This window comes from Podarcis erhardii, assembly GCF_964252035.2.
Source record: "Podarcis erhardii genome assembly, chromosome: 11".
NCBI lineage: Eukaryota > Metazoa > Chordata > Lepidosauria > Squamata > Lacertidae > Podarcis > Podarcis erhardii.
This window is the reverse complement of record NC_138501.1, coordinates 38,815,273-38,959,451: the sequence shown is the minus strand read 5'-3', so window position 1 is coordinate 38,959,451 and position 144,179 is coordinate 38,815,273. Positions and strand designations below refer to the sequence as shown.

The 144,179-nt window shown below is 42.3% G+C and overlaps 1 protein-coding gene across 1 annotated transcript; it reads right to left on the bottom strand.

Annotated features, from left to right (window-relative positions):
- Positions 1–30,968: 30,968 nt before the first annotated feature.
- Positions 30,969–122,652, bottom strand: FGF10 (fibroblast growth factor 10). Its single transcript, XM_081881704.1, has 3 exons — positions 120,652–122,652; positions 41,937–42,040; positions 30,969–36,562 (listed from the first exon to the last, which is right to left on the bottom strand). Exons 1-3 carry the CDS (start codon positions 121,046–121,048, stop codon positions 36,344–36,346), a joined length of 720 nt encoding a protein of 239 aa, XP_081737830.1. The 5' UTR covers positions 121,049–122,652; the 3' UTR covers positions 30,969–36,343.
- Positions 122,653–144,179: the final 21,527 nt, after the last annotated feature.

Sequence of the window (144,179 nt, the reverse complement as noted above, 5' to 3'; positions counted from 1 at the left end):
ATAGAAATCAGGAGAAATTATTCCCGAGTAAGGATTTTGTTGCATGGTCTCAAGATGCTAATGTGCAGTTATACTGTACATAATGTATAGTTATACTGAAGCCTGTTGAGTTACTTTGGAATAAATCATTTGAGTATCAGAACCACGCTCTCTGGTATCATGACTGAAACCAAAATGGAAGCCAATCCCATAATGACTGCAGTCTAAGCTTTCTGTGGGGAAAAAAAATAATCCACAAAAAGTGACTTGTTTGTGGAGAGGTTACCCTGCATATACACCAACAATAAAATCACGCTTTAACGTATTTTGGAACATGTTGTAAAAAGGTGGCTTTTCTATGATGGAGTAAAGAGAGACCCTTTTGGGTGGGATGGTATGAAAGCATTTCTTCCTGGTTCACCAGATCTAGATATATTTAGTGTGGACCTTTAAAGTTAGATCCTCCTTGACATGCTTTCCCTTAAGCTGAATCCTCCCTCAAATGCCTTCCTTTGACAACTCTGACCCAAGGCCCAAATTTGGGTTACCTATGCATCAAGAATAAAATGTGTTCCTTATTTTTGGATCTGGACTAGCCAGTATGGAATTGCTGTTGCTGCAACAACTGTCAACTCGTGGGGAGTGAATTGGGTGACGCACTTGTAAAGATGCAGTCAAGAGGCTGACGTTATGAACAGAAGCATTTAGCCTGACAGTGTATTTATTTTCATAAAAGTTTGAGAAGAGGAACCCATTCCGTCGAATGTGTGTGTGTCTATTTTTAAATTATAGGAGTGTAAGAAAGCAAACAAAATTGATAGGGGGATGGGGGTAGAGGAAGTTACTACTTGCAGATGTCCCTCCACACTTCCATAACTCAAACAATGCTTTGTTTGCTCACACTGAAATCTTGCAGACACCCTTTTTCATAACATGGAGCTTGTAGACTGGTACTTTTGAGAAATAAACATCTACCATAGCTGAGCATATTTGTGGGGAACTGCCATGAAGTGACCTGTTTTTGCACTTGATTTCTTGCTGATGATCAGTGGAACTTTCTTCCCTGGGCATCTGGAAGATGGTTATTTAGATGGCCCATTAAACTTGGAGGTTACTCCCAACAAGGGCACACTTCCCAGCCCGGGTAGGGTGGAGAATGATAAATGTTCTGAAGGTTTGTATGTATATGTGCGCAAAGAATTAAAAATAAAAAGATTGGTTTTGGAGATGCAATTTGACCAAAAAACACAGAGATCAGAGATTTGCAGCTGGCTAGAAGACACAGCCTTGGGTAAAGCAACAGGGGTGAGACCAGGTGGATGCTGTTTGCAATTGAGGGAAGGGATATTTTTGTTTTTTTAACAGACTAGTGTATCCTGCCTGCTCCCCCTTGCTCAACTGGTGTATTGTACGTACACACACAGATAAAAAGGAGACACGAAAAGGAGACAGATTTTTGGGACCACAATAGCAATACATTTTTTTACACTTAAAAGATCTGCCAACAGGTAACAACTGCTATGTGAACTGAATCAGAACAGTGCTGGATCTTATAAATCTGAAGCATGCAAACATTTTACCCATGCTTCAAGTTTTTGGGTGAACACCCTTGGCTCAGGGTCTCCAGGTAATTTCTGCTCCCCACTTTCCCCTGAAAGAGGCCTAACTGACTGAATGAAACATTGGGCCAGAGCACTTCATGCTGCAAATTTTTGTTGCTACTCCCATTTTTGTCTATTGGATTAAACCATTGTTTTAAACCAGCAGAGTTGAATTGCTTTCAGAAAGTGGTAAATTGATGTGGTTAGGAAAAAAAAGCCATGACAGTCAAACTGGTATCAAAATGATACATGTCTGTAGTACAGGAATGTTCTAAGGACTGTGTTATTCTTCCCAATGTAAGGGCATCACTTAAGAAAGGAATGTAATTTGTATTATCAATACATTTTAATATAATAAAATACATAGCTGCTATGTCCATGACTCAGAAGGTACAATTCCACGCTCTGTTCTAATGAAAGGCCCACATAGGAAGAGCTATTATTTCTTGGATATATAAAGCTCTTGTTAATTGCTTTCAATTTCCCCTCTTTGTTGAAAAGTTTGATTCTGCTGAGAAAGTATTAGTCTCTCTAGAAAAAAGCTGGAAAATATGAATGCCTTTAAAATTCTTTTAAAAACCCACAGAGCCAAGTAATGGAAGATTTGCCTCAACCACAAATTATAGTTAGATTCCTTACTCAGCATATTCTGATTGTTTGATGGGGTCAGTGAATATTTGGAGACTGCGATTCATTGTTAGAACACGTGCATACACAAACAGATCTTAGGCCACTTGGCCTGAGGGAATAATTGTACAACCGCTTTAGGATGTATTGCTCTAGTCTAGACACTGAGTACAGTGGTACCTCGGTTTACGAACTTAATCCGTTCCAGAAGTCCGTTCTTAAACCAAATCCTTAAACCGAGGCTCGCTTTCCCTAATGAGGCCTCCCGCCGCCAGTTCCCTTCCACCCTTCGGCTTCCATTCATAGACTGAGGTAAAGTTCACAAACCAGAGCACTACTTCCGGTTTTGCGGAGTTCGTAAACCGAGTAGTTTGTAAACAGGACTGTTCATAAACCGAGGTACCACTGTATAGGCGGTCATGTAATTGTGCTGAAATCCAATATCACATGCTATTGATCAGAGAAGCAATACAGTGTTGTGTAGTGGTTAGAATGTTGGACTAGGACCTTGGAGACCAGGGTTCAAATCCTGAAAGGTAAGGTAGAAAAATAATGTAGGTTATGTAAATGCATATGAAGTGTTGAAAATACAAGGGGGGCAAGGTTTCCCAATACCATAGACACAGCTGAGCAGATAATTTCAGTTTAGTCCCAACAATGGGACCTGGAACAAAAAAGTTGCAGTGCATCCTCCCTCCAGCAGGAGTGCTGTTCTAGTTTGCTATTCCATCCATCCCCACCCACCCCAACTGATGCTCAACATTCTATGGCTACTTAGCATGCTCTGTGCTCATTGGGCTGTTTGCCTCCAGTTCCATCAGAATTCGCCACCTGAGTTTGCTCTTAGAAGGAGTGACTAATGGTCAAACAACCTGGTACATTAAAATTATACCGTCATGCTTCATCCATGGTCTAGTTATCTCCCGCTTGGACTACTGCAATGCGCTCTACGTGGGGCTACCTGTGAAGGTGACCCGGAAACTACAACTAATCCAGAATGCGGCAGCTAGACTGGTGACTGGGGGCGGCCGCCGAGACCACATAACACTGGTCTTGAAAGACCTACATGGGCTCCCAGTATGTTTCCAAGCACAGTTCAAAGTGTTGGTGCTGACCTTTAAAGCCCTAACCGGCCTCGGCCCAGTATACCTGAAGGAGCGTCTCCACCCCCATTGCTCTGCCCGGACGCTGAGGTCCAGCTCCGAGGGCCTTCTGGCGGTTCCCTCATTGCGAGAAGCAAAGCTACAGGGAACCAGGCAGAGGGCCTTCTCGGTAGTGGCACCTGCCCTGTGGAACGCCCTCCCATCAGATGTCAAAGAGATAAACAACTACCTGACATTCAGAAGACATCTTAAGGCAGCCCTGTTCAGGCAAGTTTTTAATGTATGACATATCAGTGTATTTTTGGTCTTTGTGGAAGCCGCCCAGAGTGGCTGGGGAAACCCAGCCAGATGGGCGGGGTACAAATAATTTTTTATTATTATTATTATTATTATTATTATTATTATTATTATTATTATTATCCACCATCACACACATGCTACTCTGCAGACCCACTGCCACCAGTCACATGAATGAAGCTCACAAAGAACTGATTTCTAGCATTCCTAGCCTTGCTCTTCAGCTGAAAAGGCTACCGCTAACAGGTTAAATGGTGGCACTTCTTTGCAAGTTTGCTTGCATTGCAGCTGGCTAAATATATTTTTGTTGAAGCTCAAAGTACGTTAAAATTTAAACCAGGGCTGTCAGAGGTAAGTCCCACTCAGTTCAATGATGCTTACTTCCAGGAAACTATGAAAAGAGTTTTTCACTCATGCTGACCCCAGTAAAATAGATGTTGTGGTATGTACTTGCTGCTCTTTGATGTGAGATGGGTCAACACAGTAGTTTGCATGCTGGGTTTCTACTTATGGGTGTGGCCACGGGGACTCTTGTGAGCTCCTGCGGCACTAGGGAGTGGAGGAACCAAGAACAGGTAATCTCTCAACATAGCAGATGGATTTCCCTTCTTCCCATCTCTCCTTCTTCTGCAGTCAGATGGAATGGCTCCTTCCCTGCCCTCTAAATCATACTTACCAGGCCCTACTCCACCTCCTGTGATCATAACCGCTCACAGTATTGCTCCATAAATCACCTGAAAGCCAACTATCTGAACTCAGCTGGCTTGTGGATTGAAGTGGTAGTTTATATTGGCTATGAATCTGGGCTATTTTCCCCAGTTCCATTTATATAGCTGCTCAAAATAAAGCAGAGTTATTGTAAGAGATTGCATTGTATTGAGAAAATAAACTAGCTAAAAATGTCAGGAATTGTGGTCTTTCAACACTGCAAATTTTGAACTATTTTTAACCTTAGGGGGCAAACCCAGATCACTGTCAAGTGAATAATGTTCACTGAAACTTTGTTGTAAGGTTCTGAAAAGTGTATGGTAATTATTATTATTATTATGCCTAATGCTTTATCTTATTTCTCCTCCCAAGCCTAAATGCTGAATGGAATAATATTATTATCCACAAATGTTGTTAAGTGTGTCAGTTTGTTATATATGGTTCCAGAATAATATGAATATTTCAGCACGATATTTTACAGATAAATAAATTAATGTCTCTGCGTCACTGTCCGTTCCCAATAGTCCCTTTGTCACCTTGACTAAGGCTGTAGTCCTACATGCAGTTACCTGCATGCAAGCCCCAGTGAACTCAATAGGGTTTACTTCTGAGTAGAAATACACAACCATGGAAGTAAGCCTCATTGAATTCAATGGGACTTATTTTTGTGTAAATGTTTATAGGATTTGCCTGCACAGTAGAACCCCGGCGGGTCTCTGAAGGTAGGTGTGACCTTGATTGTTAGTTGCCTCTTATGGAGTTCTATGTGACAAAATAAGCTGACTGCAATTGGCAACACAGTTGGGGGAGGGCCTATATGTCCCCCCCCCTCAAATTGGAGGCAATAGGGGCAGGAAGTTGGTAACATCAGGCGGGATGGATGAATCGTGTCAATTTCAGTTTCTTTCTCTTTTCTTTTATTCTTAATAAGTTCAGTTCTCTACATATCGACATCAGTTTGAAATACTGATCTGGCCCATGGAAAGGCTGATCTGCTCCCCTCAAGCAAATGTTTCTGCTCATCCTTCAAGACTCCAACGATTTAGACAGGGATGGCAAAAAGAAAATAAAGAAGACACAGTGCTGGGGTGAGCAGTGGATTAAACGCCTCTATTCGACCCAGCACCCTGACTGGGGGAAGAAGAAGAAGAAGAGGAGGAGTTTGGATTTGATATCCCGCTTTATCACTACCTGAAGGAGTCTCAAAGTGGCTAACATTCTCCTTTCCCTTCCTCCCCCACGACAAACACTCTGTGAGGTGAGTGGGGCTGAGAGACTTCAAAGAAGTGTGACTGGCCCAAGGTCACCCAGCAGCTGCATGTGGAGGAGTGGAGACGCAAACCCGGTTCACCAGATTACGAGTCCACCGCTCTTAACCACTACACCACACTGGGAAGCAAATTGCCGCATCTCTGATAATCAGATCAATGATTCAATGAGCTGAGAGGAGACAATAATATTAGTATGGATCAGCTGAGGTTGGGGGGAGCTGTGAGGTGCACTTAAGAGTGATCATTCATGCCCACTACTGGCATCTGCCCCCCCCCCCCGCCGCCCAGGAGGGTTATCCAAGCAATTATCCCAAAGGCTATTAAAAAAAACCACTCTTGGTTCTGGATAGTGTATGAAAAAAACACAATAATTCTGCAGGATGCTGAGGGATGTTTCACTCAAGCCATTCTGCCACTAGATGAAACGCCGTCGTCTTGTCAACATCCCTGCCGTTTCACTTCCACACTTCCATGGCTCCTTCCCAGCCCTGTTTTGTTTTCAGATCTAGATGTTCTGCTGTCCAGCAGGAAATTCTCCAACTATGGTGTTGTTTAAAACTCACAAGCCCAAAATCAACATGGTAAATAAACTGGAATTACATCTGCCTGGAATTATAGTTCTTTCCCCCCCTTTCTCTTTTGTAATGTGTCTCACATGAAACTACTTTTCAATCCAATTAATAATTGAAAAGGATTTAACATAAACGGAGAAGATAAACAAAGACGGATAATTCTATTAGTGATCGCAAAATACAAACCTGATAGGAGAACTTGGGATCTTGGGGAGGAGGGAGGTAGCTTGTTCCCTGATTCCAGAACTAGCATGACCCTGGTCCCAGCCCTAGTAAGACGTTGCCCAGAACACATCAGCCGTTACTGCTGGGATGGAGAACTTGTAACACTCCAGATGTTTTGGGGCTCCAACTTTGATCAGTCCCAGCCAACCTGGCCAAGCATCAGGGATAATGGTAGTTGTAGTCCAACAACATCTGGGGAGGAGTGCAAGTTTCCCTCCCCATCTCTACTGTAAATGGCAAGGAGAGTATACTGTAAGCGGCATGTTTTGCATGCAGAAGATCTCAGATTCAGTCCTCAGCATTTCCAGGAAGGAATCGGAAATACTCCTGTCTGAAAGCTTGGGTACTTGCTACCAGTCAGAGTACACCAGGCATGTCCAAAGTCCATGCAGAATGTAGGCACCTTATATATAGAATCGAGCAAACCAGTGATATTTTAGGGAGCAGGCTAGCAGGCGGGACCCATTGCTTACATCATAGGAGCTTACACAACACCACTTCCGGTCGGCGCCAGCGTTTGATGGCGGTCCTAGCCTCGAGCTCCGAGGCAGGACTGCTCCGTAAGTTCGGGTCTTACCCGCTACGGCAAGCGGGGGACCCCTAAAATCACAGGCGCTGAAGCCTGTGAGCAAGGAGATTCGGTGGGCACCTTTGCGCCCCCCCGGCATCGTGAAAGAGCCTTTTTAAAGGCTCCGGAGCGGCATCGGGGTGAGCGCGGTGCTGAGGATCGCTACCCAGCTTACGGAGTGAAGCCGCGTCGCCATTAACGGAGAGCGCCGATTCCTTTCTGAAATCAACGATTGGCAACAACAATACCCGTGAGTAAGATCGCAAAAGTAAAACGGGACTTAAAAAATTTAGAAGATTTGGCTGAAAACGGGAAGGCAAAAATTAAGGAAGTCAGCCTCCCGGAACTGCATGATTAACGGAGCAATGAAAAGACTAAGCTGTGTTTAAATGGACCTTCCTTTTAACTCTTATTAAACCAGACATCGAAAGGATCTCCCCCCTGTGGTGCAGGAGAAGGGGGGGAGGAAACAGAATTAATTTAACCTGCAAAAGAAAGGGATAAGGAATAAAAAACCTCTGCTGCCGATACTTCTGGCCAGGCTGCCGGAGCAGCGATCGCCTGAAAAAAGGAACTGTCAAGTGAGCTGTCAAAGGACAGCGGCTACAAAATAAGACTTATTTTGAAACATACTCGGGACTTTGGTGGATTACAATTCTAACAGTAAAGTGCTACAAACTAAAGACTTTTAATGGGACTTTTGCCTTTGGACTTTCTGTTTCTTTGTTCTGGGTGCCTTTGGATGGTTACAATTTCCTCCTCTAGAGGGCTTTAATTACATTACGGTGTATCCAGTGGGATTTTCCACTTGCAACTTTCCTGTGTGAATGACCTTGAGTTATGAGCAACCCGCCAGAAGAGATTTCAACAAGAAGTAAAACAAAGCAGGCTCAAAAACAAGCTCAAAAAAGAGGCTCCTTATCAGGAGCAGCAGCTGCACAAGAAAAAATAACAGCAGCATCAATGGAGTCAATGACACAGGCCCTGCTTAAAATAAATCAGTCACTAGAAGTACTTACTAAGCAATCTGCAGAACTTACTAAACAGTCTACAGAGAACTCTAAGAAACTGACGGAGTTGACAACAAGACTAGACCTGAATACAACAACAATTTCATCTAATACAGATTCTATAAACCGTTTGGTTCAAGAATCTACGGAAACAAGGAGAATAGCTGAGAGTGCTAGGTCCACTGCTGAAGAAACCAAAGGAAAGTTTGCGCCTATTGTAAAAAAAGTACATGAACATGATTCAGCATTAGCCCTACTAGAACTGGAAAGGAAAAGTAAGAATCTGAAATTAAGACTGGTTCCAGAAGAGGAAGAGGACAAGCTTGGGGAATTCCTCACAGATAAATTTCAAGACTTCTGGAATGATGAGCTAGATGGAGAGGAAGATGAATTTATGATAACCTCAGCCTTTCGGATTGGCAGGAAGCAAGGGAAGAAGCCAAGAGATTGTTTAATTACCTTAGGATCAAAGGAACAAAGAGACAAAATATTGAACCTACACTTCCAGAAGGCCTTGGTCATTAAAAATTCTCAGATTCAAATCTTCAAGGATATTCCCAAATATTTTTTGGAGGTTAGATCTCAATTTAAAGAACTAGTTGATCTACTTAAGAAGAATAATATCCCATTCAGGTGGGAATTTCCACAAGGGCTGTCCTTTAGCTTCAAAGGGAAGAAAATTAAAATAAAAACAAACCAGGATAAAGAGTTCTTTTTGGAAAGAAATCAAGAGGATCTTCAGAAAGGAACTGTCAGTGAGGAGGAAGTACCGGACATCTCAAATCTATCATTTGGACTGAACCGAGCACCGACCGAGGAGGAACAACAACTTGGTGCAGTCGGTGGAAGATCTACCCAGTAACCAAAATGTCTCTGCAACTCTTCAGTTGGAACTGCAATGGTTTGAACCACCCTCGAAAAAGGGGCCAAGTATTTCATTTATTAAAGAAGGAACATCTAGATGTAATCTGTCTACAAGAAACCCACATTGCCAGGATACATAGAAAACTTTTAACAAACAAGAGATTAGGACAAGAATTTATATCATTAGATAGAGTCAAGAAAAGAGGAGTTGTGATTTATGTCAAGGAAAAATTTGAACCAAAATTGATCTTTAAGGATGACCAAGGAAGATACCTGGCAGTGGAAATCCAAATTCATGGAGAAAAAATATTGATTGTTGGAGTTTATGCACCAAATGAGGGGAAGGCTGAATTCTTCAAGAAGTTGCATGAGACTTTAATGGACTTTTTGGACTTTAAAATTATAATGATGGGTGACATGAATGGAGTCGTCTCTACAAATATGGATAAGGCCCAAAGACAAACAATATCTAATGATGGAAGATTACCAAAGACTTTTTTTGACCTGACTGACACTATGGATCTGATTGATATTTGGAGAACTAGGAACCCTCTGGAAAGGGAGGGGACCTTCTTCTCTGAAGCAAAAATGACATGGACTAGAATTGATCAAATATGGATTTCTAGTAATCTGGCATCAAAGGTTAAAAAAACAGAAATCTGCCCAAAGACCTGCTCTGACCACAATGCTGTCAAGATGGAAATGAAACTGACAACAGCTGGAACCTTTAGATGGAGAATGAATGACACCCTCTTTGGAGATGAGGAAATTTGCAAAAAGGCCCAAAAAACACTTAAAGACTACTTCGAGATCAATTTGAGATCAGACACAGAAAAAAGAATCATTTGGGACGCAAGTAAAGCCGTGATGCGTGGCTTCCTAATACAACAGAATTCAATAAAGAGGAAAAAACAGAATGAGAAGAAAGAGAAAATTTGGAATCTAATAAAAGAAGGGGAGAAGAAACTGAGATCTAAGCCTAAATCCCAGGAGATATTAAGAGAAATAAAATTTTATCAAACACAATATATGGAATTGATGAACCAGGAAATAGAATGGAAAATTAAACAAATGAGACAAAAGACTTTTGAGTCTGCAGATAAATGTGGGAAGCTACTGTCTTGGCAACTGAAAAAGAGACAAAAACTGAATACAGTGACATCACTCGAAGTAGATGGGAAGTCTATTAATAAACCAAATGAGATAAGTAATTGTTTTCAAAGTTTCTTTAAGAAATTATACAAACAAGGGCCAAAAAATGAACAGGAGATAGAAGAATTTATTGGAAAATACGGACTATCAAAAATCTCTGAAAACAACAGAAGGAGTTTAAATGAGAAAATTACAGATCAAGAAATAGAGAGTGCCATCCAGGATATGAAGCTGGGAAAATCACCAGGACCAGATGGACTAACTGCGAGATATTATAAAGTATTGAAGGATTGGTTAATACAACCACTGAAAGAAGTCTGCAATCAAATTTTGGAGGGGAAAAAGGCTCCCGAATCGTGGAAGGAAGCATTCATCTCACTTATACCAAAGACAGAAACTGAGAAACATCAAGTTAAGAATTACCGCCCTATATCACTTTTGAATGTGGATTATAAAATTTTTGCAGACATTCTAGCAAAAAGATTCAAAAAAGTTCTGTTAGAGGAGATTCACAGGGACCAAACAGGCTTTCTACCAGGCAGGCAATTGTCAGACAATGTGAGGAATATTATAGATATTCTAGAACTTTTGGAAACTGACATAAATAGAAAAGCTGTTTTGATTTTTGTGGATGCAGAGAAAGCCTTTGACAATATTTGTTGGAGCTTTATGAAGAGGAATCTCCAAGGAATGGGGGTAGGCAAGAACTTTGAAAATGGTATAAGTGCAATTTATTCTGAGCAAAAGGCCAAACTTATTGTAAATGGTATGGTTATGGATGAAATTCCAATAGAGAAAGGGACACGACAGGGATGCCCAATTTCCCCTCTATTGTTTATATCGGTACTGGAGGTTTTCCTTAATATGATTAGAAGAGACCAGCTGGTTAAAGGTATACAGGTCGGAACTAAACATTATAAGCTAAGAGCATTTGCAGATGACTTAGTTTTGACATTACAACAGCCAGAAACTAGTACAAAAAGAGTTCTGGAACTTATTGAAATATTTGGTCAGGTAGCTGGTTTTAAATTGAATAAACACAAGACAAAGGTGTTGGAAAAAAATCTTACGGTGGGGGAAAAAGACAGTTTTCAAAGAGAAACTGGTTTGGAAATTACTAAAAAGGTAAAATATCTGGGGGTGAATTTAACATCTAAGAATGTGAACCTATTTAAAGATAACTATGAGAAATGCTGGGCTGAAGTGAAGAAAGATTTCGATATATGGTCAAGATTGAGACTTTCCTTGTTAGGCCGAATTGCTGTAATTAAGATGAATGTATTGCCGAGATTGTTGTTTTTGTTCCAGACATTGCAAATTTTAGATAAGATGGACTGTTTCAAGAAGTGGCAGAAAGATATATCCAAATTTGTCTGGCAGGGCAAAAAACCCAGAATTAAATTTAAGATTTTGACTGATGCAAAGGATAGAGGGGGCTTTGCCCTGCCGGACTTAAAACTTTATTATGAAGCAGCAGCTTTTTGCTGGCTGAAACCATGGCTACTTCTTGAGAATACAGACATTCTGGACCTGGAAGGTTATGATAATAGTTTTGGTTGGCATGCATATTTATGGTATGACAAGGTAAAGGTACATAGAAATTTTAAAAATCATATTATTAGGAAAGCATTGTATAATGTATGGAATCGATATAAAGATTTGTTTGAAAGTAAAACCCCCAGGTGGCTGTCACCAATGGAAGCTAAGGCGGTAAAAAGATTGAACATGGATACAGACTGGCCAAAATATTGTGAAATTATAGAATATGATGGTGAAAAGTTGAAACTACAGAGTTTTGAGAAATTGAAACCTAAAGTCCGAGATTGGTTACATTACTACCAGATTAATGAAACTTTTAAGCAGGACAGAAAACTAGGATTTCAGAAGGAGAGGTCAAAGTTAGAAACAGAATTGCTAGAACCCAATACTAAGAATTTGTCTAGAATGTATAATCTGCTGCTAAAATGGAACACACAAGATGAAACGGTTAAATCAGCCATGATTAAGTGGGCACAAGATATTGGTCATGATATTATGTTTGCTGACTGGGAGCAGTTATGGACCACAGGTATTAAATTTACGGCATGTAGTGCCCTGAAAGAGAACATAATGAAAATGATCTATAGGTGGTACATGACCCCAGTCAAGCTTGCAAAGATATATCATTTGCCCAATAACAATTGCTGGAAGTGTAATGAATGTGAAGGAACCTTTTATCACCTTTGGTGGACCTGCCCAAAGATTAAGGCCTACTGGGAAATGATCTATAATGAAATTAAGAAAATCCTTAAGTGGACATTTGTAAAGAAACCGGAGGCTTTTCTCCTGGGCATGGTCGGCCAATTGGTACCAAAGAAAGATAGGACCTTTTTTATGTACGCAACAACAGCAGCAAGAATCCTTTTGGCGAAGTATTGGAAGACTAAAGAATTACCTACTCTGGAAGAATGGCAGACCAAGGTGACCGAATTTATGGGACTGGCAGAGATGACCGGCAGAATCCGTGACCAGAGGAAAGAGACAGTGGAGGAGGACTGGAAAAAATTTAAAATCTATCTTAAAAACTGTTGTAAAATTTCGGAATGTTAAGATGTCAGGGGATTGGACACTAAGAATTACAGCTATAAATCGAAATTTATAAAGCAGAAACTTTCTTTAAAGAGAATTAAATATAAAAATGGGATGAAGAATTGCTAAAAATTTTGAAATTTGGATGCAGTGAAGGGGAGGTTTGGGGAAGTCGCATTATGTTTGTTTGTTTTTTGTTTATGTTGTAAAATCAATAAAAATTATTATTAAAAAAAAAAAAAAAAAAAAACACAACACAAGACACCGTTGCTATATGTAGGTTTTATTTTATTTGTTTTTTTATCTTATATTTTGGAAATGTACATCCAGTTGGTTTTTTCCTTTAATTTTTTGGGGGGCCCCCAAGAGAGTGGGGCCCTAGGCTATAGCTTGTTTAGCTTTTACGTAAATCCAGCACTGGATATCTCCTTTGCTCCAAATGTAATTAAGATCTACCCTTTCCAGCAGAAATTGGATAAGTTAAAAAAAACCCAAAAACACTGTTACCCATTTGTGATAGTGTCCTGTTTGCAAATTAAGCTCCTTCCATCTTGAAGCAACCAGGACTGATTAGCTTTGAACAAAGCTGACCTGAGAAGCAATGCCTTAAAAGAACCTCAAGAAATAAGCCATGGCTCAATTTGTCTTCTTGAAAATGTGGTTGAAAACCAAGGGTGCCATAATTAAGTGCCACTTGCCAATATTTTCCAGTTTGGGGTAGTTAAATGCACATATAAAACATATTGTCCCCTGTTGCTGGCTTTTTACTTTTTATGATCCTCCGTCTATAGTAAACCCTAGACTTCAGGATGTAATTTTGTTCAGGAAACCACAATAAGGTCTTGGAATAATTGAAACGAAACACAAAGATTGAAAGTAAGATTTTGGGGTGGGTGAAGGATGAAAATTCTACGTAAAAATAACTTGTTAAGGGCAGTCATCGTAATGACCCATTTCTTTATGAAGACAAATTCTAGCAAGCAAATGGGCATTTATGGTTGCCACACACACACACACACACACACACACACACACACACACAAACACGACTGCATACAATTTGACTTAGGTATGAATTCTCCCCACAGCAGGCTTAATTCTCAACCAGAAAAAGAAAACATTTTGCTATGATAGTTTACAATCTCTTACAGCTGCAAACAGTCCCCCTAAACAAAACAGCCAGCCCAAAGACAATATTGGACACTGCTGAAAATATAGTCTATATTAAATACTTAGAATTAGAGTTGATTTTGTTCTGATACATAAAGGCAAGGGAAGGCTGGAGGAGAACAGAGGCAGTTTGCTCAGTGGCTTTTATGGCTAGGATTTGGAATGTTATGCAGAATCTTGTACTCTGGTGCTTTCCATGATATTTCATTATAAAGACCTCCATTAATTTGAGTCTTTATTTTTGCTGGACTGTTCCAGATGACCTGTTTACTGAACATGCATCCTGATTTGCTTGCGCAAAGCTTACACAGAGGTTAGACAATGTCTGGTTTGGAGCATTTGTTCCAATTTGTTTTCAGGGAGGTTACACAGCAATGAACATTTGTGCTAATTTGCTCGTGGGCTGTTTACACATCTTCTCATTAGTCATCCATCCCACATTTTTCAGTGCCGATTTAAAACCCTGTCACTTTCAAAACCTCGAAATATCTGGGCTTTTTAAAAAGTGGATTTGTTGGACGAGGGTGACACAAGCACTTGAAACATGCTAGATCTCCATAACATCTAAGTCAGGAGAGCCTGTGCATAATGTGGACTGTGCAATGGTGGAGTGGATAAAGGCCAAGAACCTGAGCTGTAACCCTGGAGTAACTGTGGGTTGGTGAACCCCATATCTGGAAGGTTGGTTAGTTGCCTGTTCTGGATGGGGTTGCCCTGCCTCTGAAGGAACAGGTTCAGAGTTTGGGGGGTACTCGTGAATCCATCTTGTTGCTGGAGGCTCAGGTGGCCTCAGTGGCTATGCATCTTGGGTAAACTGGTCAAGGTTTTCTACATTCAATATTGAGATTTATGAACTCAAACCATGGCACCTATTAGCTCATTTATTTTGATGTAGTGCAATACACACCAATTTGTCACTCTTTAAGTTGGGCAAGGGCCATATCACATCTGCTTTGCATGCAGAAAGTCCCAGGTCCAACATCTGGCATCTCAAGGTAGGGCTGAAAGAGAACTTGTGCTGGAGAACTGTTGCCAGTCAGTGTAGATAGCACTGTGCTAGATGGACCAATGACCTGACTGCGTATAAACCAGCTTCCTTAGTTCTGTGTTACATTTCCTACCCCTTCTGGCCACGCTGAGTTTGTTTTCGCAGACCAGGTTAGGGTTCACTTAAGGATGGAAAACTCTTGGGAGCCATTTCCCCCTCAACAAAGATAGCTGAGTTCAAAGCAGCAGAGGCTTAGCAGTACAAACATTAGGGCAGATTATGCAAAATATGTCAATTATTGGAAAAATAATTGACTTAATGATAATAATCCCGGCTTGGGAGTGGAGCAAACCGAATACCCTGAGGTTGTCCTTTCCAGTTAGAAGAGGTTTCTATGACTGAGTTAGATCCAATGGATGCTAAAATATTCTCCGTGCTTGAATGTTCATGATAGTTACATGGTGAGGTGTAAGAGCTGCCTAGGGCTGAAAACTAGGAGCCTTGCAGTATCTGGTTCAAATCTTACCTGACTAAGACACCATTTTCCTTGCCACCTGCAGTATGGTTTTAATAAAGCTGACTTCCCCCTACAGGGATCTTACTAAGGCCTGATTTGAACATAGGTTTTCTCATACCACTGGGGGGGGGGGAGCCTTTTTCTGTATGAACCCCATAACACCCTGTGGGCAAATGTCTGGGGGCTGTTATGCCATGTGGTGGACAGGCCAAACCAAATATTTCTGTAATAATAATAATGATAAGAAAATAATAACAATGATAAGTTTTATTATTTGTATCCTGCCCATCTGACTGGGTTGCACTAGCCACTCTGGATAGCTTCCAACAAATATAAAAACAAAACAACACATCAAACATTTAAAACTTTCCTATATAGAGCTGCCTTCAGATGTCTTCTAAATGTTGTATAGTTACTTATCTCCTTGACATCTAATGGAAGGGCGTTCCACAAGGAGGGAGCCACTGCTGAGAAGGCCCTCCCTCTGCTTGGTTCCCTGTAACCTCGCTTCTCGCAGTGAGGGAATCGCCAGAAGGCCCTCGGAGCTGGACCTCAGTGTCCAGGCAGAACAATGGGGGTGGAGATGCTCCTTCAGGTATACAGGGCCAAGGCCATTTAGAGCTTTAAAGGTCAGACCAAAATCTGACTTGTGCTCAGAAACATACTGGGAGCCCATTTACCGTAAGTCTTTCAGGACCAGTATTATATGGTCCCGACCGCTCTTCCCAGTCACCAGTGTAGCTGCTGCATTCTGGATTAGTTGTAGTTTCTGAGTCACCTTCGAAAGTAGCTCCATGTAGAGCACATTGCACTAGTCCAAGCTTTCTACATGCTATAGTTTTGCAAGGAAGGCAATTCAGTCCTATGAATCCCCACCCACACTCTAATATGGTACAGAAGAGACATATGTTTAGCACCTCATTGAGGGCTAGGCCTGATGGCACCATGTAGAGAGGCAACTGCTCCTGGAAAATAGAGGTAAGTGTGGCTTACAAAGTGCTAGAAAGCCATGTCCCAAGAGCCTCTAACATTATGCAACGTGTGTGCGCTGGTTCTGAGTCTATGGGAACAATGAGATACAGAAGCATCCAAGAAATGATGTCATTGATGGTGACCTTTCAACAGACACAAGGCATTTCATAAGTGTTGATACATGCCATATGCACCAGTATACAGAGAGTGAGTGAGGCCCCCCCCTCCTATTATTGTTTTCCTAATTGGAATTAAGCCTGAAATCCCGAGCACAGTTACAAGAGAGAAAGTCCCACTGAACTATGTGGGGCTTACATCTGAGTAAACACGCTTTGGACCATTCTCTAAATTAAATACACAGTCGTTCTAGAGTTTCCCAGGCAGCTTCAATTCCTACAAATAAAACAAGGCCTCCTTTTGAAATCTTTTGTTTAATTAAGAAAACAACTAAGGCATCACGGAGCAGTGGAAATGCAATGACTTCACCGAGTTAACAAAGAGGAAGAAGCAACCGTTGCTAATATATTATAACTTCTTGGGGCTGCCCCTGCCCTGTTTGGTTCCCATAAAACATGTACCAATATGTGTAACTACAAAGGGATTTGCTCAAAGTACAGATGTGATCCATCCGGCACAGCACAGGTGCAGGGAACTACTGGGAAGCAAAACAGAGAACTTGATCCCCCACTCATGGAGGAGGCTGGGGAGGGGGATGAGACGACCCAACAACAAACTGCTGTTCAGCCACCGACTTTCTCATAATTACTCAGACAAAGGCAGAACAAAGGAAGAGAGCGGATTTGTAGTGGGGAAGCCTCATCTGTGGCTGTTCAGAAATTGATGGCCGAGCTGCCAGAGTTAGTGTCTACACAGAGGGGGTTTCAGTTTCTTCTGTGTTTGGGAGCATACCAACCCATTTTGCCCCTCCCCAGGACCCATGCAAATCAAAATCTAGATATGAAGATCACCCTGCATAATCTAAAAACTGATACACTCTACAGCCCAACAATTAGGGGTGGGGGAGAAATTTGATTCAGTTCAGATCTAAAGATGAACCTACTTAATTCAGAATTTTTTAAAAAAACAATATGCTATTCCAAACACAACTATCCTTCAAATTTGCACTTTTCTGAATTTTTCAGTGCATTTATCCAGCCAAGTAATGGGTAGCACATTTTTAAGGCAAATCATCATTGTTCAGTGATGTTTAAGTGGAATTTCGCACTCATACGGCAGCTAATGAGGCCTGCTTGAAACGGTTCAACCAACAAATTATGAGGCAATTTGTATCTAGGCTGTGGCCACACCATTTTCTTTTCTTGGTTGGCTAATTATATTGTGTACATGGGCTATGTCTCTCCAAACCCCATCATAGCTACTTATCCAGATAGTGTGAGAAGAAATAAATAAAACAGGCATTTGGGCTACCACTATTCTGGAAGTACTATCACAGCCACGGTAAGATTAAACATTGTATTAAACATTAAAGAAATGGAGAGTGTTGTAGTTTCTTTACTAGCACACCTGCTTCAAAAGCCAACACGGGACAGGTTATTGCAGGGTAAATGAATGCAGGCGGTAGAGGGGAGCATTTAGCACTGTGGATGGGAGAGAGATTAGGCAGTGGTTCTTGGTGGGAAGCTTGAGGTATTACAAATACACCATATTGTCACTTTGTTCATGTGTAAAACATTGGAAAATGGTAGATTTGATTATTGCCTCCGATATGAGAAGAAGGCAGAGTGCTAGAACATAGGGAGGTACCGTTGATCAGTGGGAGAGCCCATACTTTGAACTGATGAGGTCTCCAGCTCAGACCTCTTTATCTCCAGTTAAAGGGTCTCAGGTGTGATATGAATGACATGTATGGGATTGCTCACTTCCTCTCTGCTGACCATAGCTGAATGGAATTTCAAAATAATTTTGCAATTTGATGACCATAAGTTGATGCCTGCTATGATTGAATTTAAAGAAAATCAGATTTCGAGGATCAGAGCCCTACCTGAACTGGAGAAGGAAAGTTTGATAGATTTCCTTACACAGGAATTTGATGACTTTTGGGACCGGGACTTGGGTCAAGAAGAGATTAAAACTGTGAGGGCTCTCGGACTTGGAAGAGGAGGGAAAAAAGAGAAGAACAAAATAAGAGACTGTTGGAACTACCAGAGGAACTTAGAAGAACAACAGTCAAGAGTGGAAATTTTGAAAGATGTCCTGAAATACCTTTCGGATTTTAGATTCAACTACGGAGATTTGGTTGTCCTGTCGAGAAGGAATAAAATCATCTTTAGGTGGGAGTTTCCCCGAGATCTACTCTTTAGCCTCAAAGGAAGGAAAATGAAAATAAGATCAGTGGAAGGCAAAGTAAAGTTCATGAAGAAGACTCGCAGAAGGGACTTGGAAAAGAGTTAAGAGCATCGGACAGAAGATCACCAGGTTGATGGACTATAGAGAATTGGCGGATATGACTGGCAGAATCCGGGACCAGGGAGAAGAGTCAGTGGAATATTGGAAAAAGTTTAAAGACTATTTATTAAAATATTGTAAAATTAATGAGTGTTAGAAAAATGTTGGAAAGGAGCTATATGGCTTTAGTAGAAATGTTACAAGGAATTAAGTACAAAAAGATTATTAGAGTATTAAAGGGAAAATAAAGTTAAAATATGTTAAGACAATTATATATTAAAGGGAAAAATAAGGTTAGAATATGTTAAGATAAATTACAGGACAGAAAACAGAGGAAGATGGAAAGGAATTGCTGAAACAGTTAATTAAAGTGGAATACAAAAAGGGAGGTGTGAGGAGGTCGTAGAAACAAGTAAATGAAAGTTAAGATACTGAACTTATTAGATGTGTTTTAAATTGTGTTTGTTTGGTTTTGTTAATTTAATGTTTGGGGTTTGGTGTTGTGTGGTGTTTTTGTTTTTGTATTGTATTGTATTGTATTGTTTAAATTCTTTGTCTTTCTTTTGCAGTTTTTAAAATGTTAATAAATATTATTAAAAAACAACAACAAAAAAAATAATTTTGAAAGACACTTTATGTATCCTGCACGTCACATCCAGTTTGGATTCCACATAGTAGGGTTGAAAATATGCTAATGATCGTTAGTGGTGCCAGCAGGGCAGGACTTGGTGTGTGTGTGTGCAGAAGTCCAGGGCCTCACCTAGCAGAATGAACAAGAGGACACCCCCCCCCAAAAAAAATACATCAGGGTCGGCTCACCATATTTTAAAGTAAGTGCAGTAATGCACATGAACCATTTAAATAGCCCCTCCCCATTTATGACCATTAAGTCCTCCCTGCACCTCTGATGACTCTGCTGTTTTGTGACATCCTGCAGAGGTTGGTTAGTAGAGCTGGGCATTTACATTTTGCTACACAAAACCACAAGTGACAATAGTTTTCGAAATTGCAGGAGGATGGAATTATTTGCTAGAAATTCCAGGAGGATGGAATTATTTGCGCCCCTTGATCTGAATTTATCACCCGCCATCTTTATTAGATGAAAGTGATTTCCTGGGAGCTCCTGCATATCAAGCAACACTTCTGTATAAAATGTGAGAACAGCTGCATTTAAGTTATCCTTTTCCTAAGGCACTGGGGGGGGGGAAGAGAACAATAATTTACAAGCTCTCCTGGTTCTGAATTGTGTTAACCAGCTGCTCATAACTTTTATGGACGTTACAGCCTCCCCCTACTTCAGCTCATGTAATATTTGTGGGTAATTATCAGAAAAAGGTCATTACTGAAGACATCTAAGGCAGTTATTTCCAGCCCCTAACAATATAACTTTTGGTTCATGGGATCATACTTAATTGCTAGAGCAATAGGGAGCTGCTTGTTTGGATTGTTGCAATGCTTTGTGTGTGAGATTGCCTTAGAAAATGGCCTGGGATCTTTGGTTGGTCCTGAATAGATTTAAGTGCAGAACTGTTAGATTGGAGTAGGCAATTCAACTATATTATGCCAGGACTTCGCTGGATATCTTTAAAAGAGCATTAGACACATCAATGGCCATCAATAGCTACTAACCACAATGGCTTTATACCACCTCCAGTACTGGCTTCAAGTCTGTTTCCTGTGTGTGTCATTTGGCTTCCCCTGTGCTCCCCACCTAAGCTATCCTGCCACCCTTTGGTGCAGGATGCTGTCCCATTGCCAGTGTTGAAATAAGACTCAACTGCCAACCTGGTTGGCTTCTACCATCTTGTCATTTGCCTCTTAGAAGCCTTTGAAGAGCGATTATGCAAATTCATGGAGGACAGAGCCATGAATGGATTTGAGCCATGGAGCTCGCATCTCAAGAGGCTATATATACCCTTGAATACCAAACGCTGGCGGCAAATGAGAAAGGAGGAATATTGGTGGACCTTCTAGAAGCATCTCCTGGCCTCTGTAGAAAACAGAATGCTGGATTGGATGGACACCCCCCCCCCTTGATCCAGTATGGCTCTTCTTCATAGTCTTAAACGCATTGTAGTTTGCAAATGAAAAAAGAAAATAAAAGAAAAGCAGATTACGTCTTGCCTCTGAGATGTGTCATCAGGGAAAGAGATGACATCAGGGAAAGCTACTGTTATTCCAAAAATCACATGCTGAAGATGTCTCTACAGTTAGTTTCATGGGGAAGCTTCTGAGAAACATGTCAGACTGACCTATCATCCTGGGACAAAAGACACCAATTGTTTAGTCAGAATTTAAATCATTTGTGGAGTTTGCAACCACGGGTATATCAAAATCTGGTGCCCTTGTTGATCCAGCAGAGCAGGAGAAGAAGAAGAAGAAGAAGAAGAAGAAGAAGAAGAAGAAGAAGAAGAAGAAGAAGAAGAAGAGTGAAATACATATTGAAAGCTCACCCTGAAGGGACACCTATGTTACACATCTTAAAACTTTTGAGACATAGCATATGATTGACAGTATTCCCTTGCTTATCCCATCACTGTTGCTGCACCATGAATGAGCTGTTCAGCAAAAGATCCATGATGTCACAGCCATGGAAAGCAGCATAAGAAGCTGCCTTATACTGACAGAACATTGGTCCTTCTGGTTCAGCTTTGTCTACACTGCCTAGGCTTCAGACAGGTAATCTCTCCTATTCCTACCTGGAGATGCCAGTGGTTCAGTTTGAGTAGTTTAGTCATCAGTTACTCTTCACAGGGAACTCTGAGAACTGTAGCTCTGTGAGGGTAATAGCGGCCTCCTAATATCTCCGAGCACCTTTAACATACTGCAGTTCCCATAATTCTTTGGGCAAAGCCATGGCTGTTTAAAATGGTGACCATAGCACTTTAAATGTATGGTGTGAATGTGGCCCTCTACTTAAAAGCCGGCCTCCTCAACCACTCTAGAACAGCTTCTCTCTTCCTGTGCCAGCCTAGATTGCTGGAATGTTAATAAAATATTGATTTGTTGAGGAATCTGACAACACTTACTAGCAAAAAAGAAACATTTCACCACCATATTGGCTTCACTATTAAGGCCCCATATTAATTCCATCAGAAAATACCCTTAACCACTCCTAAAACAATTAACTTCCTTTTGTTGTCTTAAAAAGGACCTCTTGTTGACGCTTTGATCTCAGGACATACAGTGGTACCTTGTGTTAAGTACTTAATTCGTTCCGGAGGTCCGTTCTTAACCTGAAACTGTTCTTAACCTGAAGCACCACTTTAGCTAATGGGGCCTCCCGCTGCTGCCACGCCGCCGGAGCACGATTACTGTTCTCATCCTGAAGCAAAGTTCTTAACCTGAAACACTATTTCTGGGTTAGCGGAGTCTGTAACCTGAAGCGTATGTAACCTGAAGTGTATGTAACCCAAGGTACCACTGTACCTGCAAATACCTCCAACAGCGGGCATATAAATTAGCAAAATTCCCAATACCCGAACAGCTGCTTCTCTCTTTTGGGGCCAGCCTGGATTTCGGGAATCTTCTCAATGTAGTCAGTCGCTTCTCCAAATGCTACCTACTGAGCATGTTCAAACAGCTAGATCTTGGAAGAGACGGGGTGGGGGAGAGGACAATTCTGTTGTACTGCATGCATGGATTCCTTGTGAATGGGCCCCAATGGGCCTTGTCTCCAAAGAGTGGAGGAGATGCTCTGTATTACAACCTTTGCCCCACCTAATACCTTGATTTTTCTATTTCTTTGGTCACTGCTCTCAAAGAACTTGGGCTTTTCAAGTGTTTGCTCCAAAAGCCTTGAAAGCACAATTTTTGAAATTTATTTTTGCTCAGCATGTTTCCAAAAGACTCTACAAACGTGAAAGGGAAGAGGGAAGTTGTATCTCGTTCAATTCTACCTAGGTGGCAAGAAATCTGTTATGTATTTCATGCTCAATAAAAAAAGAGCAAACCTCACAAGATTTCTGTGTATTATATGAGGACCGCCATCTGTCCTCTATTTAATTAGGGCTGCACTAGTTATACGGTGAAGTATTAAAGGCGATCTGGCTCGACTTAAGAAAATTCTTTGTATTTACATGAGGCACAGCAATGTTACTGGAGAAATGTTAACAACACAGAGAAACTGGGAAGGCCTCAAACAAAGAAAGACAACATCAATAATTAAAACCAAAAAGTGGCTGCGTGTTGCAGACAGGAGAAGCCATTGGGATAAAATGCAGTTTGGGTCCATTCTGAAACTTTGCTGAACCTGAAAAAGGTATGGCATGGGATATTTAAGCAACAAGGAAGTTAACTCTTAAACACCTCCTACCCCCACTTAGTACTGAGTCTCAGCCAGGAGTTTGAGGAGGGGGAGGAAGGAAACAACTTACTACTTGTGATGGTCTGTAAGCTCCAATTGTCACTATTTAAAGGTAAAGGGACCCCTGACCATGAGGTCCAGTCGTGACTCTGGAGTTGCGGCGCTCACCTTGCTTTATTGGCCAAGGGAGCCGGCGTACAGCTTCTGGGTCATGTGGCCAGCATGACTAAGCCGCTTCTGGCGAACCAGAGCAGCGCATAGAAACGCCGTTTACCTTCCTGGTGGAGCAGTACCTATTTATCTACTTGCACTTTGACGTGCTTTCGAACTGCTAGGTTGGCAGGAGAAGGAACCGAGCAACGGGAGCTCACCCCATCACAGGGATTCGAACCACCGACCTTCTGATCGGCAAGTCCTAGGCTCTGTGGTTTAACCCACAGCGCCACAGCGCCACACAGCTTTTTACTATTTACTAGTCACTATTTACGCCAGGACTTTTTTTTTTTTTTTTTTTTTGGTTAAAGTTCCTGGTAAATTGCTGTCCCTAATTTGTCCCCACTTTTGCCTTTTGAGAATGCCTTGTTAAAGTTTTATTAGTTGCGAGTTGTAACTTGATCAGACTTTGGATTCCTCCAAAGATTCTCTAGAATAAAATCTCAGAATGAGGTTTTGTCTCCTGTGTAAACAGCATGCTTCCCCCCCCCACCTTTGGGGCAAATGGAATCCTTCCCAAACACAGAATATAAGGGTTCATCTTGATAGCCCATCAGGATGGAGAAGAGGTGATACGATAGCCGATTTAAAAAAGGACCCCAGTTAATGCTGCCATATGCACTTAGGAGCAGATGGATCTTCTGTTGCCCCAGAACAGGCTCTCTCAGCCTAGTGCCATCCAGATGTTTTCAGACTATAACACCCATCAGCTTAGCATGGCCAATGGTCAGCAGTGTTTCAAAATATCTGGAAGGCACCAGGCTTGGGGAAGGCAGCTCCAGAGGGCAGAAGCCATAACACCAGGTTCAAATGACAGGAAAGTGGATTTTGAAGGAAAAGTAGAAAGAACCTGAACATTGTATGACAGTGGAACAGACTGCCTTGGAAGGTAATAAACTCTCCTTCATTGGAGGTTTATTTATTTATTTATTTAGCAGAGGCTGGATAGTCACCTTGTAGGCAGGCAGGCTTCATGGACAGAGGGTTGGACATGATAATCTTTGAGGGACGTTCCAACTCCATGATTCTATGGAGGGAGGTCCCAAACATTGCAAAGCACTCCCATTCTTCCTTGAATTGTCCCACCCTTTCATATGCATAGCCTATCTTAGGTTCTGTTTCTTGGACACACTTCCAATGTTCATGTTTCATGTCCAATAACATCTGGGTGGCACTACATGGACCACCCCAATTCAGGAAAAATGGAGTCCTCTCTGTGACCTCTCTCACTTCTAGGCTTCCTGTTCCTTGATCAACCATCCCATGGACAAGTCATCTCATGATTGTCAGCAATAATCAAGAGAGATCTGGACAAAAAGCACTGGTGGACTAGACATAGCTGCCTTGCATACTTTACCTACCATAACATGGTTGGTCTTGTTGCTCTCAAATTGCACCAGACATACATTTCACCACTTAGTCAGCAAAACAAAGAAACAAACACAAAACTGCCCCCAAACAGAGTTGGGTTGGCTTCCATATCTTTTAAGTTGCTAAGGCTTTAGCTGCTTATGTTTCCTAGTCTGTTCAACACTCTAAGCACACTTGTACACTTAATTCTGGGAGAATTAAGGATGGCTCAGGGGATTTGTAATAGGATATGGTGCACTTCCTTTCTAAGTTGTTGCCTTGCATTTGACCTCAGGTTGTTAATGATGGAAAACTATTACCAGTAATGGCTGTGTAGTGTTTTTACATAGGAGCACATGCCTGGTGGTCTCAGTCTTGTTCCCTGTGGACAGGTAAATGCACATTACATCACATAACAGCCACAACCACTGAAAATAACTAGCAGTTTTAACAGGCACTGAAGGCTAAATGAGAATTTGAAACACCTGCTGATATCCAGCTGATGGCCAGCTATGTCCCCAATACTTGTATAGATCAAGAAGCAAAACAGAAATGCAGATAACTTCACAAATGGTACCTCTGTGATAATGCCACAAATACCTCTGGAATACTGGTTTGCCCTCAATTTGCATGTATAATAAGCTCCTGGAAGCAGTGGTGTATCACAACAGAGTTGCAATGTAATGTAATGGTAATTAGATTCCAACTGTCCAGAGGGCTGCCAGGATATACGGACAGAGGACTGCCAGGTACACTTTATGGAAAATATGTACACTGTATGGGGGAAAAAGTAGTATAAACACCAACAATTGGGAAACACTTGCCTGCGAGTGCTCCAATTAGAGAACAGCCTATACCAAAGGTGTCATGGGCTTTGAAGACACTCGAACTCAGGACTCAAAGAAACATGCTAAGAGGAAGGCACACTTGGCAAATCCACACCGTGATCAACTCCCACCCAGAAACCAATGTCCCCACTGTGGAAGGACAAGTGGATCCAAAATTGGCCTCCACAGTCACCTATGGACTCAAAACCGTGTTTATGGAAGACAATCTTACTTGGCTAACAGTAATCCCATATTTTCCTGAATTCAGGGAAGCCCTTGGAACACCTCATTAAGTTTTTTGAAAGTGTGCAGATTTGTTTTCAAGGCATAGGGACGGAATGAAGTTGCTGATCTAATGTATAAAGGACATACACCAGATCAAGACTGTTTTGTTCACTGGTATGTGCAACACTCCTGAAAATGGGTGCAAATCATCCTGTCAGTTTCTTTCTTTCTTTTTATTTCAATGCAAAATTACAACAAAAATTACAAACATTGAATCCAAAATAAAGCTATAAAAACAAGAAAGAAAAACAAAACACAAAAAAGGAAAAAGGAAAAAGAAAAGAAACCAAACCAAACCACACACACACGCAGGGTTAAAGAAAAAGAAAAATGATGTAAAAAGTATAAAGATAGAGGTAATCTACATTAGACACAACAATTTAAAAAGAGTAAAATTTTTGAGGTCTTAGAACAAAGGAAGGAAGTCAATATTTGTATATGTATGTAATGACTAGATTAGAATGTAGATACAGTTTTATTTGTAGTCATCCTGTCAGTTTCATAGTAATAGTCACACAGGAAGAACTACATGTGCTCACACCATACCCTAAGAACCAATAGCAAAAACATCAACCAATACCGCTCCAATGTCACTGGACAACCCTTTGCCTCCATAGAATTAACACATCACTTATCATCCCTCTACTGGAGAGAATGCCTGAAATTGGCACTATCATGTGGTGGACCTGTACAAAGATGACCAGCCTCTGGAGGGATAGATTTGCCACCCAGTTCTCCATCTCTGGACACAGCACACTGCTCAGCCCAGTCACAGCCCTCCTGTCAATCACTGAAATAGACAATATACCCACCCATATTAAAACGCTCCTCTCTGTGCTATTGGTGCCAGCCAGATCGGAACGAACATCACATTGAAAGGATGCAGCAGGCCTCCCATATGGCAAGTAGCTAAATAGAGTCTGGCAGGCAGGCCTGATAGAAAAACTAACTCACTATGCTTGGCTTGGAAGGGGCACCACCAAAACAAGGACTGGTCCCATGCTATATGCAGGGCCGTAGCTAGGGGGTGGTGAGGTAGGCCCCCACCAGGGGCGCAAGCGATGGAGGGGAGCAAAATTGGCTAAAAATATGTCCATAAATATAAATATTGATTATTGCATCATAAGAAAGGGTTTTAAAAAGAGGGTGGATTGAATGGGTGGAAGGGCATGGGGCAGGATTTGAGGAGAGGCAGAAAGAAGAGCTAATTTGTCTGTGGCTGGGGGGGCGCAATCTGGGTGGTTCTGCCAGGGGTGCAAGATCACCTAGCTACAGCTCTGGCTATATGGCAGCCATTTGTTGATTTTATCAACCATCAGCAGGACTTAGGTTCCACCCCATACAATCTTTTGGAGAGGTCTCGTCCTTAAGAAAGCCAACTCTGTATGAAGTGACACACTCACTGCAAATGTTATGTAACCATTTTTATGTTAAGAGTTTAATAAAAATATTTTAACGCACCCACAACAAGAGCAACCAATTACAATAAAGATTGTAATGCACTTTGCAGATTAAAAAGCTTTGTCTAAAAGATGGCAAGTACCTTTTTTTTTTTTTTTTTTTTTTGCAAGACTGAAGGCTGTGGAAAGTGGGGTAAAGTAAAACAAGAAAGGGTGATGAGATTCATTCTGGAACTGACAGGGAAGCCAGCAAAGAGAAGTGAGAGATTGTAATGGCAAAGACTCTGTACTTTTATTTTCAAACAAATATGCTGATCTCAAGGCAAAGGATGCCAAAGGAGTCCTAAGAGCCTGGGAGGAAGGGGAAAAAAGCCAAATCAGCAAGAAGAGCTGAAAGAAATGGATGACAAAAATCACAGAAAATTGGCACCGTTCAGAAATAATAAATTGGTTTGTGTGTTAGTGATTGTATTTGCCTTGAGTCTTTAAAAGGAGCTGTCAGATATGAGTCATACTCCGTAGGCATGCCAAAGTCCTCCTTTCAGTGGGGAGACAGCTGAGCAAATGATTTAACAGCCTACCTTCCACTGCATCAGTTCCTCTCCCCCCTGCTAACATCTGGTTGCATTAATATGTTGTAGCATCCAACCCCATTGCACGACATTTTCACATGTAACAATGGGCTCCTTTACCACCTGTGGGATTCAAAGTTAGGAGATTCAACAAGAGTCCATTTCCAGTGCAATAATAAAGGTATGAGCTAGATAATGGCATCTGAATGAACTCAAAGAGAAGATACTCTTGGAAATAGGTTTGCAAAGGAGAAGGAGTAACCCATGAAAAAGGCTGCCCCGTTTCGTCGTAAGTAACATCAACTTGTACATAGAAGAAAGTAGAATATCAAAAGACATCAAAAATAAAATACATATAGACTCCACATAAAGTATACAATTTATATATTCATATATAAGTATACAATCCATATATCAGCATACAATTTTGCATTTGATTTTGCTAAATCAACTAGAATTTAAAACATTAAAAGTTAAATAGGGGAGGTGCATGTCCAATAGGATCTATATCCTTAGAACAAGATTCTCTCTCACAATGGTCTAAAATGGATTCCAACTAGCTTTCCCTATAACTGGAGATCCTTTACCACAAAAGAGAGCACCTTTGGGCTAAGATCAGCCTTTATGTGCATGCATGGGTACAGAAGGTGATTTATAGGGTGCTTGTGCGTTTGCCACCCTGGGCTCCTTCAGGAAGATATAAATTCTATAAACAGTAAAAAAGAAGTTGTTGCCGCAGCAGTATGGGACAAGGCCACCTAGAAGAACACCCCTCTCTGCTTGTCCTGAACCCCTGGTCTACTTGGCAGCAAGTCAGTATGCCAAGTCCAAAGTTCAAAGTCCAGGGGTTAATTGACACAAGCTAAGTCCAAAGGTCAAGAGACACAGTACAGGTTTAACCCAAGGAGCCAAGTCTGAAGTCCAGCAGTCAGGATATGGTCCATAGTCAAACACAAAGCACACTCCCATAAAGGTCCAGGAGCATCCAAGCCAAGATCTATCAATGTGGGCAGTTGAGTAGACACAGTATCTCAGTGCTGTTTCTCTTTTTTACTTTGCATGCTGATTGCAGCATCTGGACTTGATGAGACATGCGTCCCTCACCAGTTGTGAGCCTACTCCAGCTGAGGAATCACACACCTACTTCCAGAGCTGGCCAGCTAGGGAGCTGGGCTGTGGGTACTTACCTGCCTCAGCCTCCTTGAACATCCCTCCCAATGCTCCCTCAGAGCCTGCTGTTGTGTTTGTGGAAACAGCGACCCCTCTGGCTCTGGTGATGGGTCCTGTTGCTCTGGTTCTTGTGCACCAACCCCCCATCCCCTTGACATCCTCCATCACCTGTGAGTACATCCTTCCCCATCCCCTGCTTGCCCCAGTGTATCCCAGTCCCGGCTATACCCTTCGCTATCCTCTCCCTCCTCTTCCTTCTCCTTTTCATCCTGACAGTTCACAACATCACTCCAGTAATGTACAAAATGGGCTTCTATCTGTTGCCTTTCCCACATCCGAAACACCCATGGAAGAATATTCTTTCTTTGCTTTGGTGCAGCGCTGATGCAAATCCTGGCAAAGCAGAGCTGACTTTGATCCTGCTTCAGACCAGTGGGACTGGTGGGGACACTTTAGCAGAGAGAGAAATAAGTTGTTTCACGCTCCAGGACGAGAGTTTGCTGGTGTGGATATTGTTCCTCCCACCCCCTGGCTTGTAGGATTTCCTCCCTCTTTTTTACCTCCAGGCTCTGGTTATTACAATGTGGGGTTAATTGAGCATGTTGTTTCTTGGCTGGTAGGTTGTGGTGGGAGAGAGGAGAAGTTTCTGCCACAAGGAGAGAACCCGTTGGCGGAACAGGAGGGCAGTTTGTACCTGCCGACTTGTTGGGTGGTTTCTCTGTTTCTTGCCAGAGGGTTACGTGGCATTCCTAAGGTATATTCAGTGTGATTGATGGGTAGTTTGGGACTTTGCTATTGTTTTGAATGATTGGTTGTGCTTTTATTGCATATAGCGGTACCTCGGGTTACAGACGCTTCAGGTTACAGACTCCACTAACCCAGAAATAGTACCTCGGGTTAAGAACTTTGCTTCAGGATGAGAACAGAAACCGTGTGGCAGCAGGAGGCCCCATTAGCTAAAGTGGTACCTCAGGTTAAGAACAGTTTCAGGTTAAGAACGGACCTCCAGAATGAATTAAGTTCTTAACCCGAGGTACCACTGTATTTCTCTTGCATTAATATGCTGTTGACCAATGGGAGGGGGGCTTTGGTATATAAATAAACCCTTGAAGTTGATGGTTCTTGCGCATTTGGGATTGTATTACTAGTGTTACCTGACCTGGAGGGGCACTCTTGCGCTATAGTATGGCGAAAGTGGACACCCCAACCACGCCAGGAACATTAGTGGTATAAAAAGCTACAGGAATTCAACGGGTAGTTGTGGGGCATGTGGTAGATGGGAATGAAGCCAAAGGTCCACCCCGGAACTTTTGCAGGCACTAACAATATACCGCCATGAACAAAAATCATACTGATTACATAATAAAAAGGACCATTGGAGGGCCCCTGCTGCAGTTCATCTTCCATGAAAAGTGATGTTTTGCAACCACCATCCACTGTGGTGAAATTACATCATTATATTATTAAAAAGGTAAAGGGACACCTGACCATTAGGTCCAGTTGCGATCGACTCTGGGGTTGTGGCGCTCATCTCGCTTTATTGGCCAAGGGAGCCGGCGTACAGCTTCTGGGTCATGTGGCCAGCATGACTAAGCCGCTTCTGGCGAACCAGAGCAGTGCACGGAAACGCCGTTTACCTTCCCACCGGAGCGGTATCTATTTATCTACTTGCACTTTAACGTGCTTTCGAACTGCTAGATTGGCAGGAGCAGGGACCGAGCAACGGGAGCTCACCCCATCGCGGGGATTCGAACCACCAACCTTCTGATCAGCAAGTCCTAGGCTCTGTGGTTTATCCCACAGCACCACCCGCATCCCTTACGTTATTACCACCCCATTAATTTCAATGGAAAGAAAACACAATGCAAAAGGGGAAGAAACATAATCAATTACCACCTATCATTTATGGACTGAAAGCAGCAACAGCAAATACCGATTGTATTCCTTGGTAATTTCTACTCCTGTTTCAATTTTTATCAAAATTCTCTGTACCCATCAGTGGCCATGGACTATGGCACTTCTTCCATGAAATTCAGCTAATTATTATTATTATTATTATTAGTTGTATGGAGTCAGTCAAGGTGACTGTTCCAACCTGTATTGAATGAGTATATTTTTTATTTGATTTCCCCCTTACCCAGTGTTTGTATGGAGGCTCTCAAACCCCACCCTTCATGGCACAATGCTCTTTTTTACAGTTCATGTTGTTTCAAAGTAGTAAAACAAAAACACACACATACAAAAACATTCTCTATTCCCAGAATTTTATTATTTTTTATTATTTAAATATACTATACATGTTCAATCTTTTTTTTTTTAATAAAAAAACACCATACAATAACCTTCTTTTTATCTTGTCTCATATTTATGACGGAGACAGAAAAATACTTAGGGCACGTCTACCTGGGAACTTTCCTGGCACAAGCCTCTTTGCAATGAATGAGAATCCTACTGATTCATTTCAATTAGATTTGTGCACAATTAAGTTCCTTGAGGATCATGCCGGTGTTCTGGTGGAACGGTATTACTCTGGGAAACCCAACTGCAGCACAGTCCTGCAACAGAGGGCACCAAAGCACGTCAGCTGAACAAAGGCTTTTGGGGGAGAAAGAAAATCTCCAGGAACCAGCAAAGTGGTTAAAAGCTTCCACTTAAAGAGGTATTCCCAAAATTTTGCTTAAAGCAAAATGCAAAGAGAATTTGGTGGGTCTTCCTCAAGTGAAATGCTACCTGGAGGATTTCAAAGTAAACCCCAGAGGAATTTCAATAAGAATAGCAGAATTTATCAGGGAGTGAGTTTTACTTTCAGCACACCCCAGGATTGTCTCCCGAGTTCACTGAAAGCAAACTAAAAATCAAATATGGGTGTTTGCTCCTCAGGTGAAACATCAGCGGGATTTTGAGGTGGGAGGGGTAGAACAAACAAATTTCTATAAGGCTATAAAAGAAAAATTCAGCTACTCCCACCCCAAAGAAAACACATATCCATACTCTTGTCTTTCGGCATGATGGGATGGGGACTATTGCTTCCAAGCTTCTGCAAGCAGCAGTATATCTTTTTTTCTTTTTGCAAGAAGCTTTTTTTTTTTTTAAAAAAAAAACAACTTTCCGAAATGCTATAATTATGAATGTTTACACACACCCCTCCCCCCCCCAGACCCCAAAGCAACGTTAATGGTTCTGTGACATGAGAACCTTGTTTGTACCCTAGATGCTGTTCAGAAGAGTGGTCATTCAATCCTTTATTTGCCAAACAAACATTTAATTTTTGTTGTGGGTGGTCCACGGTGCCTTGTCAGATGCAATTATCACTTTGAAAACAAAACAAAAGCAAATGTAACGCAAGGGAAGTGCTCTCCTGATATGACAACGAGCATTTCGTTATTCAGTCTGAGGTTACCAGATTTACCTCCAGCATCTCAAAACACCAACTGCCTGTAGCTTTACATATATTTTTTTCCATCCACAAACGAAATTAAGAGTATGCATTAGCCCCAGGGTAGTCAGTGTGGTGCTCTCTATAAGTTGGTGGACCTCAGCTTCCATCAGCAAGGCCCAGTGGCGATGTGAGCTGTAGTCCAGCAAGATACGGAGCACATCATGTTAGCCACATGTCCTAAGGCTGCCTCGTCGGCTCAGGCCACATCAGACTGGGATTGCCATGTGTTTCACTGGAGGGAGGGGGGCACCTTGTGTAGAAGAACTTCCTAGTGTATCCCATGTATAAGGGAAGCACTTTTTTAAAGGGAGACTTCAGGAAATACAGCTTGAACATTTCATACTTCGAGGAGAAAGCTGTAGGCACATTCCATCCTAGCACACATCTATGGTCCAAATAGGAAAGAACTGGCTTTGGGCTCAATTGAATGTTCTGGCCCTTTTGGCCAAATGACTCTGAGTAACTCGCAACCAGGTGCGAGGGAAAGCCGGATGAGGATAGTTTGATGCACTCTCCTTCCATGGCCCATATCACATGGCTCAGGTGACGCATTGCACATCTGCCAAAAATGGAGCGAACAGCAGCCAGGCTGTGTTTTCCCTATACCAATCCCTTCCACACTATAATGGATTGTGCATATAGATTTTCCCCTCATGCTGGTTTAACAGGGACTCGGGTAAGTAGCTAATAGATAATAACAGATTGCAATATCATCAGCCTTTGTAGAGGTTATACATTTGTTTTTTTTAAAAAGGGACACAATTAACAAATATCTGTATCAAAATTCTATTTCCAAACAAAATGAGAAACCAAACTGACTTCTTTCGTGACGAGAAATATCAAAGTCACAGCATCGACATAGTCCCTTAAAGTATTTTGAACAAAATCAAAGTATTAACAAAACTACTTCTGTTTCCCGCTACAGACACTGCAAAGAAGACATATGCATTTATTTATTTATTTAGTGGAATACAATGTGAAGAGAGTGGTACATGTTGGCTTGATGTACAGTATTCTACTTAACTTGCTCTAACAAAATGAATCTCTTTATGGTTATATTGATGAACTATCCACAGCTTTCTAACGTTAAAGGAAAAAAAAAAGTAAAACAAAAAAATCATATAGGTGTTTTTTTTCAGATTGAACGAAGTTGATAATTATGTTTAACTGAAGATCGCATTTGCTCAGTGTAAGCTGTGAAAATAGGAGCACTTCATTTTAAAAATGTGCCCAATATTGCATTTCAGAGCCATTGTATATATTGCGATAAATGAAGAACATTTAAGATGTTGCTTTTAGACTGGCTCTCAGAAGTTATATACACATATGGATAATAGTGGCTGCAATCCTCAAGTCACTTACTTCAGAGTAGACCTGTTCACTTTAGTGTGGTTATTCTAGTCAGTGTTAAAGTGGGCAAGAATGGCAGTATCCACCTTGCCAGTCAGGGGTTATGAAAAGTCTACCGCAAGAGGGCAAACAGCTTTATTCAGAATCATAGAGTTGGAAGGGAACTTGTAGGCCACACAGCCCATTCCCTGCTAAATGCAGGAAATCCTGGGCTCTAGAGTTAAAATCATAGAGTTGGAGGGGACCTTGTACGCCATGTTGCCCAATCCAGAGCTAAAGCATCCCCAACAGCTTGAAGACCTCCAGTCTCACGTCTAGTCTACACAAACAGCAGATCACATGGTCAAACTGTTTCCAGGCTCAGACCACTCTTTGAATATTCTCCCATGGAAAAGTCCCTACACATTTAAACAAAAAAACAATATACCACCAGGAAGAATGCTAGAAAGGAATCTGCTATCTCCCTGGTACCTTCATTTCTCTACACTGAGTATATACAGTATATGTTGATGCCCTCCCTAACGGACTGAAATGGCAAAGTCCAGGAATAGTTTTATCACATGGTCTGCTCTTTGTATAAGCTATCAGTGATTCAGAGGCACTTCGCAGGGAGGGGGTTCCAGATATCCCTATTTGTCCGAGTTGGTTTGAGAAAGGACTATGCAGTTCTTCCATGTTAGGTCCCAGTCAGACAGAGACACAAGGGCCTGTCACCGGCTCTCGACACATTGCCATGTGCATGGTGAGCAAAGCAAAGCTGGCTTGGGGTGCCTTATATGTCATTGGTTCTTTTCAGTGAAACAAAGAAAGGGATAAAATTAAAATGGCATAAAGCTGAAAGAATGCTCTCGCCCGCTCCTATCTCAGAGGTACAGCTAAATCTCCAAACTATCACAGTGTTGACATGAGAGAAGCACGAGACAACTGCTCGGTCTTGCTTATCAGTCCCTGGTGTTTGTAGGGCCCCCTGCTGCCCGTTCTGCACAAAAAGTTGACCACCCCACTTACATGTTCCGCCATTTTGCACTCAGCCATTGTTCCTCAGGTTTTCAAAAGCAAGGGAATGAGAGCACAAGAGTTGATGCACAATGCTCTCATCAGATAGCAAATTAACATCCAACCCAACCCCATATCTTCAGTTAAGAACATATTCCCTGTTGTTTCCAAATGATTGTAATAGGGGCTACCACTAACTTTTGCTATTTCACACCAGTGGTATGCATGTTGTATCCAAAGCCAGTATGATGATGAAGAGCTGTAGGCCAGCTTCCAAATGTTACATAGGAGCAGCATGGGCCCACTCCTTGTTGGAACGTTAGTATCTTTCCCACAGATAGAGATATGAAGCACCTGCATCTCTCTAGAGGACCACAGCCATTCACTCCTACATCTTCTCCCTCAGGTCTTATGTAACATCTGAAGCTACCCTATGTTAAAAAGGGAAGATTATTCAGATTGAGGCTGCAATTTTTCAACACCACATACATCCCAGCTCTTCTGAAATTGTTTGACTGCAGTCAAAAGATTTGACTCTTTTCTGTCTTACTTTTTTTCAGGGGGAGAAGGAGAAGGCAAATTTGTTCTGTCAGATGTTAGCAACTCCATAGACTTAATTCAGCTTTAGTCTGAAAACATATAATCCCACCAATATAAGATGCAGTTGGATGCATTTACGGTCTGTTCCACAAAACCTGCCGAAGAGCTCTGATTAAATTTCAGCATCTTTGGGACCAGGCATTTAACTGAAATATGTTGGAGGGAAATGTACATCTGGGTACCAGTTCAACTCAGCCCATTTCAAAACAGCAGCAAGACTCTTCAGATGATGCAGGATGAGAACTTTTGTTCCTGTGGCAGGGAAAGACTATCAGTGATGCTGACAAAAACCACACACACACACACACACACACACACACAACAAACGCACAGGTCACGTTGCAGTTCCCATGCATATCTGATCCTATTGATTTTAAGTGCAAAATTAAAAAAAGAAAAAAGAAACCCAGTTTCAAGAGGAAAAACAAACAACAAACAAACAAGATCAAACAAAAACCACAGCCCTAGCCTTATCTCTTCTCTGCTCTTGGACACTTGTGTGAGCTTTTTGACATCTGACTTTGTCAATCTTGTATGAAACACAGAGAAGGAAAAAGAACAACAATGCAACAGGAAGCAACTGAGAAAATCCTTCAAACGAACAAAAAAAAAAAAAAGAGAGAAGAAAGATATTTAACATCCTATTAAATAAATAACTTAGGGAGAAGTACAAAAGCATGGCATAAGCATACAAGGCGGGGGAACCATACTATTTATTTTGTTAGAACAGTTTTACTCTAATGTGCTTATATTTCTTAATCCTATTCATTTCTTTCACAAGACCATTCCAGAATCTTCTTTATCGCTGCATATGAGGATCCATGAATTTCCAGTAAATGCTTGCGTGCCTAACTGTTCATGGGATCATTAGGCTTGAATGAGCAATGAAGGTCTTTGATATGAGTTAGTATTCCATAAATAACTTTCCCCCAACATCATTCCATACATTGTCTCATGTCCTTTAAGTTCTATCGCAGAGATAAAAAATAATATTAATAATAATAATAATTTTGTTCACACTGGAAAGAGCTCCCATCCCATTTGATTCAGCTTGTGTCTTGATTATAAGATATGACACAGAACTAATTAGCAGTACTTCACGTGCCAGCAGAGAGCACAAAACCTTCAAAGGCTTCCCCCCTCCTTTCAATCAAGCAGACGTCTGCACTGTTTCTGCCTTCCCTCTTCAAGAGGATTACCAAGTATTCCTGACAAATGATCTTTGGTTCAACTGCTATCAATAGAACAGGCCCTTCATCTGTTGCTCGACGACCATGGGGAGAAAATGAGCGGTTGTGTTTTTCCTCCTGGTTCTCTGTCCTTTCCTCGTGGCTCCCTTTCCATTCAAGGCTACAAACATTTGCCTCCCGTTGTTTCTCCAAAACAGCGACGCGTACGTATTGTATCCGTTTTCTTCTATTCTCTCCTTTAGTTTGCAGTCATTGTTAAACTCCCTCTGTTTCACATGAAAAAAAAAGAAACACATGCACAGACTGAAGGTTAGAATGCAAAGTGATGCAAGAAAGAAAGAACTGGTAAACTTTGGGCACATCTGCACTGTACATTCAAAGCCCTATTATACCACTTTAACAGTCATAGAGAAAGGTGTAAACTGTAGATTGTGTAGGGCAGGCTTCCTCAACCTTGGCCCTCCATTTGGTTTTGGCCTACAACTCCCATGATCCCTAGCTAGTGGTCAGGGATTATGGGAATTGTAGTCTCAAAACATCTGGAGGGCCGAGGTTGAGGAAGCCTAGTGTACGGTGAGGACGTCAAAGAGCTGCAGTTCCCAGCACTCTTGACGAACTGCAGTTCCCAGGATTCTCCATAACTGTTAATGTCAGATAACAGTGCTTTAAATGCATGATTTCCAGCTGCACTGGCTCCCGGTGGAGCACAGGGTCAGATTTAAGGTGCTGGTTTTGACCTATAAAGCCCTTCACGGCCTAGGACCCTCGTACCTACGGGACCGCCTCTCCCGGTATGCCCCATGGAGAACCTCAGGGTCCATAAATAGCAACACCCTAGTGGTCCCGAGCCCTAAGGAAGTTAGATTAGCCTCAACCAGAGCCAGGGCTTTCTCAACACTGGCTCCAGCCTGGTGGAATGCTCTGCCTCATGAGACCAGGGCCCTGCAGGATCTGATTTCTTTCCGCAGGGCCTGTAAGACAGAGTTGTTCCGCCTGGCCTTTGGCTTGGAGCCAATTTGATTCCCTCCCCCTCTTTCTTTTTCCTTTTTCCTTTCTCCTCCTGGACCAGTGATCTGACTCTGTATAAGGCAGTCAGTATGAGGTAGTTTCCTGTGTGGTGGGTTTTTCTTTTTTCTTTTAAAAAATGAAAGAAGCGTAGGAAAGTAAATTTAATCTAATTCATTTAAAATGCCTTCCTCCTGCTTTCCAAGGAAGCTAACATAATAATAATAATAATAATAATAATAATAATAATAATAATAAAAACAACAACAACAACAATGATATACCCCACCCATCTGGCTGGGTTTCCCCAGCCACTCTGGGTGGCTTCCAACAAAATATTAAAATACAGTAGTCCTTCAGATATTAAAAGCTTCCCTAAACAGGGCTGCCTTCAGATGTCTCCTAAAAGTCTGGTAGTTGTTTATGGGAGGTTGTTCCACAGGGTGGGCACCACTACAGATAAGGCCCTCCTCTGCCTGATTCCCTGTAACTTTGCTTCTCACAGTGAGGGAACTGCCAGAAGGGCCTCAGCGCTGGACCTCAGTTTCTGGGCTGAACAATGGGGGTGGAGACGCTCCTTCAGGTATACTGGACCAAGGCCGTTTAGGGCTTTTAGGGCCTAAACAGTGGTACATACAGTGGTACCTTGATTTACGAACTTAATCCGTTCCTGAAGTCCGTTCTTTAACTAAATCTGTTCTTAAACTGAGGTGTGCTTTCCCTCCCACTGCTGGTGCCCTTCCACCATTCGGATTCTGTTCGTAGACCGAGGTAAAGTTCGTAAACTGGAACACTACTTCCAGTTTTGCAGAGTTTGTAAACCGAATAGTTCGTAAACAGGACTGTTCGTAAACCGAGGTACCACTGTATGTGACTCAAACAAGAGGATAGGGATTGGCAAATTAGAGAATTTTGGTTTCTCTTTGTTTTTCATTTCCCCCACTCTTAATTTCTTCACATTTCCACATCAGTTTGTGATTTTTTTAAAAAAAGTTATCGTACCAGTTTATCAGTGTTATAGTGTGAATTTCTCCTGATATGCACACATTTGTTTGCATTTTTTTGCCTAATACACATTTTTGAAAATTATTTCCCCCTTATAGAATGCATTTTTGCATGCTATTTGCACTAATATGTGCACTTTTATGCAAGCTTTACCCTAGTGAGTATATATTTTCATAGACACTACTTGCCAAGAGAACTGCATTGCAAAATTCAGAGAAGTGCAAATTTCAAAGTATGGCTGTATATGTGTGAAGTGAATAGTCTCTCTCCTTGCATGAGGATAGCTCCATGGAGGTTCTGTTGAGCATCAAGTCTATGAACTGATTTTGCCTTTGCTCTACACATGTTCTGCACATGCCTCATATCTTATTGAAAAAGCTAGGCTGGAAATCTTTGAGAGCTTTCCCTAGGAAAAATTTATTGAGGCTATTTTTCATATCCATCTGCTTATAAAAGCCAAACATCTATGCCAGTCTGAATCCAGGCATAGGAGGTCTTGTTGGGAATAAAAGTTCTAACTAGAACATTCTGGAAATGTTATAAAATAACCTGTTAATCATGGGTTTGGTGCTAAGGTACAAAACGTTCTGCATATCAGAGCCAATAGGGAACTTTCACTCTCGACCCTCTGGTATTTTGATCTCAATTCCAGACAGCCAAATCTGGGTCATAAGCATGTGGGTTCCATTGTTCTGACTATACGACGGCCTCTGGAGAAATATGCAATTTTTAAATACCTATTTTGCAGGCAGGCATTCCTTCTTTGACTTATGGGAGGAGGAAAGATCAATCTCCAACACCTTAATTTTTTTAAAATTAACATTAAATATTTTGTGAATTTTAGATGTTTGGAGTTGAGACTGCCATCCTAATCACATTTACCTGGGAGTAAGCCTCCATGAACTGAGTAAGATTTACTTCTGAGAAGACATTGTCAGGATTGCGCTGTGACATAGGAAGTCAACAGGTGGGCATAAGTATGTTATGGATCAACGTCTAGCTTGGAAAACTGCAGCTTGATTAAATCAATCAATTAAATCATTTTTAAGAAGCCCAAAAGGCACACCTGATTTGTTGGGCAACAATATAAATTATTTTTAAAATAGAAGTATTTTTAGAAATTGCAAGCGGCAGGCATTGTCCCTTTTTTTGCAAACGGGGTGGGCTGATCTCAAATCCCACTTCTCAAATCCCACTGCTGCAGTCCTGCTTTCACATTACGTGATGTTACAACACAGTTGTGAGAGACATATCACGGCACGTTTGTTTGGCAAAAATGGTGAAAAGAAAACTGAACACACACCTGAGAGTTACTTAAAAGCTTTTGATTATTTCTTTTAAAAAATAATGCAGCTGGGCTTCAGTTTTATTTGAGATTTCATAACATGGCTTTCAAACTGAGTAGCTACTGAATGGCAGGTGTTTATTTTCATAGGCAGCAATGAAGTTTAAATAGCATAATATTTCAGGGGCTATTTAATCCAGGAAGCAAATATAAGCATTTATTGAAATAATTAACACCCAGCTTCTTAGGCGAAATGAGCTGATGAGAGAATTCTCTAGCTACTTGTTTGAGTCATGAGTGGAGCATTGCCCACTCAAGAGTGAAGAGGTAGTTTTACCTTGAAAGGACAGACAATAGCTCAGTGGTAGAACACATGATTGGCAGGTAGACGTTTCCAGGTTCTATCCCTGGCATCACCAGTTAAAGGGATCAAATAATAAGAATAAGAATAAGAATAAGAATAAGAATAATAAATCATTTATACCCCGCTCATACAGCTGGGTTGCCCCAGCCACCACAGGCGGCTTCTGACATGCATAAAAACATAATAAAACTTCCTGATACAGGGCTGCCTTCAGATGTCTTCTAAAAGCTATATTTATCTCCTTGGCATCTGATGGGGGGCGGCATTCCACAGGGAGGGCACCACTGCAGAGAAGGAAAATAGTTTGACCTGGTAGGAGGTGGCTTCATAGTTAGGGAAAGAGCCATAGCTCAGTGGAAGGGCCTATGTTTTGGATGCCAAAGGGCCCTGTTCCAATCCCTGGCATCAGCAAAGACTTCTGTAGTTTTGAGAGTTCCCTGGATTGACGTGTAAGCCACTCTCAGAATTGTAGCTCTGGGAGGGGAGCAGGATTCTCCTAACAACTCTCAGCACCCTTAACAAACTACAGCTTCCAGAAGTCTTTTGGGTAAGCTATGACAGTTTAAAGAGCTTTAGAATGTATGATGTGAAGTGATAAAGCAAGCTTCCTATAGTTCAGGAATCAGGCAGAGTGAATATGGAATATTGGAATCTGCCTTAAGCCATTGGTCCATGTAGCTCAGTAATGTCTACATTGACTGGCAGTGGCTCTCTATGGTGTCAGGTAGGGGGAATCTCCTGGTCTTACATTGAGATTGAATCTGGGATCTTCTTCATGCAAAGCAGTTGGCTCTACTACTGAGCTACGGTCCTGTATCATTTAGCATCTGGTACAACCTAGCAATGTTCATTACATTAAAGAGGCAATATGGTTAAAACAGTTGGGCATGAGAGAAGTAGAAGAAACCAATTGGGGATTCCAACAAATTATGGGGCTTGGCCAGACAGCCACAAATATCTATTTATGACATCTTCTTGGGCTGAGTTGTAGATCATCAGAAAATGATAGAGCTAATGATTCTAGAAAAGGGGAGGAGCTCTCAAACCACTATGTTTGAAACTATTTTAATGGTGTCTAAAAATAGAGCAAAAGGGTTGCTTTCTGAACTATAGGTAAAGGGTAAAGGGACCCCTGACCATTAGGTCCAGTCGTGACCAACTCTGGGGTTGTGGCGCTCATCTTGTTTTATTGGCCGAGGGAGCCAGCGTACAGCTTCCGGGTCATGTGGCCAGCATGACTAAGCCGCTTCTGGCGAAACAGAGCAGCGCACGGAAATGCCGTTTATCTTCCCGCCAGAGCAGTACCTATTTATCTACTTGCACTTTGATGTGCTTTCAAACTGCTAGGTTGGCAGGAGCAGGGACCGAGCAATGGGAGCTCACCCCATCGCGGGGATTCAAACCTCCAACCTTCTGATCGGCAAGTCCTAGGCTCTGTGGTTTAACCCACATACAGAGCATTAATAGACTGGGGAAATTTAATAGGGCTGCAAAGGGTTTGGAAAGAAGATTGAGGTGAGATGATAAGAGGATCAATATTGGATATTTATATATTTTTTAAACCAATATTTTTCAAACCTTGGGTCCCCAGATGTTTTGAGACCACAACTCCCAACTTCCCTGGCCATTGGTACATTGGCTTAGGATGATGGGAGCTGTAGTCCAACAATATCTGGAGACCAAAGGTTGAAGAAGAGTGGTCTAAAACTTCAGTAAACATGGCCTCAAATCAAATGCCATAATCTATGCCAAAACTTGTTCAGAGATTATATATTACTCTGATATATATATATATATATATATATATATATATATATATATATAATGTATATATATATGCAAAAAACCAACTGCTTCTGAAAACAAGTTAGCAGACTCTCTTTCAGCCCAATTCCAAAAACAGTCCTGCTCAGTACAATGGGACCAACGTAGGAACAGTATACAACAGATTAAATAAATAAAGGCAGAGAAACATACTTACCGAACCATAGACTTTTCCATTCTTATTCATGGCTAGATAATAGTTGCTGCTAATGGATTTAACTGCTACAACTCCAATTTCCACTGATGTTATCTCCAATATGCCTACAATCCAAGGAGAAAAGGAAAAGGAAAATGAGAATGGTTCAGGTCTAAGATTTGGAATCTCATCATTCAAGCAAGGAGAGAGAGGTGGGAGGGGGGAAAGGCGGATGTTTTGGATAACTATGATAAAGAGCTAGAATTAAAATGGATCTTTTCAAACCTCACTCAAATCCTGTTAATATCCAGAGCGACTGACAAACCCGCTTCAGAAACTTTCACGGCAAGAATATACACAAACGTTGTTTCAATTACCGTGTTTCCTTTCCTATTCCTCTATTTGAAACTTCATAAATATTGAAATAGCTCAACCCTTCTTAGTGTAGATTTTCACCGAAATTTATCAAAAGAGACATAGGAACCACAGCATTAAATTAAATCTATAGCATATGGCAATAGAGCGGCAGAGTCATCCCAAAACACAGAAACAGTGGTAAGCACTTTATTCCTTTTAGGACATTAAGATAAAACTAAATCTCCCAGCCATATAAAGCTGATACATCCACACTTGGCAAGCGTGTCTGACATTCTGGAGTATAGTTAGGCTAACTCTGATGCCACACATTGTCTCACTCAGTCAGATAACAGAAAAACCACTCCAGTCTGTTCATAATAAAATATGTTTAGCTTCCCTCACCCGCCTCCAACAACTATGGGCAGAGTTTCACAGGGATGGGCTGTGCGTACATGTCCAGCACTTCCAAATACACACTTAAAAAAAGCAGATTAGCTTTATTGGCCATATACACGCAAACACAAAATATATCAACACTAATCTACATACTTCTTTGGTCTTAGTAGCTGTCTGAAAACTTGCATATTCATTTATTTATAAAATGTTTATACCACTTGATACAATCAAAATCTCTAAATGCTGGTAACATTTTCTAAAAGAGATGCATGGGTACAGATTTCAAGAGACCTTTGTGCTGACCTAGACACTATGTGTGAATTAGGACAAGTACAGTGGCATGTCATATATGAGACCCTTCCTAAATCAGATTGTGCCCTTGAATCCATTTCAAAGCCAACTTTCCCATATAGTAAAGTCTTTTGTTAAGGGTGGAGGAAGGGCGGAGTGTGAATGTGAGAATGAAAATAAATACGACCAGTGCCGACTTCTCCAGTTAGAATCAAATGGAACTCAATCTTCAGAAAGGACTGGCTCCAAAAATGGACTCCAGAGCCACTGTTTGTTGGAAACGCTACAGTTATGTGGTTCAATGGTCATGGGGTATGGAGCCCATCACATGTTAAACGCCATACAGACAGACTGGTGCCGTCTGGTATCTGACTCACAGATGGCATGGCAGTCTCAAAAAGAACGGGGCAAAAAAAATTCTGTCCATTTTAATCTAGTTTTGTTAAATAGGAAGGAGAACATGGTCAGGCTGATTATGTGCACTCTGCTGCAATCCGCCGTTGGCAAATGGCAGGGCCGGCCTAGTTGTTTCCCACTGTCGCTTTAGCTGGCATCTTTTCCCTGTCGTGATTGATATGCTTTTGGTCCTTCACTTGTTAGACAGAAATGGGGAAGAACACAAGCTATTATTTCATAAGGACATGTTTGTTTGTTGTGGCTTCTGTTGCATTGCCAGGTTGGATTAATTCCTCACAGCATTAGCATTTTCAAGGAATTTTATTAGTTTATGCTCAAACGGTTTCAAAATTGAATTATATATTTTTATCATATTATAGTTGTAAGGATTGCAACACATTAAAACAAACTGCAGTTGGATCGACTAATAAAGTATCATTTTTCAAATGTTTGTGAAACTTCTGGGTGCTGTAGAGTGGGAAAGCAGATTGTTTAAATCTGAAACTGGCGAGTGTTGAGGACTGGAATGATCCAGCCATGTATTTTGCTTTGATACAGCCGCTTGGCTTGTGCAGCGCATTTTAATACAATATATCATAATGCAACACTTTTCTAGAAACACTTGGTCACATCCTCACATTTATCCTTTATAGCCTTATAGTTTTAGGTAACCTAGAAGAAGCTCATCAGAAGTGAAGTTATCACATTTACACTATATGCCACAGGAATGAAATGTGAATGTGTTCCACTATGCTTGTTTAAATCAAACCAGATATGATGCTGTCACAGTCTAGCTGCATCAGCAACACTGCAAACCCTTTATGGACTGGGTTCACAATTCCCCAGAGTAAACAAAAGGCAGAGTTTTAATGAACTATGAAAACAAATCCGCAGTAAACTGAAATCTGGGGTGGATGCAATCAGGACCAGCAATCTACCAAATCAGGAATGGAGAACCTGAAGGGCAGCGGATGTTGTTGGACTACAACTCCCAATCATCCCAAATCACTGACCAAGTTGACTGGGGCTAATGGGAGCTGAAATCCTACAACATCCAGAGGACCACAAGTTTCCCATCCCATTCCTGCTCTAAACCCATCTGCACCTGGCTAGTCCCCTGTACCTGCCCCTGTCTTCCTTTTCCAACTGTCCATTGACAAAATCCCTCCACACTCCCTTCAACTCTCTCCTCCTGCTTACCTTTAACACTCCAAGTTATCTCCACCCTGTTCTACTCCAAACACAAGCCCTGACCTTGGGGTTTCATTGCATCAACTGTGTTGGTTTGTGGTCTAGACCTGCAAGGTGCACACTATGTACTGTTAGGCTACACTGCATTTGTAGCTTAATTGGCAAAAAGTGAGAAGGATCAGGATTGTGGGCATTGTGGCTTCTGAGGCCAACTCTCAAAGAGTGGTAAAATTCAAAGGTTAGGTATCAGCATGGGAGAGCTGGACTCAAATCCCTCCCTATAACCTCGTAGGTTGCATTAGCTCGGTCAAAATTCTGGGGAGTAACAGGAAAAGGGTGTTGTGAAGGTGGTGGAGATAAAAGTAGAGTGAACAAAAGTGTGGTTCCATTTCCCCTATGTAATGTCAGACCTTTAACCAACAGGCATAACAAAGGCTTACAGAAAGTGGCAAACACTTTCTAACTTAGGAGTCATGCTTCAAAACTCTTAACTTACTCTCCTGAAGAGTGTTCACTCTTACTCTTACAGTCTTCACTGGTTCTTAGAACCTTGATGAGAATTTCTGGGCTTACATGAATGACGTCTATATGGCTCAACCTGACAATCGTTGATATTTTCTGTTCAGTTTCACAATACCACAACATACACGAAACCCTAAAGCCTCTAGAATCTGCAGCAGTTTGTCAAATCACTCAAGAACTCTTCCCGGAGAATTTGTAATTCTTCACTAAGGCAGACCTTACCTTAAACAGAACATCAGTATTCTTTCAAGAGATTATAAAACTTAGGATGCCAGACTAGTTGGATCCGCAAAGGAATCATCAGTCCATGTAGCATAATGCAGATACGACTCAAGAAAGAAAGAAAGATTCCAAGCAACAGTTGCCCTGGGACTGCAAACCAAAGAAAGGAAAGCTGTATTCATCAGCCAGAGCTGTACAGGCTGCTGCCCTGTGTATGTATGTGTAAATATTGGCTGCTGTTTTTTGTACTATTGCAACTTGTTGCAAGCCACCGTAAAAAGGCATTAGAATGACAGGATATAAATCATGAAAAGCAGCAAACAACTACATGCCTGACATGTCTGAGTATTTGAGCCATTTGCCTGCATGTTAAAGGAAAGTCAGGATCTGGGCCTTATCTTGTCAGTTTCCAAACCTGGAGGGCTGGATTGAAGAAGCATGTCTACAAAAGTACAAACTATAACAGAAAGCATGTGAGGACACTATTCTGTAAAAATGGAACATAAAAACACATCATTAGACTGCAGTAATGTTGTATAAGCTATGGGTTTGGAAGACAGATCTTAAATAGTTTCACAATTTCCCACAAAGTTCCTACTGATTTTTTTTAAGTTGTCAGTTTACTATTTCTTTAATAGGGCTGGAGATATTGATGCCTGAAGTAACGATATCCACTTAAAACTTTATTTCTCTTAGTAATAATGCTGCAAAGCAGGTGTGAGGAACTTCAGGGCTTCCAGATGATGTTGAAGTACAATGTCCATCAGCCTCAGCAATCACAGCCAATGGGTAGGGATTATGGGAGTTGTAGTACGGCAACATCTGGAGGGTCAAAGGTTTCTCCAAACCCACAATAAAAGTTCCTAAGTCCAAGCTACAGATGACATTTGTCCTTCAATTTTTCTTTCACAAATTGGCAGGGTGGGGATGACCTAATCCAGATCAGAACCCTGATGTGGGTGATAGGGGGCATTAACCCTTTGCCTCCCCTGTAGCCTCAATACCTTTGCCTTCCCCCAACCCAGCCAATGAAAATATCAGATGCAGGGGTGAACTTACCTCCTAAGTCATGGCCCTGATCCAGATTGCCATTTTATGAAAGAAAAAGCTTGCACTCAAGAGAAAACCACGCAATTAATGTCACTTATAGTTTGGTCCCAAATAGCTCATTGAAAATAGCACAAAATATCAGATGTACAAGGCATTTCTCCTTCTTGCCTCTCGGTAGATCCAGACCTCAGCTGTTCTACATATTATGCAGAATAAAATACTTGCCAGAGGTGATGAAATTCTGGGATCTACCATTTCAGGTTGCATGTGTGTCTGTCTGTCTTATTTTTTCATGTTTCCCTACATAAAAACACACTTCCTGCACACAATAAACTAGCAGATTGGACAGAGCGCTATGCTAAACCTGTCAGTCTGGTTTGTTAGCTGGCTACATATGGATAATTTTGTTGTTGAAGAAGAAGAATTAGGGACATAATTGAAAAGTGTGTGATGTAGTGGTATACCAAACCTTCTCCTACCATAGGATCTCCCATCTCATTCTGTGTAATTTATAAACTAGCTCTCAATGGGAATAATAGGACCCAATGTAAAATATTAAAAATACTGGCTGGAATTCAATGTAGCACAAAGTGCGGTATGCACACAGGGAACAAGGTCTCTGTGTGCAACAAGACTGCCTCCTTGCATGCACCATGTGGACCCCCTAAACCTGTTCAGTTCTGCCTTTCAGGGAGTGGGTAGTGCCGCTGTGTGAATGGACCTCATTTTGCTCATGCAGCAACTGACTTGAATCCCATGCATAGATGTTCAAAACAACACTGTGCTTGCTTAACCCAAACAACAAAATATTTGAAACGTTTCACTTCTGGAAAATATTCAAGCCAAGCGAAAGTAACAGTGCAGAGTACAAATCCAGGGGCGCTTGGGTTCAAACCCCCTTTCAGCCATGAATCTTAGTCACTAGATCTCTGTCCAGAATTCTTGCTTGCAGGGAGGTTTCTTAGAGCATTCCATTGGACTTGCCTTTAAAAAAACCCCAACACCTTTGTGAAAGGACTTTTCTGCACTTATCATTTATAGTGGTATAGCTGCTGGGATTTAAAAAAGATTCTCAAGATTTTCTGGCATGCTGCTGCACGATGTCACCATTATTCAGCTAATATTCAGGAATGACATACTACCCCCACCTCCACTTTTACTTTTTCTGTAAAAAAAATACAGCTTTTGTGAAAGATCTGTAAGGTCTGCTTAATATTTTAATTCACGTGGCATGTGTGCAAGCATCATCCCAGCTTCTGAGTGAAGGGGCTGGTGGGCGTATCATGGAAGACACTGCTTCCCTCTGACCGGTGCAAGCTGTGAGCTCAGTTCAGAGGAGAGATTTGGGAGATAAGAGACAGTAAGTCGAAGTGCTTCCCCATGACATCAGTCATTAGCAGCAGACAAAATGTCATTCCAATAAGCTAGTTCACCATAGCTGAGGTGTACGCAGAGTTTCCCTTCTAATGTACAAGATTAGAATTTGAGAATGCTAGGCATCATTCACACACACACACACACACACACACACACACACACACACACACATGCCCTCTTGCATGTTTTCATTCTCTGACATTTGCTGGCTGGAGGAATAAGGGGTGTGATCACAGCCTATTCATTTTTCTCAGTTTAGGAACAACTCGCTTCTAGTATGGAAATGAAAGCCATTTACTCGCTCTGTAATAACAGTGACATGTGACTAAAGGAACAGACCATCAGCAACCCAGTGCCAGACTGGGACCTTGTATGAGTACCCCTGCCCTGAATTTAACCTTTCAACTTTCACCTTAACATATTATCATCATTATTATCATTATTTACTGGGGTGTATGGGATGTTAGGGGAGGAGCAGTAGCTCTGGTAGGGGACACGTCATACTCCTTCTTCTTTTTTTTTTATTAAAATTTTTATTACATTTTCAATTTACAGAAAAAAGAAAAAAGAAAAAGAAAAAGCGATCCAACTTTCAAAATGCATTTTTACATTATTAACTGGACTTCCCCACATCTCCCTCACCCTGCGTTCCTTACAATAAACATATCAGCAAATTATTACCTTATTTCGTGTCTTATTTGTATCTTTCAAAATATTTTACTTCTAGATTTAAAGTACCTTTTTTCAAAGGTCATACTCCTTCTGAGGTAGTTTGCCCACTTTTGGTCCTACCCTGCACTCAGTTCTCACCTGTGGCTCCTAGAAACTGCCAGCATGCAACAGTGGCCACATCCTGGGAAATGGCTTCGACTGGCTGGCTTAACGAGGCAAGAGTAGTCAATTGTTCTCAAATCCTCAGTGACTTAGCAACTTCCCCTGCAGGCTCTGGTGGATGGAGAAGATGAGGCTAATAGTTGGTCCAATGGTCAAGAAGGCAGTTTCTGCATGCGCTGTAGAAAGTGAGAGGCAGGTGGGGCTCATCAGCCTAGGAAGGTAGCCCATTTAGGAGAAGGAAAACTCTGATCCTAAATGCTCTGCTGCCTTGCGGGATATCTTGAGAAGAAGAAAAGGCTAAGGAGTAAACCATATGCAAATCTAGAGTGGAATCTCTAAGAAGGTTGGGTGTTGCCTTGTAGGCCTCCTTTCAGCCACTCCTGCAGCCAAGCTGGTGCCAAACATATTACTCTGTTTTCCTTTGGACCACATCAGTGAGGCTGAGAAAGGGGGGAGGGTGTCTTGTCATCTGGGCAGCCCAGGACATCCATGCACACTGCCCAGGCTTGCACCCCAGGGAGATCACTTCAGTGCTGCTAACTCTACCCACAGAGGCACACTCCATTGTTTCTTGAGATATCTGGATGCCAACAATTTATTTACAGTACATCCCACCTTTTCTCCCCAGTCTGGGACTCAAGGGGGCTTGAGTCACCACAGGTATATTTATTATTTATATTCCACCTTTCCTCCAAAGAGCTCAAGGTGCTGTACATTGTGCCCTTCCTCCCAATTTTGTCTCCACAGCAACCCTGTGAGGTAAATTTGGCTGACAGACTGGCTCAAGATCACCTAGTAAACTTCATGGTTGAGTAGAGATATGAACCCTGATCTGCCATACCCTTGGCCAACACTCTACCTGCTACTCCACAGTGGCTCTCATGGTAGTTGTATGCATACAACGGGCTTATTCCTGTTGAATGTCCTAAGCTCCTTGGATGAAAGCTGAGATACAAATGTGGTAAATGAATACAGTGGTACGTTGGGTTACAGACTCTTCAGGTTACAGACGCTTCAGGTTACAGACTCCGCTAACCCAGAAATAGTACCTCGGGTTAAGAACTTTGCTTCAGGATGAGAACAGAAATCGTGTTCCGGCGGCGTGGCTCATTAGCTAAAGTGGTACCTCATGTTAAGAACAGTTTCAGGTTAAGAACGGACCTCCAGAACGAATTAAGTTCTTAACCCAAGGTACCACTGTAAATGATTCCAATGAACCTCCAATGCAAGGAAGTCTTATAACAACAAAGGTTACAGACTAACAAAACAGGATTTATTAAAAGAAAAGAAAAGAAAAGAAAAGAAAAGAAAAGAAAAGAAAAGAAAAGGGAATCCCAAAATGCTTTGTGCACATCAGAGGGGAATTCTACTCCCGATCATCACTGATTCTGTTCTTTTGGATCCCTGCTAACTGGGTGCTCCACCTTCTTAATTTTTCTACATCTGTGATGCTGCAACCAAGGAAGAAGGAGGGGGGAACGGACACATCTACTCAGGCTCTTGCCATTTGACCTGTGCAAGTGTGGTTGCATTAAGCTGGTGTTTCTGATTGATTTTAGTGATTGTGAAGGCTCACAATCTCTAAGGCTCTGAGGTCCCCAGGAAGGTTCAGATAATAAAAGCTGGAAACAACGGTTTTAATGATAAAAAGCATTTACCTCTGCTAGATGTGTAAAACAGAAGGCGACATCGACAACAAGTAAAAAAGCAATAAAACAATGTTACCGATTCTCGTCAGTAGTTGCTCAATTCATGTTTGCTCCCTGTGGAATTTTGGGAACACACACTTGTGGTCTCTATAATTGTTTTAAGACAGATAGCACACTGAGGGTTTTCTTTTGCAGTCGGAACTCTGTAAACTGCAACAATTATGGTAAATCCCACTTGACCACATCCACTGTAAAAGCATGGTTCTCAGTGCCCGAATCATTCCCAACTCATTATAATTAGAAACATTCCAAATATCAACATGAGATATGCCCTGTGGACATTACATGTGCTCACTTTATAGGTCCCTGAAGTCTGAAGCATGTCCCCAGAGGAGCCAAATATACTTACCTTAAAATCAACTGCCCTTTTATAGTTAAAGCAAGTACTCATTACACAAAATGACAAGGGAGAGAAAGAATGGCTGGTCATCTTGCCCCACAAAGGGGAATCATTAGCAAGAGCCCTGTGTGGTTGTGAGCATTGTTTCCTAACTTCTTTGCGCTCACATTTTTTCAAAAAATATTGACAAGCAAACTGAATGCATTTGGAAAAAAATCACAGGCAACTGTGGAAAGAGTCAAAGGCTGGTGATGAAACAGCAATTTGCTAAAACAGCAAATTACTACATAGGCTAGTACTACTGGTCTATCGACTGAATTTTCAGGAAATCTACATACTATAGCATTCAAGGAAGATCAGTTCCCAGATCCAGGAACAATTTGTTCATGGGTGGCACCAGGACTCTGGGAGTCCTTTGGCAAGAGTCCCTCAACTGGAAGTGGGGGATTCAGAAAGAGCTTTACAGGTCCTTGGTAGGTCCACACAAACACCCCCAGTCCACCTAGGTCCTTTCTCCTAGTACATCCTATTCTCAGTGGCATTCAAAAAGAACCACAGTTTCAGGACCTCTCCAGTCCTGCTTAGTATCCAGCTTCTTAACCCAAGACTGATTATGTGATTGGCCGTGCTGGCTGTGGCTTCAGCTTCTGGAAAGTACCACGTTGATGAATCCTGATCTCTATAAAACAAAGTGTCACACTGCATTTTAATAATTTTGTCTGACAGGCAGAAGTAATTAAAATGCATTTGCTATTTTTCTCCTTACTAATAGGAGAGGATGCCCTTCCAAAATCATGAGTGCTTGGAGGATGCTATTCAGCAGATCCTACATTTATACATGACAAGAAAGGGAACCAAGTTCACATAAATAAATCCAGTTTTGTGTGGTGTCATTCCCCCCCCCCCCTGCTAAAAAAAAGAGAAAACCAACAACTATCAACTGTGGGTAAAATAAATGTTCTCTTGGAATATTTCTGAAAGCATTAACCATTTTTCAACTTTTCAGTAGATGCAATTCACATTATTAACAGTTTGTTTTCATAGGTGGTCCCACTTCCTAATTTAAACCAATATTTGAAAATGTTACAGAGCCCACGGGAAAATGGTTATGCATTCATGATTTGAATACTGGTGAAACGTGCAAATAACTGGTTTCATTTTTAGTTCAGTTCCCATTTCAGATATTTGCAAAATTGGGAGTGCATTAGATATTATGGAACAGACTTTCTGCTTCACAGCATCAATTGAATATCATCAGGTTATGACATGAGCTTGGAAACTTGTCCTAAAATGAAACAAGAATTGCCCTTTGTGCCCCAGGGAGGTCACTTTGGCACTGCTAACACAGCAGTTTGACTTCACCCCTGAAGGAACACTCTATTGTCTCTTGAGACAGATGGATGCCAACAACTTCATTAAAGGAAATTTAGAACTTACCCACAGAAGGGAGGATGATTGATCAGAGTGCCTGTTTAGTTTAATATTGGAAAGAAAACACAGTGTTTGTCTGGCATGTAGCAAAAGATACACTTGTTTCCAACAGGAACATGCACAGGGTCACCCAGTAGTTATGGCAATAAGTGACTTTTGACTTCTAAAGAGTCATAGTTACGCCCACCAGTTTGCCCAGTGAGGATTGCAAGAGTGTGGAGAAATTTATTCACAGCTATACTTAATGCTCAGCTAGATCAGGGAGAGTAGCCCTCCAGATGTTGTTAGACTCCAAATCCCATCAGCCATAACCAGAGAAGCCAATGGTCAGGGATGATGGGAGCTGCAGTCTTGGAACATATGGAGGACTAGAGGTTAGAGGCCGCCCAACCCTGCTCTAGAGACTCCAGACTTTGCATGTGAGGATATTCCGAAAGCACTGTGTTCTTCTGTTTGTTGGCTTTTGGTAGCTGAGGTTAAGCTAGTATTCAATATATGTGTTAAGTATTACTCTCTCCCTTGCAAGTGGCTTGCTTTGTAGTTTTTAAATGCATCGTTAGCTTTTGGGTATGAAGCAAGAGAGAGCTTCAAAAGCAAATAAGAAACAGAACCAACGATACTTGTCGGATATATTTGTTGTGTTCGCCTTCACAGCGGGAAAGCAGCAAGAGCGTATTCTGGGCCCAAAATTAGATGCACCTTTTTCTCCACAGTGTTGCCGTGTACTCTTCGCAGTCACTCTCATGGGTGGGCTCATTTGAGTAAGCAAGTGAATATTTCTTAAGTGACTCGGTCCAGTAACGTTAGTCATTCCATGCTGGAATGACTGTCAGATGAAGAAGAATGAGCGCTGCTTCCAGCTGAAACAAATCGACAAATCTGCCTTGGTTTACTTTTTAACTAATTCTCCATGCCATGTTTGGTACTTCTTGTTTGCTTTCTTCAGCAATAAGTACTAAGAGCTGCCACTGCATTAGGGCAAGTAAGATCAGACCATGTTAAATTAGGCAGCCAGTAGCTTTGCCACCTCATGAATTCATGGGTCATGAATAACACAAGGGCACATCTGCACTGCAACTGGTATATATTGTCACAGCCTCCCCACAGTGCAATAAGCCTAGGAATTATAGTCTGGTGAGGATGCTGAGAATTCTCTCTTGAAGGTCCCCAACTCCTTCACAGAACTACTTTCCTTGGTTTAGCAGTAGCCAGCCCTTTTATGGTGTATGCTGGGAAGTGTCCCATAATGCTAGTCAAAAGCAGAAGAATGCGCCATCTAGTCTGACCTGCTGGGAGACCGAGGGCCCCATTCCTGCCTCTCTCCACCTGGCCCAGGGTGGGTCCTGACAGGCTTCATAAGAACTGCTACTTCTGCTGCTGCTGCCCAGCAAGGACTGGGGTATTTTGGGGGAGGTTTTGTCGGGAGTTTTTGCTGTTATTGAAATTAATTTTTTGTATCTTTATTTTTATGTGGAAATTGTTCAGTTTGGTTATGTAGTTTTTGATGTGTTTTATTTATTTTTATTACTACTTTGCAACCATGTAAATCTTTTCATATTGTAAGCCGCCTTGAGCATTGTTTTAACTGTGGAAAGGTTGCATACAAATAAAATGATGATGATGATGATGATGATCTAGTGTACAGTATTGCATGTATGCAGCCCCAAACTGCCTAGGTGCGCTCCAAGTCTTCTGAGCCAAGAATCAGCACAGAATGGGACAGCCAGTTCCCAGGTGTGTGGTTCTTATTCAGATGTGACACATACTCCTTCCATGTATCACACATGCTGCACTCATACCACAAGTTGGGCATCATCCATGCTTTGTTCCTTATCGCCAGCTCGGAGTCTGAGAGTTAAACAAGATGGAAAGTGATTTACATCTAGAGACATGTCCCCCGCAATCCACTTACGGATTTTTGAATTTTTCTTATGGAGCAACATTCACAAATGGTTCCAACTTTCAATTGTTCTCCTCCCTTTTTATCAGCTCACTTAAAACCCCTAAGGATTGCAAACATAAACATGCCTAACCCCAATGTATATTTTATTTGCATCACTGGCTGTAAAATTCCTGAAGCCCTCTCTATGAACCATTTGGTCGGTGGGCTAGCCCAACTTAATGGTAATCCAATTAGGAGTCTGACCAGAAACCCCCTTCCCCTCCCTTCCCTTCGGAGCAACTGGGTGACAAGCACCACTGATAAAGCAGCTGTTGTGTTAAGAAGTCAAAAGACAGGCACAGGTTTGAGAGGGTGCAGGTTCCCTGTAGCAGAGCTACTTCAGGGAGGGCTTCTTATCAGTTCTCTTAGATCGCTACATACTTAGTCAAAACTATGTTATCTTACCAGATGGTCACCTACCAGTTAAATATTTCAGGAGCTCAAGGCAACGCTAAAAACTGAGGCCTTTGGGTTATTGGAACTTGCATTATTAATCCTCCGGCTGTGCCCCACTTAAAAGTTAATGATGCAAAATCATTCCAGTCCTCTGAATCACTTTTAGTGTATCCTTTGCCTATTGCTGCCTGTTGCTGCAAGACAGCCGTCTTTGCTGTCTTCTTTCCCTTGACCCACACAAGGCGCAGATCTCTCCTCTCTCCTTAAATTAGATCTCTCCTTAAATTAGATTGTGTTCTAGCATTTACAAGGCCTGGATAACTCACTATTGCCCAATTTGCTGTCACTTTCGCAAAATGAAGTCAGCCCACTACTCTCTTTTGCCTCTCTCTGTACAAATTCATCTGCTTGACTGACTGGTCATAAAAAAAGGTGATCAGAAATGAAACCATTTAGAAATAACTGAACTGAAACACTCCATTTTTGATGAGATGGGTTTTCATCCCCTAGTTGCACTGTCAATATCTTCTTGAAACTGCTAGGAAGTGCGGCTGTATGAGAAGGACTGTAGCTCAGTGGTACAGCACCTGCTTTGCACACAGAAGGCCCCATATTCAATTCCTAGGATCTCCAGCTAGAGCTGGAAAACTTGGCGAACCACTGTCAGTTAGTGTAGATAATATGAAGCAAGATGGAGCAACAGCCTGACTCAGTGTAAGGCAGGTAGCTTCCTAGGGTCTTATGTCTTGGGGGAAGGGCTGCAGCTCAATGGCTGTTAGGCTTCAGGGAATCAGCTTCCTCCCCGCTTTGGCAGTAGATAAGCAGAACAAAGGGAAAGGAGTCTTCTTACCAGTTAGAAACTTTAATGATCACAGCAAGAAAACAAAGAATCTATTCAAAGGAATGAAGGTGCTCCCAATTAAGGGTTCCACCCGCTTCCTCCCTAGTCACCCACATCACTACCGCGTCTTGTAACCTGATCTCGTAACCACTGCGCTTTCTGTGCTGCCACCTTAGCTGCTCTTTGACCTTGGGCTGAGCAGATGAACACTTTCCAGAGACTTAGTGCTCCTAGTGCTTCTCCTAGCTGTTCCCCATCCAGCATTTCCCAGCTTCTGCCTTCTGAACTATGTCCCTCTGCAAACCGCTGTTCCAAATCTATACTGTCCTCCTGCTCCTGGGAAGATTCAGGATCCTGATCAGGAGCAGGGGGAGGCTCCCACCATTCCTCCTCACTGCAGCCCTCCTCAGCATGGTCCATGATAGTGGCAGAGCTTCTGCTTTGCTGGCCGAATGTCCCAGAATCTCCAGGTAGGCCTGCAAGAGAACCATTTCTGAAATCCTGGAAAGTCTCTGCCTGTCACTGCAGACAACACTGAGTTAGATGCACCAATGCTGTGACTCAGTATAAGGCAGCTTCCTTTATTCGGACAGGACACGCCTTCCAATAAAGTAAATATCCTCTATCTCAATCAGAATAAGAGCGTAATGAATTTCTACGGGTCATGGAGACATAGTGGACTTGGCTGTAGTTTTTATTGACTTCCTCTTCACCTTTGATGAGATCTCTGCACCCCAATGGCAACTTGCTGTGGTTCAAAAAAACTGCTCGTTGCTACGCTTTGGTTAACAAGGTGCCTTTCCACGCTCCCTATGCAATTGTAATAAAAACAACCCAAGACCGCTGACTCTCGGACACATATGTAAACAATTGCGCACTATACTGCATGCACCTGACATATGTCTTTCTCAGTATTTTCATCTTTTATACCCAACCGCTTGTCTGGATCATGTGGCTTGTCTCCCCGGAGCAAATGCTTTAACATTCACTCTGATGTAATAACAATAAGTACCATTTCCCTAAACATTCTTTCAACACCTCATTAAAACAAAACAAAACAAAAAAACCAGAACCAAAAGCAGGACGGCAAAGTTTCAAGTCTTGCTGGGAAATCTGGAAGGCCTGTCTGAAGAGCACAATTGTTTTGTGCCCCCTCCAGATCTCATTATGCACCAGTCTACTTCTGTATCACTTTACCAGCTTGCTTTCCAATAGCCTCAGATGATAGGCAGTCATTGCGTTCTGTGCAGTGGACCTCATGGTCTGATTGCGCAAGCCTGTTGCCCCATGTCTCGGCTAGCCACAATAATTCTACTTCCTCCTTTCAGAAATAAGGTGAAGACCCTCTTCCTAATACAGAACCTTTTCACACAGATTTCAAGCATTTACATGGAAAACAAAGCCCAGTTCTATCCACGCTTACTTTGAGTATCATAGAACTTAAGCATGAACTTAATTTAGCTTAGCCTCAGTGAAAAAGTGTAATCCAATGTGCTTTACCAAATGTAAAAGGTAAAGGTAAAGGGACCCCTGACCATTAGGTCCAGTCATGACCGACTCTGGGGTTGTGGTGCTCATCTCGCTTTATTGGTCGAGGGAGCCGGCATACAGCTTCCGGGTCATGTGGCCAGCATGACTAAGCCACTTCTGGCGAACCAGAGCAGCACACGGAAACGCCATTTACCTTCCCGCCGGAGTGGTCCCTATTTATCTACTTACACTTTGACGTGCTTTCGAACTGCTAGGTTGGCAGGAGTAGGGACCGAGCAATGGGAGCTCACCCTGTCATGGGGATTCGAACCGCCGACCTTCTGATCAGCAAGTCCTAGGCTCTGTGGTTTAACCCACAGCGCCACCCGCGTACCTTTACCAAATGTAGCTCTCCCCCAAGTCTGCTTTTCTTTCAGCAGTCAGAAGCAGTAATGCTTCTGAATACCAGTTGCTGAAAACTGCAGGAGAAGAGACTGCTCTTGTGTTTGGGTCCTGCCTTGAGGGTTTCCCAGAGGCATCTGGTCGGCTATGGAGAGAACAGGATGCTGGACCAGATGGGCTTTGAGCCTGATCCAGAAGATTTCTTCTTCTGTTCATTATCAACTATGATGGGACACTGCCATACTGGAATCTCTGAGTCAAAGTATCTCCACTGAATACTTCAGAGTAAACATTATCTTCTTGGATATAGAAGTGAGTGGTTTCACCCCAAGTCACTTTAAATCCATTTCAGCGCAAGATCCCTATTATGTCAACACTATGATTTGGAGAATATGATTTGTACAGAACGTATTTGGCTCTCTAGCAAATTTAGGGTGAACAATATGTTTTCTGCTGAAAGTCCCTGGCTAATGCCACGGGGACATTTTCCGTTCCAAACTCAAGTTTTGTTTACTTATTTAGGTTTTTAGCCTGCTGTATGCTAGGAGGCTCTACAGAAGTTGTTGGAACAGAACTGATAAAGTCCAACTGCACACAATGAACCAGACTTCTAATTTCAAACTTTAAAAACATTTCTGTATGTGTGGTTTCATAGTGTTTCTGCCATTCTGGTGAAAGGTGGTAAAAAAAGCCATTTTAAATATATATTAATGGGGGGTGGGTGCCTGGTTGGCACTGACCTGTGACAGGTCCTTTTCAGTGATGGCTCCCTATTCGTGGAACTTTCTTTATGGTAAAATGTTTCTGTCTCCCACATTACTGACTTTCAGGAGGAAAATCAAAACATTCCTGTTTACTCAGGCTATTGATGGCTGAAAACTACAGTTCCCGGCAACCCTGGAAACATCAGTTGAGAAAATATTTGAAATTGTTTTTAGAATGCTTTAAAAAAAGTTGCACGGATGTATTTGCTGCCCTGGGCTCCTTCAGAAGCAAGAGCAGGATATAAATTAAATAAATAATACATGCACAGGAAACTTGTTTACTGCAAGCAAAATTGTCCGCATTCACAAATCTTTGCCATCCAGTTGAAAACAAGCCTTTTGTTTGTCCTCTACTATATACCTTAATTTTTTAGATACTTTTCCCAGCAATAGCTATTGTTCAGAATTGACTGGGTTCTGGCTGGCCCTCTGAGTTCAGTGGAATTTACTTCTAGGTAAGCTTGATTAGGACTGGATCATTTGGACATTTATTGAAAGATGCTGAGCTGAGCATATTCCAGAATCACACAGATCACAGAAGTTAATAGGGTCTTTGCAAGCCACTTTAGTGAGAGGAAGGAAAGGCCCTAAATCCAATAATATATGTGCATAGTTTAGCTCTCCCAAGACATCTTAGCTTGGACAAGAGACTGGTTAAGGGGGCGCTATAAACTATGCAGACTGTGACAGCTGGTTCCTACATGTGGATTATGTTACCATGCACACAATCTTGAACCTTTCATCTCAAGCCATTGCAAAGGTGAAAGCTTGTCGGGGCTCATTCTTTAATTAAGCCTGACTTAAAATTCACCTAAGTTAGACTAACATAGATAGGAAGTCAGGTTCTGTTAGGTGTGCCACCTTTCACTTTACCACACATCTGGGAAATATTCAGTTCAAGATCATAACCTTGAAGTTTGGCATTAACTGCCTAAAACGAACAAAACATTAAGATATCACCAACAACTTGCCTTTGACTGGGAAAATTAGAAGCATATTTAGGATGTAAACACTGGTGTGCCACTAATATTGCTGGTAATGATTAAAGGCTGTGAACTTTTATTATAGGAGAGTAAAGCAAAGCTGACATTCTTCGTTTCTTTCTTTTTGTTAAAGCATGATAAGGAAATCCCAAAAGTGTGGGGGCGGGGGCATGAGAATGAAATGCTCATGGGGGGGTGCAGTTATGAGTAGTTCTTGAACAGAAGGGCATTAAAAAAGAAAAAAAGATTGCAGTCATAAAAAATCAGTGAAAGTGGAGTGGCGTAACCAATCTGTGGTGGTGGGGGAAAAAAGAAATGGAAGAAAAAAAGACTTAGGTTTATAGAATTACAAAAGTTGATAAAATTATACTTGACCTGGTTCACATATTAGGCTAAGCCAAACTTTGGCTTAGTCTTAACAAGGAACATGCAGGTTTCTGGAGCATAGGATTGTGATTGTGGCTAATATCTCTTTGGTCCTCCTCCTGCTGCTGTACCACCTGTGGCTAAGTCATGAGTTGGCTTTGTGTCACATCTGAACCCAGGCTCATGGTTTATCTTGCTCCAGAAAAACCCCACAAGCTGTAGCCAAGGTTTGCTGCTGGTTTACCGCTCCTGGTTTGTCTGTGGGAGAAAAACCACAAGCCTGGGTTCTTCTGACATAATGCTAAGCCAAAACCATGGAATAGCTTGGGGTACTGTGACAGCAGCATGACTGTGTGAGAAGTGCAGCACCTGTGATCTGCGCTCTGCCATGTTCACTCCTTCCTGCTAAGCCATGGTTTGTGAACTGCGAGAAAAGACATGCACTCACACACCGCTTTCTGTCCTCCCCATTGAGACAAGCAAGAAGAGTGATCAGAGTGCAAGGAATGAGTCAACAAAGGCACCATTAAAGGAGTGTGGCCTGGCGAGAGCCCCAAAGGCCCAGAAGGAGAGGCTACAATTCCCAGAGTGGTTTAATAATCAACCCTTCTTCCCAGGGAAGTCTGGGCATTGCCACTCTGTGAGGGGGATAGGATCCTTTGTGGGAAATCACAACTGCTTAGAGCAGTCTGATACCTACGGCTTTAAATGTACGGTGCAGATGGGACCTTAGCTAGGTCCATTAATTTCAATGAGTCTGCTTTGAGTAAAACCTAGTTGAATACCACCCTTTGTTTTATTCTAAACCCAGTGCTCTTCATACAGCCAGCACAATGGTGACATTTTAAAGTAGCCGTCAAGCAGCAGTTCTTTTCAGAGACTGGATGCCCTTACGTACCCTGGTCTTGGAAAGTTTACGATTCAAAAGGGAGAGACTCTTGAGTTTTTAACTGCCTGGATTTGACAGCACTGTGTTCATCCCCCAGTACATATGCATTTTATATTTGTTTCCACATAAAAAGAACCTCATGGTCCTCCTGGCTTCTCTCCTCTTGAAGAGGGCAATTGAGGCCCTGCTTGCAGAAAATAAGAGGTATTTTGGATGGTACTTTTAAAAGTTATTTATGAACTGCCCGTGTGTGGAGGTTTGGCAACAGGGAGAAGACAGTATTATATTCTACAGATGAGCAATTCCAAAAGAAAGTAATTTTTCAGTCTCCTCATTGTTCCCACAGACATGCCTCAGACAGATACTTTCAGTGCAAATGGTCAATTTCAGTAGAGCCTCTTGGTGAATAAAAGCAAGGATTTCTACTTTTGAATAGGGATGTGCCATACAGTCCTGTTCTTTAAATCAAGGTCGGATCCACACTGACGACTCTCCAGGCTGCAAGTCAGCTCTGTACTGGTATATCTTGCAAATACAATCACCACAACTGGTTCCCATTCATACTGTAGAATGCAACTCACATATTTATAATGTGATTCTATGTTATGAGGCAACTGGAAGTGCAATAAAAAGTGGGAGGATGTTCATTCGTTCTTTTTTTAAAGCCAGGTCATGCTAATAAAACAGAGTAACATGCACTTACACACACTGTTTTATGTTTCTGCTTATGTATTAGTTACTTAGGAAACCTGGGACTCAGCTAGACTGGTTAAGAAAAAGCAATTTATATGCGTTGTATATGCGATATAACATTGTGTCACCATATGGTGACATGGAGCCCTCTTTTTCTCTGCCTGTTTTCCCTGTTTACATTTATGCTTTAAACTGAAACTTTTTTTGATGTGTCTAGATCCAGCCCTGGAGTTAAATATATGCATATAATATTGTATGTGTAATAATGAACATAAAATGTGAGAATTGTTCCAAAAAAGTAGCACAATCAGGGGTTGGGGGGTGGTAAGTTTGCTTAGGACTGCAGTCAGAAATTAGAAAATATATATGTGGAAGCCTGACATGAGGCTTTCAGAAAATTCCATTTCTGGTAAATGCTCAGCACCACATATAAAGTGTTTAAATGCATTTACACAAGCAAATGAGAAAAAAACAAACCGATTTTCCCATGGGATCAAACTTAAAAACACATGATTAAAACCCTGCTGGATGAAACTAAAGACCTACAGTGGTACCTCGGGTTACAGACGCTTCATGTTACAGACGCTTCAGGTTACAGTCTCCACTAACCCAGAAATAGTACCTTGGGTTAAGAACTTTGCTTCAGGATGAGAACAGAAAGCACCTGGCAGCGGTGTGGTGGCAGCAGGAGGCCCCATTAGCTAAAGTGGTAGCTCAGGTTAAGAACAGTTTCAGGTTAAGAACGGACCTCCAGAATGAAATAAGTTCTTAACCCGAGGCACCACTGTATTTGGTCCAGCGTCTCGCTCCTCACATAGATAAATGAGGTGCTCATTGGAAGCCCATGGTATTCAGAGGCACAATGCCTTTGATCCTGAATGTAGCATATAGCCATTCCTGGGAGCATCAGAGCAAGAAGCACCAGCAAGCAGGTATCCCTTTATCATCATGCCTGAAGACAGTTCCATCAGAAAGCTCCCCATTCTGCTAGCTACCAGCTGCCATTACTGAAGCTGCCAGAGGGAGAATAAGAAGCAGCCCCTCTTCCACTGCGCTTGGATCCAGTTCCATGACCTGCTCAATTTCTGCCTGTCACGCGGATGTGAAGGGCTTTGGAGATGAAGCCAAGATGGTCTAAACCATGCCCGACGGTCTAACCACGATGTTCAAATTCCAAAATCTTTCCAGCGTTATAACAAAAAATAAATCCACAGACAGAGGCACAGGTCCATCTGAGGTGGGGGCTGGAGCCAAAAGGGGAAGGTATAATAAGGGTTCGGACACAGAAGCATGCATTACAAGTGGAAGTGGGAAAGGAAGATACGTAACTGAGGGGTCTGGACCATTGCAAGTGAAATGTAATGGGAATCATTTGGAAACACAATGTTTCTGCTATTAATTCAAAGCATATTTATCCTACTATGAATATCTCAAAAATCTTTTTCTTTTGTTAGCTGTCTTGAGGGGGGGTTGTCCTGAAAACTCTACAATTCCATAGTTAAGTATTTAAGTACTTATGTACATAAATATAATGGCTGATGACCAGCGATAGCTTTACCCTCTGTGAGTTTGTCTGATCCTTTTTTAAAGCCATCTAAATTGATGGCATTCACCACATCTTGCATAGTTTAACTATGCACTGTGTGGAGAAACAAGTCCCCTTGTTCTTCTAACACTCAGCTTCATCGGATGAGCTAATTCTAGTATCCCAAAAGAGAGAAACTTCTTTCTACACACTTTTCACCACACCCTGCAAAAGTTTACACACCCATTCCATGTTCCCCATTTAGAATCATAGAATCATAGAATCATAGAATCATAGAGATGGAAGAGACCACAAGGGCCATCGAGTGCAACCCCCTGCCAAGCAGGAAACACCATCAGAGCACTCCTGACATATCGTTGTCAAGCCTCTGCTTAAAGACCTCCAAAGAAGGAGACTCCACCACACTCCTTGGCAGCAAATTCCACTGTCGAACAGCTCTTACTGTCAAAAAGTTCTTCCTAATGTTTAGGTGGAATCTTCTTTCTTGTAGTTTGGATCCATTGCTCCGTGTCCACTTCTCTGGAGCAGCAGAAAACAACCTTTCTCCCTCCTCTATGTGACATCCTTTTATATATTTGAACATGGCTATCATATCACCCCTTAACCTCCTCTTCTCCAGGCTAAACATCCCTTAGTCGTTCTTCATAAGGCATCGTTTCCAGGCCTTTGACCATTTTGGTTGCCCTCCTCTGGACACGTTCCAGTTTGTCAGTGTCCTTCTTGAACTGTGGTGCCCAGAACTGGACACAGTACTCCAGGTGAGGTCTGACCAGAGCAGAATACAGTGGCACTATTACTTCCCTTGCTCACCATTTCTCTAAGTGAAAAAGCCCCAAACTTAATATTGGATGCTATGATTAAAATCAAAACACATTTCATCATGGCTATCAAAAGGTTTAACTATGCAGTCATTCATGTTAGCTCCCAAATAGTTTCACCAAGACAACTCACAAGCATCAGAAGCTATATATACTTCTTTGGCTGGTGTCCTGTTGCACACCAAAACATACAAGCTATGCATCCTCTTAACTTGGAAGAGTGCCAATAATGTGATGTCATTGTGCTGTTCCAAGTTCATTTCTCCTGAGAGATCATTGGATGCACCCACACAATCCATTGGAGAATGCCTGTTTTGTCAGATACAGATAGGTAGCCGTGTTGGTCTGCCATAGTCAAAACAAAACAAATTCCTTCCAGTAGCACCTTAAAGACCAACTAAGTCAGTTCTTGGTATGAGCTTTCGTGTGCATGCACACTTCCTGTCGTCAACAGGCTCATCACAGCTATCTGCCAATCACCCATTCCCACCACCCTTCTGAGTAATACCCCTCCCCACCTTCTCACTATATAGAAGGGTCTGGAAACTTCTGTTTCAGTGTATCTGAAGAAGTGTGCATGCACACGAAAGCTCATACCAAGAACTGACTTAGTTGGTCTTTAAGGTGCTACTGGAAGGAATTTGTTTTGTTTTGTCAGAGTTTTGTCAAAAGGTCCTTGCAGTGACAACACGGGGTTTAGCACGAGAAACAAACAAAGCAATGCTATATATAAGCTTGTTGAATGGTTTCTTTAAACGTAAAGGTTCATCATTGTTCCACCTAATGTGTATGTCTTTAAGGGGCCAGAGCAAGGGCCAGAGCAAGATAACGAGACCCAGCTTTACAGCTGTGAAACATAGCAGGTGCTGCCGAGTTGCATTGATTAAGGTGTGTCAGCATTTGCATGTAGTATATAAGGAGCAGCACCTAGCTCTCCCATTACCCTGGGGGTTGGGTTGGTGGTTGGGTCTGGTTTGTTGTTAATGTATTTAGTGTATAAGGAGTTTTTGTCTTTTGTAATTAAAACCTTGTTTAAGTTATTTTTGAGTCCCTTTCTTTTTAATGCATGGTCTCCCCAGCAAGCTCTCTGCAGTGCTACCATACTGCAAACAGCCAACAAAGCTCTCCCTCTGCCCATGTTAAATCCTGCATTGGGCTCAATTCCTGCATTAAAAAACTACCAAATCACAAGCAGTAAGTTTTGTTGGGGTGGGGGTGGGGGGGTTGAGGACCACTTTATACATTGCTCGTCGGATAAGTTGCCACGTGGAAAAGAAAAGAAAAGCAGAAGTATCCATGTTTCTGTAGTCTAGGGAAATGGCCAAAGTTTACCGGACACAGATCAACTGATGCACCTGTTCCTTGAAATGAGGTGAGCCAAAGCCTCGTTTCCCAGAAATAACAAATTCCTCTCCCCCCCCCCATCCCGCCCACCCTCCAGCTTTGGCCAGAAGCTTAAAACACATTCCATATGCCTCTCTGATCATGTTGTTTTGCTCCAGGGCTGCAGAGACAGGAAAGGAGAGCGCAAGATGCTGAAGCTGCGGAACAGAGGGCCAGCACTGTCACACGGAGGTAAAGTTCAGCCACAACCTCCTCTTCTCACCATTGTTTCAGCAGGTTTCTGTGGGGCATCATCACTTGAACTGGCAGATGCCACGATGGATATTGACTGAGGCCCTGTATTATTATCCTGGTGTTATGCTAGCACTCCCCCCTTCTTATTGGTAGGAAACGGGAACGATTGTGCTGCGGAAGATGGGAAGAGGAGATATTCGCCAGGTCGACAAAAGCATCTGTCCAACGTGTTTAGTTTCTTAAGCCTTTGATGTGCTTAGAATTTCAGGAAAACCCTTTTCTCATCTTTCCCCCTCATTGAGGTACAAGTTCAAAGAACTACAAGGAGGTTAAATGTAACCAAAGCTTCCTAGCCGCTTTGAACTGCTGCAACACCAAAGAAGCATCAGTATAACTTTATTTATCAGAAATGCCTCCACATCTGAGTCAAAGTCATGTAGCCTATTAATTTTAGTGAGCAGTGTAATGATTAGTATATTCCGTTTCATCTAGCACAGTCTGAAATAGTTGCTTGGACCTCCTCTCCCTCCCTCAGGTGCAGAGACAAAGATAATATAAAAAATTTTGATGTGCATGTGGGAGGTGTTTGAACCCAGGATATGCCCCCCCATTCACTTTTTAAGTCCAGTAAGATGTTTCCAAAGATTATAGCTGGAATGTTGTGAATAAAGGGAATCCAGTGATTCCCCCTATTGATTATTAAAACTGAAATTTAAAATATGAGGGAGGGAGGGGGGAAAGCAAGTTGTAAAATAGGGTGGGAACTCCCTATAGCCTTCCAATCCCTGTGGCCTATCTGGCCCTCAGGAGTCCCTCTAAAGGCCACCCTCACTCTCTAGACACACACCTGCCCAGCTTCACACCCTCCCGTAGTGTTTTTACCTGGCTGCAATGTGTCAAATCCTGATAGTGAAGTTATTACAGTCTTACTCAAAGCAGGGGACAAAGTCCCCATGGAGAATATTGGAGGGTTATGGATTGTTGCCAACCATACTTGCCCTTGCAATATCTATATCTTAACCTGAAATCAACCTGCACATATAGGAACAATAATTAGACTAATACATGTTAATATAAACTGTGTGTTGTTTTAATTTGTGGATTTGTTTAAGGGAGAACTGGAGAATTCGCGGGCCATTTTATTAATGCATGCCAAAGTCAACCCTTACAACTTTTTCAAGAAGAGCTGAATAGCCTGCACTGCTTTTTGAAGGAAGATGCACCGAGGACATATTGTTAAAGGCATTTCAATAAATGTTGCCACTGTTTTCCTGTAGACCAGTCCTACCGCTCCTTTGTTTCTTTTTCCCATTGCCAGGCACCTTGGTTGGAAAGTGTGCATGTGCTGTTGAAATGAAAGGGCCACTGCAGCTACAGGTGGTTGTTTCAAAGAAGGAACCATATAAGTGAAGAGGGAATTAAGGTCGTATGAAGAGCAGGAGCTGGAGATCTTAGAAAGAGAAGGCAGCTACAATAAAAAGTCACCTCTTCAAAATGGGACGATATGCATGCTGAGCCATTCAGCTTAGTAAAGTTCACCAAAGTTGGGAGTCACCAATGTTTTTCAGCCTGTGGGTACATTTGCAAACTGGAGAAATGGATGTGGGCACTCACACCTTTCCCAGCCAAGCAAACACCACAGCCTATTCCATTCAAGTCCAATTTCAGCAGCAGCAGGAGACCTTTTAAGTCCAACAGTGGGATATAAATGCTTTGGATTTTTTTTTTAGATTTTTTTTAGCAGGGATATAAGTGGCAGTTCCCAGCTCCATCAACTTTTGCATACAGAAGCCAGCTGTAGAACTGAATGCCAAGACTCACTCTTGAGACTGGGTACACAATTACATCTGGTGATCCCCACCCCTGGACACCTACACATTGCAGACTGCATGAAGAAGGACTATGCATGAGACACAACATGTCAGTTGCAAGTTGAAGGACAACTTAGGAATTCAAGAGTTGGTCAATAAAGGCGATCATTTTACTTGTGCTGAACTCTGTCAATAGCAATGTAATCTTAAGAACTAAATGTAAGTCAGAGATGAAGCTCAGCTACGGTCAAAGCACATTGGGCCAGATCAAACTAAATAGATGTGCTAGTGAGAGCCACTAGCACAATGAGACATTCTCTCCTCTCCTCTCCTCCCCACACATGCCCCCCCCCACAGCTTGGTAGGGGCAGGAGAACTCCCAGAATAGTGCATGGGATAGAGAGGAGAGAGGATATTGTTCTGCCTGGCAAGCAAGAATGCTTCCACTGATGGAACAATCAGTTGCATCCAAGCAATGTTGAATTCCTCCCAACTTCTCATTTGCAATTATTGGGAGGTATTCAACTAAGTCTTGCTCAGAGTAGACCTACTGAAATTAATGAACATGACTGAATTAGGGCCATTAATTTAAGTTGGGACTACTCGGAGTAAAACTTGGTTGACTCTATCAATAATTTGGGGGAAGATTTTTCAGTATGGGTATCCAAGGACAAAAAAATCTCTGCATTGGATCTTGAACTTGAGCTACAGGTTCTGCTCGTTGCAAAACAATATTTTGAGCTCCCTGCACCAATTATAAATGGCTGTCCACAGGCCAGACAACTAACTCTAAAGCAAGAGCTGTGATCACAAGTATGTCACACACCATAAGCATAATGATCACCCGCTGACAGATTAAAGTGCCTCTGCTCTCAAGTGCTTTTGAGCATTTGACACCTTCTCTATCTGTCAGAGTTATGTGAGCTGCCAGGTACTACATCAACTGAAAAGGTTAACTCTAATGCAATAGATTTTTTGTGTGTGTCTAAGAGGGGAAGGGGAAGGAGAAGGAGAAATTTATGATGATAGGAGTCACAGTGTGTGGGGCCACACTACCCAGCACAGGATTATGACAAGCTCTCCTGGCAATTTCCTCTTCAGCAGCGGGGGGTTGGGGAAGGGGGGAGCTGGGAAAAATAACTTCTACAGTTTCATGGAATTCAGTAGGGAAGTGGGTGATGGAACATCTTTCTTCACAAAATCCCCCTGCTCTAAAAGACAGCTGTTTCTTGAGGTCCAACTGATTAATGTGTTCCTAAATATTTTCCTAGAGTGTGGCAAAAAAAAAAAAAAAGGCAAGATCATATTTTTTTTTTAAAAAAAATTAAAAGTATTATAAGAAATAGGATAACATGAATTTTTCGCAGTCCTTGCATGCTGCAGCACCAGTTTTACACCTCGTAGAAGACAATGTTGCAAAGTCACGTTATAAATGTAAAGAAAGATTCGAAGGATTGTATCCATTGCTAGTCTGACTCAGATGGGACTCACTGAATTTAATGGATGTGGCCAATTTCAGTGGGTCTACTCAGAGCGCTACTTAGTTTGATACAAAAGGCAAGAGTCACACCAGTTGTTTCACCCACTTTTGCCCCTGGCCCTGCCACACTACTAGCACGTGGGGCGCAGAAGGTTGCCCACAAAGGACTGTGGCCCATTGGCTGGAAAAAGTTCCTCACCTTTGTGTTACACAGTAAGCTGCCTTGTACTGAGCTGGATTTGCTAGAGCTAGAATTACTTGCTCCAACTGGCAGAGGCACACCACAACTTAAGGCAGAGGTATTTTCTAGTTGCTGTATGGACCTGGGACTTTCTGCATGTACGGGGACCTGTTGCATATCTGTGGTCTGCATGGTAATTAAAACAAACCCTCTTTTTTTTACTAAGCCTTTGGAAATTGGTCCTTTTGGAACAAAGGTACTGAAAGCTAATTGTACGTGATAAAACCTGGTCAATAATGTGTGTTCTGCAGAATATGCACTCTGGCTGCGTTTAGGTGGCACTTTATTCCATCTTCATGGGATATCTGTTCATTTTCACGTTTTATGTGATTTTTTTACATTTTGTAAAAGGCCGCTTCTGGAAATCTAGTGGAACCTAGTCGAAAATTAGCTCTCATTTCCCTGTTGTTTCCAGAAAAAAAATGTTTGCAACCCATCTTAACTTAGGAAATCACAGGAGTTTTAAGGCAGTATTCTGGCATAAAGTTCTTTCCTGTCATTTAAAATGTAGCATGACGGGACAATATATAGGTGAAAAGGCCACAGGTCCATAATGCAAACAGCTACTGTGGTGTAAAATCAATGTTGGAAACCAGGACAGATGCCCTATTGTTATAACCGGCAAAACCAATGCAATAAACCCATGTCAGAATGCAGTCTCAGTCGTAACTCTGTTGGGCATGGAGAACGTGTGTAACCAAAGTTAACTCATGATTACTATCCCCCAAGCCCTGGAAAATTCAAGCCTAGAGGAATTATTGCAACTTTAGATTACTATCAATAACTCAGGTGAGATAGTATAATATTTGGGGAGGGACCACACCTTAGTGCCAAAGCACTAAGATTCCATGTTCAACCTCTTACTCTTCTAACTAAAAACATCAGGCAGCAGCACCTGAGGCTTTGGAGAGCAACTACAGGGCTTGCCAGACATAGTCTGACCTAGCAGCAGGTAGCTTCCTATGTTCTTACACTCTTTGAAGGGATTCAACAATTGCTTTTTAATCCCAACAGGATTTCTGGGATGATTGAGACCGTGCTCAAGCGCAAACTATGTCACTGATTACTGAGACAGGGTCATGTGAAGTCTTCGAATGTTCAAATGCAGAACACTAATGCTGCAATGAAGGTGGCAATGAATAAGACTTCAGATAGTCGTTTTTGGTAAGCATTGCTACACACTTTTTGAAGGTCAAGAAGAAGAACCTCTCCACTTTGTCACTCCCATCCTAGATTCTTTGATTTCATATTCCAACCCTCCCCCCCCCCCGTATTAATCCATTTTTTGCCCGCTGATAAAAGTCTGGTCTGTATACTTTGGCCGAGGACGAATTATCTTAGTGATAAGCACTCAAATTGTTGGCAGATTTGCTCTAATGACCTGAATGATTTCAGTATTTATCGTGTTGGAGTTTAGTTAAATAATAGGTGGATTATGACCAAGAAATTCTGTGTCAAGGTTGATCCTGCTTTATCTATCCATCTTTCACCATGAGATACAATTCATTATAGAGACTGGAGTGAGAAAGACCTAAGAAATGTGGAATATATGAGTAAAAAAAGGGTTTTTCTAGTGACCAGGCCTCAAGATATCAGTAAAACCTACGTAATCCAAGTGGAGTCCAAGTGGTACCAAGGGTTAAGTACTTAATTCATTCTGGAGGTCCGTTCTTAACCTGAAACTGTTCTTAACCTGAAGCACCACTTTGTCTAATGGGGCCTCCCGCTGCCGCCGTCGCATGATTTCTGTTCTCATCCTGAAGCAAAGTTCTTAACCTGAAACACTATTTCTGGGTTAGCGGAGTCTGTAACCTGAAGCGTATGTAACCCGAGGTACCACTGTAAGGGCTTTTGCTGAGATAAGGAAACAAACATTTCTGATTTGTCAAGGGCAAGTTCAGGGTCACGTTGAAAATACTACCCAGAATGGAATGTTTTGAGTCTTAGACATTATCTGCACTATACATTTTAAGCAGTATCATACAACTTCAAACCATTATGGCTTCTCTCAAAGAATCACAGCTAAGGGCTCTTCCAGGTGACATGTTTATTGAGCATTCATCTTGCTTGCACAAGGCTTACATGGTGGTTAAACTAAGACCCCACCTGCACCACACATTTAAATCAGTATCACACCACATTAAACAATCATGGCTCCCCCATGTTGCCAACAGTCACCCACTCTTCCCAGGGAACTCAGGGAATTGTAGCTCTCTGGGAGGAATGAGTCTCCTAACAACGATCAGCACCCTTTACAAACTACAGTTCCCAAGATTCTTTGTGGGAAGCCATGACTATTTATAGTGGTATGATACCGCTTTAATTGTAGAGTGCAGATGGGTCTTGTTATTTGTATTTTGTGGGCCTGGACTACTTGTGATCAGCTAAGGTCTACTCACCAATCATGGGCTCAATGACTATGTTTTTCATACCTGCTTGGGATTGCCCTCTAGTTTTTGTTGGACTACAATTCCCATCATCCCTAGCCAATAATTATGCTGGGTGAGGCTGAAGGAGTTGGAAGTCCAACAGCATTTGGAAGGCTGCAGGTTCACAATCCCTGATCTAAATCAACAAGCAGCAAGTGCAGGTTGTCGTGCAGTAGTTGCATAAGTGCAAAGCTAAAAATGTAAAACATGAATGTGACAAATGTGTATTATACTTCTGGGGAAACTGGATTGGGTGGTACTCCCTGTTGAGTGTGTAAAAGTAAAGGTAAAGGGACCCCTGACCATTAGGTCCAGTCATGACCGACTCTGGGGTTGCGGCGCACATCTCGCTTTATTGGCCGAAGGAGCTGGCGTACACCTTCCAGGTCATGTGGCCAGCATGACTAAGCCACTTCTGGCGAACCAGAGCAGCGCACGGAAACGCCGTTTACCTTCCTGCCGGAGTGGTACCTATTTATCTACTTGCACTTTGCCGTGCTTTCGAACTGCTAGGTTGGCAGGAGCAGGGACCGAGCAACGGGAGCTCACCCTGTTGCGGGGATTCGTTGAGTGTGTATGCAGTGGCAAATTTGGCTTGCCTTGCGTAATGTGTGAAACAGCTCTTTAGAAGTTATTGAGTGTAGCAAATATATTTTTCAGCGTTCAACAGCAGGATTAGAATTAGCAGCAGATCCCAACCACGGAGCCCTGTTAAAACAAAAACAAAAACCCTGAATCCTTAGCTGAAAAAATTCCCATCTGCTGAAACATTTGTTTTTTATTTGGGCACCTCCCTATTTTGAATTGCACTTGGCACAATAATTTATCAGCAACTGTCTCACTCAGCAGCTCTCACTCATTCTTTTGGGACATAAATACTTACGAAGAGAGCAGGAGAACGTTTAGCAAGCAGCGAAGTTGGCAAAAGCTGACTGACAAGTACATACCACCTACTTTGAAACACTCCAATCAAATGAAGATGGAAGCACACCATCTAGCAATGGAATGCTCTCCTGCAACTAGCTCTTGCAGACCTCTGCTTCACCACACGATGCATTTAAAACACATTTAAAATGACAGTTCTTCGGTTTCTTGGGGAAGACGTGTCATGCACTTTGATTGTATGGTGTGGATGTGACCCAGGATTAGTATTTCTTGAAGGGAAGGTGGGGGGGGGACACTACTCTCACAGATTTCTTAGAGAATTATGCTATGTCATTAACAACATACACATGTTAAATGTTCTTGGCCCAATTCTGTATGCCTCAGCAGCAGCCATGCATTGCGCTCTACCATGTGCTTGATAACAGCTGGGTCCCCCCCCCCCCGCCCCAGTCACTGGCAGGCATCAAAAGCAGGCGGTTTAATGAGCTCTGCTGGCTGGGCTCATGTGCTGTCTTCAGCTTGGGAGGGTCACACATTCAACAATCCTGGCAAGGACAGAAAACAGCAAGATACAAAGAGGCAAAAGAAAGCATCCATCATATTGCAATACTAGCTGTGATGATTGTGAGTGACTGAATTACTAAGAATTCCAGGAGTCGGGCCCAGAGGCGGAGCCAGCTGCTCTGGCACCCAGAGCGGTGCACGTGCTGTGCATCTGGAGGCGGGGCTAGCAATGTCACCCCCCAGGGATGACACCTGGGGTGGACCGCACCCACCGCACCCCCCTTCCTCCGCCAGTGGTCAGGCCTAGGACAAAATCTGAGATGCCTCGTGTGGGAAACAATAGGGGAGTACATGGTCCACCAATTTTCTGGCCGCATACGATGAAACTGTAGGACAGTATTGTTCAGTGATCGTTGGTCAGATGGTAGCCACCCAAAAGCCAGATCCTGCCTGTGAGTTGCTACTTTTAGACACTGTATGGCACCACCATCTAGTCCAACATTCCTGTTCTCATAGTGGCCAACCAAATGACCCAAAATGAAGCTTGCAAGCAGGTTGTGAGTGCATCACCACTCTCCTCACAAGCGTTCACCAGCAAATGGAAACAGAACATAGCCATCATGTCTAGTTGCCATTGATCACCTTACCCTCCATTAATTTGTCTAATCCTTTTTTAAAGCCATCCAAGTCAGTGGGCTCTTGAGATGAATTCCGTAGTTTAACTATGCACTGTGTGAAGAACTACTTTATTTTGTCTGTTCTGAATCTGTTCTGAACATTCAGCTTCACTGGGTGTTCCCAAGTGCTAGCGTTATGAGAGAGGAAGAAAATCCGTCCTCTATTCCTTTTCTTCACACCAGTGCATCATTTTATACATCTCTATCATACCTCCTTTGACTCACCTTTTCTCCAAACTTTTCTCCCATGAATCTCAAACCACTGTGTAGAAATGTGCTGACTGCATGTGCTGTATGTGCGATTCTCAGTTGAAATGAGAACACATCGCCATGCCAAGCCAAAGTTACTAAGTCTACATGGAAACAAATAATCTCTGCTTGACAGATGGAACAATCTTCCCTTTTCCTCCTCTGTTCTCGGGTGGCGGTGGTGGAAACGGGGTTCTTCCAACCTCCCTGAACCAATGGGGTGGGTTGCACAGAAATGAAAGTGGGGAAAGTCCCATTGCAGAAGCAGAAGTCCTTGCACAAGCTTCTGGTAGCGGCACTGGTTAGTGGACTACAGATCCATATGTCCAATAAGCAATAAAGTAGAAAGAAAGTTTATTTGCCCCATGGGGAAATTTTTTTGTACAGCTGTCATTGGCTGGATATATTTAGCTGGCACATAAAACTTTCCTCTAATGAGGCGTGTGTGTGGTGGAAATCATACAACTTTGAAGAGTTAAAAACTTTCTGGAAACTGTAGAGAAGATACTCGAAATGCTTATAATGAACCAATTCACGTTCCGAAAATAAATGTTCTGGCATATACCTGTTTGTCAACCTTCTTCAGCATGGGTGTACTTGTCAAATCCAAAGTATGAAAGAATGGCATTCTAGTGCTCAGTACACAGAGTACACTTACAGTCATCTTCACCCTGAGTTGAGTCCACTGTACAGGTGGTGCATGGACTCCATGGGCAGAAGACAAACAGCTTCTTTCAAGTTGCCATGATTTCAGAAATTGTGCCAGTCACATGCCCAGCTTGTAAGTTCCATGCAATCTGCTCCTCTACACATGCAACGAGAGCCAACAAGCAGCCACCCTTGCTTCCAACTTGTGGGGGGCTGCCAAGTTTATAAACCCATTTTCAGCGTTAGCTTAAACTGGCTGTGCTCCCCCAACCCCCCAGACGCGATCCCAATTTATATGCCTTTTTCCTTAATAAATAAGTACCTATGTTCTTATATCGGAACGCGGGTGGTGCTGTGGTCTAAACCACTGAGCCTCTTGGGCTTGCTGATCAGAAGGTCGGCGGTTTGACTCCCTGTGATGGGGTGAGCTCCCGTTGCTCGGCCCCAGCTCCTGCCAACCTAGCAGTTCAAAAGCACGCCCCCCAAAGTGCAAGTAGATAAATAGGTACCACTCCTGTGGGAAGGTAAACGGTGTTTCCGTGTGCTGCTCTGGTTTTGATGTTCTGTTGCGCCAGAAGCGGCTTAGTCATGCTGGCCACATGACCCAGAAAAACTGTCTGCAGATAAACGCTAGCTCCCTTGGCCTGTAAAGTGAGATGAGTGCACAACCCCAGAGTCGTCTGCGACTGGACTTAACTGTCAGGGGTCCTTTACCTTTACCTTTACCTTTTTATGTTCTTATATAATATAATATACTTGTAGTTTTGAGTGGTGCTATTCTTTATCTATTTATCTGGGAATTGGAACACATGAAGCTGCCGTAATAGTCAGGCTATTGGTGCATCTAGCTCAATATTGTCTACACTGACTGACAACAGTGGGTCTTATCCAGTCTTACCCAGAGATGCCAGGGATAGCTCAATGGGACTTCAATTCCTAGTAGATTTGTATAGTACTGAGACACTGCTCTATGAATATACTACTTTGTGGACGTCCTAAGGCTAAACATGTTGATTGGACACCTGAAAAAGCCAGGGCATATTTTTTGGGGGTAAGAAGGACCCATGAAGGACTGTTGCACATAGCCAAGACTTCCAATTAGTTTTTGCTTCAGACACTGAGCTCCAACTAGCCCAATACCAGGGTGTTCAGCTGAGCCAATTTTCCGCTTAGTCCAACAGACTGATTAAAGCTGCACTGCTCCATTCCATGCTAAGCCCTACTAAAACTTTATTGCTTCCTGTGCTTCTGGAACATTAATTAGTTTACATTTTCAAAGCTTTTGCAAATGTAAAGTGCACATGCTTGATATAATTAGCCTGTTGAATGGATGTGCCTTGCCAGAAAGTCACACATTCTTAAGCACTTGACAGAGAGATCCTCCAAAGAAGGTTATAAATCGAGAGACGTTAGAAAAATATTACAGTGCAAGGGGAAGGGTTTTTTTGCACGGATGAGCAAATGATGAAAACGTCCCCTCGAAATGCGTATTTCGAGTCATTATAAAGTTTGCATATCCATTCCCCCATACCATTGCTGAACTATCAATGCACAAATTTGAAATAACAATCTGAATCTTTTAAAAACTTCCCACAGCAGGCAGTTTGTTTATCAAACTGCAGATCATCAAAACATTCAGTTCTCCACATTTCCAGCTTGCAAATTCCATTTTTAAAGAAGTCCTCATGAACATTTGTCAGCATTTTAGAGCAGATTCTCAATTTTTATAAGGAATTTTCCCTAACATGATGAATTGCTGTATGTCTATGCACACTTCTCTCTAATGTATGTACTTTTGCACAGGTTACTTGGCTGGAGAATTCAAAGTAATAGTTATAAAAGGGAAAAAAAATTAAGGTGATGGGAGCCAGGGAGCATGAATGCCCATATTGGAGGAGATGGCTGGCTGAAACTCTGTTAGGATATTTTTTGTCCCAAACCTGCAAGTCTAAAACTAACTAAACCCTGACTGCCTATCACTATCATTCTGACATTCCCTGTGCTGTTTCTAGTGTGCCCAACTCTTTGTCCCGATTCTAATCCATGCGGCATAAAAAGCACTAGAAATGTATGGAGAAACACTGGGAAAGGTCTTTCACTAATTCCAAATCCCCATAGGTTGTAGAGGCTAATTCCCAAATTGTGCATCACAAAAAGAGTCACTAGGGGCATATGGTCCATTCAGAGCAGGAACTGCCCTAGGCGCAAAGAGAGAAATGCTTCAATTTCCTGAGATTTGCAGTTTAGATAACGCTCTTATGATTTGTTTAAAAAATCAGTTTGACTCCAAAAGTTCAGCCCTTTGAGAATATGATGCACTGTGCGGAAAGAGTGTACAGAGAAGGATCCTGAATTTTATGGAAGTGCAATAAGAAGACCTCCCACTTTTGACTGTCTTTCAATGGCTGTATTAAGCATATATGCTTATATATGTTTTCTGAGTTGTTTTCTCCCGAGTTTTTCTCCAGTGTTTTTTGAATTGTTTTCTGAGTTTTTATCCAGTGACTTGTATGAATCATAAATCAAAATGCTGAAAAATTAAATTTAATATGTCACATAAAGCATATTAGTATTTAACTCGTTATAGACATTGTTTATTCTCAAAAATGATAAGATTGAAAAAAGAACAAGGTTTGAAGGAGCCAGGAAAATGAAATATGGGGTAAGGAGAAAAAGAAATAAGATAAGGCAATGTAGCTCAGTTGTCACTTTCAAATGTGTACCTCCTTTGCAGTCACACTGTTTTATACCTGGTTCTTTCCTTATTAAAAAAGATTGCTCTGATATAAGCACGACCAAGGATTTCAGAAGCCTGAGTGTGGGTGTTGGTATTCAGCAGCTTACATGTTGTTTATTAGCAGAATCAGCTCTTAAAATGCTGATCTGGAGGATTTTAAACTGCAGCATTTGCCAAGCCTATTTCAATTACTTTGAAAGAAATGCTTTTCCATGAATAGTCTGAGATGTACACTCGGTTTAAATCCATGCAGCCCAGGACAGTAAGATTAATTATTCAATCAGCTTAACTACCTAGTTCTTTTCTTACACAACACATTAAAATGTTATAAACATCACTTTTGGCACAGAGGATTTTAGAATGAGAACCAAGTTGGACAGCACAGCGCAACATTTGGCAACTGACCATCTTGGATTTCGCATGCAGTATTAATGTATAAACAAATGCAGACATTTACTGGCACCTGACACCAGCAAAATGTGTACCTCTTTTCCCCTCCCCAACCCCCCGCAATATCCTGCTGGCCTCTGCTATACATTTCTAAGCACATTTTGACAGCAAGAAATGTCTTGCGTTATATCTCCACACTTGCACATACATTTTCGTTTCTAACTTTAAAATGAAATCCATTATTATTATTATTTGTCAAGGAATGCTTTGGAGAAAAGATTTTAATTGTATGTGCCTTGGCACTCTTGGCCCACAAGCTATTTCAGGAAAGCTAATAGGGCCCCCTCTGCACTATAAATGTAAAGCAGTCTCAAACCACAGCCAGGAACCCTGGGAACTGTAGCTTGGTAAAGGTGCTGAGAGTTGAGGAAAGTGCTGTTCACCTCACAGAACTACAATTCCCAGAAGGTTCTGGGAAGAGGCACTGATGGTTAAAACACTCTGAGAACTGTAGCTTTGTGAGGGGGATTATAATTCCCAGGATTCTTTGGGAGAATGCATATTGGTTTAAAGTGGTATGATACTGCTCTAAATGTAGAGTGAAGATGGGACCTATGCAAAATTGCACATTAACTATATCCGCTGTCCCCAGACAGTAACAACTGCAGAGTGGCAGCCATGGCAGGTATCCTTGGGAGATGAGAGTTTATCCCATGGGGAAATGTGGCAACAGGACACACACACCCCTGCCAACCTCTGAGGCTTGGGATTCCTTTAGTAATTAGTTAAATTTATTTAAGAACATATAATATAGGCAGAGTTGGGTTGAGTGGAAGAAAAGAACTTGCAGGTACGTAGGCAACTCCAAGCTAAGGATGTAAGGACTTAGGTATAGGGATGGGGGAGACATTTGGTGCAGTTTGCATTTATAGGTGAACCTTCTTAACTGGCATGTTCCAAAGCAACATGTGAACTGATACACAGTCATCCTTTGAAATGGACTCTTCTCTGAATTTTGCAATGCCAAGTAACATAGAAAAACGCATACGAAAATGGCATATGTAAAAACATAATGTAAGATAAAATTGCTTTGCAGAAATGTTTAGATTGAACAAAACTGCATACAAGGATGTCTATATAGGGAGAAATTCACACTAAAGAGCAGTTGAATTTTCACAAGGCCTTAAAAATATCACAAACTGATGGGGAAATGTAGAGAACTGAACTTAAGATTGGAAAAATGAAAAACCAAGGGAAACTAGAATTTACAGATTTCCCCACCCCTACACAGGAAGTTGTCTTACAGTAGGTTACACTATTTGACTGTCTAGTCTAGAGCTATCTGCTGTGACTTACAATGAACCCTAGGCCTTAGGCAGAGGACTTTACCAACACCTGCTGCCTCATCCCTTTTTAATGTGAAATGTTGGAAACAAAGCCTAGGACCTTACCCATGTGAAGCACATACATACATACATAATTTATTTATATGCCACCTTTCCATAATTCAAACCATGCTCAAGGTGGCTAACAACACGACAAAAATACCTAACTGCTTTATCCCACTGTAGGCTCTGTAGGTTTTTGAAAGAAGAGTAGCTTACAGAAACCTGTTTGCCAGTAGAAAAGGGAAATGAGAATACACATGGTGAGCTGCGATCTCTCTTTCAAACTGCTTTCAACTCTCTAGTGGGAAAACATACACACCACTTTCTCCATCTTCGGAGCAGCAACAGTCCACAGCATGACTCACAAACCAACTTCTTGCCAGCCTATAGCAAAAACGCAATCCAGCCCTCCTATGTCCAGAGAAGGCAGCGTACTGGCCTCAGTCTCCACCCTGGCAGGCAGGTATGAACTGTACTCCTGGTTCTAGACACATCAAGTGAACATCAGTGCTCACGTAGTAAGCAAATTCACTTATCCAGCTAATTAAATGCCTACGATCTCTTTCCTTTGCATGACTGAATGACATAGCTCATCAACAGTGCTCAAATTGCGGGGGGGAAGGCAGGTCCCCAACTCCCCCCCTTCCTCCTCCTCCTCCTCCTCCTCCCAGTTTTAGCTGATTCATGCTCCCTACAGCTTTCTAAAAACAGTAATTAAGGGGGAGGCATCTCAAAAGGTAAGGAGGCAAGGGCAAACGGACTCTGGCCCTCTTGTAATCTGAGCACTGGACATGGGTCTTTCTGGATAGGTAGCACGAGTAAACAAAATGAGACTGAGCTGAAGACCAGACTGCCTGCCTTAGCCAAGAACAGAGCCACAGAGAGACATGTGGGATGTGTGCATGGGAAATCATTCCCCCAAGCACTCCAAAGTTTAGACTCTAAACCAGGGGTAGGCAACCTAAGGCCCGGGGGTCGGATGCGGCCCAATTGCCTTCTCAATCCGGCCCATGGACGGTTCGGGAAACAGTGTGTTTTTACATGAGTAGAATGTGTCCTTTTATTTAAAATGCATCTCTGGGTTATTTGTGGGGCATAGGAATTCGTTCATTCTCTCCCCCCCCAATATAGTCCAGCCCCCCACATGGTCTGAGGGATGGTGGATCGGCCCATGGCTGGAAAAGGTTGCTGACCCCTGATCTAAACCAATAGCTAAAGGGGGCCATTACAAAGGGGAAGAAGGGCACCGCCACCCTGTAATTTGCACACTGCCCATCACCCATGTTTTTAAAAGGTTGCTTTGCTGTGGTTGAAGATGGCATGGATGTTCATGCCCAAAGTGAAGTAAAGAGTATAGAGGTACCATGTAATCATCATGAGCAGTAGCTCACTTCCCGTAAAAGTCCTTAGTTTACTTTAATTGTTGGTACATGTGCACAGCACAGTAACTTTCTTTCCAGTGTTGTCAGATCAGTGCATTCTGATCCTGTAGCTAAACTATTTAAACATGTAAAGAGTATTGGTACGATACACTCGTTGGGCTAGTGTTAAGACTGAAAGAAAAGCCGAAGGGTGCGTGGACAGCCTTTCCCAACCTGGGGTTGGACCACAACCTCATCCAGCATGGCCAATGGTCAGGGATGATGGAAGTTGCAATGCAAAATATCTGGAGAGCATCAGGTTTAGGAGGCCTGCATTACATCAATAAGAAGGGGAAAGGGAATCCTCCAGTGTCTGAACATTTCAGAAGAGCTCTAATTTTTCAAGCATCTGCCAAAGTGGTTTGAAACAGCTGCACTAATACGCTCAGCTCATCGATGTATATATACTAGCCTAGGGAACCTTTCTTCATCCATTCCTCATGGCAGGCTGAAAAATGAATATTTCAAATTCCTAAGGGCTATCCCTCAAGTTTGAAGAGATAGCAGCACTCCCCCCTCACCCCCTATCCCCACTAAAACTGTTCGTTTCCCCAAGTGTCAGCATCAAGCAGCTGGGTTGGAGATTTTCAGTTTTCTCCCTTCATACCCGTCTTTCCTGGCTGAATACAAATGGAGGAGAAAGTATAGGCCAAAGAGGAAAGAAACAGAATAATGGGATGAATGGTAAGGTGGAGGGGGCAGGAATACATAGGAAAAAATGCCAAAGGGTAGAGATGAAAGTGGTGGTTTGGGGCAGGGGGATAATGGCAAGTTGATAAACACATAGTTATTTAATCGGGCAATGGCCAGGTCTGGATTCTCAAATATTCTCTAATGCAGGGGTGTCAAACTCAAATTCATCGGGGGCCACATCAGCAGTTTGGTCACCCTCAAAGGGCCGGTTGTATCTGTAGGACTTACAGTACAGGAGAGAAGGGTTCAGGCAGCCATTGGATCTGTCACATCACAGGATGGCATGCGCTCAATATAAAAACAAGTGGAGGTTTCCTGAATGCATGTAAAGTGGAGGTTTCCTGTGTAGAACGGCCGGTGCCGCTAGAGGGCAGACGTTCTTTGGCTTGTAGGCTGCCGCGCATGCGCTGAAGAGGCGGCTTTCTTGTGTCAAAAAAAAACAAAACCAGAATAAAAGGTGAAGGCTGGCGGCCAGCGGCGGCTACATGGGCCACATGACGAGGTCTGGCGGGCCGGATTTGGCCCGCAGGCCTTGTGTTTGACACCCGTGCTCTAATGTATTTGGATATTTTAGATATTTTATAGCATCTCTCTTATGTAATTAATCCCATACTTTGCAGATACAGAGGACCTGATCATATCTACTGTACATGACATTCCTTTAACCTTGCCTCCCTCAAAGAGACCAGGAGGGTTTCCATTCACTTTTTGAATGGAGTTGTACATGGAGTTTTGAAGCTGAGCTGGTGAAACCTGGATTCAAATGCCCATCTATCCATGAAGCTCACAGGGAGGCCTTGGATTTTTATCCTAACCAACTTCACATGGCTGTTGTGTAGGCAAAATAGGGTGGGTGATCTATGTTGTCTTCAGTTCCTAGGCTGAAGGGTCTATGTTCCTCTTAAAATCACAAGTATCTGTTCTTAACTTCCTTAAACACGATTTACCATTTGACAGGGAGGAAAGACTGATAAACTTTTTAAATTACCAATCTCAACAAGTGAGATTGCAGAGAATCTCAGCCACATCTCTCCAAGGAATCTGAAGTGGCAGTATATCATTTTGGTTTACATAGACCTTAGTCATTCACCTGTGATCAGTTCAGATGCAGCCTAAGAAAATTCTCAGTCCTGCCTCTTTCAGGATAGGTTCCCCAATAAGAGCAGGGTGGAGGGGAGACAGTGCTAAGGTAATATGTAGTGAATCATTTGTTAAAGTCTTTAAGTTTACATTCACTGTTTCACACTACACAATGAATTGATGTTTGCTATTGTGTGGACAGCCTTCTATGACAGTTATCACGAAGATCTCCCTCTGTAATAAAGTCCGCTAAGGAGACAGCATACCTGCCAACAAGACATGTCCCAAATCTGAAACACCATCTTCCAGGTGATTGTGGACTGGGAAAAGTGCTTTTTCGGGGTGAGAGCTCAGTCCCCAAGAGCAAGGTACCCAAAATGGCAGCCATGTTCCCACAGGAAAAAGCAACATGTCCCTTATTTTTGCAGGGTAGTTGATGTGTATGAAACACACCACATGATGACACCAGCATGATGCCACATTATTTCCTCTCTAGATGACACACAGAGAGGATGAAGGAGATGCACGACTGCTGTTGATGGTACCTTAAATTGACCTTTATGCTTGAGTTTCTTAGCAAGTGTGAATTGGCCAGAAAAGAAGGCTGACATCTTCTCTTCTTTCAAATCCTAATAGCTTCAGCAGTAAGGGAAGGTACATGGCTCAGGGATAGAGCCAATGTTTTGCATACAGAAGGTCCCAGGTTCAGCCTTCAGTACTTCCTGTTGGGGATGGGAAAGACCCCTCTCAGAAACCCTGAAGAACTGCAGCCTGTTTGTAGAAAACAGCCTGTTTGTTTGTTTGTTTGTTTGTTTGTTTGTTTTGCCTGGGGGCCAGATGTGGCCCTCCAGACCTCTCCACCTGGTATTTGGAACTCTCCCTGGTCCACACCCCTCATTATCCCTGCTTTGAACTCTGATAATTACTCTTGCTCGTCCAGGTGGAAGACACAGAGTGGAGTACTTGAGTATGCTGAAACTAGCTTACTGTACAAAGGTAAAAATTACAATTGTTGCTCAGTCCACATTTGTCTCTGGTATGTGGCTCTTGGAAGGGTTCTGAGAAAGGCTGAAAAATGTCCCCATTCCCTATTCTAGGCAATACTAACCTAGATGGCCCAGAAGTCTGATTCCACTTCCTTATATTCCTAGCTGTAGTTTATTTATTTTTTCACATATAGAAATTTACATTTTCTACAGTTTGGCCTGATGACTTGGCCCCCGAGAATACTCTTTCCAAGAAAGGAAAGGGAGAAAGACAAAAAGGAGGAAGACAGAGGGAGAAAGGGGGAAGGGGTTGTCGAAAGGGACATAATGAAAGAAATGGTGCCCAGCGTTGCCCTTGCCAGGAAAAATTAGAAAAGCGGCAGCTCACTGAGTCTCCCTTGTGGTCTCAGAGCCACTGGCAAAGGGGATAACCAGAGGGATGGAAGACCCATACGTCAGGAGGTGCAAAAGACAGTGGGGGTGGGCTTTGTACAGTCAGAGGCAGAACTTCGGCAGCCCTCCCAAAGATATTGCCGCCAGTTAAGGAAAATGCTGGCTGATTTCTCCTTCCACTAATAACACCTCCCCAATTGTTTATATAGCTTTCCGAGAGCATCAGCTGATGCAGATAGCACTGGAAACCTTCAGGCATAATTAACTCCTGTAGTCTCTTAATGCAGCTTCACCTATAATCCACAGTTGTATTCTACAGAAGAGTGTAATGGCTCTTCCAATCCAAGATTGCAACATTTCATGGATTAGTCAATGATTAAAGCCAGACGCGAAGATGGATTCTTAAAGGAAAAAAAGAAAAAGCCCAACCAACCATGTGGTGTACATTATCTGCATACATCAGTTGTAATGGCGAACACTCTAGCCATGACATATTTTAAAAGTCAGTTTGCTGAGAATATCCCCTGTTGATACATCTGTCAGGAAAAGTGATGAACAGATAAAACGGCACACACTGGCCCCAGGAAATATTATATTAGAAAGATCTGTCACAATAGGAAAACACATCTATCAAGGTTTCTATTCATTTGTTTATTTTAAACGCTCCTGAAACAGAGGTATTGGTGGATCATAGATAGGAGGTGTTTATAGAATGATCTTACTAAATTTTGCTAAAATGTGTTCTTTGTGCTTTACATACTCAAAGAGCCACATTACATACTAAAATAAAAGTACATTTTGATATTGAATAAAATTCTGGATCTTTCATATCTCACCTTTCAAAAAAGAGAGAAAGAAATGGCACTTTTTAGTGGATAAGTCGCTATCAGTGATTAAAAGTTAATTTATGCAAGTACTAGATATTAAATGCATTATGCTACTGTTTTTGAGTGGAGTAACAGTATAGAGCATGGACTATACTTGCACCACAAAATAAGCTACAATATTATATCCATCCTCTCCTGGAATAAAAATCTGCCTGTTACACATTTCCATATGTTTACATAGTGCAGATAATTGTAAATACTGTTATTTGCTTAAAATGTGGTTGTTGCTTTTTAGGAGTGATGGTGACTGGTCAGCTTCAATCCTGGTTTGTAAATTCCAGGAGCTTTTTCATGACCTAAGGTGGATTTGTGTGGTACAAACAAGTTGTGCTTGGTGATTGCCCCAAACCCATGGGCTTCTGGCTAAGGAGCCAAGTAGCAATATTTGGGTTCCGATAGATTAAATGCTTAGATTAGGCTTTCGGAACACCAGATTTAATATTTTGGTCTGGCATCCTATTTCTGTTGCATACTACTGGATGGAAAACTTCTAAAGGTTTCTGAGAACTTCTAGAGGTAAAACGATGCATGAAATATATAATAATGCAAACTTTGTGATCAGAACAGTGTGTAGCTCAGAGCTTCTGTCCATGTTCCACAAACTTCTAGGTCTGTATCTTAAGATGCACCACACAGAGTTGGATCTCAGGAGCAAGCATGAGGCTTGCATGTGAATATTATTCAATGTTTAAGATTTCAGATCCATAAAACATACAACATTATAAAATACAAAAAAACTGCTCACAATATATCAACAATCATAAAAGTAATAGCAGACCCAAAACCTCCCTCCCGCCAACCATCATCTTAACAGTTCTTGAGTGATTAGCAAGCTAGGGATTTCTTATACCATGTATCCATTATTTTATGTATATTTATCATCTATCTAGGGGACGCGGGTGGCACTGTGGTCTAAACCACTGACCCTCTTGGGCTTGCCGATCAGAAGGTTGGCGGTTTGCATCCCCGCAATGGGGTGAGCTCCCGTTTCTTGGTCCCAGCTCCTGCCAACCTAGCAGTTCAAAAGCACACCAAACAATGCAAGTAGATAAATAGGTACCGCTCCAGTGGGAAGGTAAACGGCGTTTCCGTGTGCTGCTCTGGTTTCACCAGAAGTGGTTTAGTCATGCTAGCCACATGACCCAGAAAAACTATCTGCAGACAAACGCCAGCTCCCTCGGCCTGTACAACCCCAGAGTCGTCTGTGACTGGACTTAACTGTCAGGGGTCCTTTACCTTTACCTTTATCATCTATCTATTGGTATTGCAGATAGGAGTTCCAAACATGAAGCAAAGTTACAAAAACAATTGTAGTTGTTGCAACCCTATAGCAACTTTCTTGGGAGTGATTCCGACTGAACTCAGTGAGGCATGCTTTTAAATCATCTACTTGGTAAGCTGTTCCAAAATTGCATATCATTCCTGGAGCATTAAATGGTGAAATGTATGACTGTATGTTTGAAGAAGCTATCACTGATGCTATGATTCCCCCACATCAACTCATTCAGTTTATTGTGCATGACACTAGTTCACACATTCAGCTGTAAATCAAGAGAGGCAATGAAGATGCAATTCAGTGCTGTGAAAATGCAGCAGCAAAGCTAATATGGCACTCCTGCTGGTTTGCTTGCACAGTGCCAATGTCCTCATTGCCTCACCCCCCCACCCCACTGTCCTCCTCCTGCCCCAGTAAGCAGAAGTGACTCAGTTGTTGGGACGTCACTCCATCTGCCACTGCCACCAATTACCCTCTGAGGAAAATTCACAATGACTTGTTATGTTTTGATATAGCTTACAATAATTTGATTAAACTGCCTTGACAAGATTTGGTCCTGAAACTTGGGATATAATAAATAACTAAAATAAATGACTAATAATAATAAAAAAAAGAATTGAGCAATAAGGTATGGGAGCCAGCCATCTCCCAGACCGTCTCATAAATGACAACAGTCTAGGATACATCTGCACCTCATAGAATCTAGGGACAAGTGAAAATCGCCTCCCAAAGTTCTCCATGCTCTTTGTGGTCAGCAAGAGCGGGAAGAGGAATCTGCCAACAGTTTTTCTCAGAAAATTGTCATTTGAAAGATTTTGGCCCACTCAATATATGAAGGAGGTTTCGGTGCTGATGCTTGCTTTAGGGTGTTAGAATATTTCTATAATTCAGTTTTCATCTCTTCATTGGTGTGGGGCTCATCAACCTAGGAAGGTAGCACATCTAGGAGAAGGAAAACTTTTATACTAAACCCCCACTGCCTTGTGGGATATCCTCAGGGGGGAAAAAGGAAGGAAACCATTCACAAATCTGGAGTCGAATGCCTAAGACAGTTGGATGGTGCCTTGTAGGCGTCATTTTGGCAACTTCTGCAACCAAGCTGGTGCCAAACATACTGCTGTGCTTTCCTTTGCCCCACATGAGTGAGGCCAAGAGTGGGGGATCTTGTGTCTAGGCAGCTCAAGACCTCCATATACACTGCCCAGGCTTATGCCCCAGGAAGATCACTTCAATGCCGCTAACACAGTGGTTTAACTTCGCCCCCGGAGGTGCACTCCACTGTCTTTCAAGACAGACAGAGGCCAAAAAGAAACCATTCTTCAGTTAAACTCTGTTGCTAGTTCATTCTAGTGGGTGCAGGATGCAATGCACTAGGAGAGGAAGGCAGGTAGGATTTGGGGACAAGTCCATTGCTTCCTTCAATACTATTAAAGTAACATTAATCAATATTACACCTGAATACAAAATTAATGGATGGTGAAATTGGGGAGGCACTGAATATTGTCCAGGAAGGACTGAAGTTCTGAAGGAGTTTGAAAAAAGAAAAACCGAGGAAAGTTTAAATTTTTATTGTTAAGAACCGTATGTTAAGAGCAGCTAAAAGGAATGACATACCTTACAGTTATGCACATATCATTTTAGGTTATTTGTGTAGATCTTCTGATCTTATTGCTTGCCATTTCCTCCTTTCTCTCTGCCCAAACCCTTTCTTTTGCTGGACTCAAAAGCTTAAGAAAAATATATATCCATCATTGGGTTTCAGGTTTGATTTGGAACAAAATAATGTTTCCAAACTCAGCGTCAGATGCTTGGAGGGGGTGCAGAAGAGATGAGGCAGGGAGGGAAGAGATGATTTTACGATGTCTGAGAAACTGCTTGAATATATTTTTGCAATCAATCTTTCTACAGAATATGTGCAGAGGCACAATATGTGGAGATGTTCCATTAAATCAATGATTTCCTGCCATGGATTCCATGCAGATCTCAGGAGATCTGTTATATTTGGGAAGAGATAATAAATTTCATCCTGTACCACCACTGCCACCAGTATGGGGTGTGCCAGAAAGTATTCCTTGTTTCTTGTTGATGCATTGCACATTTCAGATATAATATGTTCAGCAGACTGTCAAAGCAATTGCAGATGGAAGCAATGAGGCAAAAGGCATGGAACAACAAAGAAATGTATTCAATGAGCGCTCCATAGAGTTTGCTGCTTTTAATGCTGGACTTTAAAACTTTATTCAAAAAATGTGTGCGTGGCTGAAAAAACACTGAATGTTCTGTCCAGGCATATCCAAAATACACATGAAGGACATAGGAATATAAGAAGGACCTACTAGGTCAGGCCAAAGGCTCATCTAGTCCAGCGCTTTGTTCTCACAGTGGAGAACCAGGTGCCCATGGGGTCAAGTGCACCAACTCCATGGGGACAAGGTGCCACCTGAATGTTGGACCTCCTGACAATTTCAACGAGGCACGCCAGGGTGAAGTGTCTTCACTCTGCATGTCCCTTTGAAGATTGGGAAAGTGTGTTGGTGATCTCAAAGGGATGCACCAGGGCAGCTGCATCCTTGGGCTTTTTCACATCAGGAAGTACAGGCAGCCAGAGAGGCTGCAGAGTACAGGGAAAACATTTAATGGAAAGATGAAGTGGTGGTGGTGAGGAACCCACCCAATGCACCAAAACCCTAAAGAAATTCTAAGGTGCCCTGCGAATGACATAGAAAACCAAAAGCATAAGGAAACTTTATGAAAATTGCACAACTGGTTTGGGCACAGCACTAATTAGTAATAATTGCTGCAGGATAAGAGTTTATATACATCATTAATAAATCACCAAAGACTCTTTAACTTAAACTTCAAATGTACAGCATACCTTTCAGTAGTGTTTAAACCTACAAATTCATTTTCTAATGCATTACCTGGCACCTTTTTGATGTTCTTGGTTACAGCTCCAATCAGCCCTAGCCAGTAGAGTGAAGGGTGTTCTAGAAATGATCATTGTTAAAACTTCAGCCGTTTTCCAGAAAGGATTATACATGGCTTATGTTGAGTATTTTTGGAGTGTTTTGTTTTTCTCTCATGGCCTATCTCAACTCATCACCATCATCATCACCACAATATTTATACCCCACCTAACTTGGATATCTTCTATGAAACCATGCACTAATCATGCACTGTTGCATGTGTGAGTTCAATTCACGATCAGAAGATTAGCAGCGCCATGCAGCACCATTAACATAATGTCCCTGAACTCTGAAAAGCGGCCTGGAATCCCTCCACCTGGAAAACTTAATTTGCTTTTTTAGGAAAGGAAGCAGCTAGGCTGAAGTGATTTGGCTGAGCAGCTAGCAATGCTGCCAGGGAGGCCATTTTCAGAGATCTCTGGAAGGGTCTTCCAATAGCGTTGGCCCAAACTACAAGAGGTCTCCAAGTGGGTGATTAGCTTTGCATCTCTCACAAGATTTTCACCATTTTCTGGCTCTGTCCTTTGCCCTAGGCTTCCTGCCTTTGCTAGATCCCTTTGATCTGGGAGAAGAGGGTGACCATGTTGCAGTTGTCAGGCAACCACCAAGCAATGGTGTCACCTCCATTCTCCTGGCCATGACAGAGTAACTATCCTGGAATTGATGGTGCTGTTGCTTGAATAGGCAGAGGGCACTGCTATATTATAGCCAACTTCATGCAGGTATGAAGATTATTCATTGAATCAAGGGTTGAGGAGAAGAAGGAAGGGAATCAGCCTGTCTATCAAACAAGAGCATTTGCTACCTCTAGGTTATGCATACATTCCAACATTTCTCCGATAGAAATAGGGATGTCCTATTCCATAACAACAACAACAATTTTATTTTTTATACCCTGCAGTATAAATGCTCCGGCCATTTTGGGCGACTTACAACATATATAAAAACAAAATAAATCATTAAACAATAAAACTTCCCTATACAGGGATGCCTTCAGATGTCTTCTAAAAGCTGTATAGTTACTTATCTCCTTGGCTCGGGGGTTGCATAACTCCGCAACCTCCAACATTTCACTCACGAAAATAGGGACGTCCTACCATAACCTCCAACATTTATCTTGTGAAAATAGAGATGTCCTAAGGAAAAGCAGGACATTCTTCGATCAAATCAGAAACTGGGACAGCTTCTGTAAATCTTGGACTGTCCCTGGAAAATAGGGACCCTTGGAGGGTCTGGATTAGCTATGAAGTACCCAGTTCTCTACTTCCTCTTTCTTGAATGTAATTCCATGCCAACATGAAACTGGCTCTAACGCTATAGAAATTATGGCTACACAATCCGGTGCGGGGGAGCACAGGGACACAGAGGAGGACATTTTTTAAAGGCCACAATTGGCTTGGAGCTGCCAGATGTTGACCACGCCTGGACATTTTTGGGAAATACACATAAACATGATAGGCTGCTCCAAAGAACAGAACATTCCAGGGGCAGATAATTTGCAATACGGCATATCCCTTCTGGTCTTCCTTCCTTTCCCCTACATTGCCACATTACAACATGCTGTGCCATTACCTTTATTGCTGGCCAATCTGTTCTGTTACTCTTGGGATTTCAGAATGTTTCCCCCACCCATGTGTCAAATAGGGCCAAAGTATATTATCTTTCTTCCTAGAGCTTTATGAAAACATGTTGGGTAGATGCTAGACTCACAGCATGAGCACTTTAGTTCCCTGGGTTTGCCAAGTGTAAAGTACAAAGGAATGATTTTTTTATTTATTTGTTTTTTTCTTTTTCATTTCTTGAAAAAAGAAAGATAGATTGAGATTTTGGCTTGCAAGACCGAAATTTGGGGCCAAGCCCACCCTCTCAGTTCAAAGCTGGAGTAATATTTAAGATTTTTTTTAACCTGAACATACCACACAGCCCAGTTTTTGTTTTCTACCCCTGGGGTCCTTTTATACCTGTTTTAATCCATCACTGGCGAAAACAGGAAATGCCATAAAGAATCGTCAAACTAATACAGCATCTAAGTTGTCAGTGTAACAGCCTAAGGTTTTGGAGTTCAGCATCCATAACCAAAAAAGATGTTAAGTAGAGAGAGATGGAATGCCCTGTATGCATGGAAAATTCCCCCTCTCCCTGACTTCTTATTTAGGAGCCATTTTGGAGTCTAAACATGAAGGAATTAATTCCTTCCAAATGTTTGATTTTGAAAAACGAGCACTAGCATATTATTATATTTCTGAAAGTGTACTAGGCATGTGCCTTCTTTATTCCTTTACACAATTCACTGAAACAAGATGAGGTGATGGTTGCTAGCCAACAAAGCATCTCAACCTCCCTTTATGGCAGGCTTATGGGGTTGGAATGGGTGGAAATGCCCCTGTCTCCTGCCCTGCCAGCCTTTGTTGGCGTTCGGTTGGCTGTTGCCTATGGAGTGACACAAGCTCATTCTGCCCACTGGACTTGTGAGCAGCCAGAACTGCAGTTGGTAGCATCCAAGTCGATGGCAGCTAGCCATTGGATCCCATGCTGGCTTAGGTGCTGTCATGTGACAGAATTTAGCCCAATCACTGTGGTAGCTCCAAGCTGGCACAGCAATCTGCCTGCCTGCCTACCTCCGCTCCCCACCCTGGTGGGATTTAATCACATACCAGCAAACCAGGTTGCCCATTAAAACTGTTTGGAGAAAACCTGTTTCCCTGGGGGGGGGGGGGAATCAAACTTTTTGCAATAAGGAAAGTGACAGTGAAATGTGCTGGAAAGTATAGGATGACAACCTGCCTTGACATCATACAGCAAACAAATCAGAATGAATGCTCATTAAATAGCCAATGTTATCAAATCTACATGCAAACAAATCAGGCCGAATGCTTGGTAAACACATCATCTGGAAGCACCCATAGATAGAGAAAAAGATAGGCAAACAGATGTGATTCTATTGTAAAGGAATATAGCTCTGTAGAAGCAGGGCCTGCCTAATTCTCTTGACTGTATATGTGGAACATTCCCCACACTGAAAGAGATGTGCAGAGAGTCATGTGGAGCTCGGGATCTCAGCCAATGGGTCTATAGCACTGGCCACAGAAACTAGAATCAGTAATTCCCAAGGCATACCTAGGAAATTCTGAATAATGAGCAAAGATAATTGCTTTGCAACATATGCCATCTATGGAACAGGGTAATAAATGGCAAAATCGCTAAAACATTTAAAACAGATCAAACTGATTAGCCATTGAAAACTGAAAACAGAGTGTAAGGAACATGTTGACTGACGGATGAGAGATGCCTTAAAGATTTCAAGTTCAGTGTTTGCTGTCAACACCTTTGCAACAGAGGGGTGTCAGAATGAGCTACTGTAAAACAGAAGTGAAGTAACTGATCTGAGGTGATGTCAGGGGCAGGCAGGAGTCCAAAGGGTGGGCAAAGGAGGCAGCAGAGGCAGCAGGAGGAGGATACAGAGGAAGGGGCCACTGATTTGGGGGGGTTCTGTGCTACCCATGAGGCAGGGAGGAAGGGAGTGGGTCGGGCAGAGAAGGGAGAAGAGGAGGGAGGTGCAGAGGTGGAAGATACAGTCCCAGAGAGAGTTGGACCATTAAAATCTCCCCCCTCCAACACTGTCCCCAAGGACAGCGATGGGTTTGAAGTGGCAGGGGCAGCTGGGACTAATGCACAGGAGAAGTTTTTGGTTGCTTGCAGGGGTTTTAACTGTGGTTGTCTGGATTGGGGCCCAGGTCTGAAGAAGGTGATGCCTAGCTAGCTATTTGGCAGGAATGGTGCCTGCTGTTCTTGCACCTTAGGAGCTGATGTACTTTGCCAATAAAGAACTAAATTTCCAATTGTAGTATCATTAGTGGGGAGCTGGATATATTTGGGACGGGTCCACAGTTGAAATCTCCTCTTTGCCATGAATATACTGGGTGGCCTTAGGTAAATATTTCTGCGCTTTCAGCTTTGGATTTTCCTAACTGTCCAGACTGCATTTAGGATTATTCTTTTTACATGGTGCAGATAATAGTTTAGAAGATAGCAGGAAGGTGAGGGTGGAAGGAAACCAGTTACAGAATGCCTATCTTTTTTCTTTTCTTTTTTGTATATGAAACCCCCCCTTCCAATAACTACAGATTCAATTTTTCCGCATGTGTGACATCTGAGAGACCACAGACAGAAAAACATCATAGTTCATGTTGAAATGGTTGAAGCCAGAAAAGGAGGAGGTGAAAAAAGAAGGCAGGACTTGTAAACGTTGACGCTGTTTAGAGGTTTCACCATTGAGGGCATGGCTTTCATTATATTTAAGTGAATTAGGCTGTTTCCTTGAAAGGAGAAGATATTAACAAGCCACCAAAAGCCTGCTGTGGGATTCTGACACTTTTAGTGGCTTCTGACATACGATTTGTGAGTACCAGCCGCCCCCCATCCGCCCACTCAACACACGCCAGAAAAAACAAATCTACCATTTGTACACAGAATGCTAACATTCAGTTGCAAATTACTGAAAACTGATATAAAGAGGGAAGGTCATTAAATAGGCGTTTGCTGAAACAGGAAAAGACTTTATCTGAATGAAATTTGGGATTAGTTTTAGACATCCTGTAAATCTGTGGAATATCTGTCAAACATGAAGCCATTCTACCATGACGGAGGGAAAACTCTACGTCAAAAAGGTGAACAAGGCTTCTATCATCACAGACGACATTTAGCCTCAAGGTGCAGCCATTTTCCAACCCTCTCCCAGTTGGTCCTGCTCATGATTGGTTTTACTTCACCCCAGACGATTTTTGCAAACGTGAGGTTTGATTTGGGATGTTAAGGTTGGGATTACATTCAGTGTATGGCTGCAATGTGCAAAGTATTTGTTTTGTGGGGAACCTTCTGCCAGTTTACAATTGTCCCAGAGAAAGAGATTTGTGAATTGGCGATGAAACTTAGGAGTCCGGTACTTGGGGAATTCAGACACAAACGGAAGTGGGAACAGAAATTGCGAGTGTTCGTTTATTTGTCCCATGTCTGGAATGGAAATCAATCCACCAAATACAACCGCTATTGCTTTCAGTCTGCTAACAATATGCAACTGATTATAGCTTTTCAACATTTGCATTGCGTTTCTTCTGCATTGAAATGAAAGGGGTGGATTAATATAATGACAACGTAATTTACACAAATTACTTAAATTGTGTATTTTCACCAAGGGCAGACAGCAAGAACCAATAATGTACCTTTTGGCAGAAGATGGATTGCAGCGGAACAGAAACAGAGCTGCATGCGACAAACACAGGATGGAATGAAAAACAATGCGTACTTGCATCCTTATCTGCAGGAAAAGCTGTCAGACTTATAGGAGTAGGTGCTACAGACAAGGCTGTGTTTTGGTTGAGCACACAACTTTGTGGACTGAATACAATACACACACACGAATTTTCTTCCTTCATGAGCTCTTTTTCAATTGTTGGGAAACTTCAGTCATTGTCTGGAAAATTATTATTTTTTGCAACACAGCCTTCTGACTTTCACCACCCATGAATTTTGGGTGTAACTGTGGGTCCAGTTTTAATATTGTTTATATTAATATTCTTGAAGGAAGCAATGGGGTTGTCTCCTAATCCTCCCAGTCCTCCACTTTCAGCTCATTAATTCCATTATTCATCAATATGAAATAGCAACAGAGTTTTAAACAGCATCAACTGAGCCAAAATCTCTCAGAGATTCTTTATTTCTTTCTTTGAAAAAAAAAAGGCTTGGAAAATTAACCCCACAAATGCTTGTTCCATGTTTACCACTCACGAATAGCACTCAGTTCTATTTATTTATTGCTGTTCACCCTTTGCATCACTCTCTGTACATGTACAGAGTGTGGTCAATAAGTGGTTCCATGAACAAAAGAGACTGCTTCCAAATGCAGCTTGCTGTTGCTGGATTGTGCCAAACTGTGGTGAAAAAAATCTCCTGCTTTTTGTCAATTTTATGAATTGGCTGCTAGGAAGTAACCCAAAATGGCATCATAGAGAGGCACTGTGCCAATTATAGCATTAGATGTAACTTCACAGGATATAACAAATTGTCTTCCCAAGCTCCATAACAAAAAAACAAAAACACACACCAAAGAAAACTTTTAACATTCATGTGCCCAGCCACATTTAGTTTATTAGATTGATCACCCCACCACATCCCTTAATACTCTGCAGATTGTAGTTAATAGCAAGTGCTGTAAACAGCCAAAGGCCCTTAAGCATATCTGATTAATTTTATTGTGTAACTGGAGCTGTACAAAACAATATTTGCAAAAGAAAATTTCAACCTGCCTTCAAAGCGGGTAATAATATTACACAGCAAACAGGAATTATACAGTAACATTCCTATGGCTCACCTTTTACATTAAAAGCATAACATGAACAATTTTTGTGTGCACAATCAGTCCGGTCTTGAAGAATTTTGGAGAGGATAATCTGCACCTGCTCAACAGCACCGTCTCTCTAGCCCCAGATTATTTGACCACTGTTAGTCCAACACAAATCTAAGTTCCCAGATGGCCTCCTCGCAAGAGGTCCTGCAGCTGCTCAAAATCATCGGCCAACTCAAGTTGCTGGATAGCCAGTTTGCTGAGATCAACTGAACCAGGATTGCAAAACTTTCCTTCAAACAAGACATCCTTCAGGCAGCAATAAGGATCTGGCTGGCTGTGAGGCAAGCATGTCTGGTTTTCTTATATCCCATGTAGCCTTACAAAGTGAGCATGATTACTTGGCAGGAATATTTTGATACAAGCAAGGGGAAAAACACATTAGGGCTGGTAGTGACCATGTTTTGGGCAGTTTCACAAGCAGTGTATTTTCTGGTGCTGTGTTTTAAGTCAGGGTTGTGGCCCTCAGATTTTGTAGGATGCCAGCTCCCATCAGCTCCACCCAGCATGGCCATTGGTCAGAGATTATGGGAGCTGAAAGCCAGGAACATCTGAAAAGCCACAAGTTCCCAGCTCTGGTCAACATGATATTATATTTCGAATTCATCCCATGCACATGTATTTTGCTTCCCCTATAAACATACACACACTGGCTCCTACTTGCTGCCAGTTCTAGATCCTATACCCATTTGAAGGCTGAACAGGCATGCTTTGTTCTTTCTCTGGTGTATCTCTGCCCTCATTCGTGTTACGTTTTTAGTACGAAGGTTTGCTCAGAAAACAAGCGTCATCAGTACTGGATGATTGCAAGAAAGGTGGTGAGAGGCCATTTATGTCACCATCATGGTGTGGGACTGGAGGTCCTGGAGACTGACTTCTATAAGGTATGCCTGTGTATGTCTAGCCTGAATAAGGCTCCATTACAGGGTGATATGATGGCTATGTTCAAATATTTGAAGATCTGTCACAAAAAATGATGGAGCTAGTTTGTCTTCTGTAACTCTAAGACCTGAACAAAGGTTGAAATTGTGAGAGAGGAGATTAGGAGGAATGTCCTGACGGTATGGACTGTTTGAGAATAGAACAGATTGCCTTGGAAGATGATGGACCATCCTCCTTTGGAGACTGTTAAGCAGAGCCCAGGAGGCCACCAATCAGAAATGCTGTAGCAGCAGATACAGTATATCAGCAGAGGGTTGGACTAGATGAGCTCTGAGGTCACTTCCAGGTCCAGGATCCACCATTGTGAATTGCTGTAATGCAGTGAACGAATGATGAATATGCTGACTTCTCATGTTAACAGCATGGCCTATGGCTTAGTATGAAAAAAGATTCTTAAGGTGCACTGGAAATAGTTTGGAAACACATTCCTCTTCAAACCCCTTTGCCACGTCAGAATGTTGTTTTTTATTATTATTACCCCAAGACAGGCCATCCTGTCTGAGCCTTTTTCACCGTCATAACGCATGCACAGAACCGGTGGTGAAGGGAGCATTGCCTTTTTCAAAATAATCTCTTTGTAGAAGCCCTCGTTCTCTTTCCTACTCCTCCTCCCTTTGTGAACCTTTTGCCATTGCAAAACACTTCCTGTTCCATAAGCAGAATCAGCTGTGAGCTCTGTCTGCAAGTGTATATGTGGCAAAATGTGAGAAGCAAAGCCAATACGGTAAATTCTGAGCAAAAATCTGGATGCTTCTTTCTGGGTGTGTGGTCTGAGGCGCAAAGCCACAGAATACCGTTTACTAACTGAAATGAATTTCACATATTCCCTTAAGTCAGGTCATGGAGAAGTGACCATACAGATAGGAGGGGCTCGTTGCACATCTAATACCAGACTAGATCAATTCCTTTCTGAATTTTTGAACACTTCCAGATGCTGTTTTATTATATAATCAGGACTTCAGGATGGTGCAGTTGGTAATGGAATAAACCAGGGATAAGCAACCTGGTGCCCTCCATTGACCATGCTGACTGGGGCTGAAGAGAGAAGTATTCTGGAATATCTGTAGCTCATCCCAATGTCTATCTTTGGAATAACCCAACTTCTCTCCAGGTTGGGAGAAGGAGGGGGAAAAACTGTCCCCTATAGGAGAGGTGATGGGAAAGTTGCCAAAAAAAGCACTGAAGCTGCGTTATTTATTCCTTCAGGCATTATCAGGCAGAACTGTTTAGTAAGCAATAGTTGTGTTATAAGGAGATACCACTTTGGTAGATCGTTCCAAACTCATGGCTGGCTAGATTACAAAATCAACCTAAGCCAGGCTTCCTCAACCTGGTGCCCTCCAGCGAAGTTGGGCTACAACTACCATTCTACCTGACCACTGGCTGTGTTGGCTGATGCAAACTTGGGGGTGGCTAATCAAAGTTGTTGTTTGATGCAGAAATCTTTTTAGGGGTGCCCATGAAGGCATCACATGATCTGAGAGGGATGCCTTCCTCGGGATCCCCTGTAAAAGCTTCAGCTTAAAGTTGCACCCCAGAATCCAAAGCTACGTAGGAGAGCAAGCTATCCTGGGCTGCACCTGTCCAAACTGGCAGATCCCTTGCTAAGGTATGCTGTGCAGGTTAATCCAGTTTGCAGCTTGCCTGCTAAATAGCCTGTGGGATGATGAATGAGAACTGTAAGGGAACATGGCAGCACCCGTCTGCTTACATTCTTTATTCTACCCCAGTGTTGATTTGATTTTGCTTTACTTTCTCTGATTTATGTGGGCACATGATAAAAAAAAAAATGCTGGTCCTGGTATATGTCCGTTCGGCATATAAATGACCTTCAAGAAGTTTTACGCAGTTCCATTCTCAAACTAATGAGGTTCTTTGGCTTGCAGCACTGTTCTACGCAAACGATTCAGCTTTTATTTGATCTCCAAGTTAGATTTATTAATGAACCTTATATAACCTTACCATAGGGGCCTCACTGGTGAGTGAAATTTCTCCACTATGTTCTGTTGTATTCCTTGAGGTAATTATCCAATATAGATTACATCTCCACCCTTCACTCTCAGTGGTCTTTCGTTTCTCCTTTCCCCTTGTTGAACACACTTTTTTTTTACATTCTTGAAATGCTTGTGCAGAAAAACAAATTGTAGCATCAAAAAAAAATAAAATAAAATCAAAACCAGAAATATTATTCTCCTGATGAGTAAAGTGGGTCAAGTGTGAGTTAGCATTTATAGTAGGGATAGGGGACCTGTGTTGGTCCAGATGTCGATGGACTCCTCCAGCTCCTATCAGTCCTGGTCACTGGCCATGTTGGCTGAGGCTGATGTGATTTGGAGTTCAACAACATCTGGAGAACTCTTCCCATCCCTGAATCATAGTGTCAGACTCAAACTGGGGAGTCCCAGATTCAAATCCCCACTCAGCCATGAAGGTTTCGGGGTGACTCTGGGCACAGTCACTATCTCTCAGCTTAACCTAGTGTCCAAGGCTGTTTATGAGGAGGCAATGATCATAACTATGTATGCCACCTTGAGTTTCTTGGAGGCAAGGCAGGATAAAAGTGAAATTTAATAAATAAAAGTGCAGTATCGATGGGTGCCAAAACAGGCATCGAGTGAAAGGGAATAGGAAGAACAAAGACAGAAAACCGAGGACAGGAATATTTGCTCAAAAATAAAAATAAATGTAACTCCAAGTACAACATGGGTTCAAGCTGGATCCAAAAAGGTTTAAAGCTATTGAACTATGTCATCATCAAACCCCTTAAACACATTTAAAACCCCACAAGTGCAGAAATACATGCAATTGTGTTGCTGCAGGTAAAAAATGCAATGGGTGTGTAATGCCCCCTTTCCAAATCTATTACACGAGGTAGTGTACACACATTCTGCTGTCTTCTCCAGAAAGGAGGTGGGGTGAAATCAAGAAAGAGAAGAAGAATAAAAAACATGTTTTTGAGAGAACGCATGGGAAGGGAGGAAAATCAGGGACAGAGTTCTCCATGGGACAAGTGGTGAAAACCCATATTCAGATGTTAAATGCAGATGTTATTTGATATGTTTCCCTCCTTCCTGCCAGAGAGAGAGACAGAGAGACAGGACTTTTAGGGCAAGATAGGCTTTCCAAAGTACCACAATCAACTGCTGTTTATCTTGCAATTGCTGGTTTTGTGTGAAACCATATTCACAGAGGATTGCGTCTGCAGGAGAGAGAAACAATTATGATAATGTTCAAGGTTACAAATGGTGCCAAATATCAAACCACATTAACTCAAATCATACTGGAAATCTACCACTAGGAGCACTCGGTTTCCAACTGGTGCTTTTACTACGAAATGATTGATTTTCCTGAATTTTGCCAGAGTATATTGGGATTTTTAAATTTTGTGCTACAGTTATTGATTTGTGTATGATACAGATAGTAACTTAGATGCTTTAAGCAAGGAGGTGAATTTCTTTCAGTCCATGCTTTTAAGGAAGTAACCTAACTCACAAGTCCCAGTTTAATGCATAGATGAGGATGCTATTATCCTTCAGATTTCACACTTACCTGAATTTTTCAACAGAGTTTGCAGCTCAAAGAAATGTATACATTAAGATAATATATCTATTTCAATATTATTGAGGTGTGTATCTAAATATTACTTTTCATGGTGGTTGGTTTTCTTTTTTTAAAAAATGCAGAAATGGGACTGAATGGATTTATGAATGTACATATGGTAAAATTGACATGGAGTACAAAAAGGACGTGGGTGGCGCTGTGGTCTAAACCACTGAGCCTCTTGGGCTTGCCAATCAGAAGGTCGGTGGTTCGAATCCCCACAACGGGGTGAGCTCCCGTTGCTCGGTCCCAGCTCCTGCCAACCTAGCAGTTCAAAAGCACGCCAAAAAGTGCAAGTAGATAAATAGGTACCACTCTGGCGAGAGTGTAAACAGCATTTCTGTGCACTGCTCTGGTTTCGGTGTTCTGTTGTGCCAGAAGTGGCTTAGTCATGCCGGCCACATGACCTGGAAAAACTGTCAGCAGACAAATGCCAGCTCCTTCAGCCTGTAAAGCGAGATGAGTGCTGCAACCCCAGAGTCATCTGCAACTGGACTTAACTGTCAGGGGTCCTTTATCTTTACCTTTACAAAGAGACAAATCCACCCATCCATAAGAGGCATAGATTCTCAGTGCTTCAAGGGCTGCCTAATTTTGACAATGAAATGTTGCATAAAGAGAGCCAGCGTGGTGTAGAGATTAATAGTGGTGGACTCATAATCTGGTGAACTGGGTTCACTTCCCCACTCCTCCACATGCAGTTGCTGGGTGACCTTGGGCTAGTCACACTTCTCTGAAGTCTCTCAGCCCCACTCACCTCACAGAGTGTTTGTTGTGAGGGAGGAAGGGAAAGGAGATTGTTAGCTGCTTTGAGACTCCTTAAGGGGAGTGAAAGGCGGGATATCAAGTCCAAACTCTTCTTCTTCTTCTTCTGACTTAGTACCCAATGCCTTGATGGTGGCATACAGGTGTATAGGTCACTCACACATTGCTCCCAAGAAGATAAGGCGCTGCATGATCAGATTGCTACAGTCCACTCCCAGTCCTTTAACTGTGGTTAACAGGAAGCCTACACTACTTGGCACCTGGTCCAATACGTTGCATCTGGCTGCATGGCAAAACAATTTCTACCACATACACACCACTGATCAGAACCCGAGCAAAAAAGGTTGTGATAGGATCAAGTCCACCATACGACATGGCCACAGATGACTGGCTCTCCAGATGAATGCATGTATGCCAGTGGCTGCCAAACCTCCAGAAACATTTGGCTAAATGCATGCGTACGTGCCTAGAAAGATGCTTCCACGCCACAGCCAAAGAATATACTGGGCAGAACTGAATTTTATTTTATTTCTTTCTGATGACACAACATGACTTTGCAATATTCTCTCTGGAAAGCATAAAGAGAAAACAACAGCTGCCCAAGGGAAGGTAACTACCAGGAAGATGTTATTAATTCATTCCTTTTCTTGCATACCACACATTTTTGAACCAAAAACTCATGTGAAATAGGTATCTTAAAGGGCAGCACTTCACTTCTATGGACATTTGAAAAGGGGGGCTGGGGATTGTAAAGTTATTCAGGCACCTTTGTCAGATTGTTTAGCCCAGAAGTGGAGGCTATGTCTATATGACAGTTCTTCATGGAAGGGACACAGAAATTGCTGGTCATTGGAGCAGACTGCAGTCTGTTTTTCCCTATTTTTTATACAGTGGTACCTTGGGTTACATACGCTTCAGGTTACAGACGGTTCATGTTACAGACTCTGCTAACCCAGAAATAGTACCTCAGATTAAAAACTTTGCTTCAGGATGAGAACAGAAATCGCGCAGTGGCGGCGGGAGGCCCCATTAGCTAAAGTGGTGCTTCAGGTTAAGAACAGTTTCAGGTTAATAATAATAATAATAATAATAATAATAATTTATTATTATTTATACCCCGCCCATCTGGCTGAGTTTCCCCAGCCACTCTGGGCAGCTTCCAATCAAGTGTTAAAAACAACACAGCATCAAATATTAAGAACTTCCCTAAACAGGGCTGCCTTCAGATGTCTTTTTAAGAGAAGATAGCTGCTTATTTCCTTCACATCTGAAGGGAAGGCATTCTACAGGGCAGGCGCCACTACCGAGAAGGCCCTCTGTCCAGTTCCCTGTAACCTCACTTCTCGCAATGAAGAGAAGGCCCTTGGCGCTGGATCTCAGTATCCGGGCTGAATGATGGGGGTGGAGATGCTCCTTCAGAACATTAAGAATGGACCTCTGGAACGAATTAAGTACGTAACCAGAGGTACCACTGTACTTGAATCTCATCTCAAATAATACTTTTCAATTGAGACAGTACACACATTAACCGAGAGTCATCGGGCACTGAAGAATCAAGTAAAGGAAGAAATGCATTTGTGCACTAGCGCACTCTCTCTCTCTCTCTCTCTCTCTCTCTCTCTTTCTCTCTCTCTCTCTGTGTGTTAAAAGTTGTAACTTAAATTAAAGGCATTCCTGATATCTTCAGTTGTGTCTTTATGTTTTACTTTAATTTTTGTAAGCTGTATTGAGAGCCAATAAAATAAGTAGGCCAACAGATTTTAAGCCTGTGCAACTTCCCCTAGCATGCTGCCTAAGAAAGGATTTAGCTGGGGGATGAACTGTGCCTGCCTTTCCCCTCAGCACAGTTTCCAGACCAATTCCAACCTACGCCATGCTGAAATATCATCACTTAGTGCCAGAACTGGACAAGGCTATGTCAAACATTGTTATTTTGGCATCTCACAGGCTTCTGTGTTTGGCAGGAGACACTGAAGTTTCTCTCTCTCAACTTGCCAATTTCTATGCACAACACAAAAGTTGTGGATACTACTTTTGAACGAGTGTATATAATATCTTAATATTAACTAAAAGGCATAAGGTAATATTTCACCTCAGTATTTGAAATGTCTGAGTTTAATTGCAGGGTAGCTCAGGGAAGCATATAACATGCTGAATTATCATAACATTTCTTTCGTTTGCTTTACTTAATTCGTTTCTAGAAAGCAAAGGTAGTGAACCTTAGAGTTCCAGATGTTCTTCAACTCCAACTACAAGCATAGTCAATTGTCAGGCATGAAGAAAGCCTAGTCTAGCAACTTCAGAGGGGTCACAGGTTCCCCAGCCCTGTTACAAAGTCTCACCATTTTTAAAAAGCTAACTTAACACATTCACAAAGTATATATTTCAAGTTGCAAGGCCAATTTGGACAATTTAACCAGAAGTAGCAACACATTCCGAGCTTCTTCTCAGCCATTTAAAATGGCTATGAATTGTAGTCTTCTTCACTGGGGATGGGTGGATCTGACAATTTTGATTTCTCTACGTTTTTCATTTTTCTAACCTTGGGAAATGAAATTATGTGGTATTTTTTAGTCCTCGTGAAAATTAACCAGCATTTTACTGCATGTTTCTCCTTATAGACACATTTTTGCCTAACACAGATAGGTTTGTAAAGCCATTTTCCTGAATATAATGCATTTTTAATATGTTAGTTTCACTAATATATACCTTTATGTGCTCACTTTAACCTATTACATGCATTTCGGTACTTATTGCTTGTCTGGATAAATTCTGCACTGCAAAATTTGGTGAAGTGTGAAGTTTGCATATTGTTGTGAAGAGTGTGACTTGTGTTAGGTTCACCTTTAAATGCTGAATCAAAATTCTTCCTCATTCCCACTCTTCACACATGCATACACCTAAAAATGTAGCATTTGAATGTGAAAAATGCAAGTCATAACAAATTCATTAGAGCACTGGTTTTCAACTTGTGGGTCAGGGCCCACTAGTGGTCTGTGGTCTGATCCAATGTAGGTCACAAGAGGAGCACGAGCACCATGCAAATATATAGTAAATGGTTAAGAAATGGATCCCCAAGTGCATGTTTGGGTAAAAAGTGTGTCCTGGGTCTGAAAAGGTTGAAGATGCCTGCATCAGTGGGGTGGTGATGATTGATGGTAACTCTCAATTATTCAGAATGGTTTAGTTTGTTTTTTTTAAAAAAGGATTGTGATTAGCTCTAAAATGATTTCTCGAAACTGAGCATTTATCTATATCCAAAGTGTTCATAGGCTTCTGTTACTTAAACTGTCATGGCCCAAGGATGCTGGGAAATAAAGTTTGAAGAGGTGCTGAAAATTCCCCAATCCCTATAGAAACTTCTATTGAGACAAGTAAGTGACTGTTAACAGTCTAATTATGTGGTCCCCTTAAAAGGATGAAATAATGACTGCCAATCATCAGCCAAGAGTAAATGCCAGGAAACCCCAGAAAGAGAATTCTGGATAGGCTGAAGAAGAGAAGATAGATTAGAAAGTGAAGCGAAGAGGAAACAATGATATTTCCACCAGAAACCTGATGCATCTAAGATCTCAGCATGTGAACAGAACTTCTCTTTCCTATAACACAAATTAAGTCCAAAAAGAAGCTTTCCGATATACTAATCACTGTAGATTAACTAAATATCCACAACAACTCCGAAGGAATTCACAGATTTATACCGTGACAATGTTCTGCCAACACTTATCATCAGAACATTTGAGAGGCGGGGATGAGAAAATAGGCTTCTTAACACAAACACCATGGCTACAACATGTAGTTTTCTTGGCCTATAGCTACTCAGTGACCCTATCCTAATCCATTGTCCCATGCTTTTGTTTCTGATTTACCACCCAACAGAGTGGTAAACAGAAAATGTTTCTATTTGCTGCTGCATGAACAGGGCTTGGAAAGCCATGCAAGGCTATGCAGCAAACATGTATCGATTTTACACCAGGGTAGACAAATATTTATTCATTACCTATTAAACACACTTATAAACCGCTTCATAGCATAAAAACATCAAGGCAGTGTACAATATAGAAAATAAAAAACACAAGCCCTAAAAACAATAATATCAATCCAACACTAAAAAGGATAAACCCATCCACACAACCTTTAAAAGCAACAACACCATCTCACTAGCTATAAAATTTATCTTCCATTAATGACATTAATATCTTCCATTAAAGCCTTCCTAAGCAGAAATGTCTTCAGTAGGCGCCTAAACAGAAACATGCTAGGTGCCTGCCTGATTTTGTCAGGTAAATAATTCCAGGGAGCTGCACCTCCAGCACTAAAAGCCTGTTTTCTTTTATAGGCTAAGTCCACCTCTGGGTCTTGCACCACAACATCTGACATGTGAGGACAAATCTGCTCGCATTTCAGAAGCCATTTGAGCAGCCTGATCTAAACGTGTATGCACACAGGAGTCAGTAAATTTTCCCATCCCCTCCTGCAGTCCTGTTACTTGATCAAAGCTAGTTTTCTAACCAAGCTACGTACGCTAGCTCCAGTAGTTGTATAGGGAGAAGAACCATCAAGTCCAACTAGGGTGTGCAGCTACCAATAAGAATTGCCCATATTTAACAAGCTTTCAACTCTGATTATGGAAAACACAGCTTTTCCAGGTGCAATCTGGAGCTGTTTCCACTTGGGGTGGGGGACAGAAGAAACACTCATTTCTCTGTCCAGATGTGTACAGTCAAATCCAATGCAGAATTCAGTCAGAAGTAATGCAAGTTGACTTCGATGTAACCTACTCCTAAATAGATGTACACTAGATTAAGAGGATTTGAATAATCTCATGGATTGAGGCAATAAAAGGGTAGGAATCAACACTACAAACTGAAAATAAATGAACTTGAATGTCATAGATTCAAATGGCTAGAAGAAGAACAATCAAAGGCTATTACTTTCCACCAGTGTGATTTGTCTATAAAGCAAACCCAGTTGATGAACGCACTCTGCCTTGGCCTGAATGCAAAACTCTGAGGTATGGACATGTTAGATATAGCTAGCTTCTGCACCATTTGCATATGTCATGTTCGTATATTAGAGTAATAACCAGAAGGATGTGAAGAATTTGGCTGTATTACAAATTTGCAATTCGCTTAGCTGAATTTTTTTTTTCCCCCTGGCTGGGTTGGGAGAACTGAAAAGCTGGAGAAAATTGAGATAGAATTAATAAACTACATTTAACAGTCTAGTCCTATTCATGCCTACTTAGTCATAAGCCCCACTGAGTTCAGTGAGAATTCTTCCCAGGTAAATAAGCATAGGACTGTGATATACCAAAAGGAAATACATTTTCTGAACAAGAAACCCAGAATGATACAGTGATCAATCAATGGAAGTGGAATAAAGAGAATCCTTTGCAGGTATGTATGGGATGGGTAAGTCATGACCTATGCAAAGGGATAAGGGAAAAATCTATTTGCTACTGTTTTTTGTTTTTGCTTTCGCAAATATCTAAGCTTGAGAACACAAATGCTTATCTGCAAGTGTGATATCTCTTATGTCATCTATGACCCTGATTTAACATATCTTAGGGCACCCTAAGCTCTTCTTCCAGCAAAAGGCATGTAGAAGGTATGCCTCAATTCATTAATTAACGTCAACTAAATGCAGGAGGAGATTGGCTTTAGCTGAACAATGAAACAAGGCAATGCTTTCATACTGACACCATGTCTCTTAACAGGCAATAACAGAATGCACTGCACATGTTAGGAGCAGTAATAAGGCACAGTCCAGTTGTCCACCTTAGAAGGGAATCTATTCTGCATATCGTCAATGATTTATTGTTCCAATTAGAACAGAGTGTTCAAAGAAAGAACACCAGTGACCTAATTTAAAAGCAAAGAATGCCTGTAAAGCTGTTATTTAAATGTGTGACCCAAGTCACATTTTAAAGGTCCTCATATCTCCTAGATCACATCTGAGTAAAAATAAAAATAAAAATCTGGACCAAATATAATTAACCTTGCTTTAATAACCAATCCACTGGAGAAGGAGAATACAGAATTCTGAGAAATAGTTTGTACTTTCTTTTTGTGTGTGCTTTAGAATGTATCCTGATTTATTCCAAAGAAGATTGGAGCATGATAAGTAAAAAACAAAAGGGGGGGAGTAAGTGCAAAAAGGTTTATGATTTTAAGATTTTGTAGTAAAAGTTATCCCTAAACAAATTAGATCCCAAAACTGAAGTAATCCAAAGCTGCCCTATCCATTTCACCATAGATTGAGAAGCAGGGGTGGGTGGGTGTCCAGTTCATGTACATGTGTGAATCCACACACATTTTGGGGGGTTAATAATTATGTTATTCATATTACAGTGGGGTACGTGTACAAGCTCTCATCACTCAGCTCTACTGTAGACTGTTGTGCCTTAAGTACAAGAGTGAAGGTAGACTATGGTCCCCATCAAACTTTTCACTGAAGCCAATGGAAAACTACACAGTATTTGTAGAGCTTGTTGTTTCAAAGGTTTAAAAAATGCAATTCCCTAACGTATTAACTCCCAAAGGCTTAAACAAGTCTCTAGTGGGAGTACTTTAGATTTGAGTGCTTTGCATACAAAAATATTTATTTCTAAGCTAAAGGTGCAACGTAAGACCGATACACACAAAGAGAGAGTCACGTGTACACTTGGCTTCTCAACCCTTCAGTGGCTGAATGGGTGACTTGAAGTTCAGTGGCTGAATATGAAAGTTTTACCTGATGGCAATTTAATATCTGATGACTCAGATATGCAGATCTTCACGAAATGTTGAAGATATACTAACCATCCCTGATCATCACAGTATCACCGAGGGTCCACCTAAACCACCTGTGGAGAGGCCCTTTATCACTGAGCAGGTGGCACCATTTTTAAACCTTTGCCAGAGCTCTTAGACCAGCTGCAATTGTCAGTTTGTAGTTCTCCACTTTTTATAATCAGTTTTCTTGAGGTTGAGAACTTGTTCCAACACGGTGATGATGAGATTAAGGAGGGGGAAGCTGACAGGCAGTGTCACCCACCAAGCTGGTTGTAAGTATGAAGGCAGGTGACAGGAGCAAACCTGCAGTAAATTGCACCAAGCAAGTGGAGTTAGCAAAAACAGGATCTGCACAGGAGTGTCAGGCCTAATGGGCACAGCAACTCATCTTTGGTAAGTCTTTCCCCTATGAAGCAGTTGCTAAGACTGAAGGTCCCTGCCTCTCCACAGCTGCTTAAGTCCCCCTCTCTCCAAGGTTTTCCCAAAGCAATCTGAGACTGTGACTGCATGAAACTACCTTCTCCTCTCACTAAGCCCTGTAACCTCTTCAGCTTCTGATACCTCCTCCTCCTCCCAGTCTTCTCCCTCTGACTACTCATCATCATCCCACCACCTCTTCCTGGGCACTGAGCCTGCTTCCCTTGGGGGTTCCCCAGCTGGTTCCTCCAGCATTCCTTTGCGTCCAACCAGTTTCTGACAGCAGGTAAGGGGTGATACTGGTGCTGGCTGAGGACAGATTGAGGTTGGTGGGGCCATGACCCATTTCCCCTACTTTATGTTCCTATGTGATGCTCCATCTCCCTGTGCAAAATCCCCACCAGAGCATGTGTTTTTTGCTTATGTAAGGCCGTAAGATTAGCCCTGTTGAAATAGCGTGGGACACTCAAGCTCCTTTGGCCTTTGTGTTGTACTCCTCTCAGGTTGTCAGGGTGATTCCTACCAAATGTTTTCATAGTCATCTTTAGCAGGTGGCTATAAATCAGATTTATGAAGACAAAGGCTCCTTGCAACTGTATATTTTTAATAGATTTATGATAAAGCTTTGGTGATGTGTGTGGAGGGTCTACCCTATGGGAATGTGGTAAAGGTAACAGGAGAGTGTCATGTAGACACTAAAGAATACAATCCCTTCCGCATTCATAAATCCTAAATGCCCACAGTTGTAAGTCACTGGTTATAAATTATATAACCTGGGTCCAGGCTTAAATGAGAAAGCAGTTGGTATAATAAAAAGCAACAACTTCCCTACCCAGGAAACAGCAGTATCTATTAGAAGGCCGTATATCATTTTCTATTTTCTGGATGTCATGTTTGTTTGTTTGTTTGTTTTATCTATCAGCAACATGAACTAACCTTTATTAGAAAGTGAAAAACAGTAATATTGTGAAGACTTATTTCTAAGAAAAACCAATTTACTTGTTTAACATGCAAGACAAGACTTTGAAGAAACATTAAATGTGATTTTACAGAAGCATTTTCATTCGGTATAAAACAGCACACATTGCTAATTCTGCTTTTATTCTGTTTAAGGTTTTAGCTCTGAATTTAACGTGCCGTTATCTCACTTATTTTATAAAATTGTTGAAATGATTTAATTACTCTTGACAGCAAGTAAGATCTGTCTCTTAATGTGGAAACTACTGAAAGAAAATAACCAAATAGCAGTTTTGCCACATACATTTTTCAAAACATCATCATATATATATATATATATATATATATATATATATATATATATGAAGTCCTCCCCCAAAATGAAAGAAAGTAACCAGTTCCCCATTAAATTTCAAAACAATCAGAGCAAGACTAGAAACTGATACTCAAGGTTGCCAAAATGGACAAATTTACAGATTAGATCCAATCTCAAAATAAGACGAGCAGTGTTGATGGCAGAGAAATTGATCCCATTTGTATTTTATAGGACATATTTGAAAAAAGAGAGCAGCATATTTGTGAAATGCTTTTAGTACAATGAAAACCAATTGCTGCATTTCCATTCAAAGTCTCATGTTACTACAACGAAGCCTTATCCCAGACATAGACAAACTCGGCCCTCCAGATGTTTTGGAACTACAGTGGACCTGACCACTGGTCTGTTAGCTAGGGGTGATGGGAGTTGTAGTCCCAAAACATCTGGAGGGCCAAGTTTGCCTATGCCTGCCTTATCCCAAGCTGGGACACGATCTGCAGCAATCAGTGATTTCTAAGTGACATGGTTAGAATGAGATATATAACTGCATCGCTAATAATGCTGTAGTCAGGGGAACATCCAAACACCAGTTATAAATAATATAGGAGTCCTAATTTGAAGGAAGACTCGAGTAACAGTTATTTATTTAATTTTTTTTAAAAAAAATAATAATATTTATTACTTTTAAAGCTTACAAAAAAGAAAAAGAAGACAAAAGAAAAAAGAAAAAAAGAGAAAAAACATTACAATACATAAACAATACAAAACACAACCTTAACACATTAAACTAACACAATAAACTAAACCAAACAAAACAAAAACAATTTAAAAACATACATCATACCTTTTCCATATTCTATCTTTCATTCCCTTGTATCATTGACCTCCTCACACCTCCCTCTTTGTATTCCACTTCCATTAATTGTTTCAGCAATTCCTTTCCATCTTTCTCTATTTTCTATCATATAAATGTCTTAACATATCTTTAATCTTATTTCCATTAAAATTAGTATACTTATTTAAGCTTAACTCCTTATAGCATTTCAGCTAAAGCCATAAAATTTCCTTCCAACATTTTTCTATCACTCATTAATTTTACAATATTTCTATATATAGACTTTAAATTTCCAATCTTCTTCCACCATCTCCTCTCCCCAGTCTCGGACTCTACCAGCCACTTCCGTCAACTCCATACAGTCCATCAACCTGGAGATCTTATGTCCGAGGCTCTTAACTCTTTTCCACGTCCCTTCTGCCAGTCTTCTTCATATTCTTTGATGCTGAAGAGCAGATCTCGGGGAAACTCCAATCCAACGATACTTTTATTCCTTCTCGACAGGTCAGCCAGATTTCCATAATTAAAACTAGGGTCCATAAAGTATTTCCGGGCATGTTTCAAAATTCCTCCAAATCCAAAGGCCCCCAGAGCTCCAATCTCCTCCTGACCCAAGTCCATATTCCAAAAGTCCGTTAATCCCTGCATAGAGGGATCTTTCCAACTTTCCTTTTCTAGTCCAGGCCAGGCTCCGATCTTCAAAATCTGACTTTTTCTAGTCTCAATCATAAAGGGCCTCAACTTGTAACCCTCAATTTGCCTCTGTAAGGCTAAGGCTCCCCCTTGTATTACTTTAGGTTTGACAACAGCAACTTTCTCCTTCTCCTTTTCAGCAATTTGTCCTGTTGAAATAGATTCCTGTGCCAAATCCTGAATAATTTCTGTATTGGTGCTCACTTTTGGTTCCAAAATGTCAATTTTAGTAGTCATAGCATCCATCTTTTTATGAAGCTGTTCCAACAAGTGGCTTATCTTAGAAAATGCAGTCCATAAGGCTTCTCCTGTCGACATTCTTGAATATCCAAGGTCAATCTCTAGTTCTCACAGTTCTTATCAAGCAGCTGGAGATTTCCCAGCTCCACTCTTGTAACAGTTTCAAAAGCTCCCTCTAGAGGGGAACAGTCTCCACTTGTATCAATCTTTTCCAACACAGATCAAAAAGTAAAGATAGTTTCAATTTTCAGATACTTTTCCTCCCTTTTAAACGCAGAAGTGGACAATGGAAACAATATATTTCTCTTATTTAACTGACTGTCAACATCCGTTCTCTTCACTGTCAATGAACTCTCCCGAAACGTCAATCACTGGGAGCCCGTTCCCAGGTTCAGAGCAGTGGTAATTTAATTTTAATCACTCTCTCCTGCAGGATACACAGTCCAAAATTTCCCCCCTCTTCTCCTGCTTCCAAGGGGGGTCTAATAATTTCAACTGATGGAAGTTTAATCCTTTACATAAGGCTTTCTGTGACCTTAATTTGTAAGCTCTTTGCTTCAGTCTATTTACAAAAGGGGAAGGCGGACTTCCTGTTTTGAACCTTCCCCGTTCGATGCCAAATTAAGATATTTAAAGATCCAATTTTCCGTTTTACTCATGGGTTGTTGTTTAAAATCCAATTGTCCACAAGAAAAAGTCAGCACTCTCTGGCAACAGCAATGCGACTTCACTCCGTGAAAGAAGCCGTCGATTCAAAGCACCGCGCTGCTCACCCCACGTTGCTCCAAATCCCCAAAACAGGGTTTCCCTGCGAGTAGGGGAGGCACAAAAGGTGCCAGCCGAATCCCAGGTTCACAAGCTTCTTCTGCCTGTGATTTCAATGGGTCTCCGCCTTCGCCGTGGCGGTTCAGACCCAACTTTCCACGGAGCAAGTTCCTCCCGATCGGAGGAGCTCCACCATTGCTGGGGGCGCCAACCCGGAAGTCCATTTATTTAATAATTTTATCCCTCTCTTCATCTGAAGAAGGCTCCCAGAGCAGCTTAAAGACCAATAAAGGAAAAGATGGTCCCTGGCCATCTAAAGATGCAATGCAAATGGAAAGTGGACTGGAAGGCAGAAGGATATTGAATTGGACATGCGTACTATTAAAAAACAAATAAATGCCTAATTTATTGCATTCAGGCTGCATTTAACATTTATTGCTTAGACAATGTTAACTCGGGTCAACCCTAAATGATGCATCCCTGCGTCAGTGGTGTGTAATAACCTTCACAACGAATCCAGGAACAGAATGCTACTCTGATGTAGGAAGCACTGTAACAGTATTTCAGCAAGTGGATTGACCTGTCCACTTATCCTTCTCCTATAAAGCATCCAAGAACTGCTGCCTAATCCAAAAGATTCATTCCTTCTCATGGTCACCTGTTGTTCGTTACATTCTTATTTCCATTTTAACCGTTCCAACAGTCCTTCAAGTTAATATAATGGCCAGCAAAGACTCAAGAGGAACCAATGTTTTTATGTAAACAGACACTGCAAAGCCTCTTCAGCAAGTGCAAACTGGCCATACTATTGTTTGATGGTTTTAAAACTGAGGAGCTGGACTCAGGCTATGTTGGGAATAAACTCCCTGTGACAGGAATTATGCTACATAGCAGTAGCTTTCAAACTAAATACTAGGGATCTTCAGGAACCCATCAGAGTTTGTCAATGACAAGAGCAATGGCAGACAAACTTCCGAGAAAGACAGTTTGTGCAGCCATGTGGAGAACAATGGGTATGTTCTAGGGCGTAGGTGCAACAGAAGTCAACTTTGTTCAAAGCAGAAGAACAGGGATGAGGAACCGGTGGCTCTCCAGATTAGGTGGGACTTCCAATTCCCATCAGTCCCAACCAGCATGGCCAATGGCCAAGGGATGATGGGAAGTGCAGTACTGCGGGACTTCCAGGTTGGCGCCTCCGACAATGGCGGAATTCCTCTGATCGGGAGGAATTTGCTCCGTGGAAATCAGGGTCTGGCCGCCACGGCGAAGGCAGAGCCCCACTAAAAATCACAGGCGGGAGAAGCCTGTGAACGTGGGATTTGGCTGGCACCTTTTGCGCCTCCCCTACTCGCGGGGAGACCCGGTTTCGGGGATCCGGAGCAACATGGGGTGAGTGGCACGGTGCTTCGAATTGACTGCTTCTTTCACGGAGTGAAGCCGCACTGCTGTTGCCGGAGCGTGCTGACTTTTTCCTGTGGACAATTTTATCCTAAACAACTACCCGTGAGTAGAACGGAAAATTGGATTTTTAAACGTCTTAATTTGGCACCGAAACGGGGAGGTTTCAAACAGGAAGTCCGCCTTCCCCTTTTGTAAATAGATTGAAGCAAAGAGCTTGCAAGCTAAAGTCTTGGAAAGTCCTCTGTAAAGGATTAAACCTCCATTGGCTAAAATCATTAAACCCCCCTTGGAAGCAGGAGAAGAGGGGGGAAATTTTGGATCGCGTAAGCCTGCAGGAGAGAGTGAAGAAAATTAAGTTACCACCGCTCTGAACCTGGAAACGGGCTGCTAGTAAGACTGACTGTGAATAAAACGTTTGTTGACAGCTAGTTAAATAAGAGAAATACATTGTTTCCATTGTCTCCTTCTGTGTTTAAAAAGGAGTAAAAGTAACTGAAAATTGAAACTAATTTTATTGTTTGAACTGTGCTTAAAAGGATTGATACAAATAGAAATTGTTTCCCTCTAGAGGGAGCCTTTGAAACTGTTACAAGAGTTGAGCTGGTGGAATCTCCAGCTGCAAGATAAAAAACCGTGAGAACCAGGGATTGACCTTGGATCGGTTAAGAATGTTGACAGAAGAAGCCTTAGTGATTGCATTATGTAAGATAAGTGATTCATTGGAACAGCTCCACAAGAAGACGGATCTGATGACTATCAAAATTGATAACTTGGGACAAAAAGTGACTAATTTGGGACAAAAAGTGAACATCTATACAGAAGCTATTCAGGAATCAATACAGGAATCCACTTTGACATGGCAAACTGGGGAGAAGACGAGGGAGAAAGTTGTTGCTGTTGAACCTAAAGTAATACAAGTGGAGAGGGAGAGAGCCCCAGCCTTACAGAGGCAATCTGATGACTATAAGTTGTTGCCTTCTATGATTGAATTCAGAGAAAGTCAGATTTTGAGGATTGGAGCCCTGCTTGGACTGGAGAAGGAAAGTTGGATAGATCACCTCATGCAGGGATTTACTGACCTTTGGTACCTGGACCTGGGTCAGGAGGAGATTGGAGCTGTGGGGACTTTCAGATTTGGAGGGATTTTGAAACACATCCTGAAATATCTTTTGGATTTTAGTTTTAACTACGGAGATTTGGCTGACCTGTCGAGAAGGAATAAAAACATTGCTAGGTTGGAGCTTCCCCGAGATCTACTCTTCAGTATCAAAGGAAGGAAATTAAGAACAAGATCAGCAGAAGACAAAGTAAAGTGCATGTATAAATATGAAGAAGATCTGCAGAAGAGACTTGGAAAAGAGTTAAGAGCCTCGGACAGAAGATCACCAGGTTGATGGACTATATCGAATTGATGGAAATGACTGGCAGAATCCGAGACCAGGGAGAAGAGACGGTGGAAGAAGATTGGAAAAAGTTTAAAGTCTATTTATAGAAATACTGTAAAATTAATGAGTGTCAGAAAAATGTTGGAATGAAATTATATGGCTTTAGTAGAAATGTTATAAGGAGTTAAGCATAAATAAGTATTATAGTATTAATGGAAAATAAGGTTAAAATAAGTTAAGATAATTATATGACAGAAAATAGAGAAAGATGGAAAGGAATTGCTGAAACAATTAATAGAAGTGGAATACAAAAAGGGAGGTGAGAGGAGGTCGATGAAACAAGGGAATGGAAGATAAGGCATTGAAATGGTATGATGTATGTTTTTAAATTGTTTTTGCTCTGTTTTGTTTAGTCTAATGTGTTAATGTTGTGTTGTGTATTGTTTATATATTGTATTGTATTGTTTTTTCTTTCTTTTGCTTCTTTTTTTTCTTTTCTTTTTCTTCTTTTTTGTAAGGTTTAAAAGTAATAAATATTATATTTATTTATTTTTTAAAAAAGGGAAGTGCAGTACCGCAGCACCTGGAGGGCTGCAGGTTTCTTAGCCCTAGCCTACAATATGTCCCAGAATCCTCTGCAAGTAAACAGAGGGCTTCCACGGCAGGCGGGAAGCATCTCTTCAGTAAACAGGCTGAAGTTGAAAGTGATGATTTAAGGAGAAGTTTGGAAACCGCTGTTCAACATAGCTGTTAACTTTTCCCTTTTCTTGCGAGGAATCCTATTCAGAATAAGGGAATTTCCCTTTAAAAAAGGGAAAGGTTGACAGCTATGCTGTTCAATAGCCCATACCCCTGTGAATATGCAAACTCCTTTTTGTGAAATTATTCAATATTGTGTTCATGTTCCACATTTCCCCATGAGATGCATGGCTGAGTGAGGATTTTGATCCTGGTCTCAAAGAACCTTGTTAACACTGGTGAATCCATAATGTGTGCATGTGTGTGTTTAACCTTTTAGGTGGCTGTCATTTCTCCCACTGCAGCTCCCTCTCTCCTGGATGCTTTTCTTCCTAGGGGTTACAATTTAACTGGAACTCACAAGGCTGGGTGTATGTATCAGCTTGGGAAAGGATAGCTGCAGTACAAAAATCACTGAAGAAGAGCGGCAGGAGGAGAATGGCTTACGCACCCCTCCCCTGCACTTCTCTGCTCAAAACTGTCCCCTACCAAATTGGCTTTTCCCTAGGAAAAAGCAGCTGTCAAGGTTTATATGTAATGCATCCTTAGGCTATTGACTCGTTTTGCTCCCCAGTTTCAAATTGCTTTTGACAACTTTTATTATTCAGAGCCTGAAGCCCCCAAAACTAATGCTTGAAAGATCAGCAGAACATATTGATGGGCTGCATCAATAGGAGTATAGCATCTAGATCAAGGGAAGTAATAGTGCCACTGTATTCTGCTCTGGTCAGACCTCACCTGGAGTACTGTGTCCAGTTCTGGGCACCACAGTTCAAGAAGGACACTGACAAACTGGAACATGTCCAGAGGAGGGCAACCAAAATGGTCAAAGGCCTGGAAATGATGCCTTATGAGGAACGGCTAAGGGAGCTGGGCATGTTTAGCCTGGAGAAGAGGAGGTTAAGGGGTGATATGATAGCCATGTTCAAATATATAAAAGGATGTCACATAGAGGAGGGAGAAAGGTTGTTTTCTGCTGCTCCAGAGAAGCGGACGAGGAGCAATGGCTCCAAACTACAAGAAAGAAGATTCCACCTAAACATTAGGAAGAACTTCCTGACAGTAAGAGCTGTTCAACAGTGGAATTTGCTGCCAAGGAGTGTGGTGGAGTCTCCTTCTTTGGAGGTCTTTAAGCAGAGGCTTGACAACCATATGTCAGGAGTGCTCTGATGGTGTTTCCTGCTTGGCAGGGGGTTGGACTCGATGGCCCTTGTGGTCTCTTCCAACTCTATGATTCTATGATTCTATGATATTCCTAATGCAACCCCAAGATTGCAACTACAAAAACAAGCACCTATTCCCCCCCATCAGTAGCTTATCACTGTGAAATTCACATGGGTCTACGTTTCCCATCTTTAGACCAGTACTGGGGTTGCAATCCTATACAAACTTATCCAGAATGAAAGTAAGACAGATTAAACTCTTTAGGGCTTAATTCTGAGTAATCATGTTTAGGACAGAATTGCAAACATCCCAAAATTTGGTCCTCTATTTTGCAATCTACTACAGATGAGAGAGACCCAATCCTCAAACTTTTCATGGGCCGTCTCTGGAGTGAAGTTGGAGTGCTTACTCCTAACTATTATTTCACACATGTTATAAGTCATCATCATCAGAGAGAGACTTACAGCTGCTTTGTTCACTCCTGGAAATCAGCTTCTCAAGAGCAGCTTTTCAGGGGGACCTTTGCAGCTGCAACACTGAGGTAAGAAGGAGTGCTGAGTGGTCAAGTTTCAGGGCAAAGCTCTAACTGCAAAGAAAATAAAACAAAACCCAAGCCATCCTACGCATATCTAGTGACAGATATACTCCAGCAATGCTAAATTATGCAAGCTGTCCCAGACTTTTGACAGAACCACCATAATTCACCCCCAATTCCCATTATCCTAAAGGTATAGAAAAAGCTGAGGTAATAGCTCTGTGTAATCAAGTTGGAAAACATCTGCCAAAGTAAACCTTTATTTAGTGCTTAATATACAGTATTTATAGAGCAAACCTGCTATGGAAATGAATCTTGTTGAAGCTACTTTAATCAGCGGGTGCTGGTTACTCTCCCCAACTTTGTTTATTCTCCCCACCCCACCCCCTCAAACCCTAAGCATAACCTAGGAAATCAGGCCCAGTGAAGTCAGGACCCATTTAAATGCATGACTCCAGAATTGGCACGAAGAATTAGCCCAGGTGGCATTGCACATGCCCCATGCCTTGTCAAAACAGATACTTACCCACTATGTGTGCAAAAGCAGCAGCTGATATAGCAGCCTGCCCTGAACTCTGCTGTGCTAGTGCTGCATACACAGACAAGGAAAATCAGTTTAAATAAGGCTCCAAGTTATGTCCTCCTTGTTCACCCACATCACTCTGAATTTTGCTCCCAAGCACCAATCTTTAAACTGCTGTCATTATGTTCATCTCCAGCATCTGCCCACGATAATGGCACCTGCAGTAGAAAGCTCAGATTGCAAACAAATGGACAACTGGCGATTTGCTGCCATTAGGTGCAGCCATTATCTGTCGCCTGAAGTCCTCTGCATCCCAGCTTACCCATGTGGCAAACGTTCCACGTGAATGCTACTTGCAAGAAATGCAAAAACTCAAAAACCTGAAGAGCATCCAAAATGAATCCCAAAACAAAAGAGAATGTGTCCCAAAGGGCTGAAAATAAAATGTGGGTTTTACTTTTGTGAATATCTGTTCAGAGGTCTTCTTCTGTGGCCACACTGAGAAATAGCCTGCAGGGTTCTCTGTTAGATACATCTCCTGTTAACATAAAGTCACAAGTTAATTTTAATGGGAGATGTATCTAACAGATATCTTCCTATGAGAAGCATAGAATAATGGTGCTTTCAGACCATTTGCACCCCCATTGGTCATCAACTCATGAGTCGGGACCCACTCCTTCACCACAGCCGGATCTAAGGTGGGTTGCAACAACAGTACTACCACCCTACACACCTCTGTGTCAAGTTGTGGATCATGTTAAAAAGCTGCAGAGGCAGAGAGGCAGACAGCCAGGTGGCAACCATATCACCATGTTATTTTCCAAGGTCAGAATTATGACCAAACAAAATTCTATTTCCAAAAGCAAAATGCATAGGAAGACAGAATGCACTGTGACTGAGAGGGCAGCAAATTCAGAATGGGAAAGAATGAGAATTGCCCTGTTGGATCTGACCCAAACACTATCCAGATGGCTATGGGAAGCTAACAGGCAGGGCATGAAACCAATAGCCTTCTCTAGCATGTTTGTCCAGCACCTGGTACTAAGGGGTATACTCTATTTGTTTGTGGAGGTTCCATTAAGCTATCATGGCTAATAGCTGTTGACAGACCTCCACGAGTCTAATAATCCTTTTCAAAGCAGTTTAAGCTGTCAGCCATCACTATATCTTGCAGCGGTTGAATTCTGCAAGTTACGCAAAGAAGCCTGCCTTGAAAAGGGCTGCCCTGTCAGCTTCATTTGGTAAATCTTAATTCTAGGGTTGTGAGACAGAGAAGGAGCAGAGGGGAACTTCTGATCAGAATACATGCAGCCTACTTCTAACATAAGGTGACGACAGATGGCAACATCTCTAGGATAAAACTAATATACCCTAGAGAAAATCCTGCAAAGGCGAAAAAAGAAAAAAGAAAAGCACAAGCCCTAAGAACTGCACTTTCCGTAAACACAATGAGCCAGCTCTGTAAGAGGAGATGCCTACATGAATAAAGATAACAGCCAGTCGAAAACAAAGGTCTGCTTCATATGTCAACGCCGGCTTGACACAAGTACACAGTAAATATTTAGCATGCAGAATTTAATACTACCAACACATAAAACAGGGGCAACTGTATGTGCTCAGTTCCCCAAATGGCATACCCAGCACACACCTGGGGAGCAACTCTGGTGCCCTGCAATGTGCTTTCACGAACACAGCAGGGCGAATATGCAGAGCTAAGGCTGTCTTTAGAGAATAGAGGCTCATGGCCTCAACCATACTGCATTCTCACTGTGCACAAAGCTCTCAAGAAGGTTTGGCTTGCTGTTCATACAGATCTGTGAAAGGGGTTCATGCCACCAGCTACTGACAGTCCATGTTTGTTTGGCATGACTGTGAATGCAAGGCTCTGAGCAGGAACCCTGGCCAATCCCATTCTAACATTTGCACATTCACTGAACACATGAAAACGGGTTTGTTGTCTGGACAGCTCTGTTCAGAGGCAGTATTAGAAAACTCCTGAGTTTGCTTGCTGCACCTTTGTCACAAGCATAACCACTTAAGCTGTCACCACTCCTAATGCTTTGAGCCTGTTGGATATTATTATTATATATTTGAAAACAAAACAATATTAATAATATCATTTCCATGGATCTCAAGGTGGTTGTCCAGTTTCTGTGTCACAACAGCCCTGCAAAGTAGGTGAAGCCGAGCAAAGATGACTGCTCTAGTCATTTGGACCCAAGTCTCCATTGTCTGAACTCCCAGTTTATCACCGCACCAATACAATATGCTGCACTGTACAATATTTAATATGTACCTGCTTCTCCTGGAACTCATGAAGCAGTCCTCAGACATCCCAGAATACTCTGTGTCATATGATTGCTTTCTGGCATTACTGTTTCACAAAGCCTGAACTAAACAATGTCTCTGGCATATACAGTGGTTCTTCAACGGAGCAAGCATTTCCCGCTGCACACATTGACACATGTGATAATAAATAACACAAGCCTGTGAAAGCAGACGGAAAGTCAAGTGTAGCCAGCCAGCAGGGGCCACAGCAGAGGAATGCATGAGTTGTTAAAAGCACAGCTGCTTTAACCAACTAAGCACAAATAAATGGGTTGGTGAGAGTTATATGGTAGTTATCTTCTGCAAGATGCAACATTGTCCACACTTCTCAAAACTGCACATTGCCTTCTGTTTAAAGAAGTCCCCCATTAACTATGCTTCTTGTTTGGATTAAATTGGCACTGCTCTGTCCAGCTATAGCTGTGAGGCACAGAGTTAATCACACACTATTTATAGGTTTTGTGTGTGTGTGTGTGTGTAGAGCAGTGTACTTAAAAAGAAAAGAAGTGTACCTGTTTCTCCCTTGACTGTCTCCTGAGGCTAGTGTGGTAGACTGATTTGGCCAGGAAAGATCAGTATTCACACCTTCACACACTCCCTGAAACAAACCGGATCAACCTGCTCACATTCACCATGTCATCATTAGGTCTAATCTACTTTGCAAGGTTGTTGTGAGGATAAACCTGAGATGAGTGAGTGAGAAAGGGCCATGCGTGAACAAAACATTGAATAAAATGAATTCGCTGGATTCCCAACCAATATCAAGAGGCAATTTTTAATTATTATTTTAAAAATCAGCTTATCTAGAGACATTTGTCTTGGCAGTTATTTATTTATCTACCCACCAGGACAGAGTCGTTTAAAACTATCCTGAAACAGGCTGTGAGAAACAACTAAAAAAATAACTACTTATATCCACTTCAGTCTGGAAAGAGATATATATGTGAGAATGACTTCTTTTTTTAAAAGAAAAAAAAATGACAGCGAGATGTGTGTGAGGTCTGGATGACTTGATGCAGCCCCAGATGTTTACAAGGCTCTCTCAGGGATGCAACTTGAGACCGTTTAAAGCAGGGCGAGGGGGAGAAAGAAAGGACTGACAGGACGCCACCAAGCCACACATAGAATTTGACAACACAAAACACACACACACACACACAAAACCCATGAGTGTCACGGAAGAAACTCCATAGGGTACCAGCTTTTCCAGCTAATGAAATTTAGGGGGAAATTGAGAAGTGAAGGGGAACCCTCAAGCACCCACTGGCCATATAAAAGAGATCTTGCTCGTTTTATCTGCCAGTTGCCCTCCCCTCCCTTTGAAGAGATCGCCCCTCAATTTAAAAAGCACTGTCAAAAGAGAGCATTTGCTTCGTGTCAGGATACCGCCAGAGCTCCCTCCGCCCCAGCCCCTTCCTTCACTTCGCCGAGCCTTTTGATGTGCCGAGTCTGAGTGTGAGCAGAGACACTAGCGCGCACCGGTTTTATTAATTCGTTTTTGACGCTTTCTAAGTTGTGCTCGGAACTTTCCTGGCTCTTGCCGCCTTTCCTGAAGACCCCACACTTTCCTGCCCCGGCTGAGGCGCAGCAAAGGGCCGGCTGGTTATTCCAGTGACGAGCGAGAGACAGCGCTGACCTGAAGGGATGCTGAGAGAGGCAGGGGGAGAGAGAGAGAGAAAGCTTCACGATGAAAGCTTCTCTCTCTCTTCCCCACAGTGATTCCACCTCTGAGAGAGATGGAAAGGACGGTAACGGTAACGCTCTAAGCCATTTCAACAATGCCTGGGAAGTGGTTTGTGAAGAGAACTTCGCTCACACACATAAAACCAGGGCGCAATTCCGCAATTCCTCTCGCGCCTCGGTTCCAAACCCCTCAGAAGGGCAAGGGCGCCTCTGAGCGCGCGCAGAGCGCCAACCTTCCTTGCGCGATGCCACCCTCCCCGCCCCACCATCCCCGCGTTTCGAGGGAAAGGCGAAGAGGAGGAAAGAAAGAAAAGAGAGAGAGACTTACTATAAGGGCAGTTCTCCCTCTTGGTGCCGCTGACGTTGCCGTTCTTCTCAATCCGGAGAAAGAACTTGTTGTAAGAGTAGAGCTTCCTCCAGCGCACGTCTCCTCGGAGATGGTTGTAGCTCCGCACGTGTCTCCCCGCGCTGGCGGGCGAGGAGGAGGAAGAGGAGGAGGAGGAGGATGGCGACGACGACGACGAAGAGTTGGTGGCCTTGAGGAGCAGCATGTCTTGGCCGTGCTCATGGCAGGGGGCAGCCAGGGACGACGACATCCAGAGCAGCAGCAGGAAGACGAAGCTGCGGCGGCGGCGGGAGGAGGAGGAGGAGGAAGAAGAGGAGGAGGAGGAGGAAGGCAGGTGGGCGAAGGCTGAGGCACCCTGTATCAGTCTCCATTTGCACATTGTACTGAAGCTCTGGGCGCGGGGAGATGCCTCATGAAAAGAAACATACTGGAAGGGGGAACCCCGGGGAGAGGCGAGGGGACAGCTGATGGAGAGCCCTCCTGCTCACAGACCTCGGCGCGCTGATCTGGCCTGGAGGGAGGGCGCCGACTTCCATGCCTCAGGGGGCCAAGCGCTCCGCAGGAAACGGTGCCTTCGCTCCACTTTGGGTTCCCCCACTTCCACGCGCTCTCCTTGGTTCGGTTTCCTTCGCCCTCCTTTTATTAATCCTTCGAGTCCTTTCCAAAAACGCACAAGCGCGCACACGCACACACACAAAGTTGCCTTACAGTTTTCTGGGCGAGCTCAGGCGGTTGTTTGGCTTGCAGATTTTCTTGGCGATCTTTTTCTTTTTCTTTCTCCCTCCTTCTTTCTTTCTCTTCCCCCAGGCCTTTCAACCCCCCATCACCAAACTCCTGGGGGCTGGTTTGCCGCTTTGCTGCTGCTGCTGCGAGCGCGCGAGGCTATTTCGCCCTGTGTACCATCTCTCGCAGAGGCAAGGAGGGAAAGTCTGCAAAGAGAGAGAGAGATGACAAGGCGGGTGAGCGACGACACTTGCAGCGGAGCTGGTGGTGGACAAGGGGAAAAAAAATCCGGGAGAAAGCAAAAACGAAACGGGAGGGGGGTCAGCGCCCCCCCACCCTGAACAACTTCTGCACCTTCCTCTCACCGAAGCCCACTAACGCAGTCCTTCTCAGAAGCAGAAAACAGGGGCTTGCACCCCCCTCTCTTGAATCTTCCAGAAATAGATAGATATCTGTATCTCAAATATCTGCATATATATATTTCCTGAAAAAAGAAAAAGAAAAAAAAGATTGCAAAACAAGTCCTTTCCCCCTCTCTCTTCGTAGGGTTGCCAACAGGTTGGAAGCTGTATCCTAAATGCTAGAGATTAGGAAGGAGAGAGGTGGGACGTGCCTCTGGTGGTCAAGTTTTATTTGCAGGGGGTCAAGCAGCGGTGCTGGGACATCTGAAACCCTTTTGCAAGTTGCAATGAGCAAGCGCCTACTGGGAGCGGGAGAGAGAGAGAGAGAGAGAGAGAGAGAGAGAGAGAGAGACTCCAACAGAATCTGCCCTTTTCCCTTTCCCTTTCCCTTTCTTTTTTTCTTTTTTGCTTCTTCTCCTATAGCAGCAGCAGCAGCAAGCAGCAGCCTTCAGCTAATTGCTCCTCAAGCAGTCCTTCTGGCCACCAGCATGGCTTGAGAGACTCATGCTATACTAATTTTCCTGTCTTCCCCTCTCAGCCAATCCCCTCTAGGGAGCCCTCCTCCTTCTCCCCCTCTTTTTAAAACTTGTTTTCTAGAGAAGGATTTTTATTTTATTTTTTTGGCAGTGTGTAGTTGAGAGCCACCTGGTGCTTGTTGCTTTGCTGACGGGCTCGCTCTCTCCCTCCTCCCGCCCCAAGCACCCCTTCTATAAAGAAAGGAGGCCGTGTGGGTAAGATCTGGAAGAAAGGATATAAGTGCAGACAAATTCTAAGAAAGCAGTTTATAAGCTGGTCCGAGGGAAATACAGATATCCATAATTAGCTCCCCTTGCTTCCCCTCCTGCTAACTTCCCTGGAGGTCTCCAGCGCGCTCTCGCTCGCTTTCTTTCTTTCTTTCTTTCTTTCTTTCTTTCTTTCTTTCTTTCTTTCTTTCTTTCTCCCTCTCCCATTTATTTTAACGAATCAATGATTTCTGGCTTCCGTTGCTGAAACAAAAAAAAAAAAGGGGGGGGGACTGCACTTTTAAAGCTTACTCTTCCTTTTGAGCGTCTCAAGATTTATCACTCCCCAACTCACCGTGAAATAAGCCCCCCTTAAATGAGCCAATTTCTAATTGCTAACATGACTCGACTTACCAAATCACGCCTTGGACTTCAAAAGAAAATAAGAGGGGGAAATGGGGGGGGGGACTTTTATTGGCATTGCAAAGGTTTGCCCATAAAATCTGTCTGTTTTTTTTTATTATTAATGCAATTTCCTTTACCAGAAAGAAGCACATTTTTCCATTTTGAAAACTTTTTTTTTGGTAACCATCTATTGTTTATGAAGGGCAAGTAGTGATTTATTTCCCACAGAAGGTGCTGTTATTATCCACCCCTCCCAGGGAATTTGTCATGTTCCACAAGGGCTATCATGACAGATATACTAGGCTTTTCCTGTGATGAACTCTGTTGTTGCCAACACTTAACAGGCTTCCAGTGGGATGTGCCAAATTTGTATACCTTCCTCGATGTTAAGGAATCAGAGACTGCCTCTCTCTCTCTCTCTCTCTCTCTCTCTCTCTCTCTCTCTCTCTCTGGATAGTTCCAAAGGACCTGTGAGATTACTCTGCTGTTAGAGAGTTACATGGCATGACAGTGTTGTCCTGGCATACGCCAGCATAAAGTAATTATTGCAACATTAGCCTTCCAAATTAAAAGACAGAAAGAAGGAAATTCTCTCATATGTAAACATACGGATTACTTGGAAGAAAGCATGATCTGAATAAAATGCTGATCCATGGAATGCAATGGAAAAATAGCCAGGGCATTTATATTATATGCATTTGGAATCAATTTTTCCTTGACTAGCAGAACATATGTACAGAACAAATAGTTCTCAGATTGGATTGATTCATTAGCTTGGGCTTTCGAGTGTATTGGGAATGCTGCAGCAGAAAATTAGGAATTATTTTCTTTAATTATGATGTGCACTTTGTTACCAAAGACTCATTTCTGAAATTTATGGGCTATGATTCTGGGGGAAACATTTAAACAGCCTTCAAAATGAAAAAGAAAAAGAAAAGTCTAGTTCTGGAATTCATGTGTTTTATTACGTTGTTTGTGCCATTCTGAAATAGCTGTTCTTAATGTTTGATCCACGCGCTAAACGCTTTGGAAAGTTGTGGGGTTGCATTTGATTTAGGGAACAGTTGAAGTCTTTATTTACAGAGAAAAGGGGGGAACATACAGAAGCATAGCCATGTTTGTCTGTAAAAACAACAAAGAATTGTGCGGCACCTTTTCAATTTTATTATGGCATAAGTTTTCATGGACTACTACATCAGTTGCATAGTCCTCAGTTGGCAAGTTTATATAATACAGGAGGGGGAATGTGTACATTGGGGAATTACATAGAGGCCCCAGAAATTATGGATATCTACTATAATCCAACTCACTCAGTGATATAACTAGCTGCTTAATAGGGTTATGAATGAAATGTCTGATGATCAGGCCAATGGCACATCTAGTTCTCACAGTGGCCAGTGCCGGATTTACGTATAAGCTAAACAAGCTTTAGCTTAGGGCCCCTCTCTCTTGGGGGCCCTCAAAAAATTAAAAGCAAAAAAACCCCCGATGTACATTTCCAAAATATAAGTTAAAAAACAAATAAAACCTACATACAGCAACAGTGTTGTGTATTGTGTAGGCTCCTATGATGTAAGTAATGGGCGCCGCCTGCTAGCCGGCTTCCTAAAATATCACTGGTTTGCTCGATTCTATATATATGGTGCCTACATTCTGCATGGACTGGTTGCATGGCAACATGTGCAAATGGCTTTAGATACCTATTAGGTCCATAAATTACCATGTAACATATACACTGATACCTTGGGTTACATATGCTTCAGGTTACAGACTCCGCTAAACCAGAAATAGTGCTTCAGGTTAAGAACTTTGCTTCAGGATGAGAACAGAAATCGTGCTCTGGCGGGGTGGAAGCAGCAGGAGGGACCATTAGCTAAAGTGGTGCTTCAGGTTAAGAACAGTTTCAGGTTAGGTACGGACCTCCGGAACAAATTAAGTACTTAACCCGAGGTACCACTGTATTCAACACCAAGAAACAGCAACAATTTGTTGTTGACAAAGGACAGCTGGACATATAAAGGGCCCCATTACCTTTAGTAGCTTAGGACCTCATCAAACCTAAATCCGGCCCTGACAGTGGCCAACCAGATACACCTGCCTGTGATACATTTTGCCCTTGTAGAGGTAAATTTCAGCCCAATGGATAGGTTGACCCCCTTTACAAAGATACTTTTGCCCTAATCTAGAAAGAGAGCCACCGAAGGGACGCATGCTTCGGTTTATGTGCATGTACATGGTGGCATTTATCTATGCCCATTGAACGGCTTGAATGTGATCTTTGATTTGGACAATTACATAAGATGAGTCCTGTTGGATCAGGCCAATGGGCCCATCTGGTTCAGTATTTTGTTCTTACAGTGGCCAACCAGATGTCTATGGGAAGCCCACGAGAAGGACCTAAGTGCGACCGTACACTCCCCAGTTGTGATTTCAGCAAATGGTATTCAGAGGCATGCTGCCTCTGACTATGGTGGTAGAACACACACATCAGAGTTAGTAGCTGCTGATAGATTCATCCCTCATGATTTTGTCTAATCCAGGCTTCCTCAACCTCAGCCCTCCAGATGTTTTTGGCCTACAACTCCCATGATCCCTAGCTAGCAGGACCAGTGGTGATGGGAATTGTAGTTTCAAAACATCTGGAGGGCCGAGGTTGAGGAAGCTTGGTCTGATCCCTCTTAAAGCCATCTAATTTGAATGTTTATCCTGATTCAGGCAACTAGAGATGATGTGTGTGACTAGGTGCACATCAGTAGAGCTGGTCAGTGGCCTTTATCTAAACAAGATCTGTGATACAATAGTGATGAAAATTGCAGGCAGTGTTCCATTTTTCAGTAGTGCTAATTCATTAACTATTACTTCAGTAATTTTACAGGCAAATCCTATTTATCTTTTTTTAAAAAACAACAACTATGAAGCCCCATTGAGTTCAGTGAGGCTTACTCCTAATAAGTGCACATATAGGACTGCAGCCTTAATGTGCAATGTGCTTTCAGATTTTGGTTTTGTGGGTTTTTTTGAGGGAGGAGGGCAGTTATATTTTTAAGATATGTACAGTGTTCTTACATTTTTTAAAAAAGAAATAATAAAGGCTTTATTATATGCAGCAGTTGGGGGCATTGCTACGTACTCTAAGGGTCTGGGACACGTGCCCATGGTGCAAATGTTTTGTTATGTTACATTGCATATAAATACCCTAATTTATCTGTACAGCTCCCCCTGGGAAATTAAGATAGGTGGCAGCGGCTGGGAACTCATGCACCCACTTGGTTATTACGTTGCCTCAATGTGGGTCTCCCCTTCCACTTGGTCTGAAAGCTCCACCTGGTGCAAAATACTGTGGTCGGACTATTGATGGGGTCAGACTACCACCAGCACAGCACACCAGTGCTTAAAAGGTTGTACTAGCTATCCAGGTTCAAAGTTCTTGTAGTAATGTACAAGGCCCTTAGCAACTTGGGCCCAGGATAACGCGCAAGTACTCATTAGGGTATTTGGGTCTCTTCCTCCATGACATCTGAAGGAGGAGAGTCCCTGCAGGTCTTGGACTGGTGTCTAGATGAAGGCAAATAAGCTGAGCTTGAATCCCAGCAAGATAAAGGCTCTGTGGGTGAGTAGATTTTGTGTGTGTCAGGCTTCAGCTGGTTAGACAACTGCGGCTGTTCCTGGACCAGGGCTGCTTGTCCACAGTGATTTAGGAACCGGTAACTTCAGAACCGGACTACTCCAATGCACTCTGCATGGGGCTTCCCTTTTGCTTGATGTTAGTGCAAAATTCTACAGCATAATTGCTTACAGGAGTGAGAGTCTGTAAGCGTGTTGCACCTGTGCTCAAACATCTGCTCTGGCTGCCAGTTCAATACCAGGTTGAGTTAAAAGTGTTACTACTGGTATGTACATCCCTGACTGGCTTGGGACCAGTTTACTTAAGGGATTGTCTTACCCTATATGTGCTGTCTCAATCAGTCTACAGAACTTGACTTCTACAAGTGTGGTGCAATGTCCATTGTGCAGTCATGGCCTTAGTCTAGTAGCACTTGCAGTTTGGGCAGGTTCCATCTTTGTGTTCTTCTAAATGTCTGTTGAAAACATTTCTGGTTGGGTGAGTATTCGGACACATGGTTAGTTACCTGTTTCCTTGTTTTTAGATGTTTTTAACAATTATATATATTAATTGTAACGCTGTACTGTTTTTAACACTTGATTGGGAGCCGCCCAGAGTGGCTGGGGAAACTCAGCCAGATGGGCGGGGTATAAATAATAAATTTATTATTATTATTATTATTATTATTATTATTATTATTATTTCAATTGCATTTTTTTACAGATATGTTTCCTGCCCTGGGCTGCTTTGGGGGGGGGGGATAGTGGGGTATATATTTGATAAGGAACACCTGATCACTTGTAGATCAAAGAGAACTTTTGGGGGCTTTCTGTTGGTTTGGATGCATGGCTCATAACTCCTAGAATCTGTGCTTTCAGGCATTTTCAGGTAGTGCTTCAGGTTTCTGTTCAGTTTTATGATGATTCTTAATGTTCTATTCTGTATGGTTATTTTCGATTCAACTCTTCAAAATGCTAGTGGGCAAGTGGTATATAAATGCTTTAAATAAATAATGCGGAAAATTTATAAAGTTTAAAAAAGAGCAAAGGAAAGAGTAGGAGATCCAGGACCATTTGCAAAAGACCTGGGTTGAAAGCCCCTTGGGCCACCCCCCCCCCCCCGCAACAATGCTCCTGCTGTTAAAAGTTCTGCTTAGATCCTCTTTGCAGCTTTGGTTTGATTGCATGAACAAAATGTTTTATTTAAAAATAATCTTAGAAACTATCCTATTAAATCCAGCTACAGCAGGTGCAATATTTGGTGAAGAAACACTCATGGGCTCCTTTTTTCTGTATACTGTGTGATGACAGGATGGGCACTTACAAAACAGAGGCCCAATGAAAAGCTGACATAGCTTTTTAGATTATATCTCACTCCTTTTTTCCTACTTTCTGTATAGCCTTTCTTTTATAGCACAGTGGAATCCCTAAGTACCCTACTACTTTGTATTGTTAGGCCCCCTCTTAGGTTAGCCTGAAAAAGCCTGAGAAAAGTTCCAGAGGAAAGATGCACTATTTAACGGAATTCAATCTGCCCCAATAGATCTGAATCACTAACATAAATGTATGAATGTAGATTATATCTCTGTAATGAGGCCTGAATCATTCTCAGTTACTTCAAAGGACTGAAATTCAACCTTCCTTTTTAGCAGCAACAATCAGACCTTAATGGGTTCCTTTATTAATTGTTCCCCCTGCTAGGTTTGAAAGGGAGCTATCTTCAGTACAGGTCCTAGGTTAGAAGAGGTACCTACTACCTCTAAAATTGTGTTTCATTCTCTCTCGCTCTCTCCCCTCCAAGACCTTTGCAAATTTGCAAATTATTCATCTTGATGTAGTCCTACAAACATTTGTGAACTCTGACACATCCGTGCTGCAACGGGATCATAATACAATTCAGAAAACAGAAAAGAGGTGTCACAATTTCACTTTATCAACTCAGTGTTTTGTTTTGTTTTTCAGGGCAAAGAATAAACCCTGAGCTTTTCACATTGAAGCAATAGGCTACCTCAGCAGAGGATATATGCTCAGTCCATTTTAAATGATTTTGTAACATGATGAAACTGTATTCCTATTGTCTACTTTGTTTTTCACTTGAAAGTATTACCTTTACCCAAAGTTTATAACAAAGCAGTAGCCAGCCCCTGCCATGTTATTTTAGCTATCAGACATAGGAAGCTGCCGTATACAACACACACACACACACACAGAGAGAGAGAGAGAGAGAGAGAGAGAGAGAGAGAGAGAGAGAGAGAGATATGTATAAACTGAGTCATGGCACCAATTTTTGCATTACAGCAGGAATGAGAAAACTTTGGTCAGAGATTATGGGAGTTTTAATCCCACAATTTCTGCACGGCCACAGGTTTCCCATCCCTGCATTAGAGAGATCATGCGGTTTCTCTTATGGAAACCATTACACATAAGGATTATACTTTAAAGACTAAGGGTTGTATATGACCCTAAGGCCACACACCTATGTCACGGCATACCCATTAAAACCAACAGGCCAGATTCTGCCAGCGGAGGTCCCTGCAAGGACTTCCAAAAGTGCAATGGGGCATTCCCTACCTCTCCTCTCCCTGCAAAACCCCCTGTGCAAAATTATCTTGGTGGAGTCAGGAGAGCCCCCGGAAAAGCAGATTGCTTAGGGGTACACTTGGGTAATAAGGCGCCCTGAGCGATGACAAAATTTGGTCTCCCCCTCCATCTAAATATTTATTATTTTCACAATAATTCATTTTGGTACAGTTGCTTGTTTATGGATCTTCTCTGTATGTACCCGTACAAATAGAGGTTTTACTATTGTGTTATGCACCCCCTTGGCTCAGCATTCTGTGCGGGAACAGCCCACACCATGCTAAATCTGGCACTGTCGTTCCATCAGGGATGCACAAATGCTTGCACTGATGCAGTGATCTGCTTAGTGCTGTCATAGCATGGTAAAAAATGTGGTGCACTGGGAAGGAAGAAAAGTTAGCATATAGAAAATTGCAGTACAAAGGGAGGGCAGGTGGTTGTTCTTTAACCAACCACAGTCCCAAGATCAGGTACAGCTGGTTTTTATAGGCAGGGGGCAAACTGGAGTGAAGCCTGCTCCACTTCACTCCTCTCCCAGGCCACACCCATCCAGTCTGCCTGGATTGGTTGGTTTGGAATTCTGAATGATGGGGAAACCCAACATTCCAAGCGGCCAGCCAGGGGAATTCCCAATTGCTGGCTGACCAGAATGGTATTGCTCTGCTGGGCCTGGGGCTTGCCACAAAGGGCTGCAACCACCACCTACCCCAGGACTGGGTTAAGTGGTCACATACCTCCCAATGGAATTAAATTAGACTACCTTAACTCTATTATTTAAATGAGTTGCTATGAATATTACTAAGCTGAATATAACCCATATTTACAGAGCGAATGGAAAGTCTTTTCATTTTCATATCATTGTCTAAGGTTGAACTGAATGAAGTCCAGTTGCCTAGACTATGTGACAAGTTGGACAGAATCCAGTGCCCAAACTTACGAAATTTTAAGGACTAAACACAGCAAAGAATGAGCTAAAACAGGCATAGGCAAACTCCGGCCCTTCAGATGTTTGGGATTACAATTCCCATCATCCCTAGCTAACAGGACCAGTGGTCAGGGATGATGGGAATTGTAGTCCCAAACATCTGGAGGGCCGGAGTTTGCCTATGCCTGAGCTAAAATATTTTCCCCCTCCATGTGAAACACAGGGGCAGTGTTTATATCAGTTCTCTTAATTATCTTGGAAAGTAACACTTAAAGCACACATCAGAATTGATATTCTCAGCGTGTGCATGCCAAGGGTGAGCATAGCTAATGATTTTAAGCTAATGATGCTAAGAGCTGCTTTCCCCCCTTGGGAATGAGGAAAGAAAGTAGAAAGCAAATGTCATCGAGCAATAGTTTTGCCAAAAACACCCCCTCCAATTTTCTGATTTGTCTGGTTTTCTTAGAGATGTATTAAGATAAAGGTAAAGGGACCCCTGACCGACTCTGGGGTTGCGGCGCTCATCTTGCTTTATTGGCCGAGGGAGCTGGCGTACAGCTTCCGGGTCATGTGGCCAGCACTTCTGGCGAACCAGAGCAGAGCACGGAAACACTGTTTACCTTCCTGCTGCAGCGGTATCTATTTCTCTACTTGCACTTTGACGTGCTTTTGAACTGCTAGGTTGGCAGGAGCAGGAACCGAGCAACGGGAGCTCACCCCGTCGCAAGGATTCGAACCGCCGTCCTTCTGATTCACAAGTCCTAGGCCCTGTGGTTTAACCCACAGTGCCACCCGCGTCCCACAAAGATGTATTAGCCAGCAGCATATTTGGCTTTTGTGCCTTAGGTACAAGGCATATCCTTCATATGTTTTGCTGATTCAGACATTTAACACTAGGTTATCTATGGGAAGGAAACAATCAGGATTGTTTGCGTAAAAAGTCATGTCTTCACCCAGGGGTGGACTTGGGTATTTCAAATTTCAGTGGTGCCCTGTGGGAAGCCAAAATTTGGCGCCCTCTCACCTTCCATGCTGCATGTGCACTACAACATAGTTGTGATAGCCTATGGTGCCTTTTCCCCCAACTTGGTGCCCAGAGCAGGGAAACTAATCACGCTGCCTGAAAATCCACCTCTGTGGGCACCATAGGTAGCCATCTAATTCTGATTTGATTAAAATAAACCAAAGGTGGAAAACAAAATGCTAATCTAGAACAGCCACATAACAAACTGAAAGATGCTAGACCCATTCATAGTTTTGGGCAACAATGTTATTCAGTAGCCATACTTCAGTTTATGAGTTTTTAATAACTTAATTTGTTCTTCACAGTGTGTCTCAATGTAATCTCAGATTCTGAGTTAAGAGTTGTTTTAACTTCCTTTGAACCTTTAAATCTCAATGTTAAATCTTACCCACAGTTCATGTTGACTGTGCACCAGATCACTGTAGTGCACGGTAGTGCATAATCAACTCAGTAGCATTTGATTTCATTATTTGAAACTTATTTGAAGATTGATGTTGACAGGATAGTTGACATGTAGTCGTGTTTCATATTTGACAGCTGTCAGCTGGTAATATTTTATACTCAATGCCTTCAAAAGCCAAAAATCTGGAGAATGTCAACATACAAACGTTGAAAATTGGACTAATATTGAATAACTGCAATAACTAATTTCATTTTTACTATGGAGGCCAGCTTTATATTTTGGGGTATTCCCTCAGAGCTATCCCAATGGATAATAATAATAATAATAATAATAATAATAATAATAATAATAATAATAATTTATTATTTATACCCCGCCCATCTGGCTGGGCCTCCCCAGCCACTCTGGGCGGCTTCCATAGAAACCAAGAATACAGTAAAATCACACGTTAAAAACTTCCCTGAACAAGGCTGCCTTAAGATGTCTTCTGAATGTCAGGTAGTTGTTTATCGCTTTGACATCTGCTGGAAGGGCGTCTCGCCACTACCGAGAAGGCCCTCTGCCTGGTTCCCTGTAGCTTTGCTTCTCACAATGAGGGAACCGTCAGAAGGCCCTCGGCGCTGGACCTCAGTGTCCGGGCAGAATGATGGGGGTGGAGACGCTCCTTTAGGTATACTGGACCGAGGCCGTTTAGGGCTTTAAAGGTCAGCACCAACACTTTGAATTGTGCTCGGAAACGTACTGGGAGCCAATGTAGGTCTTTCAAGACCGGTGTTATATGCTCTCGGTGGCCGCCCCCAGTCACCAGTCTAGCTGCCGCATTCTGGATTAGTTGTAGTTTCCGAGTCACCTTCAAAAGTAGCCCCACATAGAGTGCATTGCAGTAGTCCAAGCGGGAGATAACCAGAGCATGCACCACTCTGGCGAGACAGTCCGCAGGCAGATAGGGTCTCAGCCTACGTACCAGATGGAGCTGGTAAACAGCTGCCCTGGACACAGATTTTACCTGTGCCTCCATGGACAGCTGTGAGTCCAAAATGACTCCCAGGCTGCGCACCTGGTCCTTCAGGGGCACAGTTACCCCATTCAGGACCAGGGAATCTTCCACAGCTGCCCGTCTCCTGTCCCCCCAAAACAGTACTTCTGTCTTGTCAGGATTCAACCTCAATCTGTTAGCCGCCATCCATCCTCCAACTGCCTCCAGACACTCACACAGGACCTTCACCGCCTTCACTGGTTCTGATTTAAAAGAGAGGTAGAGCTGGGTATCATCCGCATACTGATGAACACCCATCCCAAACCTCCTGATGATTTCTCCCAGCAGCTGCATGTAAATGTTGAAAAGCATGGGGGGAGAGGACAGAACCCTGAGGCACCCTGCAAGTGAGAGCCCAGGGGTCTGAACACTGAGAGAGATCAGGAGTTTGGGAGGGGAAGGCTGTAAGTTTCAGTATCTGTTCTATATCATTCATAGAGGAACATTAGACCATGCTACAATGAGGAAAGGGAAAGAGAGAAAAACAGGTTTCTGTGCATAAGGCACTCAGTTTGATGTTCCTCAGTTCTGCACGTGTATTGCAAGGTCATAGGTAGATTGGCAATTGCATTCAGCAGTATGGAGACCATGCTGTTGCAGAATTGTGACCCATCTTGCTTCCCCAAGAAGGGCTCCTGAACAAGTGACCTCTGGAAATTGGTAACAGGTACCTGGTTGCTGGTTTGAGAAAAAAATGTTGAAATATGGTGCCTCATTTCCTAAAAAAAAAACTGCTGGAGGGCAACTGGTCAGTCAGGTCCAGTCTTTCTTTTATGGACTCCCAAGCCAGCTTCAATTTGAAGGGGAGAGCTAAGGTGTATATAAAAGCCACTGCTCATTCCCAGCATTGCTATTGTCATTTTTCTTATTTTATTTTTTGTATCTTTGTGAAGCTAAATTACCTGCCATTGCTGTAGGCCACATGGTTTGGGATGGACCGTACTTTTACAAGTTTGCTCTGGTTAGAATAATCTAATTAAATTGTGGGAAATGTCAGATTAAATCAGAACCTCTAAATACTGAAATGAATCAGGATTTAGAGCTATTAGCAAATTGCTTAGGCTTTCACAAACATCAGAGTGCATGAGCAAAAGCTTAATGATACGGTATCTTCTTTTGAGCATTATTTCAAATTCATCCAGCATGTTAGTTAGATTTAGTAAGCTGTCTGAAGTTTAGTCATTCTATCTTACAACCCTTTGAGAAATTGGCCACACAGATCCAAATCACTGCAGCCTCATGCTAAGCGCCCCCTAAACACACCACTAGGTTTGATGTGCACCTCATTCCAATGCAAACAATGGGATTTGAATTGCTTATGTTTCTATTTGCATGTGAAAAAATGGCATCTTCTTCTGAAAAATTGCAGCATATTAGAAAAGCCCAACGGGCGCTTTTCCAGAATCCACAGAGCAGCTAGCCACAGACTGTCCTAGCAAACCTACTTTGCCAACAGACAAGGCGTTTCTCCCATGTTTGTGAGCGTTGGAGCCACTTCTTACAAAAGTGGTCTCACTCTGGTCATTTCCCAGAAGCAAAGGGGTCGAACTCATTACACCAAAACAGGTTGGGCTCCGGGAAAAAATAAAGAAAGGAAATATCTGTGTTTCCTTGTCTTTGCTAGAACACGCACTGCCCCTCCCTGCTCTGCTCTTTACTATTTGCACGCCACCCTTCTATTATTGAGATCGTTTTTATGAAAGATGATTCACCCAATGTATTAGTTCAATGTCCTGTGTTTGACTGAGCTCCTGGTATGTCTCTGAGAAGCCAGCATCCCTTCCCACCCAATCTCTGCCTCAGAGACTCTGGGGCTTCAACAGGGTGGTCATGGGTCCTACACTACTGAGGACATTCTTTGTGTTCTATAGAATCTCAGTGGGCATTCTTATTTTTTTGGGGGGGGGGAAATCCCTGTTTGAAGAGCTGTCTATTCCAAGTGCAATTTAAAGACAAAAGAATCATAAGAAAGGATAGCAGGGGTCCTCAGTTGCACACCAGCAGTTAGTCCCTGGACGAAAGACTGAAAAGGGACACTCACCTGATCACCGTCTTGGGAATATAGGAAGCATTTACTTCTCTTTAAATTCTAGTACTTAAAATTTAATATAAATTAGTATCTGCAAATTTTAAATATAAATTAGTATTTGCAAATTTTATGCAAACCACAAATAATACATACTGTATGTGGCCACTTAGGTTTGAATTAGGAAACAGGCCATCATCTGCGTGCCGGCTAGAACTGAGCTCTAGGGCTGGACAATGTATCAATATATTATCCAAAATGGGTTTGAAGTCCACATCATGATAACGGTTTCATCATATTTGACATGGCAAATATATATTGCGAATCACAATGAGCATGTGTGCTATGTAAATAATTGTGATATGGGGAAAATAGTGAAGCCTGTCACCACTTTTCTCGTGATTCTTGTTGCCCCTGTTCCTCTGTACTATAAAATAACAGTGTAACAATATGTTAAAGGTACCATATTTCTCCATAAGATGCACTTTTTTCCTCCTAAAAAATAAGGGGAAATGTGAGTGCGTCTTATAGAGCTAATGGCGCTACGCAGAGAGGGAGAGCTGCGAAGCGCCCCTTCAGTGAAGCGCCTCTCCTGCGAAGCGGGAGGAGGAACGGAGCCCCGCTTGATGCCCTGGCTTCTGCCTTAGCCACACACAGCCTCTTCCAGGCAGGGGGGGAACACAGCCTCTTCCTTCATCCTGCTGCCCTGAAGAGGCTTCGCGTGGCTATCCCAGAAGCCAGAACAGCAAGAGGCTATCCCAGAAGCCAGATTCCTCTTGCTGTTCTGGCTTCTGGGATTCAGAATATTTTTTTTTCTTGTTTTCCTCCTCCAAAAACTAGGTGCGCCTTATAGTCTGGTGTGTCTTATAGAGCGAAAAATACGGTAAGTAAAAATGTATTGGTTTTAGACCTCTAAGTAGTAGCCATTACCAGGACATTACTCCATTCTTCTCTACACAGTTCCACCCTTATTTCAGACATCATGATATATCTGTGTGTCACAATGTTTAGCTGGTGATATAATGTTTTAAATCTTTCTCTTTGCACGGCAGCGCCACCCCCAGACCCAAATTTCTTATCACAGACTGATGTTGAACCTCCCTTCCATTTCAAAAACAACTGGCTCCGTGGCACGGGGGCAATTGTTTGTGATAAGGGCCACACCAAATGTCAAGACCTCTTGGGCTCACAGAATTAGTTCGACAGCTCTTTGGAGCTGCACCAGCATCAGGCGGCACTGTGCTGTGAGAGGCAGGGCCTTCCTGATCACAGGGGAAACCAGGGCCCTCCTGACCTCTGTAGGCTTGTTATGCAGAACACCTTCACATTTAGCCTGCCAAGATATCCTGGCCAGAACGAAAATCTTCTCCACCTATATTTATGTTCCTTTTATTGTTCTTCCTTTGACTGGGCAGGTATTGGCCTCAGTGCCTTGTTCAAAGATGACTGGGAAATAAGGCTGGCAGTAAGACTGTGCACATGTTTTGACTGTGTGCACCGAATGCACATAGGGCATTGGTGGGAGAGTAGAGTCATGCCTGCCTGCCCCTGTTGCATGGTCAGCACAACTTCCAAAAAGGTCTACACTCATGTCAAAGCTGTAGGATCTTTCCAGAGTTATTCTAGAGATGCATGGGGTGTGCCAGGACAGGGGAACAATTCAGTTTTCACAATTATGACATGTACACAGTCCTGTTTTATTACAGCGATGCCACACATATATTCAGTCCAGGTTTCGTAATGTAAACGGCATATATATATACAACAAAGTGTATATCTATTATGTATTAATATTAAAAAATTATGCTGCAGAAATATAGCATTATATCCAAGTTAATCATTGTGTGCATGGGACAACTGCAGCAATTTGTTAATTCTGTAATTCATGATTTTTTTTGGCATTTTAGTGCAAATTTCTACTAATAAACACCGTTGGGTGTGCAGTTCTGACGAATGTACACATTTTTGCAAGCACCCCCCCTAATGTAATGCATTTTGATATGTTATTTTGATTAATACTGTAGGTGCATTTTTGTAAATGTTGGTTGGATAACTCCATTACAAAATTCAGGTAAGTTTGGATTTCAACGAATGGCTGTGTTTCAGTTCTCGTCCTGTTTTGAAAAGTGCAGATTTGATAGATTTGCCTTTAAATACAAACTGAATCAACCTCCCCAAATGCTAGATAAGACACATTCTGTTGCCCCCCCCAACCTGAAATGCATCAGGCTGCAGCAAACAACACTGGAATGAATCCAGAATTTTACTTTCATGAATCTTAATTTCATGAATCCAAAATCCTACTTGCCAAACATTTTGGATATATCTGGATCAATAAGAAAAGCTTTTCCGTGCATCCACGCAATCATTTCAATCAAGCAACCTGATTCTTTTTACATTTCATGTTGCCAGACTAAAGGGAAATGTGTGACATTTTGTGCTACCAATAAGCCCGCAGAAATCCATCCATTTCATTGTGGCTAAAGGGCTCACCACAACTATCTCCTAGCCAGAGCCCAGCCCAAACCCCATCCGCTATGCTCGGGATAATTTTAGAGCTGGAGAAGGAAACCAGACAGTTTTGGGCCACAAATCCGTATCTTCTTTAAGTGGCTTAAACTCTTCTTTCATTTGAGGTTAGTAAAAAAATATGAATTTGTGGGATTTTGTGGTTGAGGCATTTGTCTTTATATGAAAACTTGAGGCTGATTTGGCTGCACGTTAGCAGTGATGGGTAAATGAACCCTCCGTGTTCTAAGGCAGCATACTTCTGAATACTACAACAAGGGAGGGATATTGTGTCGTCTTTATCAGCCAGCCCTACCATTGGGTAGAATGAGGAAGCCACATCAAGCAGCTGGTTTTGAGTGTCATGAAAGTGAAGCAAATTGTTGATGTATTATTGTTGTATACTTACTGCCAGGAAAGAGAAGATATGCTTTGGGGGTTTTCTGCCGTAGGTGCTTATAAACCTTGATCGGCCTTGGATACTATGGACCGTGACTTGAGTGGGGAGAGTTTGATACTCTGACTCAGGCAGCAAAATGCCAGATCAATGTGCCTCACCCAGTGGTGGAGCAAGCTGATTGGGTGTCTGGGGCGGTGTGCGTGCCCGTGCCCAGGGGCAGGGCCAGCCGCCCGTGGGGTGGGGGCCAGCTGGGGCAGGACGCTCCGCGGGGCCTCTGAGGAGTCTGCCTGCCTCCGCCCTACAGCTGAGGGGGAGGCAGCGGGTGGACCGTTTGGGGCAACATGGAGCCTGTGGGCACCCAAGCCACCGCTTCTCTCCCAGGAGAGACACATGGCTTGGGTGCGCTGCAGACCCCACGGTGAGTGCCGCCCAGCATTTTGTCACACACACCCCAAGGTGACACCTGGGGGAGCCTGTCTCCACCACACACACCCTCCCCCCTCCCCTGGCCTCATCATCACCACCATCTCTATATTTTTGCTGCTGCTTCAATAGCACCAACACAGGCAAAATATGGGCTCTCACCCCACAATGCCTCACTCTGAGGAAGGACCCTATGTCCAGACAGCCCTTCCTCAGACTGAATCATTAGGGTGGCCAGAGTGAAATGGCCTCAGAGAGCCCCATAAGAGCAGCACCAGTCAGATTGCTGCAACAGCAAATACTAAGATTGTAACAGTGTAAAAAAGAAGAAGAGGAGGAGGAGGAGTTTGGATTTGATATCCTGCTTTATCACTACCCGAAGGAGTCTCAAAGCGGCTAACATTCTCCTTTCCCTTCCTCCCCCACAACAAACACTCTGTGAGGTGAGTGGGGCTGAGAGACCTCAGAGAAGTGTGACTAGCCCAAGGTCACCCAGCAGCTGCATGGGGAGGAGCAGAGACGTGAACCCGGTTCACCAGATTAGGAGTCTACTGCTCTTAACTCCTACACCACACTGGCTCTCAGTGTGATGTGAGCAGTGTGGGAGCTCCCTGGGTCCATCTTGCCCCACAATACCTCAATCTAAAAACCACCCCTCCCAAAATTAAGGCATTGGGGTGGCAGGGAAGTGGAGATGAGCCATGGGTGTAGGCAATGGGGGCGCCACTCTGCCACCCCACCCAGTCCACCACCTGAGACAAATGTCTTAGGCTGCCTCAGGTTGCTTAATGGGACGGCTACTCTGATCATTGAGGAAAAAGTTCTTGACTAGATGGCAGAGCAGTGTTTTCCTTATAAGTAATAGGTGGTAGGATTGCAGCCTCTGTAATTTTGCTACTTTTCCTGCAATAGGAAAACACTTTTCATCAGTTTCACTGGCAGTGACTGCAAATTGATGCATCCACAAATGGCAAAGTTATTAGCTCAGTCTTCCTGCTCCATCGACCTTATAGTAACATAGCTTCCAGCTAAGAAAAGAAGGAAACACCTTTTGTTTATTCTGTGGCACGTGAAAAAGACTTCTTCCTTTACAGCTCCAGTGGAAATACTGATTGCTTCATAAACTACATTTTGGGTTATTAGAGTTGCAAAAAAATGTCAGAGGTTGCCCGGACGAAGAGTGAAATTTCCCTGTAACAGGCATTCAGTTAGTCAGCACATATTTTTGCTTCCTTGAACTGGGAGGAAAAAAAATAAGAAACTTTAGAGTAAAAGCGGTATTGTGGTGCCACGTTCTTTCTGAAGGGATTGGGTTTCCGACAGTTGATTTTAATTATAAAAAGAAAGAAGAGATGCCTCAACGCATTGTATGTTTTGGAGTCCAAAGCCTAAAAGCTTAATATAACATATTACTTTTGGAAGATGTAATTTTCTCCCACAAAGAACACACAAAAAAGCAAGGCCAAAAACATGTCTTAAGTGCTCATGGCCTGTTAGGCAAAACAGACAGAACCAAGTGCAAAAAGCCCAGGACTTTGAAACACTAACCAGCTGGAATTTTACTGGTTTGAGCAGTAAACCTGCATTGTGCTGGTTTGCTAGTATTCAGGAGTGAAAACTCACACAATCCAGGTTTTACCAGGTTGTAGGGCACCATATTCTTCCATGCCCTACCACGTTCTTCCATGCTTTGCCCATAATCCACCAAGTTCTCCCCTCTCTCTGCCTCCTAGCTCCACCTAGAGGTCCAGTATCTTTTAAAACTTAGAACTGGCAAGCTGACTTCTAATAGTGGAACTTGGGTGAGTTGTGCTGTAGATGTATTTTGTACTGTGGCACAGTGCTTTGAAGTGTTGGATCGGGCCAGACAGTCACAGAAGTCCACAGTTTTCAGGCTTTGCTCATGGTAATTGTGTTGTCAGGGCTTCTGGCATCTAATCAGCTTCATAAGAGAGAATTTGTAGCGTGGAGGTGCCCCTCTTCCCTCCAGGGTTGTATGCTTTAATATTTTTTTTAAAAAGGTTTGCTTTCCACTGCTTATAAAAACACATAGAGACACACACAGTTAAATGGCTTTTGGCAAATGCACCTTCCTATCATGCTGTACACTGTGTCCACCGTGTGTGCTTGCTGATCTGTTCCTCTGATACGGTGAAGGCTGATAAACTTCCCTAGGGACATCTATGCTTTGGGTTTCTTTTGGAGAGATGGGGGTGTTGGCTGGATGCTTTCCCAACACAGATCTGACTGCTGTGGTCCAAACAAAAGCATCCTTCTGAACGAGGGGCCCTTTGTCCTCCAGTATTGCCCAAAGAACCACCACTGGTGATAAGTGGGGTGGTGGGCATGACTGGCAGCAGGGGCAACATTGGTGCTTCTAACCCTGTGCCATATAGGGCAGGGGTGGCCAACTCCCAAGAGACGGCGATCTACTCACAGAATTAAAAGCTGGCATTGATCTACCCCTGTTTTTTGGGGGGTTCAGATCAAAGTTGTTGAGCTTTTTAGGCTAAGCTGTTGGCCATTCATAGGGTGAAAGGGGAACAGCCACTCACCAGCAGATCACAGGGGAAACAAACAGGTCTGGATTCTGTTTTGCCAACGCTAAGAAAAGGGACCCAGCGATCGACTGCGATCTACCAAAACCTTCCGGGGACCTACCAGTAGATCACGATCGACCTGTTGGACATCCCTGATAAAGGGACTTAGGAAGCTGCAGTCTACTGAGTCAGACCATTAGGTCCATCCGCCTGCATTGGCTGGCAGCGGTTCACCATGACTTCAGACAGGGGTCTATCCCAACCCTGCCAGGAGATGCTAGTGGTTGAACCTGAGACCTTCTGCTCTAACACTGAGCTACGGCCCTTCCCTGTGAGACCTGCCTCAATGTCAAGAACAGCTAAATCTGTTTGTCATTTCCCTCATTTCTGAGCTTTTCAACTGTAGGTAGCAGCTTCACAGTGAAGCATTTTCAGGTCCTGAATGGATTCCTCCCACTCAGGCACCTGTTGGGCTGTGCCACTTAAGGTTGAAAACAGGGGACTGTTTGAGTCTTCATGTTGTAAGAGCAAGTGCTTGGTTGCTGATGAATTGGGGTAAAACTCTACTCTGGGCTCCACTGCTTATAAATTTGCAGTCACTTCCCTCCAAAGTGGACCTAAGTTCAGGACCTGGTCTACCACATTAAAAAGTGCCTAAGATGTACACAGAGCATTTTTATTTTATAATGACAGTAAATTATGAGAAGTTAAATTGCGCAGTCATGGGAGGCAGATGTTGATCATTAATATATTGGCATATTTTTTGTGTGCTGCACTCCCCTGTGTTCATTTCACATTGGTGTGGGCTCTTTAAAACAAAGCTAGGGGTGGGGGTGGGACACCCTAAACACCTGCCATCCCTTATTTCTGTCTTTACAGCATTTTCACTACATTGCAATACAACCTGAAGCTATTGAATGCAATCCTTTTCTTCTTTCCTATTTCTCTGCTCTCTTAAAGGATACATCAGTCTCCAAGCTTTCTGACACATTAATTGCCGGTATGGTTTGTGTGTACAGATTTTTCACTGGGTAATTCACCGATTGTGAAAGCAAGTCCTATTATGTATTCAAGGATGGCAAATAACTCCATAAATGCATCCATTACACCAAATGGCCGGTTTCATAAATGCTAACCCACCCAATCTGAACACTGCAGCATTTTGTAAAATGCTAGATGGCACTGCTAGTCAGGGATTTCTATGAAACAGCTGGATTTCATAAAGCTAATTCTGCAAGCTACAAAAGGGCATGTAAGGCATTATTTCAGCCTGACAGCTAGTGCTACAATGCACTTGTGGAAATGTTTCCGCTATGGCATTAGCAAATTTGGAATCCAGGACTATCAGTGCTAAGCAGAATTTGTCCTTATTGATTCTATCCCTTTAGCAGCATAACCTGGTCCTGGTCTCTCTCACTTGGTGTAGCATTGTAGTGGCTGTGACTCCGATACCTATTTTATAAATATTGGGATGCAGCCAATGCTAGTCCTACTCAGAGTAGACCCATTTATGTTAACAGGCATGACTAACTTGGATTCATTAATATCAAAAGGTCTACTCTGAGTAGAATTTATTTGGCTACAACCCATTATGACTAAATTGAAAACCAAAATTGAAAATTGAAAAAATAATAATTTCCCACAATGTTCAGGGGCAAATTCGGGTTCCCAAAACTAGGGGTCTATTCTTTTTGTGGGGGTGGGAAGTATTTCAGTTGCAGGCAATAGGATAACTTACCGTATTTTTTGCTCTATAAGACTCACCTTTTCCCTTCCAAAAAATAAGGGGAAATGTGTGTGCATCTTATGGAGCGAATACAGGCTGCACAGCTATCCCAGAAGCCAGAACAGCAAGAGGGATCACTGCACAGTGATCCCTCTTGCTGTTCTGGCTTCTGAGATTCAGAATATTATTTTTTCTTGTTTTCCTCCTCCAAAAACTAGGTGCGTCGTATGGTCTGGTGCGTCTTATAGAGCGAAAAATACGGTAATTCCTTCTGCACCAGGTTCTGGCTTCTGAGATTAAGAATATTATTTTTTTCTTGTTTTCCTCCTCCAAAAACTAGGTGCGTCTTATGGTCTGGTGCGTCTTATAGAGCGAAAAATGCGGTACATGGCAACACAGGTAAGGGGTAGAGGATTAGCTCTTGGTACAATAATATCACCAAGCACATTCTTTTCATGTGTGTGTGTTTTAATTTGATTCTACACAAATTAATGCTCTTCACTACTATGGGAACTGTCAAGCGCTGCCCCTTTGAACTGTGATTTGATAGCTGTGATTGTCATTTTGCTGGTGTTGAATAAATGATGTATTGTAGTGAATTTGATGCTGAATACTGATTTCCTGTTCAGAGGTTATTTATCTTTAGCCAATGAACAAATAAGCACAGCTTTCCAGAAATTATATTTGTATATTGGTGTTTTGTGGACCTTTATTTTGAAGGCCTGGGCTTATTCTAAATGCAATAGATGCCTTTTGTTTCAGGACATGATCACTCAACATTGTCACTGATTTGCAGTTAATTTAAGGCAATCTGGGAGCAAATTTGCATGCTCACTACTGCAAATCATTATTATTTGAAATCATAAGGATGTGCTCAGCTGTCCTTCCAAAGCCATCTTTCATGCGCATCAGACATTAACTCAACTAATGTTTGTTCTTTTAAATCCATGAAGTTATATCAGTTTGGCTGTAATCAGTATATTTTGTGGATAATCATGAGCAAACAAATGTAATAATCTCAGACTGAATCGGTGTGACTCCACTAATTCATTTGTCTGTTGTCCTTTAATTCTGCATAATTTATTTGCTGTAAACTGGAGAGGTGCTCATTAATCATAAATAATGTAGGTGTGGATTAGTTTCATAGAAGAGCAAGCTGAGTAAACAGAAATACTCAAAAGCATCCACTCTATTATTAATTAGTGCAACAGAATAACTTATAATGGACACACATCATCATAAAGTTCCCAAAGCTTTAGATCTGGGACAAATGAATCTAATATTTAAACTCTCCTAACATTGATAATGGCATTTCCCTAACAGAAGACAATCCTCTATGAAGGTACAATTAATAATGCAATGAAAAGTTCTTTCACAGTTTCCCCCACCGTCAATTAAAGAGAAAAGTAATTGCATTTGAGAATTATCAAGTGGGGAGAGATTTTGTTAGAGTCTTTTCTTCCATTCTCCAAGTTATCTCTCCAGTGCTCTGCATTCTGCCATCTTCCTGAGTGCTCCCATTTCCTGAAAACCTTGTGATATCTTTGGCTTGGCTTTATTCTAAGTGTGAGGTGGTAGGGAAGCTGCCTACTAAGCACATGATACTTTTCTTTTTCTGAAGTGAATGGTTTTTTTGTTTGTTTTTTTGCTTTTAAAGAAATCAGCGCATAAAGTGTTGTTGTTTTTAAGGTAATATTTTTTGTTCTTTCATTTAGTTTAAAACAAACCAACCAACCAACCAAAAAACCACACAAACAAACCAAACCAGTGAATCACCACTCTTGGGCATTTAGTAGCCAGTCTTCCCAGCATGCAACAGCAGCTTTCAAACAGGTGAAAGCGGGGATGAAGCTCCACCCCTCTGTTATCATCCTTCTGCTCAGACTTTCAGTCTTTCAAATGCTCAGACTAGTACTAATGCCATGGGGGTAATTGACAAAGCCCCCCTTTCTCACCACTTAAGTTCCAGAACCCACAGATGGCTGGGACCATTTTTTAAGTTCTGCTCCTTTATGCATACCCTGCAAGAACCTATTCCAGATCCTTTCAAGTCCCACTTTTCACC

Coding starts and splice junctions, on each gene's coding strand:
- FGF10 (XM_081881704.1), bottom strand. CDS start 121,048: ATGTGCAAATGGAGACTGATACAGGGTGCCTCAGCCTTCGCCCACCTG. Junction 42,041..120,651: donor GAGGGAGAACTGCCCTTATA/GTAAGTCTCTCT, acceptor CTTGGATTGTAG/GCATATTGGAGATAACATCA. Junction 36,563..41,936: donor ATGGAAAAGTCTATGGTTCG/GTAAGTATGTTT, acceptor CATGTGAAACAG/AGGGAGTTTAACAATGACTG.